The sequence below is a fragment of the Quercus suber genome, unplaced genomic scaffold (genome assembly GCF_002906115.3).
Source record: "Quercus suber isolate HL8 unplaced genomic scaffold, Cork oak 2.0 scaffold_271, whole genome shotgun sequence".
Lineage (NCBI taxonomy): Eukaryota > Viridiplantae > Streptophyta > Magnoliopsida > Fagales > Fagaceae > Quercus > Quercus suber.
The window spans coordinates 640-144818 of NW_027069727.1; the positions used below are offsets into that span (position 1 = coordinate 640).

General features: G+C 33.9%; 5 protein-coding genes and 2 long non-coding RNA genes across 12 annotated transcripts in view; 4 read left to right on the plus strand and 3 right to left on the minus strand.

The window, feature by feature from the left end:
- Positions 1 to 9447: 9447 nt before the first annotated feature.
- On the minus strand, positions 9448 to 10942 carry LOC136070927 (uncharacterized). Of its 2 annotated transcripts, none has more exons than XR_010632203.1 (2): positions 10490 to 10942; positions 9448 to 9849 (listed from the first exon to the last, which is right to left on the minus strand). It is a non-coding gene; the product is annotated as an uncharacterized LOC136070927 (long non-coding RNA). The 2 variants fall into 2 exon arrangements; XR_010632204.1 differs by having other exon boundaries at positions 9448 to 10042.
- Positions 10943 to 20501: 9559 nt separating this feature from the next.
- Positions 20502 to 27980, plus strand: LOC112020983 (pentatricopeptide repeat-containing protein At2g26790, mitochondrial). The gene is made up of 3 exons (XM_065781563.1): positions 20502 to 21835; positions 25430 to 25694; positions 26373 to 27980. The coding sequence occupies exons 1-3, from the start codon at positions 20847 to 20849 to the stop codon at positions 27975 to 27977; spliced, it is 2859 nt and encodes a 952-aa protein (XP_065637635.1). The 5' UTR covers positions 20502 to 20846; the 3' UTR covers positions 27978 to 27980.
- Positions 27981 to 37441: 9461 nt separating this feature from the next.
- LOC112029651 (inosine triphosphate pyrophosphatase) lies at positions 37442 to 40716 on the plus strand. Its single transcript, XM_065781569.1, has 5 exons — positions 37442 to 37494; positions 38980 to 39011; positions 39091 to 39203; positions 40149 to 40225; positions 40311 to 40716. The coding sequence occupies exons 1-5, from the start codon at positions 37457 to 37459 to the stop codon at positions 40429 to 40431; spliced, it is 381 nt and encodes a 126-aa protein (XP_065637641.1). The 5' UTR covers positions 37442 to 37456; the 3' UTR covers positions 40432 to 40716.
- A 13218-nt stretch (positions 40717 to 53934) lies between these two features.
- LOC112032297 (AMSH-like ubiquitin thioesterase 1) lies at positions 53935 to 68494 on the minus strand. Of its 4 annotated transcripts, none has more exons than XM_024065071.2 (14): positions 68150 to 68494; positions 65499 to 65563; positions 65291 to 65366; positions 64922 to 65101; positions 64600 to 64694; positions 62838 to 62943; positions 62708 to 62766; positions 61644 to 62025; positions 61388 to 61477; positions 61247 to 61309; positions 61077 to 61151; positions 56509 to 56571; positions 54466 to 54518; positions 53935 to 54351 (listed from the first exon to the last, which is right to left on the minus strand). In XM_024065071.2, the coding sequence occupies exons 1-14, from the start codon at positions 68279 to 68281 to the stop codon at positions 54177 to 54179; spliced, it is 1614 nt and encodes a 537-aa protein (XP_023920839.1). In that variant the 5' UTR covers positions 68282 to 68494; the 3' UTR covers positions 53935 to 54176. The 4 variants fall into 4 exon arrangements, with proteins under 4 accessions (XP_023920839.1, XP_023920860.1, XP_065637642.1 ...); XM_024065092.2 differs by having other exon boundaries at positions 62720 to 62766; positions 68150 to 68493; XM_065781571.1 differs by lacking the exon at positions 54466 to 54518 and having other exon boundaries at positions 54126 to 54351.
- A 19011-nt stretch (positions 68495 to 87505) lies between these two features.
- Positions 87506 to 89136, minus strand: LOC136070930 (uncharacterized). Its single transcript, XR_010632206.1, has 3 exons — positions 88854 to 89136; positions 88645 to 88759; positions 87506 to 87972 (listed from the first exon to the last, which is right to left on the minus strand). It is a non-coding gene; the product is annotated as an uncharacterized LOC136070930 (long non-coding RNA).
- A 33549-nt stretch (positions 89137 to 122685) lies between these two features.
- On the plus strand, positions 122686 to 128274 carry LOC112004854 (cysteine-rich receptor-like protein kinase 43). Of its 2 annotated transcripts, none has more exons than XM_065781573.1 (5): positions 122686 to 123303; positions 124627 to 124837; positions 125300 to 125537; positions 125695 to 125845; positions 127625 to 128274. In XM_065781573.1, the coding sequence occupies exons 1-5, from the start codon at positions 123088 to 123090 to the stop codon at positions 127991 to 127993; spliced, it is 1185 nt and encodes a 394-aa protein (XP_065637645.1). In that variant the 5' UTR covers positions 122686 to 123087; the 3' UTR covers positions 127994 to 128274. The 2 variants fall into 2 exon arrangements, with proteins under 2 accessions (XP_065637645.1, XP_065637644.1); XM_065781572.1 differs by lacking the exon at positions 124627 to 124837 and adding an exon at positions 123652 to 123862 and having other exon boundaries at positions 122694 to 123303.
- A 13483-nt stretch (positions 128275 to 141757) lies between these two features.
- The window catches only part of LOC111987792 (uncharacterized), a 5858-nt gene continuing 3436 nt past the window's right edge, over positions 141758 to 144179 (plus strand). The window contains exons 1-2 of the mRNA XM_065781574.1: positions 141758 to 142203; positions 143019 to 143114. The gene's annotated coding sequence lies outside the window, so the exon portion shown is untranslated. The remainder of the gene's footprint in view (positions 142204 to 143018; positions 143115 to 144179) is intronic.

A 144179-nucleotide genomic window follows, 5' to 3' on the forward strand; every position in this document is an offset into this window, starting at 1 on the left:
TAGCTACGCTTCATTGCATGTTGACAGTTAAACTGTAACTGTAAAAGTAACTGCTTTTGTCCTAAGAGCATCCACACTAGATGTGCTAAATGTGCCAAATGCTAAATATTTGGCACATTTAGCACACCAAACACCAAAAAACCCCATTTATCAGATGTTCTAAATCTTATAATTTTTGCAACATTGAACAGTAACGTTACAAATATACCACGGTACGGACGAAATGTTGCATATGCGTTTATTATTTTTTATTCGACTTTTCTCTCTCCTCACGATTTGTCTCTCTCTCCCAACCGGTGCTCTTTCCTCTTCAGATCAGATTCCCAGCTCCTCTCCCTCAACCTCAAACGTCTTTCTCTCTCTTTGCACCTCAAATCAAACCCAAAAATCTTCCTTCTTCTCTCTTTGCACCTCAAATCAAACTCCAATTCCCAGTTCAAAACAAAACCCAGAAAGAACAAAGGAATTGGCGAAGGACAAAGGAATCGGCGATGGAGGAATTGGCGATGGAGGCGAGGTAGAGCTTGGTGCCAGGGACGGCGAAGCCATGAAGATCGGCGTGCGAGCAGTAAGCGAGGTTCGTGGGGGCGAGGTCCGTCGCCGGAGTGTTCGTGAGGGCGAGGTCTGCCACCAGAGGTTCTGATGTGGGTTTGATTTGATTTTGAAGAATTTTTGCTTCTGGATGATTTTTTATGCAAATTCTGATGTGGGTTTTGCTTATTTTTCAAGAATTTTCATTTTTTGCTTGGTTGCTTGATAATTTTGATGCAATTTCTAATATGGGTCAATGATTTTATTTTAGGCTGTTCGCAATTTTGATGCAATTTTTTTGATGTTGGTTTACTTTGATTCTCAAGGGTTTTGATTGGGTTGCTGTGCATATGCAAATTCTGATATGAGTCTTAGCTCTGAAGGATTTTGTCTGTGTTGAGCTTAATTTTTGGTGCAATCTTGTTATTTTTCAGTTCTTGGATTTGCTTATGCTTTTCATTCAAACCCCCAGATGAGGGGTATGAAGCTTTTTTTCTTTATTTGGTATTGGTGGCTGGTGGTGGCTGTCGGAGTTATTGTGGCTGTGGATATTGGTGGCTGGTGGTTGGGCCGTTGATGTTGTTGCTGTTGATGATGATAGTGGGTAGAGATAATATATTAATTTAATGTGTAGTAAATATTATTTTAATGTATAGAATTGAAATATAGAACATCTGATAAATGGTATGTTGTAAAATAATGTGGTAAAATAATAAAGTAAGCTTTTGGTGTGGTAAAATGACATAATTTTTGCCACGGCTACTACGGATGCTCTAAAGAGGAAAGTGGAAAGATTAACTATATAACTATTAAGGTCTAGAGTTTCTAATTAAAATTCTATCAATCCATTTTGGAATGATAGTTAAAAGTTTATTTAAAGGTTGGTAATATGGTAAAATCCAATTCATTAATTTCAAAATGGGTAATGGTTAAAATTTTTAGAATTCTACGAAGTCTTCAGATAATTTTAATCCAAGTACTATAACTATTATTATCTATAAATTGGTGTTTTACCTAAGTCTTAGGAAGATGCCAAAGCCGATTAAGATGTGAGAGTAACGTTATTCGCATAAATCCTGTAGAGTAATGCTAGAAATTAAATACTACCAGTTTTACTATAGAGAAGTCTTATCAGCGTCATTTTTTTTTCTTACATTATTAATTCAACACTAATTACATTTCTTGTTAAAAATTTTGTAATAAAGTTAGTAGTAAATATTTTTTTGATACTTTTTTAAGTAGAAGATGGGATTGAAACCTCAAGGTCTTGATTATAAACCCTAGAAAATGCCATAACATTGAAAGTATGTTTCAATCTCTTATGCGCCAAATAATTAGGGCCATGTTCAATCTGTTAATAAAAAAAAAATAAAATAAAAAAATTAGGGCCATGTGAGGTGTGTGGATGGTGGCGGGTTACAAGGGCTGAGATCTTTAACTTGCTTAAAATATTTGAACCCTGTGTAAGAAGCAAAAACTAAGAATTAGTATTTTGACATTTTCAGAAAAGTAAGAATTAAAATAGAAAATCAAATTAAAATTTTGACATCTTCGCAATTAGTTGACCCAGTTTTGGTAATCAGTTTTTCTAGCAATCTTCTAGCAAATTTTGCCACGTGGCATGAGTTTTCGTATGCATTGGGGTTTTCAATGTACCCACGTTAAGAATCACAAGTTCATTTTTTTTTTTTTAGAATAAATCACATGTTCATTTGATTTGGGATGATGTACATTTATTCAACAACATCTCGTTTCAGTATTAGTATCAAGCTGTTAACACTTTAATAGTCGTGTGTGTTCGGTGTTTGCGTGCTAATAGTGTCTATATATATTTGGGTTCCGTCTATGAAATCAACAATACTCCCTTCGGCACGTTTCGTCTCAAAATACAGGAAAATCAGTATGGATATCCGCTTAAAGGTTAAGGAAATCTCAGATGGGCCTCCTTTTTTTTTTTTTTTTTGGGAAAGAAATGGGCCAATAATGAATAAATATAGAGTAATTCCAGATTTGGTCTTTATTAATCTTGAACATTTATTTTAAAATTGTCAATTTTCTTTTTTGATATTATTAATCTTGAAGTTGGGCAAACAGAGCTTCCTGTTCAATAATCTAGTTGTATTGGATCTGTCACGATATGGTCACATGTGTTTCTTTTTGGCCATGTGTCATCATTTTAACAGTCCAATGCACTAAATGCACTAAATGCAAACCAAATTTAAGTTGGACATATTCGATCACCATGCAATTAGCAAAAACAAGAAGAATAAATATAATTTCCAAACCTAAAGTTTCAACTAAAATCATGAAGTAGACCGTAAACATTCATTATCAATTAACCCTTACAAACTTTTAAAATCATATCAATTTAAACCCTATACTTTGCGGGTTCAAATTTTATATATATATATATATATATGATTTTAAAAGTTAAGGATCTTATTTAAAAGTAACAAAATTATATTGTTTAATTTGTAACTATCTTAAATTTTAAGATTGCATTTAAAAACATAGAAACTATAGTGTTTGACTTGAAACCACCTTAAAGAATAAGAGATCAAATGTAATTTGTCAACAAAAAAAAAAAAAAATAAAAAAAAATAAAAAACAGTACGTTAAATAGAAGAAAAAAAACATATCTAATCAAGTTTTTTTTTTTTTTTAAGTAATAAATTTTATTTGTTGGAAGAATAAGGCAATCGTATATATTAATCAACAAATGTAATGCTGAAGAGCCACAGCAACCTGCACAAACTTTTTATTTTTATTTTTATACAATCTACACAATCACTTTTAACACCGTAACAGATAATAATTTTGTTAAAAGAAGAAAAAATAGAAAGGAGGAAGGGAGAAGGGAGAAGAAGAATAAATTTATAAAACATTTTTTTTTAAATGGTGATAATCAAGCTTGTAAAGATAGAAACATAATATCGAACACTCATACTACTTTGAACTTTTCACTAAGCTACTCAAAAAGGCAGCCTGAATGATATTATTCTTTGCAGGTAAAATTCTTCTAGATTGATACATGCAATTATGGAGACAAATACTGATGCACACACTACACACATTCCATTGAAATCATGTTTTAAATTTGATTTTAATTAAAATTGTGAAATCATGTATTTTAAAACACAATTTCAAAAAAAGCATGTATGTGCAATAACAAATATATGATAATCATAATTCTTATATGTAGTTAAACTTTGTAAACATGCAAGAAGAATAGCTAAATAGCCTAAATTAAAGAGCGTAAAAGAGCCAATTGAATTCATAGAGAGCCGATTGAGAGTCAAAAATCTTGTAATTTAAGTATTTTTAAGTGAGATTTCAAGATTCAAATCCCAGAGTAACTATCAAAATATTAAAACAAAAAACAAAAAACAAAAACGAAAACAAAAAACTAAGATGATCACTCTCACTAGACATCAAAACAAAGAATGGTGGAACTCATTACAAGGCGTTTCCCTCTGACGCAAACAAAACACGCGGCCGAGCAGGAGCAGGAGCCGTCGACAGCGGCAGCGTTGTTGAACCCGTGGCAATGAACATGAGGCGGCGGCAACGCTTGTTGCGGCGGCGAATGGGAGTGGGAGGCGGAGACGGGGAACTCATCTGATACTCTTCTTCTCGCTGATGATCTCTTGTTGCTGCGTCGAGATGACAGCTGTTGAGAGACAGCGTCAAGAAATCTTGTTGCAAAGATCGCTTCCTTCCCAAAATATTCTTCGTTGGAGTTTTCTGCAGGCAATTCTTGGCCTCGGTCTCTGTCACTGTTGCGATTTCTTCCATTGATATGATATTCCAACGGGAAAGGAAGACGACGAGCAAAGAGGGTATTTTTCACTGATTATTTTTGTTGGATTTGTGTTGTGGGTGCCTTTGGTTTTGATTTTATAGTACCTGCATATACAAGGCGGTTTAACGGTCATATTATTTTTTTTTTCTTTTTATCTTTTTCAAGAACCAACGGTCATATACTCATGCGCGTTGGCCCAACCCAAGTCCTAGTCCTATTTGTATTAGGATTGCCCATTTGTGTATATATATATATATTAGAGTAGAAATTTAATCAAATAGAAAAAAAAAGGACATCCAATTTTTTTTATTATAAAAAAGTTTAGAACCGTTTTTTTAATTTTTAATTTTATTTTTAGAAAATAGAAAAGGTTAGAACATAGTGTGTCTTTAGCTCCAAATTAAAAAGCCAACATATTTTACCATTTAGCTTATTTTTCCTACTATTAATAAACTTTACTATATTTTTTGGCACTATTCATGAGTCTCATTATACTATTTTTGCTAACTTTTACCTTTATCTACGGTACTTGCAGTTAAATGTTTTTAGTTTCAACAAAATAAACGAATTCCAAATAGAGCCTTAAAAGATATCCAATATTTGATTTGATTTTTATTTTTATTTTTTGCAAAAATATTTTAATTTTTAAGTTAGAAGACCTCCACGGATTTATACTAACATAAAAAATGAAATTCTTTCATACTTAGATGCTCTTAACAACATCACATTATTAATTTTAATATGATGCGGACTGTGGTTATGTACGATGAAATAAATTTACTATTTACTCAAAAAAAAATTAACTTATTAATTTCTATCAATTTGTTTTTAACTTATTAGTAGATTCTGTGAATTTTTGTAAATTTCATCAACTTTATATTCTAAATCTTTATTCCCTTTCAGACTCAATTCTACTTTTTTATAAACATATCAAACAAGTATTTTTATTTTGGTCGGGGAGGGTAAGTCTATACAGGTGTGGTCAGAACCTTGGGTGCCTGAAATTGTGAATTTCATTCCTCAGCCTAGACTTGAGGAATACAAGAAATTTTCCATTAAAGCCAGTGATCTCATCAACCCCATTTCCAAATCATGGATTTCAGATTAGGTGAAGGAACTATTTGCTCCAACCGATGCAAGAGCCATTCTTAACATTCCTATTACGTTGTCACCTAAATAGGATAAGTTAGTTTGGCTCCCTGACTTAAAAGGTCAGTTCTCAGCTAAATCCATCCATAATGTTGCTTTTGCTCATCCTGACTGTGTTGGTCAGCCCCAAGTTTGTTGGTCCAAGCTTTGGAAGGCAAACTTCCCAGAGAGGCTCAAAATGTTGATATCGAGGATAGGCGTCAATGCCATGCCAACAAAAGCTAATCTCCAAGTTCGCCTTAGCCATGTAAATGCAACTTGTCTGTTATGCAATGCTGGAATTGAAGACAATGAACACATTTTTTTCAGATGCCTATTTGCTTGAGCTCTATGGTCAGCCACCTGTTGGGGTCTTCAAGTTGATAGCGTGAACTTTACATCGGCTAAGGAGATAGTATCCTTCATCATGGAGCCACCTACCTCACTCATCCCTGCCCATGAGACTTGGAGTGTGTCCCTCAACATGGCATTAGTAATTGAAGAGATTTTGATGTCAAGAAACCTCAAACAGTTCAGTAACATCGACCCTGATGCGATGAAGGCTAGGCAGAACATTCAAACCAGATTCAATGAAATAGTTAAAATCTTTTCTTTAGCTACCCAACCACCTAAAGAGCTATGTAGCAAGAATTGGTCTCCTCCCCCTTCTGACTGCATCAAGCTGAACGTAGATGCTGCGACAAGGAGCTCAGGCTCTGCTTTAGTAGTTGTTGCGAGGAACCATTTAGGCGAAGTTCTATCTATTTGGGCCAAAAAACATCACAGCTCCTCCCAGCGATTGCCGAAGCTAAATCACTTTACTGGGCTATGAATCTAGCAGTCAAGGAGGGTTGGAAATCTGTAATATTTGAAGGAGATGCAAAGAATTGTTTTGATCCTCTCATCAACCCAGACTTATCCCCTGAATGGCTTACTCACAATATTATCTATAATATTCGTAGCTTAGCTGTTGCTTTTGTTTTTGTTAATTTTTGTTGGGTCTAGAGAACATGCAACTCTGCAGCTCATGAAGCTGCCAAGTTTGCACTGAACTCTGATTTAGACTATTGCTTTAATAAAGGAAATCTCCCCCTAGTATTAGAGGCTGTTTGTAGGGATGATTTCTTAGGTTGTATTCCTGTTTCTCTCTAATAGAAGTACTGTTTACCCAAAAAAAAAAAAGTATTTTTATTTTGGTAAAATCACCGGTTCTCAAATTTATAATGTGCTATTAAATTTTTATCAAACAATTAAATTACACATGAGGTGGGTTGCAAAGAGGGTGGAACTAATAAAAACAAAAAAAAACTCTCCTTCTCTCTCATTCTCTTGGATTATCTTAACCATGGTTCTTAGATTGTAGATTTCATGCATCTTGTTTACAACACGAGAAATACGTATTTGATTTTTTTTGATAGGAACGTATTTGATTTCTTTTAGCATACGAGAATTACGGAATTATATAATACTAATAAGTTTTTAATCATTGTCACCAAAACCTTCTCAATAAAGTTACGTATTATGTGTATCTCAAAAAAATAAAAATAAAAAAAAAGAAGAAAAAAAGAAAGAAAAAGAAGAAGTTAAATATTATGTCTAGCCTATTACCTGTATCATATCATCATATAATAAAAGTTATGTCATATGCGTTGTGGTTATGTTAGACGGACACTCTTTTTATTTATTTATTTATTTATAATTTATCTTTTCCTCTCTTTTCTTTCCCCCTAGCATAAGTATGTTAAATTAGTAACTTAATTGTTTTAAGTGAACCTTTGTTGTCAAAGTTTCGAAAAGTTTGAAAGGTACTACTATAATAAAAAAATAGTGTATACAATCTAATATTCTATCATAATTTTTTTGATTTAATGATAAAAGTTGGGTTGTATATGTTAGATCATACCATCTCACTCAATGCAATTATTACAAGTTATATGGTTTAATATTGCGATTCATTATATGTACATTAAATGATTAACACAGCTCAAATGAAACTACTACTAAAATATATACACCAATTCGATTAAAATTTAATAATGACAATCTTAAGATATTTTTTTTTGAGGTAGAGAGTTTCAACCTATGGCGTCCGCTCCTGATAATTGCTCTTTATTATCAGACCAAGACATCAATCAGTTTTTGGTGTAGGCGGGGATTGAACCCCAGATCTCGTATACAACCATCAAAGACTTTACCAGTTGAGCTAACTGGAACCCACAATCTTAAGATATTTAAAATGAGTTTCATTATTTTTTCTTAAAATATTTTGTATCCCATTATAAGTTTTGGTTTTTGATAAAAATTTAGAGGTATACTATACTCATTTGTCATGTAGCTTAAAATGAACTTTTTTTTTTTTTTAAATTATAAAATATAAAATATATTAATGGATATTTTTTATAAATTTTTAAAAGTGGCAAGTAATGGAGTTACATGAAAGTTTCAACTTGCCATCTCATACTATCATGAGGACAAAGTTAGAGGAGTAATAATTATTACACATGAGCTATTGCACTTATCATGCACACTATCACATGGGTTGAAATCGTTCTTTCATGATATCATAATTTTAATTGAACTTGTTCATGATCTCATAACAAGTGTGCTCAGAGTGTGTAGTAAGAAGGGTGTAACAAGATTTAGCCAAGGTAGAGAGTATTTTGAACTTTGGCTAAAAAAACTCATTAGCATTTTAAGCAATTATCACGTAGGTATCAATTAAAAAAATGGGTAAAGTTTGGGTACAAAACTCCGTTTAATATCATTTCTTTTTCTTTTTTTCTTTCAATACTTGCAAATTTTTTATAAAATTAAGATCAATAGTTATATAATCAATCAAATATTTAAATTTCAAATTTTTGTAGTTTAAAATATGTATAAAAAATAATTTTATAATTCAAATAGTAAATAACCTGATTGACACAAAAATTTGACATATATACTAGAAACATAAAGAATATACAATCTAACGGTTAGATTTTTAAAATATATAACAATGTTAATTTTGCTAGTGGAAGTTTAGTTACTAGCTACAACCAATTAATTCTCATTAAGGGGATGTGACATAAACCATTTTCATAAAATTTGCTAATGTGGATTCCCTTGGCACTTGTAAATGATTTTCTCACTTACTTGCCTGAAGGAAAAAGAGGAATTTCTCACTTTGTTAACATGGGGCCTGCTAAATATAGTAAAGGGCTCGACTGCAATCCATTGTGTGTCATTCTGAGATGGTTAGGTCATAGGTGTAGGGTTTCATTTTCTTTTATATAAAGCAGATATCATACTCAAACGGGTTAGAATTCGTATAGATTCATTTGAGGCATTGGGTTCAAAGTTCGTGTAAATCTAAATTGAATGCAGCTGCTTAATCCTTGTTCGATGTTGTCGACATAAATTAAAGGTGGCCTTTGAGGCATTGCAGTAGCCAAAAATGGATTTCCAAATAGCAAAAATAATAGTAAAACGAACCATATTCTTATAATATGACACAGATTAATAAATGAAATATATTTCTTGGTACACTTCGTCAATTGTCATTGATGACCATGATGTGGATATACAGAATTGAATGACATGAACTAACTGTTTGATATACAAAACTATGTGACAGTAAAGAATGCAATAACCCCCCAAAAAAAGTGTGCTATGTTTAAGCATATCTCGAGAAGCTCAATTGAACTCTATACTATAGAGGGCTCATTTATTTCTGGTCCCAATGCTTCACGATAAATTATACTGCATTGTTTCATCAAAAAAATTAGTAGTTTAATACTGCATTGTTTAAATCTGGCTGATCATCGAATGAGGACAATTTGCAACAGTGTTCTTCTTAGTTCACGACCAATCCATCATTTCTGGAAAATAAAGAGAGAAATTAATTTTTACTCTGAATTGTAGATAATGTGCCGTTGCATTAAGGCTTAAATTAAAGGTGGCCTTTGAGGCATTGCAGTAGCCAAAAATGGATTTCCAAATAGCAAAAATAATAGTAAAACGAACCATATTCTTATAATATGACACAGATTAATAAATGAAATATATTTCTTGGTACACTTCGTCAATTGTCATTGATGACCATGATGTGGATATACAGAATTGAATGACATGAACTAACTGTTTGATATACAAAACTATGTGACAGTAAAGAATGCAATAACCCCCAAAAAAAAGTGTGCTATGTTTAAGCATATCTCGAGAAGCTCAATTGAACTCTATACTATAGAGGGCTCATTTATTTCTGGTCCCAATGCTTCACGATAAATTATACTGCATTGTTTCATCAAAAAAATTAGTAGTTTAATACTGCATTGTTTAAATCTGGCTGATTATCGAATGAGGACAATTTGCAACAGTGTTCTTCTTAGTTCACGACCAATCCATCATTTCTGGAAAATAAAGAGAGAAATTAATTTTTACTCTGAATTGTAGATAATGTGCCGTTGCATTAAGGCTTCAGGTGTTTGCTTGTAAAAAAAAGAAAGAACTTAAAAGAAAAAAAAGAGAAAAAGAAAAAAAAGAAGAAGTTGTTCTTGCTTGTAAGCTGTATTTTGAGAGGACTTGCCTGTTGGTATCTATTTCCTGCAAAATGGTATATTGAAAACGATATAAGAAAAAAATCTTCTATTTTTCCTCTCCTTGGGTCAAAACTTGGTTGCAACTTGCATATATATAGAAAATCGATTTAGAGATCATTTCCATTCCATTAATAATGAGAATTCACATGGGTCAATCGAAGAAAAATTCAACAACTAAAAAGATATCGATTCTTTGGAATCCTTCATTTCTTCAAACGGAACGTTAGAGATAGAATTAGGTCGATTCTCTAAATAACTCTCTAGATGTTCTTCAATTTTTTGACTCCTCACGAAACATGTGAGGAATTTATTAGGAATTCGATATATATGTATATAAAATAAATGTTAAAAGGAAGCCAATTTCATTATTCTGAACAATTTCAAGATTTGCTCTTTCCAAACAACAAAGGGAGCCTTAAAAAAAAAATTAAACAAGTGAAGAAGAAAGAACCTGTGATGTTTAGGTTTCTCTGTAGCATTGTCCCGTATAGCCAAAAAACATGATTGAGTGCAGCGCTAATGAAATTGTCCCACAACACTGGCCCATGATTCTCCCTATGGAAAATAGGAAACAGACACGCACTTTCATCAACGCTGCACTCAACGATGTTTCTTCAATCTGGGAGTCTCCAATGCCTACTCAAAACTGAATCACATCAAATTAAGCATCTTGTTGCTTTAAAATTTGTACGTATATATATGCAACGAAGCCTACATGGTGTAGTACACGATTTGTACTACCATTTTTTACTTGCCAGATCCAGAGCTAGTGCAACTCTCTACTAGGCTGCTAAACCAAATATAAAAATGCTTTATCAAGATGATATTTGTACTAGTAAACTGTACTGGAATCTTCAATCTTGTACTACATTTCTTCCCAAGCCCCCCAACTGTCTCATGACTCTCATTCTTGACAGGTATACCAAAATATTAGTCCCATTTTTTCGTTATCCATTCATTCCCATATAGTTGGTAAGGTTATTTAAGTATCCTATTGGCGCTTTCATAAGCTTGACATTTTCATGGTACATGTTTGGAAAGGGACCTTTAAGTGGTTGGTAGATCTCTGTCATATGCATAATTTTTAGGTTACTTACTTGTCATCTAGAATAGGACTTCAAGATGTCCCGGAAAGACGAAAAAATTACTCTATTTTGTGTTTCACATGGCAATAGTTGATTCACAAACGCAATGCCTCTCTTTCTTTAAAATTTATGGTGTTTATTCTATGATAATTGCTTTTTGTTTATAGAAATATCATTTAAAATGAAGTGGCAGTTGTAGTATTACATATTGTGGTATAAAATTGACACTGACTAGTGAGTCGTGACTATGCTTGAAGTCCTATATAAGTAAACAACTTCATCTTGGAGCTATGTATGGCATTATGAAAAAGGAACTATTTTTTTGAAGTTTGTCTGGAAAGGACCACCAAAACTTTGTGCACAACATATTTGTCTCCAAATAAAATAAAGTCAGGTAAAAGATCCATGAAAATGAAATCATTAGAAAATGAAACAGAAATGGAAATTTGTTGAGCTGAAATGAGTTATTTTAAGTAAATTTGAGGAAAACTCAGAAAGCAAAATGAGATGAAAGGGACATTCTAAACTCATTTTTGATGGTATAGCACGCACACAGTACTATGGAAATGATTAAATTGTTATTTTTTTATGAACGAAAATGATTAAATTGTTATAAAAAGTCAAAACGGGTCCCCTTTTATAACTTTTTTGTTTTTTTTTTTTTTTAGAAGAATAACTTACGTTAGTTACATGTGTGCCATGATATTGACAAACTATATATATGTGAGAAATCTGACATTATAAGAAAGGGCCTAGCTCAATTTTGCAGTGCATAAACACTACTTTGTACAATTACATTTCTATAAAATTTACAACTAAATACATTTTGGCGGGTATCCAATGAATTGCATATACAAGATAATTAACCATGATGAAAGATGCTTATGAGAAATGTTAAGCATCTTACACATGAAAAATGAAGAATTGCTATATATATCTTCCTAGCTAGCAATAAATGTACAAACTAATAAATAAACAAAAGCTAGTCCTATAATAATCTGCTTATCTTAATCGAAGCACAGTCTTACCCTCAGCATCTTCTTTCATAATGGCTAAAAGTTCGTCAGGAGGGACATTCCTCCAAATTCCAGGCTTCTCAATATGATAGCCAATCTGAGCAAATTTATCAGCAGCTCTATTACCTTCTCTATATACATGAGTCACAAGGCAATTGTCAAGCTCCAATATAATCAAATTTATGTCACTAATATGCCTTTGCACTTCTGAGGATTTAACTTGTCTCCTTTTTGCAATAATATCAATCAATGTCTTGGCATCTCCTTCAAGCCACACATCGTTCCAACCATTTTCGAGCACCAATTCAAGGCCTCGTCGAAGTGCAGCCAATTCAGCAATGGTGCTATTAGCCCTTCCTATGGATTCTGCATAACCAAGTATGAATTCAGCCTTGTGGTTTCTAAACACCCCTCCAATGCTGGCTTTGTTTGCTTTACCTTTGGAAGACCCATCAAAGTTCAACTTAGTCCACCCCTTTTCAGGCTTTTCCCATACCACTGGAATTGCTTCTTTGTGCCAATTGCGTATCAAAATTCGAACTGAGATTTGTTTTGTTATTGGTCTTTGACACCTCAATATATTTGTAATGGATAACATGGTTTCTCTAGTAGTTTTTGATGATGGGAATTAATCAAACCCAGAAATGTTGCAGCTGGAAAAAGATTGTTTATAATCTTCTCAAACTCAAAAAATATATATAAACAAAAGTAATAGAGAAGACCATCTTTGTTGTGGCAACATAGTAAGGAAATTTTGCTTCACGTAATTAAGTTCTTATTAATAAAGTTGGAGTATGGGAAAAGTAAGGGAGAGATTCTGAATTTCACAAACACAAGGCAACAATTTGATACAAGGACAATGAAGATGGACACACAGATTTCTTCAAAAACTCTCAAGCATATTCTGCTAATGGGGGGATTTTTTAAAGAAGCTAGGGGTTACGTGCATGAATAGTTATATCTCTCATAGAAGAAGAAGCGTTATTGCACTGCATGAGAAGAGAAGAAAGCGGAGCTACGCTTCATTGCATGTTGACAGTTAAACTGTAACTGTAAAAGTAACTGCTTTTGTCCTAAAGAGGAAAGTGGAAAGATTAACTATATAACCATTAAGGTCTAGAGTTTCTAATGAAAGTTCTATCAATCCATTTTGGAATGATAGTTAAAAGTTTATTTAAAGGTTGGTAATATGGTAAAATCCAATTTATTAATTTCAAAATGGGTAATGGTTAAAATTTTTAGAATTCTACGAAGTCTTCAGATAATTTTAATCAAAGTACTATAACCATTATTATCTATAAATTGGTGTTTTACCTAAGTCTTAGGAAGATGCCAAAGCCGATTGAGATGTGAGAGTAACGTTATTCGCATAAATCCTGTAGAGTAATGCTAGAAATTAAATATTGCCAGTTTTACTATAGAGAAGTCTTATCAGCGTCAATTTTTTTTCTTACATTATTAATTCAACACTAATTACATTTCTTGTTAAAAATTTTGTAATAAAATTAGTAGTAAAAATTTTTTTGATACTTTTTTAAGTAGAAGATGGGATTGAAACCTCAAGGTCTTGATTATAAACCCCAGAAAATGCCATAACATTGAAAGTATGTTTCAATCTCTTATGCGCCAAATAATTAGGGCCATGTTCAATCTGTTAATAATAATAATAAAAAAAAAAAATTAGGGCCATGTGAGGTGTGTAGATGGTGGCGGGTTACAAGGGCTGAGATCTTTAACTTGCTTAAAATATTTGAACCCTGTGTAAGAAGCAAAAACTAAGAATTAGTATTTTGACATTTTCAGAAAAGTAAGAATTAAAATAGAAAATCAAATTAAAATTTTGACATCTTCGCAATTAGTTGACCCAGTTTTGGTAATCACTTTTTCTAGCAATCTTCTAGCAAATTTTTGCCACGTGGCATGAGTTTTCGTATGCATTGGGGTTTTCAATGTACCCACGTTAAGAATCACAAGTTCCTTTTTTTTTTTTTTTTTTTTTTTTTTGTAGAATAATCACATGTTCATTTGATTTGGGATGATGTACATTTATTCAACACCATCTCGTTTCAGTATTAGTATCAAGCTGTTAACGCTTTAGGGGTGTTTGGTAAAGTAGTTTGAAAATTGTTGTTTATTGTTTTTGAAATACGTGTGGGTGAAAAAGTGTGTTGAAATACGTGAAATGCTGTTTAAAAACTAAAAAATGTTGTTTAAAATGGGAAACCAAACAGGGCCTTAATATTCGTGTGTGTTCGGTGTTTGCGTGCTAATAGTGTCTATATATATTTGGGTTCCGTCTATGAAATCAACAATACTCCCTTCGGCACGTTTCGTCTCAAAATACAGGAAAATCAGTATGGATATATCCCCTTAAAGGTTAAGGAAATCTCAGATGGGCCTCCTTTTTTTTTTTTTTTTTTTTTTTTTTTGTGGAAAGAAATGGGCCAATAATGAATAAATATAGAGTAATTCCAGATTTGGTCTTTATTAATCTTGAACATTTATTTTAAAATTGTCAATTTTCTTTTTTGATATTATTAATCTTGAAGTTGGGCAAACAGAGCTTCCTGTTCAATAATCTAGTTGTATTGGATCTGTCACGATATGGTCACATGTGTTTCTTTTTGGCCATGTGTCATCATTTTAACAGTCCAATGCACTAAATGCACTAAATGCAAACCAAATTTAAGTTGGACATATTCGATCACCATGCAATTAGCAAAAACAAGAAGAATAAATATAATTTCCGAACCTAAGGTTTCAAATAAAATCATGAAGTAGACCGTAAACATTCATTATCAATTAACCCTTACAAACTTTTAAAATCATATCAATTTAAACCCTATACTTTGCAGGTTCAAATTATATATATATATATATATGATTTTAAAAGTTAAGGATCTCATTTAAAAGTAACAAAATTATATTGTTTAATTTGTAACTATCTTAAATTTTAAGATTGCATTTAAAAACTTAGAAACTATAGTGTTTGACTTGAAACCACCTTAAAGAATAAGAGATCAAATGTAATTTGTCCACAAAAAAAAATAAATAAAAAAAATAAAAAACAGTACGTTAAATAGAAGAAAAAAAACATATCTAATCAAGTTTTTTTTTTTTTTTAAGTAATAAATTTTATTTGTTGGAAGAATAAGGCAATCGTATATATTAATCAACAAATGTAATGCTGAAGAGCCACAGCAACCTGCACAAACTTTTTATTTTTTTTTTAATACAATCTACACAATCACTTTTAACACCGTAACAGATAATAATTTTTTAAAAAGAAGAAAAAATAGAAGGGAGGAAGGGAGAAGGGAGAAGAAGAATAAATTTATAAAACATTTTTTTTAAATGGTGATAATCAAGCTTGTAAAGGTAGAAACATAATATCGAACACTCATACTACTTTGAACTTTTCACTAAGCTACTCAAAAAGGCAGCCTGAATGATATTCTTTGCAGGTAAAATTCTTCTAGATTGATACATGCAATTATGGAGACTAATAATGATGCACACACTACACACATTCCATTGAAATTATGTTTTAAATTTGATTTTAATTAAAATTGTGAAATCATGTATTTTAAAACACAATTTCAAAAAAAGCATGTATGTGTAATAACGAACATGTGATAATCATAATTCTTATATATAGTCAAACTCTGTAAACATGCAAGAAGAATAGCTAAATAGCCTAAATTAAAAAGCGTAAAAGAGCCAATTGAATTCATAGAGAGCCGATTGAGTGTCAAAAATCTTGTAATTTATGTATTTTTAAGTGAGATTTCAAGATTCAAATCCCAGAGTAACTATCAAAATATTAAAAACAAATGCGGCAGCGTTGTTGAACCCGTGGCAAAGAACATGAGGCGGCGGCAACGCTTGTTGCGGCGGCGAATGGGAGTGGGAGGCGGAGACGGGGAACTCATCTGATACTCTTCTTCTCGCTGATGATCTCTTGTTGCTGCGTCGAGATGACAGCTGTTGAGAGACTGCGTCAAGAAATCTTGTTGCAAAGATCGCTTCCTTCCCAAAATATTCTTCGTTGGAGTTTTCTGCAGGCAATTCTTGGCCTCGGTCTCTGTCACTGTTGCGATTTCTTCCATTGATATGATATTCCAACGAGAAAGAAAGACGACGAGCAAAGAGGGTATTTTTCACTGATTATTTTTGTGTTGTGGGTGCCTTTGGTTTTGATTTTATAGTACCTGCATAAACAAGGCGGTTTAACGGTCATATTAATTTTTTTTTTCTTTTTGTCTTTTTCAAGAACCAACGGTCATATACTCATGCGCGTTCGCCCAACCCAAGTCCTAGTCCTATTTGTATTAGGATTGCCCATTTGTGTGTGTGTGTATATATATATATATATATTAGAGTAGAAATTTAATCAAATAGAAAAAAAAGACATCCAATTTTTTTTTTATTATTATAAAAAAGGTTAGAACCGTTTTTTTAATTTTTAATTTTATTTTTAGAAAATAGAAAAGGTTAGAACATAGTGTGTCTTTAGCTTTAAATTAAAAAGCCAACACATTTTACCATTTAGTTTATTTTTCCTACTATTATTAAGCTTTACTATATTTTTTGGTATTATTTATGAGTCCCACTATATTATTTTTGCTAACTTTTACCTTTATTTACAATACTTGCTGTAAAAAGTTTTTAGTTTCAACAAAATAAACGAATTCCAAATAAAGCCTTAAAAGATATCCAATATTTGATTTGATTTTTATTTTTATTTTTTGAAAAAATATTTTAATTTTTAAGTTAGAAGACCTCCACGATTTATACTAACATAAAAAATGAAATTCTTTCATACTCAGATGCTCTTAACAACATCACATTATTAATTTTAATATGATATGGACTGTGGTTATGTACGATAAAATAAATTTACTGTTTACTCAAAAAAATTTAACTTATTAATTTCTATCAATTTGTTTTTAACTTATTAGTAGATTCTGTGAATTTCTGTAAATTTCATCAACTTTATATTCTAAATCTTTATTCCCTTTCAGACTCAATTCTACTTTTTTATAAACATATCAAACAAGTATTTTTATTTTGGTCGGGGAGGGTAAGTCTATATAGGTGTGGTCAGACCCTTGGGTGCCTAAAATTGTGAATTTCATTCCTCAGCCTAGACTTGAGGAATACAAGAAGTTTCCCATTAAAGCCAGTGATCTCATTAACCCCATTTCCAAATCATGGATTTCAGATTGGGCGAAGGAACTATTTGCTCCAACCGATGCAAGAGCCATTCTTAACATTCCTATTCCGTTGTCACCTAAACAGGATAAGTTAGTTTGGCTCCCTGACTCAAAAGGTCAATTCTCAGCTAAATCCATCCATAATGTTGCTTTTGCTTATCCTGACTGTATTGGTCAACCCCAAGTTTGTTGGTCCAAGCTTTGGAAGGCAAACTTCCCAGAGAGGCTTAAAATGTTTGATATGGAGGATAGGCGTCAATGCCAAAAGCTAATCTCCAAGTTCACCTTAGCCATGTAAATGCAACTTGTTTGTTATGCAATGCTGCAATTGAAGACAGTGAACACATTTTTTTCAGATGCCCATTTGCTCGAGCTCTATGGTCAGCCACCTGTTAGGGTCTTCAAGTTGATAGCGTGAACTTTACATCGGCTAAGGAGATAGTATCCTTCATCATGGAGCCACCTGCCTCACTCATCCCTGCCCATGAGACTTGGAGTGTGTCCCTTAACATGGCATTAGTAATTGAAGAGATTTGGATGTCAAGAAACCTCAAATAGTTCAGTAACATCGACCCTAATGTGATGAAGGCTAGGCAGAACATTCAAACCAGATTCAATGAAATAGTTAAAGTCTTTTCTTCAGCTACCCAACCACCTAAAGGGCTATGTAGCAAGAATTGATCTCCCCCCCTTCTAACTGCATCAAGTTGAACGTAGATGCTGCGACAAGGAGCTCGGGCTCTGCTTTAGCAGTTGTTGCAAGGAACCATTTAGGCGAAGTTCTATCATTTTGGGCCAAAAAACATCATAGCTCCTCCCAGCGATTGCTGAAGCTGAATCACTTTACTTGGCTATGAATCTAGCAGTCAAGGAGGGATGGAAATCTGTAATATTTGAAGGAGATGCAAAGAATTGTTTTGATCCTCTCATCAACCAGACTTATCCCTTGAATGGCTTACTCACAATATTATCTGTAATATTCGTAGCTTAGCTGTTGCTTTTGTTTTTGTTAATTTTGTTGGTCCGGAGAACATGCAACTTTGCAGCTCATGAAGCTACCAAGTTTGCACTGAACTCTGATTTAGACTATTGCTTTAATAAAGGAAATCTCCCCCCAGTGTTAGAGGCTGTTTGTAGGGATGATTCCTTAGGTTGTATTCCTGTTTCTCTCTAATAGAAGTACTGTTTACCAAAAAAAAAAAAAATAGTATTTTTATTTTGGTAAAATCACCAGTTCTCAAATTTATAATGTGCTATTAAATTTTTATTGAACAATTAAATTACACATGAGGTGGGTTGCAAAGAGGGTGGAACTAATAAAAACAAAAAAACTCTCCTTCTCTCTCATTCTCTTGGATTATCTTAACCATGGTTCTTAGATCGAAGATTTCATGCATCTTGTTTACAACACGAGAAATACGTATTTGATTTTTTTTGATAGGATCGTATTTGATTTCTTTTAGCATACGAGAATTACGGAATTATATAATACTAATAAGTTTTTTAATCATTGTCACCAAAACCTTCTCAATAAAGTTACGTATTATGTGTTTCTCAAAAAAATAAAAATAAAAAATAAAAAAAAGAAGAAAACAAGAAAGAAAAAAAAGAAGTTAAATATTATGTCTAGCCAATTACCTGTATCATATCATCATATAATAAAAGTTATGTCATATGCGTTGTGGTTATGTTAGAAACTTAGACGGACACTCTTTTTTTTTTTTAATTTATCTTTTCCTCTCTTTTCTTTCCCCCTAGCATAAGTATGTTAAATTAGTAACATAATTGTTTTAAGTGAACCTTTGTTGTCAAAGTTTCGAAAAGTTTGAAAGGTACTACTATAATAAAAAAATAGTGTATACAATCTAATATTCTATCATAATTTTTTTGATTTAATGATAAAAGTTGGGTTGTATATGTTAGATCATACCATCTCACTCAATGCAATTATTAGAAGTTATATGGTTTAATATTGTGATTCATTATATGTACATTAAATGATTAACACACCTCAAATGAAACTACTACTAAAATATATACACCAATTCGATTAAAATTTAATAATGACAATCTTAAGATATTTAAAATGAGTTTCATTATTTTTTCTTAAAATATTTTGTAATCCATTATAAGTTTCGGTTTTTGATAAAAATTTAGAGGTATACTATAATCATTTGTCATGTAGCTTAAAATGAACTTTTTTTTTTAAATTATAAAATATAAAATATATTAATGGATATTTTTTATAAATTTTTTTAACATTATTCTTGATTAAGGTGTGCATCTTATGAGCATAATACTAATGTAGAATAAAAGTGGCAAGTAATGGAGTTACATGAAAGTTTCAACTTGCCATCTCATACTATCATGAGGACAAAGTTAGAGGAGTAATAATTATTACACATGAGCTATTGCACTTATCATGCACACTATCACGGGGGTTGAAATCGTTCTTTCATGATATCATAATTTTAATTGAACTTGTTCATGATCTCATAACAAGTGTACTCAAAGTGTGTAGTAAGAAGGGTGTAACAAGATTTAGCCAAGGTAGAGAGTATTTTGAACTTTGGCTAAAAAAACTCATTAGCATTTTGAGCAATTATCACGTAGGTATCAATTAAAAAAATGGGTAAAGTTTGGGTACAAGTCCATTTAATATCTTTTCTTTTTCTTGTTTTCTTAAAATACTTGCAAAATTTTTATAAAATTAAGATCAATAGTTATATAATCAATCAGATATTTAAATTTTAAATTTTTGTAGTTTAAAATATGTATAAAAAATAATTTTATAATTCGAATAGTAAAAAACATGATTGACACTAAAATTTGACACATATACTAAAAACATAAAGAATATACAATCTAACGGTTAAATTTTTAAAATATATAACAATGTTAATTTTGCTAGTGGAAGTTTAGTTACTAGCTACAACCAATTTTGTATCAAGATTTTTTATTCTTAAAAAAAAGGGTAAAAAAAAGATGATTTTATTATATATATATATATATATATTTTTTAAACAAGTATAAATGGAGAGTATCCAATTAAGGGCTGAGATTGATTGGAAAGAAATCCATGGTCCAAAAATATGCCACGTCGTTTAAAATCATTAACCGAGCAAATTTAGGCTAAAACTAACGTTAGCTTCTCAGTGCCTAGGTTTTCTTTCCCTGTCTGACTCTATCCCTCTCCTTACCTCAAACCCAGCGGTGGTCGACCTTCTCCTTGCACCCACCACCGCCGCCGCCGCCGAACAGCCATCATCCGGCGGTGATATTCCGAAAACCGGCTGTGCACCACCAACTGTATTGAATTGAGGTAAGGTATAACACTTCCTAAACACACATTTGAGTTGTTGTGTTCGTTGCTTGGTTTTGGTTTTGGTTTAGTTTTCATTAGCTTGGGGAAAAAAAACAGGGCATAAAACATAGTTATATATATGTTTGTGGTGTTTGGGAATCTCTCTCTGCTTTCGATATGAGTGTTAATGTCCATGTGGTTTCATCCATCAGTTAGACTCAATTTGGGTTTTCCCAGAATATTGAGTTCCACTTCTTCTTCTTTCAAGTCCATCTCTACTGCCCTTGCATTCCTCAACCCAACTCAATCGTCTGATGATGAATATGCATCATCATCATCATCGTTGTCCTCATCTACTGCCTCTTCTTCTTATGCTAATAGTACTGCAACTGATATTTCTGGTTATACTCACAACCTTAACACCACCAAAACTAGCACCCCTGTAGCTCAGGACTTATTTGATGCGTCCCGGGTTGTCCAAATCTTGAACTCCATGGAAAGGGATCCCAAGACCGCAATTTCATTCTTTGACCGGTTAAAGGAACAGGGTTTTGCGCATGATGTATCCACCTATGCCGCGCTTGTTAGGATCCTATGCCATTGGGGCCTGGATAGGAAGTTGGATGCTGTGTTTTTGGAAGTCATTGTTGGGTCCTCTAATGGCCATTGTCAACACCCGGGATTTGAAATTTCTGATTTGTTTGAAAGGCTTGTGGTGGTGGAGGGATTGCAGGCTGATGAGACATTGGTTAGAGCATACAATGCGTTGGTTAAGTCTTATGTTAGTATCGGTATGTTTGATGAGGCCATTGATGTTTTGTTCCAAACGAAGAGACGGGGGTTCATTCCTCATATCTTCACTTGTAATTTTCTAATGAATCGATTAATTGAGCATGGCAAAGTGGACATGGCTGTGGCCATTTACGAGCAGCTGAAGAGATTGGGTTTGAGTCCTAATGATTACACCTATGCAATTATGATCAAGGCACTCTGCAGGAAGGGTGATTTGGAAGCAGCTGTTCATGTGTTTCAGGAGATGGAGGTAGCAGGGATTACTCCTAGAGCTTTTGCTTACACTGCATATATCAGAGGGCTTTGCACCCATCAGAGGTCGGATTTGGGATATCAAGTGCTACAAGCATGGAAAGGGGCAGATGCCCCTATAGAAGCTATTTTGTAGATTCAGATTGATTAGATAGCTGAACTCATCTTCCAATACCCAGCAACGACCCATAGCAGTGAACACATTGTGAGGCCTATAGAGTTGTGGGTTGCCAGAATCAGACATTGACGCTAAATACAATAACATCAAATGATCAAATTAGTAGTGTGCATCAACTGTTGGTAAATAATGTAATGCTGCATAAGATGGTACACGACAAAGACATTTATAAATTTGTGTGTACTATTACATGCTAAAAATGAAATACTAACACTCAAATTTGACCATAAACATTAGACGTTGTTGTTAATGTCTACACGTTGTGTGCAATCGAAGATGTTGTTGTTAATGTCTCAACTAATGATGAGTATGTACATTCAACTTTTGCAAATCTAAATATTAACTGTTAATTAGTTTTAGCAAATCTAACAATTTTGTTTTTTTTTTTGTTTTTGTTTTTTTGTCAATGAAATTTACACCAGTAAATACCCAATATAACCCAATGTACACACATAACACTCATCACCGTTTCTATAGATTATTGTACATTTCTTGTAGCACTAAACAACACCAAACAACTAATATAACCCTAATCTACTCACATAACACTCATTCAAGAAAATACCAAAGCACAAGTAATACGACCTATTAAATGAAAATTCTTCTCTAACAAAAACATACATTATGGTTGATAAACTTTAATAATATCTACAACTACTTTTACCTACAAAATAAAATTCTCTATGTATTTCAAAGAAAAAAAATGAGTTTCTCACCTGAGATGATAGGGAGATAACACCAACTTCTGACAGAAAATTCTGAAAATGAGGAGAAGCTGATTTGAAAATGATGAGGAGAATTGCATGAGAAGCTGATTTGTGGAAGGGAGGAGTAAATAGCAGAACAACTCGATTTTACCAGAGCCAAGTAACGAGTAACATTTAATAACTCGATTTCCTATTCATCAAGTTCAGCTTCACATGCAAATAAGTGATTTGAAATCGAGTCAGAATGTAGCAGAACAACTCGATTATACCAGAGCCGAGTAATGTGAATAACTTGATTTCCCATTCATCGGGTTCAGCTTCACATGGTAATAAGTGATTTGAAATCCCATCAGTAACTTGGTTTCCCCATTGCCGAGTTACAAATAGTAACGCATGAATTTTTTAATACCCAAAAGCCACGTTGGGTTGCTAGCGTGGGAAGAACCTGCCTAGAACTCGGCCTTTTGATAATCGAGTAATTTAAGTAACTCTATTTTAGGGTCATCGAGTATCGAAACAGGGGCACGTGCCTATATAATTTTGAAACAAGGGCATAATGCCAAATATTTACATACAAGCCCCTTTGCGAAGACCATTATTAGATTTCTCAAATGTTGCTTTTGTGAGTAGTCTCAAAACAGAAGTTAGAGTCCCTGCCGCAGCCCAACCAGCAAGAAAGGACTGCAGAACATAGTGCTATTCTGTATTAGGATAACAAGATGATAGGAAAGTAACAAAAATAGAATGAACATTAAAAGAACTCTCAGCAGAATTAACCTGGATGAGTTCAGGGAGCATAAAAGATAATTCACCCGCCATTCCACCTTGAACATTGGCAGATGCAACTCCAATAAAACAAACAATTACACATATTCCAATATAAGGGCAACTCCTCCTTTCCCAGATGTGGCTGAGTCCAACTTTCACAGCAAGTGAGAGAAAGGTGAAACCAAATTTGTTAGACTCAATGATCAGAGAATTGATATGAAATAAGTATCATGAGGTACATAAATCAGATGGTGCAATGTAAGATTGAGTAGGGAATATTACAAAGTATCAGCACTACTTACAACTAGGAGTGACAATGTACTTGCAAAGAAGAGAGTGTATCCTATTAAGTTCCGCCATCTAGTATTGATCTTTGCCTCTTTGTAAGTTAGTACTGCTGTTGTTGCAAATGCAAATGGTTGATAAACAAGGGTAAGTACCCTTGAAGGGAGGTATCGCTTCAAAGGAAGAGGAAAATTTTATCAGACCAACTAATTTGAAAAGGATATACAACTGTTACATTTATTGTCTCTATAACCCTGCTGAAGGAGCAAATATTCTCAAGTCTATCAACTTGTGAACTTGAAAAGATGCATCAATAATTATGAACCCTCAGAAACTAACTTATTGCAAATTAATAATCAAGAAATTTTAACTCTTCCTTAATTTTCCCAAAATTGAAGAATATATACTATTAATTTCTTTAGATCCAATATGGATAACATGAACAAAAATTCTTGGCCATGTTAAGAGTATTCCACTTTATATTCCAACAACTGGAGTATGCTATGTGTCTTTATTTATTTATTTATTTATTTATTTTTAAACTAGGAATATTTTAGTAAAAAAGAAATAAGGCCATGTGACAGACTGTGATTGGTGGAGTATAGAACGGAGCATAAGATTTTTATTCATATTACACAATCTTACTCATATTCTACTAAGAATGAGGTTAATTTGTATAGTGGTTCTCTACAGATCATAGCCACATCAAGGAGTATTTTCTCATTTGAAACCGTACCTTATCCTGCCAACTGCCAAGTGTAATTTGATTCATAGTAAGGTCATAGACTAATTTTATATTCTTAGGTCAGAAAAAAGACAATAAGCACTTAATAAAAGCAAAACAAATTAACTGTCTACTGACTTGCATTTTGCTCTGAAAGCAAATGGAAAGTAACATAAGTTATGAATAGCTTACCGGAAACAAGTTCATAGTAGTAATCTCCTATAGTCAGCAAACTGTTCCAAGAGACAAGACACCCCAGTCCAAGAATCCCGCAAACCACCATTGCTTCAAATTTTCCATGCTTTTAACAGAAATTTTGAAAAATGTTATATTTCAATTAGTTTGAAATTTCTATTATTCTAAAGAAATTCAACTCTCTTCTGAATAAATCAATGTTCAAAGATTAAGCACAAACCTCAAGTCTTATTGGAGCCTCACTATTATCATTAGCCATGAATACTCCCCTATAAATATCAAAAAACAAAGTAAGACGCAAGGTATATATATCTTTATGTATATTTTACTTAGTTATAGAAACACTTTATGTTTATTTCAATTTTCAAATATAAATAAAAATTGTGAAAATATTTTAAAATAAATATAGAGTCAAAGCATTTTATATAAAATAAAATAAATCTTTTCCAAAGATTTTTAAAAATTTTTTCCCCCACCCAACACATAATGATAGGCAGGAATGTCTCCAACATGCAGATTGTCATTGACACCGGGAATCAAACATTGCAACCATACACAGTCCTTGAACTTTTGCACTAATCAAACTTGGCAAAATGAAAATTTATCATTATTTTTCTCGATAAATCAAGTAAGGTTATAGGAAATTACTAACAACATCCAAGAGGAAAACCACAAACAACATACAAACAGGGCCACCACCAACAATTACACCATACAAACAGGACCATATTTGCATGTTGGACCCCCACTAAATACCAATGATGTTTGCATGTTGGACCTATATTATATTATCCTTATTTATGATTGGCCTGTGAGGTAAAAAAATGGTCTGTTTGAACTGGAGAGACTACTGCCCTTGCCTTTCTCAGCCCAACTCAACCGTCTGAAGATGATGAATATGCATCATCATCATCGTTGTCTTCATCTACTGCCTCTTCTTCTTATGCTAATAGTACTGCAACTGATATTTGTGGTTATACTCACAACCTAAACCCCACCAAAACTAGTACCCCTGTAGCTCAGGGCTTATTTGATGCGTCCTGGGTTGTCCAAATCTTGGACTCTATGAAAAGGGATCCCAAGACCGCAATTTCATTCTTTGACCGGTTAAAGGAACAGGGTTTTGCACATGATGTATCCACATATGCCGTGCTTGTTAGGATCTTATGCCATTGGGATCTGGATCAGGGACGGAACCAGGATTTGAACCTAGGGGGCCAAAACTTAAAACAATTTTTTTTTTTTAATGAAAATAAAAACTAATACTTATTTCATATTCAACAAGATACTACATATAAAATAAGCATTTCTTAAACATTTGATATTACAAAAATGTTGACAAAGTATAACATAAAAAATAAGTGTTTTTTAAACATTTCAACACATTTATCAAAATGGAACTCGACGCTTTTTTAAGTCTCGAAAGTCGTCTATGATTGAACAAAATAATAATAATGAACAAAAGTAATGAACAAAAAAAAGTTGGAAAAGAAATAAATTTAGAGGATGGATTTAAAATCTTATCGAAGCCCAAAAGAAGAAGTTCTGTTGGAAACATTATTCAGGAAATGAAATAGACTTAAAACTACCCCCACAAACTCTATAGTCTATGGCATGCAAAAGAGATGAAGTTACGAGTAAAAAACGGCGAGTAGATGATTGGTACAACATCAAGTTCGCAACAAAAGAGAGAATAGCTCACCTTGAATTCAATGAAACTTCCAAAATGAGAGCCATGTTTTGACCAATATTCCAAGCATTTTTTTTTTTTTGGGGGGGAACTAGCTTTTTTTTGTTTTGGGGGTTATGTAGGTCCGTCCATGTAGGTCCGTCCCTGGTCTGGATAGGAAGTTGGATGCTGTGTTTTTGGAAGTCATTGTTGGGTCCTCTAATAGCCATCGTCAACAGCCGGGATTTGAAATTTCTGATTTGTTTGAAAGGCTTGTGGTGGTGGGGGGATTGCAGGCTGATGAGACATTGGTTAGAGCATACAATGCATTGGTTAAGTCTTATGTTAGTATCGGTATATTTGATGAGGCTATTGATGTTTTGTTCCAAACGAAGAGACGGGGGTTCATTCCTCATATCTTCACTTGTAATTTTCTAATGAATCGATTAATTGAGCATGGCAAAGTGGACATGGCTGTGGCCATTTACGAGCAGCTGAAGAGATTGGGTTTGAGCCCTAATGATTACACCTATGCAATTATGATCAAGGCACTCTGCAGGAAGGGTGATTTGGAAGCAGCTGTTCATGTGTTTCAGGAGATGGAGGTTGCAGGGATTACTCCTAGAGCTTTTGCTTACACTGCTTATATCAAAGGGCTTTGCACCCATCAGAGGTCCGATTTGGGATATCAAGTGCTACAAGTGATATCATTGTTTATAATGTACTTGTTGCTGGGTTTTCTTGAAATGGCCTCATCTGAGGCACTTGACCTTTTGGAATATATGGAGGCTCAGGGTTTGAAACCAAAATCTGTTACACACAACATGATTATTGAAGGTTTATGTAAAGGTGGCAAAGTAAAGGAAGCTGAAGAATTTCTATGGACTTTAGAGGATAAGAGTGTGGATAACTATTCTGCTTTGGTTAATGGGTACTGTGAAGCCAACTGTACAAGTGAGTCCTATAAACTTTTTTTTAGGCTGTCAAAGCAAGGAGTCTTAATTAAAAAAAGTTCATGCGTTAAACTACTCACTAACCTTTGCTTGGAAGGTGTCTGTGATGGAGCTCTTGTGGTGCTTGAGACAATGTTGGCATTGAATGTAGAACCAAGTGAGATAATGTACAGTAAAGTCTTAGCTGCTCTTTGTCGGGCTGGAGATATGAAAAAGGCTCGATGGTTTTTTGATTTTTTAGTTGAAAAAGGGTCGAGTCCTGATGTCATTTCCTACACAATGATGATACATGGTTTTTGCAAAATGAATTGCTTACAAGAAGCCCAGGATCTCTTCCATGATATGAAAGAGAGGGGGATTGAACCTGATGTCATCACTTACACGGTTTTGCTAGATGGTCATTCCAAAACGAATCTAAGAGGGGTTTGTTCCCCTTTAGATGCAAGGGAAAATAAGGAAGGGAAAGTGGATGGTTCAATTGTTTGGACAGAAATGAGGGACAATGGTATAAGACCTGATGTTATTTGTTACACTGTTTTAATTGATAGGTACTGTAAGACAGAAAACCTTCAGGATGCTGTTGCCCTCTTTGATAATATGATCGACAGAGGACTAGAACCTGATACAGTGACATACACAGCTCTTTTGTCTGGCTATTGTAATAAGGGAGATGTGGATAAGGCTGTGGACCTCTTTAAGGAGATGTCTACTAAGGGAATACTGACAGATACCCGCACTGTCTCTATTCTACACCATGGAATTATAAAAGCCAAGAAACTGCAATTTCGGAGATAGCACTCTATTTTTTTTTTTTTGAGAAAGAAGTCGGTGCATATTATTAAAGAAGGCTATTGAAATCAGCCTGGAGTACATGTAATAAGTCTGGTGGTACATTCTCCATCCAGACGGACATAGAAGGTGGGATTGTTGCTCGACGTGCTAAAGCATGAGCAAGCTTATTACAGTGTCTACGCACAACAGATAGTTTAAAAGCGTTGAAGTGTGAAATAAGAAACTGTATATCTGTTATGATGTGGCCATAGTGTGCTAGGCTTCTATTCCCCTGTTGCAAAGCTTTGTATAGAACCTCAGAGTCTCCTTCCAAGACTATGCGCTGAAAGCCACAGTCCAAAGCAAGTTATAAGACCTGATGTTATTTGTTACACTGTTTTAATTGATAGGTACTGTAAGACAGAAAACCTTCAGGATGCTGTTGCCCTCTTTGATAATATGATTGACAGAGGACTAGAACCTGATACAGTGACATACACAGCTCTTTTGTCTGGCTATTGTAATAAGGGAGATGTGGATAAGGCTGTGGACCTCTTTAAGGAGATGTCTACTAAGGGAATACAGACAGATACCCGCACCGTCTCTATTCTACACCATGGAATCATAAAAGCCAAGAAACTGCAATTTTGTAGATAGCACTCTATTGACTGCCAATGGTCAGATTAACCCAAAATCCAAAAACTAGTTCAGTCAACTATTCAAAGGTAGATCAGAATGAATCATGCTAAATATTGATTTTCAGTACTTTACATGGGAACACTTTTTGTTGTAACCTTACATTGAAGGTGGCTGTTGATTTTGCAGGCAGAGCAGAAAGGAAGCTCTATGGGTAGGCCTCTCTGAAGTCACTCATCTTCAGGTATCATGCAACTATATATTTGAGTCAAAATGGAATTAACTCTGCATTCAATTACTTCTGCATATATATACTTGATGAATCAGTAAGAAATATTATTGCAAGCTCAAAGAAAAACAGTACCTACATATTTGCTCTTTCCTGTAATATGGGGTATATAAAATTACTGCAAATAAAGGAGGAAAACCACTTTTGTATGAGTATATCTGTCATGCATTTCTGTAGCGTGTGTTCTATCTTTTTTTTTGCCCCTGCATGTCTTAGTTTTTGTTTAGCATGACTTCTGCCTTTGCTTCACTAGAGAACTTCTTGGTTGCAAAGCTTATGATTGGCTGTCATGCTTCCTAAAAAAAAATTTATTGTATAAAGATGGGAGGTTTGAAGCTTGTTTAAGTTGTCTTTTTTAAATGTAACCTTTCTTTTAATTTTCAAATGAAATATAAACATAACTTATAGGGAAAAAAGTACTTTATTTCTGCAACAAATCTTGACTAAACTTCTTTATGAGGCTGGAAAGTGGAAACTAATAAACTGTACCATCATTTACTATGAATTAGTTTTTAATTTTTTTTTAATCATTAGAAGTGGAAGATTAAAGTTGCAAATAGACTATCTCTCTCTCTCTTTCTTTCTCTCTTTGTGGAGTTGGATATCAAATACTTTGATCTTGGTCTCCTTAATTGTGATGCCATCAACAATAGAGTTATAATTGAAAATGCATAAGCCACTCTTAAGTGTGTCTACTATCTTTTACCTCTTAGCTTCTTGTTCATAACATTGTTTCTATTAGTATATTATACTTGCAGCCAATGGCTATCAAACTCACGACATTGCCCTCCACATATTTTTTCTGTAATTCTTTAGTCTACTTTGTACCCATTGTGCATGAAGTAGTTTTTTTTTTGTTAATATAATCACTCTTACCTATAAGGAAAAAAAATGATTACCATCTTCAACAAAATGTGGCTTGTTGCTGTGTCCATTAATCCTGGTTTACTTTTTGAACAATGTATTTGAGCTGTCGCAAAGAAAGAGATTGTAATTGCTTGTCCTTATTTTTGTTAATTTAATAGCTTGCTTGTGCAGTTGTTAAATGCTGTGTCTTGTTGTCAAATTATGTGGAGGCTACTTAGATAATTTGTAAACAGAATTTAGGGGTATGCCAGAATTCAAATTTAAATAAAATAAAATTCCTTGTTTGGGTGTGCTGTAGGAAGAAATTCTAAATTCTGTATAGAATTTTAGCCAGAAATTCAGTTCTTAAATTTTGATTTACAAATTCTTCCTATTCAGTTGTTATTTCTAAACTCCTCCATGTTTCTTGCTCCCTCGCTCGTTAGTCAATTCCTCCTTCCCATCTCCATGGCCCCTACCAGCTTGTCTCCAGCTCCCACGTCATCCCCTTCTGTAAATACTCTGGCTCCTCTGACCTTGGCCAACTTGTCACTGACTGAAATGCTCCTTGCTATGCCACAACCTTGATCAAAGTCAGCACCACTAGATTCACTACCTTAGTTGTCTTTGCGGAAACTTTGTTGTCCCAGATCCCATCGGAGCTATGTTTCTCTTTCTCACCTCAACTTCTCCACCATCGTCCCAGATTTGTTACGGTTTTGTTCCTCACTTCAATCAATTGCATCAAAATCACTCAAAATTGCTCTTTTGATGGGCTTTTCAGTTTAATATCCTCAATTCAATTTGGGCTAACTTTAATTGAGCTTGACATGAATTGAAGATTAATTCTTAAGCTTTCACCATTAAAATCCACATAAAACAATGTGGATTTGCACACCAAATCTTGCTGATATCATTCCATCAAATATTTTATTTTCACTCCGAGGGTGTCTTGACCGTGGCAATGTCATTTAAGTGCCAATTTTCTCAATGCAAGCCCCCAAATAGTACATTCATTTTCCAGTATATTTTAGAGCAGTGAGATTCGAGATTCTGTGGTTTGGCCCTTAATTATCAAGGCAGCTAGCCGCTTTCCTGTAACATACCCTGTTGCACTGTTCTGCGACAAATATATAAATAATTTTCACCAAAACATGGCCACATAGTATTTTTATACAGAGCAATAAGTATTTGATGGGATTCAGGGTCCCCCCTCCTCTCTTATAAATTTGATAAAGTAGAGCAATAACTGGTCAAGGAATTTCAGAATTTTTTTAAACAAGTAATTTTATAGATATTGGTACAATTTTCTTGTATTTTTATATGATAACGAAACAATGAAATTAAAAAATGATGGGGTTTAAACCCCCATTCTCTTTTCTGTGCAAATATAAATTCTTTACCCAAACCCATGGTAATGGTTTTTTGCTTTTTTTTTTTTTTTTTTTGTAATTTGTGAAAAATCTCAAGCATATTCGATAAAAAAAAAAAAAAAAAAAAAAGAATTAAGCTTGAACTTGTAATCTAATTTGATGATGAGATTGAGCCCCACCCTCTCCCTCTCCCTCTCCCTCTTCCTCAACCTTCACCTTCTTTCTTTCCTTTTTTGCCACCCTCACATTTTCCTTCTCCCTCCTCCATATGCTTTCCTCCACAGTTTGGGTTTTTCCCATATCCTTACCCTCCCCACCCTCCTCCACCTCTACCTTTGCCTTCCCCTTCCCCACCACCTCAGGGGTCTAACCAAGATGTGCCTAAACAGCCTACCCTTATACCTGCACCTTTAACCATACCAAGGTCTCCCTCCATTGAAACCTCTCTAAACATCCCTCCTAAACCTCTGTCCTCTGTTCTTGGGAGCAGCAAGAGGTCATTTCATATTGATGCAAAATCTTTTTCTTTTTCTTTTGATGGGGGGCGGTCTGATTCGTATGCTATACATGAGACACGGCGGAATGTTAAGAGCTCTATTTGGGTTGGCCATAGGGGCATGGAGTGGATATATACTTGTCTTGAAGATATACGAGATTGGGTGCCTAGCCATGTTTTACTCTGTAAGAGATTCAGGGAAAATGGGAAGTTGTTAGAGTTCTGTGGGAGATCTAACAAAGCTGGTCTGTTTGTAGTTATTGCAGTATATTTTGGAGGTTCTAGGAGAGGTTGTATCATGATACCAGCAAGCTCTAATCGTGCAGGCTGGTCTTTATTTCAGAGAGAGTTAAAGCATTTTTTCTCTGGTGCAAAACCAGCTTCTTTGGCTGAAGTATCCTCCATAAAAGGTGGTGGAGGAGGTCAGTCTGCTGGTGGTGGCCGGAGTGGGAAATTTTTATCTGTTTTTGGTAATCAGCAAAAGTTCAGAAATTTTGAAAATTTTGGAACTATATCGGGGCAGAACATGATTCATGGAGACTCTACAGAAAATGGTTCAGTTATAAATGGCAAAGTTTCAGTAAAAAATGGCAGACCCACGCGGGCTTTCATTTTTAAGTTGACTCCAGCTGTGTTGAATTTGAGAGTGTCCAAGCCTGAGGGTGGGAGAAGGTACGTTACCTGTTTGGTTGATAAGGAGTTCAGAGGGCCCAAGGCTGTTGGTGGTGGGCTTGATATTACAGCACCTTCTGGTGGGCTTGTTAAAGCCCAACCCGTTGCTACAGTACCCTCACTTAGTGAGGGTACTTTGGTCAAACCCAAGTCTTTTAAAAGAGTCTCCGTGGGTCAGTCTTTGTGGGAAGTTGGTGAGAGCTCAAGAGGACTTTCGAAGGGCGATGCTGGGTCGCTAGTGACAGCAGCGGTGCCAGTCTCGGAGATGCCTGAGGCTCTGATGAGAGTCAAATCGGCGTTACCCAGTCCTGATCAAGCTCCGGTGATGCTCGCACCCAACCCAGTGGCTTCGCACCCCGATACGGAAGGCGACATCGTCGCTTCTGCCCTCCCACTACCCTCTGGGGTCACCGGAGAGTTGGAGTCTCCGATTCTAATTTATCCTTTACCCTCTAGGGTCACCGGAGAGATGGAGTCTCCAATTCTGAATAAAGGGTCACAGTGGGAGAATCAAAATCGTTTTTCCCCTTTGTTTGAGCTGGGTAACGAGATGGGTACTGATCAGATTAATGAGGAAGAGGAAGGAGTGATCTCGAGCTCCGGTGAGGGACCGGGCTGCTCTCCTTCTGCTGCCATGAAGCCCAAGGTGGGTTTAGACTTGCCCTTTCTTGTAACTGAGGTGGGTTGTGTGGACATTACACCTTTGGCTCTGTGGGACCCATATTATGTTAGTGATCTCGTCACTTTGGAAGAAGATTTAGTTGGGTCTTCTATGGAGGAGGAATTGGAGCCTTCAGAATGGGTAAGAACGATGATAAAAGGATTTGGTACTTTTGTGGGATTCCCCATTGCTTGCTGCAAGAGACAATGTATTGATTTTTTCTAGAAAATTGAGAGGGTTTGGGAGAAGCAAGAGACTGTTGCTGCTACTCGCCAGACAAGCAACTCTACCCAAAAAGGTATGAGGGAATTAAGGAATTTGTTTTCTTCTATTAATTATGATGGGCATTCTGGTAGAGGTACTAGAGGCAGATTGACATCCTTTGGTTTGGGTTCGTCTGTTGGTCAATGATTTTGAAACTTCTATCTTGGAATGTGAGGGGTCTGAATGATCCTCATAAGAGAGTAGTTGTGAAGAACCTCTTAAGGGAGTGGAAGTGTGATATTGTTTGTCTTCAAGAATCTAAACTGGACAGCACCAGCTCTATCTTGGTAAAAAACCTCTGGGGTAGCCCTTTTGTAGACTGGGGGGCCTTAGATGCCTTGCATACAGCTGGGGGTATAATCCTGACGTGGGATAGAAGGGTTTTTGAGAAAATTGATCTGGTGGTTGGTAGTTTTTCAGTTTCAGTTTTATTAAAGGGAGTGTCAGATGGCTTTGAATGGATCTGTTCAGGGGTGTACGGTCCGACTAACGGAAGCCTTAGGGATGCCATGTGGGCAGAACTGGACTCTGTGAGGTCACGGTGGGATGGGGCTTGGTGCTTAGTTGGTGATTTCAATGTTATCAGATACCCAACTGAGAGACTTGGCTGTAATTCTTTTAGTCCAGCTATGTTTAAATTTTCGGATTTTATTGCAAATCATTTGCTGGTTGATTTGCCTTTGGTGGGAGGAGAGTATACTTGGTTTCGAGATTCAGATAATCCGTCAATGTCCAGAATTGATAGAGTTTTGATGTCAGCTGATTGGGAGGAGCATTTCTTAGATGTATCCCAAAGGACTCTCCCTAGGGTGGTGTCCGATCACTGTCCTATACTAGTGGAGGCGGGTGGAGTTTCAAGGGGGAAAAGCCCTTTTAGATTTGAAAATATGTGGCTTAAGGTGGAGGGTTTTGTGGATAAGGTGCGGCTTTGGTGGAATAGTTATCACTTTGTGGGGCCGCCTAGTTATGTTTTAGCTTGTAAGTTGAAGGCTTTGAAAGGGGATTTGAAGCATTAGAACAAGCATGTTTTTGGAGATGTAGCTTTTAAAAAAAAGAGTCTACTGACTGAGTTCTTAGACATTGACATGAGAGAAGAGATGCAGGTGATGACTCCAGAGGACAGGGCTAGAAGGTTGGTGGTTAAATCTGATATAGATTACTTGGCTTCTTTGGAAGAGATTTCTTGGAGGCAGAAGTCCAAGGCCCTTTTTATTAAAGAAGGTGATAACAACACGCGGTTCTTTCATAGAATTGCCAATTCACATAGGCGTACCAATCAGATAAGGGAAGTAGAGGTGTATGGCTTTCGATATGAGGATGAATCTAAGGTTATAGATCAGGTAGTGGATTTCTATAAAAAATTATATCAGGAACCGGAAGCTTGGAGGCCTACTATTGACGGGTTAGAATTTGCTTGTTTAGACGAATCTGAGAGGTCTTTGTTGGAGAGGGAGTTTGAGAAGGAGGAAATCATTGAGGCTCTCATGGAGGCAGAAGGGGATAAGGCCCCTGGGCTAGATGGGTTTTCTATGGCTTTCTTTTAGAAATGCTGGAGTGTTTTGGAAGGGGATGTCTTGGCATTTTTCAAGGATTTTCATGGCCAGTGTGTTTTCGAAAAATCTCTTAATGCCACCTTTTTGTGTTTGATCCCCAAGAAGTCTAATGCAGTCAATATTAAAGACTTTCGCCCTATTAGTCTTGTGGGCAGCCTTTACAAGCTATTGGCTAAGGTTTTGGCTCATAGACTCCGTGGGGTGTTGGATAAACTGGTATCTGACTCTCAGAATTCTTTTGTGGGAGGAAGACAGATTCTTGATTCGGTTCTAATTGCTAATGAATGTTTAGATAGCAGGTTGAAGAGTGGTATCCCGGGTGTCATAGTTAAATTGGACATAGAGAAGGCTTATGATCATGTGAATTGGAATGCCTTATTCTACCTTATGGAAAGGATGGGCTTTGGGGCGAGGTGGAGAGGTTGGATTAAGGCGTGTATTTCTACAGTTAAATTCTCAGTTTTGGTCAATGGGTCTCCTGTTGGTTTCTTTGGTAGTTCTCGTGGCCTACGCCAAGGGGATCCTTTGTCCCCCCTTTTATTCTTATTAGTTATGGAAGTGCTGAGTAGACTACTGAAGAGAACGGAATATGGTGGTTTTCTTTGTGGTTTTCAAGCAGGGACCCATAGACAAGGGGGTGTGCGTATCTCTCATCTTCTTTTTGCTGACGATACTATTTTGTTCTGCGAAGCTTCTAGGGACCAGTTATTATACATTCGGATGGTGCTAATCTTCTTCGAAGCTATTACAGGCCTGAAAGTTAATGTAGGTAAGAGTGAGATTGTTCCTGTTGGGGATGTTGGGAATTTGAATGCTTTGGCCCGTACCCTATGTTGCAAGGTGGGCACATTGCCTATGAGATATCTGGGCATGCCTCTTGGGGCCCTTTATAAGGATGTGTCAATATGGAATCCTATTATAGAAAAGATGGAGAAACGGCTTTCTGGTTGGAAAAGACTTTATTTGTCCAAAGGTGGCAGGCTTACTTTGTTAAAAAGTACTCTCTCAAGCCTTCCCACCTACTTTTTATCTTTGTTTACTATCCCTCAGGCGGTGGCAGCTAGGATAGAAAGAATTCAGAGGTATTTCCTTTGGGGGGCCTCGGAGGATGTTTTTAAATACCCTTTAGTTGCTTGGGATAAGGTTTGTTTGCCTATTGAGAGTGGTGGCTTGGGGATCCAGAGGATTGGGTTGTTTAACAAGGCCTTACTCGGGAAGTGGTTGTGGCGTTTTGGAAATGAAAGTGACAGATTATGGCGTCGGGTTATAGCAGCCAAATATGGTGAGGGGAGAGGGGGCTGGTGCACTAGAGGGGTAAGGGGTTCTCATGGGTGTGGGATGTGGAGGAGTATTAAGGAAGGCACAAAGAAGTTCCTTAGTCAAATTCAGTTTAATGTGGGGGAGGGTTGTCGGGTTAGTTTTTGGCATGACCCTTGGTGTGGGCCTATTCCTTTAAATGAGCTTTTTCCTGCCATGTTTGCATGCTCTCTTTCTAAAGAAGCATGGGTCTTCGACTTGGTTATATCTAATTCTGAAGGAAATAGGAGTTGGAATTTACTTTTCCATCATGGTCCTCAGGATTGGGAGGCAGTCACTGTTTATTCCTTTTTTGAGCTTATTTATTCCGCTATGCCGAGGGGTGAGGGGGAGGATCACTGGGTTTGGAGATTGACACGTCTGGGGTTTTTGATGTGCGCTCTTTTTATAAGTTGTTATCTAGTCCTAACACTGATGATTTTCCCTGGAAGGGCATTTGGTGTGCAAAGGTGCCTAAACGGGTGTCTTTCTTCCTATGGACAATAGTTAATGATGGGATCCTCACCATTGACAATCTTGTCAACAAAGGTCAGTTTCTGGTTAATAGATGTTGTCTATGCTACTGTGAGGGGGAATCAGCGAATCACCTCCTGCTTCATTGTAAGTTTTCTCATGCCTTATGGAGTGAAGCTTTTGCTGTGTTTGGGATCCAATGGGTAATGCCAAGGTCAGTTAGCTCTTTTTTCTTTATGTGGAGAAACTGGTTTGGAAGGCACCGTTCGACCATTTGGAATATGGTCCCGGCATGTTTAATGTGGTTAGTTTGACAGGAACGCAATACCCGCACTTTTGAAGACAAGGAGCGAACATTAGATCATCTAAAATCTCTCCTTTTTGGTACTCTGTTTCTTTGGGCTCGTATTTGGGGGTGCACGAATTGTATTTCTTTAACTGAGTTTTTAGCCTCTAGTTCCTTTAGTTCTTGATTGGTTTGTATCTGTTTTTTGTTCAGAGTGTTCACTATCGTGAGCATGATGTTCATTTTTTCAATATAAAGTTTATTACCTATAAAAAAAAAAGAGATTGAGCCCAGCTCATTTTCGAAATATAATTAAATGAACAATCTTGGACTTTTAGTACCCAACTCAACTCAACTTGTTTACAGCTGTGATTGTAGAAGCTTGAGGGCTAGGTAATATCTCTTAATATTGTAAGAAAAAGGTCTTTTACTTGGAGAAAGGTCCTCCCACACATTATGTTCTATGAAATTGCTTATAAATTTGATCCTTTTTACGGACAACCTTTTAAACAAGATCTCTTCCTCACCTTTTGGCAAGAGTTTTCTGTAAGATAATGGAAAGAATGTACCTAAGCATGCAGGTTGTATAAATGGGTTGCAATTCAACAATTATCTAAAGTTATAACAATCAGGAAATTTTAACAGATTGCAAACAAGATGACCGGTGAATGCAGCCATCCTGTGAAACAACAAATGTAAGAAAATCATCTTCAGTTCTGTTCAACTCCTTCAAATGTCCGTCTATTACATTCTCTCTTCTTTTTTATTGGAAAAGTAATGTTATTGAAACAAGACTACTTTGTGAAAATAAGCACAAAGTAGCCTAAAGAATTACAAAGTGAGAAATACCTACATTCTCTCCAAATAGAAATAGTCAACAACAGGTGTAATGGGATAGCTTTCCAAATATCTCCATTTCTGTGACTGCCAAAATGCCCCTTTCAACATGCCAGTAAATCAATCACCTTCTGAGGCATGACCCGCTGCACCCCAAAGAGACAAAGCACAAGAGACCAACAATCTCTAGCAATGTCACAATCAACAGTTGAAATAATCAACTTAGCTTGATTACAGTAATGACCCATTGTTAATCATTAGTAATTTCATCATATTAGAGGTTCATATGAGAACTAGATTATTAAAAACTGATTAATTTTTTAGTGAAAAAGAAACCAAATTAAGAATCACTTCAATTCCAAATTTAAAGCTTACAATTATTTGAGTTATTCTAGAATTCTTGCTTCTTAAACTTTTTCCTAAAAAGTTTAAGGTCATTTCTCCTTTTGTATGTATTGTTCTATCTCTTGTGGAATGGAATATAGTGCATGTGCACTCCAACTAATACAAGAAGATTGAATGTGAGAACATTAGGAATCTTCAATCAAGCTTTGTTGGGCAAGTGGTTAAGGCGTTCTAGAGAGGAAATGATGTAGGTTTGTGGGTTTATCAATCTCTTTATCTTCAGGGTTCGCTGTACCTGAGGTTTGTGGGTTTCTACTCAAGTACATTTTGTTCCCTTCAAAACTGAAATGAAATACAAACTCAGTTTTCATAAATCAGATCTTAAGTTGGGCTGACTTGTTCATAGTATACAGAATGTTTTCTCTTGACAGACAGGACTAAAGATGCCATTTGTTTGCTTACATGTAATTTATAAAATGCTATGAAGTGGGAAAATCTCTGCTGTTTCTGCTCATGATTTTAAGCTCCATCAAGCTCAATCTTAATACTTCTGAATTTTAACCATGCATTGTGGGTTTATCAATCTCTTTATCTTCAGGGTTCGCTGTACCTGAGGTTTGTGGGTTTCTACTCAAGTACATTTTGTTCCCTTCAAAACTGAAATGAAATACAAACTCAGTTTTCATAAATCAGATCTTAAGTTGGGCTGACTTGTTCATAGTATACAGAATGTTTTCTCTTGACAGACAGGACTAAAGATGCCATTTGTTTGCTTACATGTAATTTATAAAATGCTATGAAGTGGGAAAATCTCTGCTGTTTCTGCTCATGATTTTAAGCTCCATCAAGCTCAATCTTAATACTTCTGAATTTTAACCATGCATTGGTTTTTGGTTACCAGGGTAGTTTTAATATCATTTGTAAATCTGGTCTTAAATTTCTTGCTTTGCTGTCCATCTCTGATTATCATTATCTAATGAGAATATTATGCAATGCAGCAAGTGGTTCCTGCAGAAGATTGGTCATGAAGGTGGTTGTCGTATGCTTTAATTCATTTTTTTTGCCCTGCTAGTTTTGTTTTTACTTGATTCTTATCTCATCTGTTCCAGGTCTGAACAATCTCTTGATGGCATACGAGGATAAATCAGGTTATGCTTTGTGTGCATTTTCGTTTGCTCTTGGGCCCAATGCTGAACCCATTACATTCCTGGGGAGAACTCCGGTATATCTCAGTAGTTCTATATTATGTTATTCTGAATCTCTGATTAGTGATTAAGATATATTTCTTTTGAGCAGTTTCATTTAGATAATCTACCCAGACACTTGACTCGGTACTAAAGTTGCCTTTACCCATATAAAAATTCTATCTTGATAAAACAAGTAATCAATTTGTTTAGGAGGCCCATTTTATTCTGCCAGGCCCAGTTTAGTCTGCTTATGCCCAAAGTGTAAGCAACTTAAAATGTGAGATATGCGTCTGTTTTCGTAACAATGATATCTTTAGATAGAACATGTGGTTGGTTTACTTAGAAAGCAATACTTTAGGAAATTTTTTATTCTATTAATACTCATGCGAACCTTTTAACAGTAATGCAATGCATTAAGGTGCAATTCCTGCAATGTGACTTAACTGGCCCAGTTATAATATGCCAACTTGATTAAAAATCCAACTCAGCTCCACCTCACCCAGTTACTAACGGAACCCAAAAAATCTCTCTCACACTCCACTAACCTACCTCCTCTTTTTTTTTTTTTTACCTGCTGGACTGTCTGACCACACTGAGCTTTAGCCCTCTCAACCAATAGGTCCTGGCCATTCCCACACCTCAGTCTCAATCCTCAGGCGGCTGCCAAAACTCATTTATTTACCAAATACTAAGACTCCAAGACAGACACGCATGCTAAAACTTAATAATAATTATAGAAATACATTTATATTCTTAATACATCAATTAAATAATTATATTCAACTCGACAATTACTGCTTCCTTGATTTTTTTTCCCCTTTTTAATAACATGATATAATTGAAAGTAATATCTAATATGACAAAATGAGTGTTGCATATAAATCACATAGATTCGCTCAAATTATTTCAAAATGAATTTATAACTTGCTTGTGCATTGCATGGAATTGCACTAACATATGATTTTTGGTTCACTTGTTAGGGGAAGATAGTTCCTCCCAGGGGACCTAATGATTTTGGGTGGGATCCCATTTTCCAACCTGATGGCTATGAGCAAACGTAATCTCATGCTTCTTCCATTTCGACTTCTATTATATCAGTGTTCAAGATAAGTCTGATTATGATTTTTGTTTGTTTGTTGTAGTTATGCAGAGATGCCAAAGGAAGAGAAGAACAACATTTCTCACCGATCAAAGGCACTTGCTCTGGTGAAATCTCATTTCACAGAAGTTGGATACACTTTCCAAATCGATCCCTCTGTCTGAGCAAGCTACATATTTTTTCTTTTAGCCATTGCATGATGTAACTTTTGTGAAAACTAGCTATTCACTTAGCATTAGCTCTTCAATTCTAAATGCTCCCTTGGGGAATGGAGAAGGGGGAAAGAGAGGAAATTTACTGCTATCTAGTTGCACTAAGAATTTGGTGGAGAGCAGAGAGTAGCTTTCTTGAATGAGGGAGAAAAAGATTGTGGTTGACAGTATCAAACTAAGGCTATTTATGAGGACACGCAAAATAAATTAACTAATAGAGCGAACGATTCCCTTTCACTTGAATATAAAATTCAGGACTTGGTTTGGGTTTGGTGCCTCTAGAGTACTACACCCAATCTCTGACCCAAAACTTCTTTCTCTGGCTTTTTAGTTTTGGGTACAGTCTATGTTTGTACTCCTGGACATGCCTATCACTAAATGATCCCGTGTGTTGCTAATGGCGTCTTGTTCAATCTTTGGATATAAAAAAATTTCAGCCGACTCTAAAACCAAAAATTATACTTGAAAAGAAACTACCAGAGGAAATGAGCTTCCAGTTTGTCATCACTGTTTTTGTTTTGCTGAATGCGTGTCATCAGTCACTTTGGGTTAATTGCCAATGTAAAATTCGTAGAGTGAGGGGGTTATAAAGGTTGATGGAGAGCACAATCGCTTAAAGGGACTTGAGTTATTGATGAACTAGTCTCATCGCACTAACTACTAAGAGCATCCGCATCAGATATGGCAAATGTGTCAAATGCCAAATATATGGCACATTTGCCACACCAAACACAAAAATAAAGCTTTATCAGATGTTTCAAATTCTAAAAATTATACCATACAGCTACAGTACCATCTCAAATATGAGACGGTACGAATAGATGTTGAAATTTTTTTTTTTTTTTTTATAGTTTTTTATTCTCATTTTTTCCTCCGATCTCTCCGATCGTCATCGCCGATCTCTCCAATCACTTTAATGGCTACCACGAGCCATTGTCATCGTTGGTCACCATAATGGCTACCACGAGCCATCGTCATTGCTGATCTTGCTGATCTCGCCGATCTCTCTCTCTCTCTCTCTCTCTCTCTCTCTTTTGGTGGTTGGTTGTTTTGATTGTTGGTGGTTAGCTGATTTTGGTTGATGGTGGTAGCTTAATCGGGTTGTGGGTGTGAAATTTGGGATGGGTATGAGATTTGGGTATGAGTTTCATTTGTTTTTGTCTTTGTTTTTCTGTTTTGGTGGTTGTGATTTGGCGGTGGATTCAGCAGCGATTGTGGGTTGATTTTGGTGGTTGTGGGGTTTTTTTTTTTTTCTTTTTTTTTTTTCCTGGTGATTGTGGCCGCAACAATTTTTTTGGTTTTTCCTGGTCAAGTTACGTTTCAGTGAAGAAGATTAAATGCCTAAAATTTACTCCCTCTGTCCCAAATTGTTTGGCCTGTATTCCATTTTGGGATGTTCCAAAATTATGTCTTGTTTGAAAAGTCAAACACCATTAATTTATTAACATTCCCTTTATGCCCTTAATTTATTTGTGGTAGCATTTTTTTTTAATTCAAAAAAAATTAAAACCAATAATGTTTCTAATCTACTGAATCAAAAATTGATTTATAGATAAAGACTGAATTTGGATTAGGCTTGGTGGCTATAGAATTTGAATCTGAATATAGGTTTGCAAATTATAAAAGTAGTACACTAATAGAATTTGAAATCTACAATAACTTTGAAAATTGCTTGGCAGTTGGTGCCAATACTAGAATTTTTTTTTCTTAAATAATTTTTTGATAAATTTGTTTAAAATTTAGGAAATTTTTAAATTTTTTTTAAAGAGATAAGACAGTTAATGATGTTTCTCTCAATAATTAGATTTTTTTAACTAGGCCAAAAAATTTGGGACAAAGGGAGTAACAAATTAATCAAATAGAGATAATGTCTTAATTTTTAGCAACTTTAGAGTTTAAGGTTTGGAAGCCGGCTTAGAGTCCATGACTTGAAAGCTCCTTAAATAATACTATAGATAATAATAAGAGTCCAAATTTAATAAAGATGTGGTCACCTATATTTTCACCACTATTAATGTCCTGCCATGTCAGATTATTTCATAGGAAATAATAGATAGTAACCCACCTTACCACATTTAGGACCGGCCCTAGGCCTAGGCCACTTAGGCTAGGGCCCCTACTAGAGAAAAGCCCCCAAATTTTGGGGTAAAAATTGAAATATATTTTTAAAAAATATTTTTTTTGAGATATAGGAAAAAAAATTAGTTTTACATTTTTCCTCTACTTTTAAAAAATTCCAAGGAATTTAGTAATGCTAGAAATAATGCAATTTTAAATACATAGGGCTTACAAATATATGTCACTAATTACAAGAAATAATTCAGATAGGAAAATGCTAAAAATACTATAAATTTTCTTTCAAAACCTTTACAAATTGATGTGACAATTAATATGATTTGTGAAAGTCAACAACCTATTAAATGCATTTTTAAATTAATTTTTGTGAATAGTGATACATTTTTATAAGTCTCATGTTGTAAAATTTATAATATCTCTAACATCATTCATTCAAATACTTATTTATTATTTTCTTAAAGCGTCACTAATCACATCCATTGATACATCGTTTGTAAATGTTTTTAGAGAGTTTCAACCTATGGCGTCAGCTCCTAATGATAGCTCTTTATCATCAGACCAATACACCAATCAGTTTTTGGTATAGGCGGGAATTGAACCATAAGTTTCTTATTCAACCATCATAGATTTTATTAGCTAAGCTAACTGAAACCCACATCGTTTGTAAGTTTTTTGTAGTCAAATTTGTTATAGCTTTAGCATATCTTCAACAACAACAACAACAAAAACATAATACAAGATAAAAAGAATGAATTTTTGTTATAAAAAATTATGATATTAAAAACTAGTTAAATATTATTTAAGTAAAAACAAAAAAGTCTCATTTAAATATATTATCTTAGGTCTCAAAATTATTTTGTTGGGCCTCTCTAATCACATTTCTGTTAAATATATCCAAAATATTAAATAAATAAATAACACAAAAACAAGAAGTCCCAAATGCCAAAGGGAGGAGAACTGTGTAGAGGATGCCGGAGCAAGGAGACGCAACTTCAGTGACATCAATTTCGAACACTTGCTAGCTTGAGTTGAAGTAGATTACTAGCCAAAACTCTTCAATTTTTGTATGTATTAATAAAAATCTCATCTTTTTTGTTGTTAGAAACTCATATTTTCTATAATTAAAAAAAAAAAAAAAAAAAGTTTCCCTTCAGATTCTTGCCTAATTCAACTGCATTCTTTGAATTGAACTGGGTATCGAGCCTTTTGAATCCGAGTTCAACTATGTAAATTTAGTTTCTTTCTTTTGTGTGTGAGAAATTTGGCTCTGATTTTTTTTTTTCAATATATTTGGAATTTTGGATATATTTAGATTGTGATAGTGTGTGATATTCTCTATTCTTTCTTGTGAAATAATCTGATGTGGCATGACGTTATTGGTGGGCGTAATAACATATAGATTTACACTGAATCCTTATTGAATCTAAACTCTAATAGCAATAGTATTGGTTGACGCATTCATATTCAAATAACAATTTTTCAGTGTTTTCTACCCAAAAAAAAAAAAAAAAAAAAAACATTATTCAGTGCAGATGCTATACTTTGAACATTTCCTTTCCTAAAAGTAATTGCTATACGTAACACAATGCTAGAGGACGTGTTGACAGTGGACCAATAATTTATAATAATATGCTACTTAAGAAAACTGAAGAGTGAAGTCTTCTTTCATCCCATTGTCAAGGCAATAAGATAGATTCAAAGAAACGTAAGACTTTTTAATCCATTCTGATCAGGACGTTGCTGATTCTTTGATTGTCTAAAATGATAAGACTGTTGACTCCATAAAAATTATTAAAGAATCGGATTACAGAGATATGGAAAAATAAATAAAAGAAGTGAGGGACTACAAGCCCATTCTTGTACGCATCTCTTCGAAGTTTTTTCTGTCCTCTTTTGGATTTTGGAATGTATATAGCTAATCAAATTCAGCCTACTCTTTGATTTTCATCACCTCCTACACCCAACTCTATTTTTCACATACAAAAATATTTATGGGGAACACTTTAATTCCCGTGAACTATATTTTTTACATTTATTCCTCTAAATTATGAGAATGTACATTTACTATTACTTATATAATATTTTGTACTCCATAGGACATCCTATGGGTAATAGTTTAGGAAAGTAAGTGTGCATTCTTTGTGTAAGTGTAAAAATGGTATAGTTTAAAGGAGTAAAGTGAGGATTCTCATAGTTTAGGAGTGTAAATGTAATTTCGCCTAAATAGGTAAGTGTAAAAAGGGGTATAGTTTATGGGGTAATGTGTAATTTCGCCTAAATTTTTGAGAGGCTTCAAAAGCATAATGACTGATTATAGTTTTCTATATGTTTGATTGTATGAGCTTTGTAGGGGGGAAAACTAAAAATCCAAATTACATCTTTTGGAATTGTCATTTTTGTCCATAAAGTTTAATTTTTATCATTTTAGTCTTTAAACTTTAATTTCTTATCAATTTCTTCTATTCATTATCGTTTATAAAACTAACACGATTTACATATGTAATTCGACATCATTTTGGTGGATTTGATAGTGGTAGTATAGATGATAATTGACAGAATGACCAATTTAACAAATTCTTAAAGTTTATCGTAAAGTCAAATCGTGCATAGTCATAGATTCGTTCATTTTCATAGGCAAGATTTACGGACAAAATTTCCAAATGCCCTTTTCGGGCAAAAATAGCATCTCTTTGCCCCATTTTCCAAACTAATTAAGGGAATGCTTCTCTTTTGTAACTCAATTTGTGATAAATCTAGTTTTGAAAAAAAAAAAAAAATTGGAGCCCTATAGTGGCCTTTTTAAGGACCTATAGTGACGTTTTAAGAAGTTATAGTGGTGTTTTGTAACTCGACCTCCATGAAATCGAGTTATAGGCAATTTTTTTTACCTATAACTCGATTTCGTAGAGGTCGAATTACAAAACGCCACTATAAGTCTTAAAAACGTCACTATAGATTCTTAAAAATACTTCTATAGGGCTTAACTCGATTTATCACAAATCAAGTTTCAAAAGATGGTCATTTCCCTAATTAGTTTGAAAAATGGGGCAAAAAGCTGCTATTTTTGCCCGAAAAATGGCATTTGGCAATTTTTCCCAAGATTTACCATANGGCAATTTTTTCCCAAGATTTACCATAGAGATTAGTTGTGTATAGCCTTTTTTTTTTTTTTTGTTGGTAAAATAAGTTGTGTATAGTCATAGATTCATTCATTTTCATAACTAAAACGTGAAGATTATTTAAGTGCATCGATCTTGTTGGTGATGATGATGACATATCATCTCAACAAGATCAAGCTTAGTGTGGTAGCTTTGAATGATGACATGGCAGCTCAATCAAGGTGTGGGAAATTTGGCTCAATCAAATTCTCTCAAATGGGAAAACAACAAAACTCTGTCAATTTATAGGGAATATATTTAATTCAACCTACCATTACAAAGATCTCCGAATTCAATCCCTATCATTACAAGATAGTCTTCAAAATAGAAGGAGACATTGCAATTCAAATTTGGAGCACAATCTACAATGACAAAGTAATCCATTCCCATAGGCTGCTTAAAAAGGAAGCTAGGCCTCCAAAGAAGGTATAAATACATGACGCTACATGAATATTGACACACCCTAAACATGTAAGAATAAATTGTCCCATTTGATAACGTGTAAATTACCTAAGTAACTCCAACTTTGATGGGCAAGTGGAGGTTATAGATACAAGAAATTTGGTCATCTCTCTACCTATAAAAGAAACATTCAACTACCTCATCAAATACACGGAATAGTTAAAGAGAAAAAATGGTGAAGAGAGAGAAACCAATCCTATAAGAATTAATGCCTTTTATACTAAAACTTGATCTTAAGAAGAGTTTAGCAATGGATCAAGGTAAGCTTTACAATTCATTTGTGTAGTTGTGAAATCATGATAATTCAAGATCCTAGAATTTATATTATGGTTGTTTATAATCTAACAACATAAAAAAAACATTTACATGATGGTCCTTTGATTTCCTTTATCTCCTTTTGCTTGTGTTCACACTGGAAAAAAAAAATTAGAGACATGTTGACTTAAGCTGTGTCTAGAGAGAAGTTTGAGATTTATGTCGATTTGGCCGGTATGGATGCTAATTTAAAATTTGGGTTGTAGATCTTCTTCAATATATGAGAGAGGAAGATTGTTGAGGTGCATAAACTGCAACTAATTCCAATCCACACGTGATTTTTTTGCTCTTTAACGAGTTTGTTATACAAGCATCCTAAGTTGGAAGAATTTTATTGGGGATTGAGGATTGGAGGATAAGGCTGCGTTTGGCAACATGTAAAATATTTTTCAAATGTAAAATATTTTCAGGTGAAAATAATTTTGGGAAAGGAAAATATTTTCAAGTTTTTGCTACATTATGAAAATTGTTTTGGAAAATGTTTTCAAATGTTTGGTTGCATTCTGAAAATGCTATTTTTCTACTAGTTTCTCACATTTTCTCAGCTATTTTCTCAATTTCCAAACAAATTTTATAATAGAAAATTTCAATATATAAACTTCAAGAAACAAAAATAAAAACAAAACCATTCGTTAAACTAAAAAATTGGGTTAAATGAGAGACGGAGGAAGAGAGAGTGATCAAAAATTGAGGTAAAGAAAGAGGTAGATTGAGAAAGAGAGAGATCAGTCATGGGTGGGTCATGGGTGACGAGACCAGTCAAGCGACAAGCTTTCAGCCGCGTTGAGATTAAGACAACGAGAGTTCGATCTAAAGGGAGACAACAGCACGATCTCGGTGATGCAATCTACGATGCGATCTCGACGACGCAATTTGGGGTTGGGGCGGTGGTCCGTTACTGAAGGTGTGTGCTTCTAGCTCACACTCTACTCTTACTCTTACTCTTTCTCTCTCTCTCTTCGAGTGTCTGAGTCTGGAAAATCATTTAAAGGTAAATGAGATGTGTAAATGATTTTCTAAGTCAAAAAGCTTATTTTACAGTCAAAGTTTAATATTTTTAGTTTGATTTCATTTTACATGTGCACCCAAGTACGCATCTGGGTGTAAAATATTTTTCCAATTTCATTTACACCCAAAACAAACACAGCCTAAGTGTCAATTTCGTTGGAGTGAGAACTAGAGGGATAGAAAACAATACATATAGGAAAAAGGCGAAGAGAAAACTCATTTTTCCTTTGTTTGGTTTGTTATCAAAAAAGGGGCATCAAACCAAAAAGTCAATTTTACCCCTCCTATAACGTTCCTAGCCATTCTCTCACCCTTTTTTTGTCCCATTCAAATTTGGTTATCTTTTCTGTCTATCGAACACTATCTAAAGCATCTTTTTTTTTTTTTCAACTTTTTCCTTCTTCTTTTTTAGTAATATTTATTATCTAAAATATATCTTTTCTTTTCTTTTTAATATTCATTTTAACTAATTTTGTTAATTACATTATTTTTTATTTATAAAAATTAATCAATAAAGAAAGAGGTTAAATTAAGGTAATGATTGTGATGTTTCACTTGTATAATGTATCAAAATTACTTCTTATATATATTATGTAACCATGTAATAGGAGCATAGAAGTAAATTTATATCATCTTTTTTATTCTCTAACTTTTTTTTTTGACCAAAAATAGTAAATTTATATTAATTTTCTATCATTTACTTTTCCATCCTCTGAGTAAACATAGCCAAAGAAAAGACTATTACAAAAGGGAAAAAAAAAATATATATATATATATAGAACATTTATTTACTATTAAAGTAATAATGAAACAAATTCTTTAAAACCTTCTATCAATAAACCCCTGCACTCCATAATTTTCATAAAACAGCTTGATCACTTCATTTTTTTTTTTTTTTTTTTTTTTCCGGGGGGGGGGGGTGGTCTTACACTCACTGGCATCCAAGAATCCAATTCCTAAATGCTCTTAATCCAATTCTAGGCCTCCAATCCTCGCAGATCTCGTGTGTTCAATTCACATCACATGGCTACTATTGTATTAAAAGAACAGTTTTGATATTTGGACTTTGACGTAAAAGTAACGTACATTGATATTGACGTTGACGTTGGACCCCATGCCAATGAAGATTTCTTTGAAGATTATTTTATAACTTTCGTCTAGGGTAGAATTTTATACCTTAGTTCTAAAATGTTTTTGGGGGCTTAATTTCTTGTCAAATTAAACTTAACTTTTTTTTGTTAGTGCATTAGTTAGACAGGAACCGGTTAACATTAACCATTCATTTTAAGAAAGTTTTTCAATTTTTTATAATTTTCCTATAATAGTTTACTAATATATACTCTAAGGGCAAGCATTCACACCCGCAATCTTCAGATTATTCTATTTTACTATCTTAAAAACTATTTTATCAATTATACCATACAATTTTATAACACATCTAACATTTCAACTTTCATTTTCCTATGCAACACATTAAAATAATATATTTACACAAATATACAACACAACTTTTATTTTCCTAGAGTGAAAAAGATGCAAAGAGTGAAAGAGAGAGAAGTGGGAATAAAATATATTAAAAACTTATACCATTTTGTTACAGTACCATCATAAATTTATGATTGTACTATAGCACTATTGTAAAAATTTTTGCAGGTAGAAGACTAGGTAATGGGCTTGTTTTATACTTTAATGCTAAAATTCACCAACATATACCATTTGAAAGACTCAATGCGAATGCTCAGATCCCTAATGAAAAAAGACCTCCAAATTTTATCTAATAAAGATATCCATGTACTAACAAATGTATTAATTAAACCTCAAATATTAGACAATAAATAAAAAGCAATTTTTTATCAAAGAAAAAAAAAATCTTTTCAATGATGTGACAATGACTATTTGTTTTTTTGAGTTTCAGAGTATAGAACTCATTAATTTCCCACACACAAATGTTGAAAGAGCACTCTCTCTAGCTCTCTCTAAAAGCAAAATGAAATAATAAAAAAAAATGTTGGAAAGTGATTTGTTTTTAAAGCTTCTTTTGCGCTTTAGACCATTTTTTCCATTGAACTTTGCAATGAGTCTACTCCCTCATTTCAGGTATGAAAGTTTTCTAAAAACTTTAATTCTTGCTTTACTTTCCTTTTATTTTGTTCTTGTAACTTAGCTCTTAGTTTTTTTTTTTTTTTAATAGCTTTTTTAAAATAAATTTTCACCATCACTTTCTTTGTTTTTGTCCACGTCAACACTTTTATATAATATACAAAATTTGGTAAAAACAAATTAAATAAATGTATAGCTAATTACTAGTAAATAAATTTATACTCAAATTTTATTTGGAGATATTAAATATATAATTTTATTAAAATTTTTAGTTATAACTTTTTAGTATTTGGTTGTTTCACTCAATAGATAATGTTTATTCTAGTTGTAAAGTCATTGAATAATACAAATGGATTCGTTTTAATTCATAAGTTTTCATCTAAAAAAATAGATTTTAAGTGAAAAAAAAAAAACCAAAATTTTAATAAATCTTTTATTAATATTTAAAATATAAATATATGCTCCACTTAAAGTAATTGTCTTGAGCCCCACAATGTGTTGAGCAAGCCCCAATTAGAATCTTCTTCAAAAATGCTTTTACTCTTCTTTTTCTTTTTCTCTTTAGCCTATGGATTTGTTCGAAAATAGATATTAGTGTTTATCAGTTTTTAAAAGGTTTTTTTTTTTTCCTCTTTGAACCTATGAGACTATTCTCCATGATGTAGCTTAAGTAACACTTTACCCTTCAATAATCACGCCTCTAACTTTCACATATATAAAGTTAATTTGGTCTCTCTGAATATAGATTTCAGATACCAAATTTGTTCTTCGAGCCAAATGTGAAATGGCTGAGTTTAGAAGGAAAATGGAACCAATGACATGATGAAAAGTGTACGGCAGGGGAAAAAGGGTCCACTTTGGGGTGATGGTGAAGGGCCCCAACGCCAGTAGGCTACAAATGTTTTTAGCTTACGATTCCGAACCTATCCAATAATTGCATGGTGTAATTCCATAAAGTTGTGAAGTGTGAAAGTTTGAAAGGTTAAAAATAAAATAAATAAAATAAAAAGTTCAAAAAGATTAAAAAAATTTCTAATCTAAGAAGTAAGAGCTAAGATTAAAAGTGAATTTTTATATGTAAATCTCGCTATCGATTCATTATTTCATTGCACCAAATCTAAATTGCTTAACCTAAGGAAAAGTTTGGTGACACTAATTTTGTCATTAGTGTATTTTTTTGTGTTGTAATGGATTTCAGTGAGGTGAATTCGTGAGAGAGAATGTTAATTTTTCTGTAAAAAGACTGTTAATAGCAAAATTTCTTATCTTAAATAACTCTAAGCACATCGAAAATTTCATATAAATTTTCGCACTTCCTCTTTCTTTATGTTTGTGGTGGTGTTAAATGAGTGAGTAGTGGTTCTATGTGAGATAGGTAGGGCTATCCACATACCCAAGCAAACCGACCTACTCAAAGGAATTGACTAGACCCAAACCAAAAACTAATCAATCCAATGATTGCAACAATCGACGATAGGTTTTCTCCTTCAAAATCTAACGATGACGGATGAGTGGCAAGTTACCTACTTCAAATCCAACAAGCTCGATCCAATTGACAAGGGGTACAAATTTGTGAGGGTTATCACCATATCCAAGAAATAAATGCTAAATCCAACGATATCTCCATCAAATTTATTGAGATCTTTACTAGATCTAGCAAGATATTCGTCGATCTAGTGAGATTTCCTCAAAATTCAACGAAGATCCTCCATCTTTGCCTCTCCCTGCCATTAGTAGATGTCAACCAGCCCATGAAAAAATCAAGCCATCCAAATTGCCATTCTTTAATGGTTGATGGCAGATTTTGATCTCCTGTACCCGATATGATCGGGTTAAACATAAACTCAACTCGAACCAACCCTTATGAACGCCCCTAAAGATAGCATTTATCAAATTTTGACAACATCCCACGAGCACTCAATCCTCGTGGATGAATAAGGAAAAGACAAATCCCTTATGGTATCTTTAGCATCGTTTAACGAAAAATTGTGAAAACAATAGGCTAATGACGCGACGAAATTTACAAAATATTTCACCTGACTAATCAGAATCCGCCGTCCATCCAGTGAGAAAAATTGTGACAATTTTTTGTCTGTACTCTGTGGCATTGATGTGGCTGATGGGTGCTGGCAATGCTTAATTAATCCTAGACAATTACAAGGGCCCCTCCCAACAACTCCCTATCTATAGGACCCACTTGGCATCTTTATAGCAAGAATTGGTATAGAAATAATAGTAAGAATACAAAGGCTTTGCAATTAAAGAATAACATTCTTACATTTTGAGTATTTGACGTCTCACCATCACAATTTCTGATCAACGGTGTAGCCTTGGTTATTATTCCAATGGACCAACTCTTTTTTTTTTTTTTTTTTGGATAGGAATGGACCCCACTCATGAAAGGTACATGCACAAATTAAGACCCACATCATGTCGAATTATTACGTGGTATGGGTGGTGGTACCATCCTGAGATGCTTTGCGTTCTTTCACAGTTGAAGTTGGAACAAGTAAAATCAGGAAACGAGACAAATAATAATAATAAAGAACACTTGTTTGTTTGAGGGGAAAAGAAATTGGAAAAATGGGGCAAAGACCACTTTTGCAGGAGAAATGAAAGCACCATGCTAATAAAAGTCTCCTCTAGAAGAGAAAACAAAAGCTTAGACCAGCTAGACTTGATGATCTCAAAGATTGGACAAATGAAAATGTAAAGTAAAACTCATTTCCAAAGTAACCGCCAAACAATGAAGAATCTCCATATTTTTTAATTATTGTTTTGCCTGCAGTTAGCTAGGCTATGTATGTGGAATGTGATAGATGGGATGGCTTTGTCTTCACTCCAATCTTCCAAATGTTTGTTTAACCACATCTTCCTAAATTGCCACTCAATCTTTTTCCATTTCTTTTATTTTTCCCGTACATCCATCTGAATTTTCTTTGAGAATAAGTAAACTAAACGCAATGCATGAAAAGTAAAAACATCCATCTAAATTGCTTTGAAAAAGGTGAAACCAGCTGCTAGCAATTTAAGATTAAGTGTGAGTTTGAGTTAGGATTAAAAATTAAAATTATTTTACTATTTAGTTTATTTTTGTTACTATTTATAGGTCTCATTATACTTTTTGACACTATTCATAAACTCCATTGTACTATTTTAATTAATTTTTACCTTTATCTACAGTACTTTCAGCAATAATTTTTCAATTTTAACAAAATAAGCAATATTTAAACATACCCTAAGTAAAAATTAAAACTTATTGAACTATATTTATAATTTATAAATATAAAATATATAAAAAATTCAGAGAATCGGTAGAAAAGATGCAATATAATTTAATCGTAATTTATTTAATATCAAACTATTTTATTCTAATAAAATAAATAGTGTTAATTAATTCAAACAATGTGAACTTTCAAACACTTGGTAACATAAAAAGAGTTACCAAAAAAAGTTAAAGCCTTTAATTATATATATATATATATATATTCCAATTAATATATGCTTTTTCATTTTTTTTTTTTAAGTTTCCTGAAATTAAAAAAAAAAAAAAAAACTAATTAATATAACAGTTTTTTCAATTCTAGTAAGACCCATATATATCCATTGATTCTTATCAAAGAAATAATCAATCACTTAGTTGACATGCCATCTAAAAGACAGGTAAAGGAATGAAATTAAATCTTACCCATTCCATAGGATCAAATAGGTTTGATACTAGTTCAGCAACAAAAAAAAAAAAAAAAAAGGTTTGATAGTTGATACTATTGACGTTTGCCTATTTCTTATTGAGCAAAATGTGCAAAATAAATCAGATTCATTTTCAATCAAAAAGTAGTGAAGTACCATGTGAACTTTTCAATTTACCCCAAAAAAAAAATCCGCTCAAGCAGATAATTTCAGTGATATTTGAAAAACCCAAGTAATGTTTCAACATTTAAATCTTTCTGCCTTTATTTTAAAACTAATTTAAGGTATCAAGAGCCGTTCGTTGTGAGTCTTGTGACAATTATGTAGCACCCTACTCACATAGGGATTGATCCCAGACTGGGGAGATCCAATCCCATGCGAGTGGAGTGCTGTATTGCATATGTTTGTCACACATTATTCTGTTTTGCCGGTCGGAGAGTGGCGGAGGGATCCAAGCCCACAAAGGGTAGGGGAGGGGGAAGGATGCCATGGGGCTGTAAGCTCATTGACACTAATAAAGTAACACAGCAACGACATGTATTGTTGATTATGATGCGGTCATGTCTGATGATACTTCTGATAAAACCGATCTGAAAATTTTGTAATGAAGTAGAAGCTGTTGCATTTCTGTTCAATCAACAAATCATATATAAACACAGCTTGAAGTTATTTCCATTGCAATTCCAGTGATGGCCAATTGATCAGGGTACAATAGATAGTTTTGTGGTCAGCTGGCAATATTCCCCTATCATCTTTTACACAAACACCAGTACATTAACATGACTATTCTTGCATTCGGAAGGCTCCCTAATGGTAAAAATATTATAGCGCACACAATATATGAACAATTGCATCGTAAATATACAATTCCAAATGTTTTGATTGTGATCAACGAAGATCAATGACATCAAATTTTAAACTGGGGTTCATGTAAACATCTGTACAAGTCTTGTAAAGGGGCCCACCATCTGGAGGCTGATCATGTGGATGAAAGCCACGTTGCTGACATTTTCTAATGATAGACATGCCGTTGGGTGTAGTCAACCGGAAAATGCCATGCTTTCTGTACAGATGAATAACAAAGAGATTATCTAGAGAAAATACAATTGTTTAGCAGATATAATTTTCAAATATATATATATTATCTCGCAAGTTCACAATTCTATTGAGATCTTACTTTGAACCATCCTTTGGTGCCATGACAATTGCAACAGATTCTGGCAACATAATCTGGAAAAAGGAATAAGCATTTATGTAATCAATACAGAAATGATAAAAGCACACAAAAGCATTTACCCTTCAGTGTGATGGATATGAAATGGTTTCCTGACATAATACCAAAGTGGTTATTTGCCAAGAGCCTTATACCTTAACTGGTTGGCACCTTTATAGTATGTCCATAACATCCAAGGTTTAAATCCCCCCACCCCCATTGTAACTATTGAATTTTCAAAAATAATAATACCAAAATGGCTCTAGATGACAAACAGTGAGCTTTTAGGACAATTGGAAAAGAAAATTCTCCACTTACTCTGTGTTTTTTTTTTTTTGATAATCTATTCTGTGTATGTTGAATGAGACTATCACAGAGGAAAAAGGAGGGGAAGTGGGTTTCAAATTTATCTTTCCCTTTCTTTTTATAGGTTCAAATATTTGATAGCAATGATTTATGAGAAATGTTAACGGATGCCCTAAGGACATTTGTTAGTGAACCATTTTAGGAAAGTTTTTATATGAAAATAAAAAAAGCAACAATATTTTAACAGCCTTTTTTATTTCCTATAAAAGTGGTGTCAAAACTTTACTAAAGATAATGCCTCCACAGATTTGTGAAAAAAATTTCATTTCCCTGTTGCACTTCCTTCAAATCCCTTGGTATTCAATTAGACTAAAGTGCTATCTGTCAAACAACAATGAACAGAATGAAGAAATGACAAGAGAAGGGAAGAAAGTGGTTCACAAGAGTTCGTCTATGGAAACCGGTTTTCTTTCTTTACTCTCAGTCTCCCGAAGGTCTTTCTCCCTTATTCCATTTCATGGTATCAGAGCCAACAAGAGAATCAGAATGCTGAAATAATAATCTAAAACCTATTTCCGTGAATCAAACTGTGTAAAAAAATTATCTCTACCTAAATCATGCAATCATAGTTGTCAAAATGTGAATCATATCGTGAATCAATTTTGTATTGTTTTGTATCATGTATCATAAGATACAAAAACAACTTACAAAAATTAATTCATACCATAAATTTGGAACATATTTCAACTAATGACTAGTTTAATCATCACTTATGTAATTTAACAAAGCTAAATAAATAAATCAAATTAAAATATATTTATAACATAGAGGTTCAATTTGGTAAAACTCAAACATGATAATACATGATATATAAGCCAAAATAATGATTTCTCACATATATTCATCATCTTGCCTAATCAACTCCATCTCTATAGTTCAAGTCAATGTTATCATCATTTTCATCATCTTAAAAAATCATTTCATCGGCATCTTCTTCATCATCTCTAACATTTACTATCACCTCTTGTTTTTCTATTGCACCCACCTTTTCTTTACATTTCTTCTTGACATTCTATTTTCTTGGATTTATAACAATAAAAAAAAAAATTTAAGAATAATTATATTGTCATTTAATAACACTTTATTCACAATATAGAAAAGCAATTTGCAAATGTGAAAATGAAATACCAAGTGTGTACCAAATTTTGTAGGGGGGAAAAAAACCCTCCTCAACTTCTTATTTTATTGGGCTCAATCAAGTAACCTAATAAATGTGTGTTAAAAACAAGCCTAACAACTAGTTGGACTCAATTCAAATTACAAATTTTAATAAAAAACCTCCAATTTAAAGCCATATGTCTATATATTGTCCGATACGAACAATTCATATGATACGCATATCTATGCATTGTACAATTCATGAGCATGATTGATACATACTTACAATGTAGTACTTTTTTCATCTGATTTGATACATATCATACGATACTAATCACTATGCATGCAATTATTTGGGATGCCTTGTGCAACCTAAGAAGTTAGGCAACCAAAATGTAACTTATAAACATTTTAATCAAATATGAAGATAAAGATGATGTTTCATTCATAAATAACTACCACAACTAATATGGGTAACTGAGAATCTAAAAATTTAGCTTCCATTTGCAACCTTAACCATTATACTAACAGAAAGAGACACACCTGATATGAGTAATGAGTGTGAAGATCAATCGACGACATGAAACAAGACTGTGTGGGATGTGTCTGGAAATTGAACCAAGGTATAATTAATCAGTCAGCATAACAATCACATTATTTTTTTTGAACATGCATATCATAAGATCATAATCATATGCAGATCAGGCATTGAACAGGAAGTGATTAGAGACATACTCCAATGTTAATAATATATCATATACTATACAATAATAGTTCTGTCCTAAAAACTGTGGTTACACCATGCTGCTCAACAAAAGCGTTACATGTTATACAACATGCTTTCATCATATGGTGCATTATAAGTACATTAAAATTATTAACATAATTTTCTTGAATTAAAACTCTAGATTACCAAAATTTTCAAGAAATTCAAATTTCTACTGTAATTAAACTCTACTACTAAAAGTAATAAGAAATTTAAAAGACATCTTATATTATCCATTCTAAATTATTTCAATCATCCATCATAATTTTTCATTCTAATAATAAAACCTTTTTCGTTATAATAATAAAAGCTGGGTCCCCCACGTCATTAGTGTGCTATGGAGCTTTACATAAGTGTTACAAATTGTACAACGTGCTTTCACCACTATCAATATATTAAAATTATTAATCTACTTTGCTCTAAGTAAACTCTATAACAAACTTTCCAGAGATTTTAAATACTACTCAAGTTAAAACTTAATAGCCAAATATTTCAAGAGATTTAAAAGAAACTAAAAATTTATTTTAGATTATTTTAATAGTATATTATAACTTTTGTTTTTAATAAAAAATAGGTTTTACATGATGTGCTTTTATGATGTAACTTAATGTAATCATTATTTATTTTTATCCTTTACATTCTATTATTATTTAATTTCAATTTAATGTATATGCTCTCCCACTCCCAAAATGACAGCAAAAGGTAAAAAATATAAATAAATAAATGAAATCAGCAGAAAGCAAATGCCTCAGTTACTCGGGCAAAAGGTATGGCACTGAAGCAAACTTCAAGGTGGTACTATATGCTGTGTCATTTAGTTGTAAAAATGGCAGCTTGGATCCTTCAATAAGAAAAGTCTACATACAAGTGAAAATTGATCATACCATTGTTGGCCTTGTTTTCAAATGATTTTGCTAGCTAAGAAAGGTTTGCATAATATCCACAAATAAGGCATCTTGTATCAATATAGTAGAGTTAGATTAATAAAAGTTTAAGCATCTTGGCTGTTGAAGATGACCTAAATAGTTTCTATTTCCCTTTCCTTTATCCTTCTCTTCATTTCTTTGCATACTCCAACCACCCACCCCATGCAAAACAGACCCTAACAATTAAAAATTCCAAGGCTCCCCTGCATTAAGCACATTTACAGATCTATCAAGGGGATCTCTATCACAAACTGGTGACCTCCAATTACCAAAGCAATTGCACTGCAAAACAACAAAATCAGTATCTGAAGCCTGACCTAACATGTGATTAGTATCTGGAGCCTGACAAAACGAACTCATGAGCCTTGCATTTTTCACTGTAATACCACCATTTAAACCCTCAATCCATTGATGCTTACTTATCTTTTCAACTATAATTGGAGATCCTTCATTCTTTCATCTAGAGCTGATCTTTCACATACTCAAATCAAGGATTCAAACACTGCTAGATCTATTGATCTCAACAACCCTTCCCAAACGTGCCTCCACTGCCTTCCCTCTCTTCTAGTTAATCCTATGAATCAGTAATTGAATCGGCAACAGGAAAGCATTACTTAGGCAATTACTATAGCATTAAGAAAGAACCTTGCATTCTTACTGTAAGTCTTAACCTCCTATTTTTAATCAGTAAAATAAGAAAATGGAGAGGCAGTTGGCTGGTTGGAAGATGATGTATCTTTCTAAGGGGATCGCATTGGATTAATTAAGAGCACTTTGTCTAGTCTCCCTACTTATTTTTTATCCTTGTTTCCTAGCCCAATGAGTGCTGCTCATTGTATTGAAAAATTACAGCAGGATTTTCTGTGGGGAGGAATGAGAAATGAGTTCAAGTATCACCTGGTTGGTGGGAAGAAGTTTTGTGAGCCAATTCAAAATTGGGGGGCTAGGCATTCAGGATTTGGTCCTTTTTTTTTTTTTGATAGGTAATCAGAAATCTATTATAAATGAGAAAAAAATGAAAAGTACAAGAAGTTCATGATGATGAACAACAAGAAGTAATAGAAACAAACAGCATAGCAAACAGAGGGTAGACAGGAAACTAAGCAAAGGGAAGACATAAACTCAGAGAGAGAAGAACAATCAGTAAAACCCCAACAACGAGACCACTCCAAAAGACTACGTTGGCATAAAACCTTTAACTCATCCAACGTCTTCTCATTGCCCTCAAAGGATCGACGATTTCGTTCCAACCACACAATCCACATTAAGCACCCTAGAACCAAATTCCAAATGTCCGAATTATGTTTCCCAAGCCACTAATGCCAACAAGATAACAAACCCGCCACTGATCCTGGCATAACCCAATGAATACCAAAAGTCTAAATCATAAAAGTCCATAAGGAATGAGTAACAGGACAATGAAGAAGAAGGTGGTCTACCGACTCCCCATCACAGCAACACATACAACCCCAATTAGCCAAAGGGCAACCCTTAAGCCTTATATTATCCAAAGTGAGGATCCGATCATGAGTAGCTGTCCACAAAAAGAACGCCACACGCTTAGGAATATTTGGTTTCCAAACACCCTTCCAAGGAAACAAAGAATTCGAAGCACCCCGAATCGCATCGTAGTAAGACCGGGTGTCAAACTTACCATCACCTTTTAGCCGCCAGCAAAGAGTATCTCTCCTATCACCCCGAGGAATACGAGTTTGGATAAGCTGAAGTAGAGAATAAGATGCAGCCAACTCCCAATCTTCAAAAACTCTATAAAACCTTAAATTGACATTTTGCTATAGAGAGGGATGCCTTATGGTGAAGTGTTGTGGAGCCTAAATATGGTAGATTGGTAGTATGTGGGAGGGTTGGTGCTCTAATGGTGTGCAGGGGACTTATGGAGTTTGCCTATGGAAGAATATCAGGAAGGGATGGGATACTTTCCATCATTTTGTTGCTTTTAAGGTGGAGGGCTGGCTCTTGTATCAAATTTTGGTTTGATACTTGGTGTTTTTTTTTGGGGGCGGGGGACTCCCTTAAAAGATATCTTCCCATAATTATTCAATATTTCTTATAATAAGGAATCTTTTGTGTCTGAACTTTTATCTTTCTTGGGATGGTTCCACTGGAATGTCAATTTTGTTCGTTTGGAGCAAGACTAGGAATTGGGGTCGGTGGCCAATTTTTTGGATTTGATTAATTCTGGTTTGGTAAGAGTGAATGGAGTGGATCAAATTATGTTGAAAACCCTCTTCCAGAGGGGTTTTTGATGTTAAATCCTTTTATAAGGTATTATATTCCACTGCCCATTCTTCTTTCCCCTGGAAGACTTCATGGAAGACGAAGGTGCCAAAAAAGGTTTTTTTTTTTTTTTTTTTTTTTTATGGAAGACGAAGGTGCCAAAAAAGGTTTTTTTTTTTTTTTTTTTTTTGGGATTGCAGCTTTGGGGAGAATTTCAACTACTGATAATTGTGGAAACAAAGAGTAGTTTTGATGGATTGGTGTTGCGTGTGTAAGTAGGATGGGGAGTCCATTAATCATTTCATGTTTACATTGAGAGTTGTAATATAGTATTTTCTTTATTTAAGGTTCATTGGGTTATGCCATGCCATGTTGTGGATCTTCTTGCATGCTGGTCGTATAGATGTAGCAGACCTAAGCCTATTGTGTTTTGGAATATGATTCCTCATTGCCTTATGTGGGGTATTTGGCAGGAGAGGAATGCTCGTACTTTTGTAGGAAGTGAGATTAATTCATTTTATGAAGCTGCTTGTCCTCTAGATGTTGCTAGAGTGGACAAATTCTTCGAGTGCTTTTACTTTTAATTCTTTGGCTGATTTGTTAGATAGTTGTACTTTCTTTGCATTATAGTTTTTGCTGGGTCCTTAGAACACTGCCTGCATGCTTTGGTTCCCCGTATCAATTTCTTTTTTCAATGAAGTTATATTACTTATCAAAAAACAAAGATCACAGGAAACTACCGAGTTTTAACATGAACCAATGTTAGTACTTTTTGATAAGTAATAAGTTTTACTGATATAAAAAAAGGAACACCCTAGTACACAGGAAGTGTACAAGGGGTCAACAATTCAAGTACATGAAACAATGTTAGTACTGGTTTCATATGTTACAGTAGGTCCCATGGGGCCATAGGCTCAGCCTAGTAAGATTCTACATACCAACGGCAATAAGTGTAATAAAGTTTGATAAGTTGCATTCAATTCATAAACCAGCAAAGGGTTTAAGCATAAGTTTAGGATCATTCATCACATTATAATATAGACACAAGAATCCTCCAATGAGCTTTAGCTCATAGGGCACCTCCTCCCCTTGTAAGGGTAAGGTAGAGGGTGAAGTCTTAGGTTCAAGACCCAATAGCTGCTTGTGTAAAATAACTACCAACCAAAATAATAGATACTCACATGAATCCACCCAAGAGGGAAAAGAGATTGCTTGTCCTGCACTTCAAATATTTCCTCTTCATTTGTCGTCTGACACTAATTAAAAAAGTAGAAGTTTAGAATAACAGCAGTATATATCTTATTAAGTCGCACAAAAGAACCCTGTAAAATGTGTAAAGAAATCTCCATACAGAATCTGATGTTGATTCCTGCTTTGGAATGATGAGAGCTGTAACATAAAATTTTCTGTTTTTCTGCAGAAATGAAATATTTAAAAACGTTAGGGTTAAGAAGTGTTTAGATCATAAGAAGTAATCTTTATCAGCACTTACAAGTGAACCTGCAAGTACGCCACATGTTTCTAAGTTTTTAACAGTATTTGACTTAGCAAGCTTCATAAAGGTCTCCATCATATTGGTTGACTGCAAAGAGAAAGATCTGTTAGGATAAAAATATAGCCTATTACTTACATCACTGCAATTGATTTAAGCATAAAAAATTCTTATCATCAGAAAAATATTACCAACGTCAAAATGTCATTCCCAAAAAGAAATTTAGAGAGAGAGAGATTGTCAAGAGTAAACTCACAATATGCAATTGCAGTGGAGATTCAGCTTGAACAAAATTATCTTTAGGGGACATCTCAGTTCCACATCCTGACTCACTAACTTGAGATGAAACTGCAGGTATTAAATCTTGTATTTCAGCAAGTACATTTGGAGAACAAGGGTGCGACACTGCTGGGATTGAATCTTGTACTTCAGCAAGTACAGGTGGAGGAGAAGGCTGTCTGATAATATTTGGTTGAGATTGTGTTGTTTCAAATGAAATCAGGGAAGAAGGTTCCTCAGCACAATGCTTCTGAGTGTCATCCTTTGAGGTAAGAATTGATTCCTGCCTTGATTTTTCCTGTCCCGAGTTGCTACAATCTTCTCTAATTGCAAGTCCATCCTCTATGGTTTTCTGCAGGCTGTTTTCCCAGAAAGGCAAGCAGATGAAACATATGAGCTATAGACTCTTCAAAAGCATAAACAAAGGGATATCATGAAGAGAGAACCAGTGACAAGATTCAATCTTTAAACAAATCAAGTTTCTATCTCAAGCAATGCCTATGCAGAAGAACAAAGTTTCTCTCCAAACTCGTTTAGAGAGAAACCCTACAAACTCCTTATATATCTTTATATTGAGTGTGAATTTTGAAAATTTAACCGTTGAATTGCATGTTTTTATTATATCCTTAATGCTTATAAAATTTCAAGAAAATCAAAGATCAATTATTATGTCATCAAATAAAAATAAAAATTTCAAATTTTTATGATCTAAAATTATGTATAAAACATAAGTTTATTAATCGAATAGTAAATGTTCCTCAAAAAAAAAAAAAAATCGAATAGTAAATAAAATCCGATTTGAATGAAATTTGATATGTATGTTAAGAACCTAAGGAACATGAAATTTAACTGTTAGATTTTCAAAATTCACAAAAAAAAAAAAGAGATATATGAGAAGTTTAAAGAGTTTCTCTCCAAACTAGTTTGAAGAGTTTCTCTCCAAACTTTGTTCTATGCAGAAAGTATCTCTTTATATTCCCCCCATGAACTGAGATTTGATCTATCTAGAGGTGCGCAAAAGCCCAAGTAAAAGGAACTTAACTAGAGGCAAACCTTGGGATTTCAACTGGAGTCAGATCTATAATGCTTGGATATTGGACCTACATCAAGAAGAGATATTTCAGCATGGTTCCTGCAATGAAGCAAAAGAAATCACTAGATACTGGCATACCCCTTTATCACTAATAGGTGGCTGCCACTGCCCATGAAGTCCATTTGGACCCAAGATAGAGTGCCTAGAGAGAGTTTCCTCCTTTGGACGCGGGATACTAAAAGATCTACAAGAAGCAAGCAAAGAAGCTAGAAATTAAGGACACCAACAGATGAACATATCATTCATAATATAACTTCTCCATTGTCACATGCACTAGTAAATTATACTCCAGAACATAAATTGCTTCAAGATTTTTTTTTTTTTTTGATAAGTAATGAATTTCTATTAAAATTAAAAATATTTTATGTTCATAATGATGAACACAAAGTGTCAAAAATGTACAAAATCTCAGAAGGAAAATCTAAGAGAAACTCGAAATTCAAAATTGCTTCAAGATAAATGGTGAAAGCACATCTTATAAGACCAAAATTAAACAAAAAATAAATCATAGCTTATTAAAATTATTTAAAAATAATAATGAAACTCCATTTAAAACTTTTGGTAATTGAATTTTAATTGAAATATTATTCTTAATTTCTTGAAACATTAATAATAAAGTTTCGCTTAATGACTGTTAATAATTTTATTGTACTTGCATTTAAATTATAGTACATTTAAGATGGGGCTCTGACTCCATCTCCACTAGCAAACTATGTTAATAATTTTAATAATAAAGCTTGGCCCCATTGGTCCACTTGCTTCCATCTTTTTTTTTTTTTTTTTTTTTTTGCTTAATGGGTTTGAAATTGGTGGCCTTTGATTCTTCTAACCCTGTAAATATAATGTTGACTTTGGACATTTTCAATTTTAAATTATCCTACTAAATATTTAGTAATTTTATACTGAATATGGTACACGTCATTATTTTAGAGTTTAGTTTCCTGGCATTATGATCACCAAGGATTAATAAGAAAAATTTTTGCATTGTCCCAAAAGAATAGAAATGACTTGACATTTATTTCAAAAATGTGCACTTTGCTTCAATCAAGCTTAGACTTGTACTTATGCATTGTAACAAGGTTCCATGAGAACTTTATGCTTAAGTGTGTCTGATTGTTCTAAGAACACTGAGTTTACCCGAAGATGCTAATATCTAAAAAAATACAGTAGAATAACCAACAAAGTCTAATGATCAATAAAACAACAATTTGATTCAAGATTAAGGGTTAGTTGATTTGAGTTAAGTTGTATCTATATTCTGCTTATTATTTTGCCAACAAATGCAGCTTTGATAAACTGTTACAAGCTGAAAAGGGACAAGGCAGGCCACAAATAAGCACAGTTTGTAAAATAAGCATTAAAAAAATTAGAAGATAAGACCAGGTTCCATTCAAAAAACACGAATCTAGTATTATTTTATTTCATAATAACGTAATGCTGGAAAATCGTTTACTAATGTAAAAAAACATAATGCTGCTAAATCAAGATGCTGTATATACTATCAGGGGCATTCCAATATACGACACTCTTGGCAGACAATATAGTCAATATCTTTAGCTTTTTGCATTAAGGGCTACAAAAATGAATCATGTTTTCATAGATTGTATTCAGGATTCTATATATAAGAAATGATTCTGTCCAATATGCATGCAACCAAGTATCTGTTTTGATACAAGTAAATATGCCTAGTAGTATCTAACTTTAAAGATAAAGTAGTAGACAAAACAACTCAACTCAACTAAGCCTTAATCGCGAAAGTAGGTATGTGCAGCACATTAATAGTTGGGAGAAAAACTCGAAGAACGAGCAGAACCCTAATAGAATACATAAAATCACTTACAATTTGTGGAACTGCTCTTCCACGGGTCTGGCATATGAAAATTGTTGAGCCCTTGAACTTTGAGTGGGGAATTGACGTGCAGCTGGTCTTGCTGCCTGTCATATGTAGAAAGCATATTGAAGTATAATTTAGCAGCATAGAAAGAAAGAATAAAAATAGGAATAAGAGAAAAAGGTCACTGTATGGAGCAACTGACTAAAATAACAAATTGTCACCTAAAAATAAAATCAAGGTAGCTACCCTCAAATGAAACTAATGAAGCAGAATAGAAAATTGAAGGGAGAGAGTAATTAATACTAATATGATGCAGCATTAACTGTACCTTTGTCACATCATAATTCGTCAAGGATTGTTTTTTAACAGGAGACCAGTCCCATGAATTATTTCGATGAAATTGGCTGCTCCCATTTACATGATATGCATGTTTTTTGTTTAATTCATCAATCTTCTGTTGCACTGCAGGCTTCAACTCTTCCAGCTCAGTCAATGTAGCCAATAATTTCTACAATAAATATTCCAAATCAAGTTGTGCCCCAAAAGCTGTATCAGAAAATTCTATATCATTTGATATGAGTGAATCTCCTTAGATTTTTCTTCTGTATATTGGTTTCCTTTTCAATATATATATATATATATTTTTTTTTTTTTTTAATTACCTATCAAAAAAATTTGAGAGAACAGGAAATATTACCTTTTTCAAATAAACTTTTTGGCTTTGAAGAGATCCTCTGTAATCTCGATGGCATGGTATTGTCTCAGAGACCAAACTGAAATAGAAAAGAAACTAGTTCCAGAGACACTTTCCAAAGATATCTAAGAAATACATAGAAGTCTAACTTGACAAGCACTAGCCAATTAAAGTAACAAATTAAAAAGGAACCAACACCTGTGTTTCTCACCTTGAAAACCTTAGAAGCATAATGTATAGATCTATAATATTCTTCTCTCTTCGAAAGATGTCAGCCTAAAATATAACAAATAGATCGGAATCAAGGCCATTTAGGAAAACTGAACAAGAAATTGATTTAGAGAAAAGAAAGTAACTTTAACATCTAAAATGAAATTCAATGGGAGCAACATAGCATCAGCATTAGAATATTTAATTTTAAAGTGGCAGTAAACACATCTAGAAAAAAAAATCAAAATTTATAGCAGCAGCAAAATGCATAACAAATAAGAGGGAGCAATGTTAATTGAATGAATGAAAGAACAGAGACGCCCTGCAATAACAATGATCCAAAAATCCTATGCTGCTGCTTCCAGAACAGAAATGTGAGTCAAAGAAACAACAATGAGTGCCATATTTAACCAATTATCTTTCTTCTTCTGTTTTTTTTTCTCTCTTTTTAGGCTAAAACGTTCAATGGTGAGATTAGGTAAAAAAGGCATGGGTGACAACACATCCCAAACATTATTCTCCCTTCATTATATTGCGCCTGAGTATTGTTCACAGAGCCACTTTCACTTGAAACCCATACATCATCCTCCATTCAAATTTACTTTGCGACTAAAGTATGTCCAACTGCTAGCTCTAAGTCTAGCAATCTATGAAAAGGTCCAACTGAAACCCAGTTTTACCACTAAGACATAAAAATCCATTGTTTCATGCTTCTAGACACATTATCACAATGAACAAAATTCTGAGTGTAAGAACTGCCAACATAATGTAATGAACCTGCTAGTGGTTCAAACTTTAAAGGCTAGTTAAGGGAAATGATTGATTATGATAGGGAAGCATATGGAGAGTAAGGATTTGACTTAGTTCGAGGTAGAAATCCCCAAAGAAGAAGAAAGGGGAATTAGGAAGAGAGCCTAGAAAGAAAATTGACGAATTTGCATCAAGTTCAATAATAAGGATGTCTGCCTAGTATTTATACTAGGATTTTACAAGGCTAACATCAAGAAAAGCTTAAGATTGGTTCTTTAACTAACTACTTATACAACACCTTGTAACAAACTAATTAACTATTCTTGGCTTGTCTTACACTAGGTTCTTAATCCTAGTTTAGGCAAACCTAGGATGGAAGGCTACCCTTGTTCATAGGTGGTAAAGGGTTTATGGCTGCTAATGACATACCCCTAGATCTTAGCCAATCCAAAGGCTTGGTTGAGGGTTTTAAGGGTTCAACATCCTCACAGGTAGCATTATTTCATCTTTCAATCCACTCAAAAAGCAACTAAGTTTATGTCCATCAGAAATCCCCCTTAGCCTATTGTATAAGACCTCAAACTAGGCCTTGTAGTAGCCACACTCAAGGTTTGCCTAAGCTTGGTGAGACACACCATTGGGTCATTATAAGATATTGGTCCAAGCCTAGTTTGCAAGATTTTCATTAAAGAATCCTAGTTACCAAAAAAAAACCATTAGCATCTTGGAACCAAATTAGAGCTTCACCCTCCATGTGATAAGAGGACATCAAAACCTTTTCCTGATTTGGAACCTAGTAGTACTTGAAGTGTTGATTGGCCTCGTAGATCCACCCTAATGCGTTCTCACCACCAAACTTAGGGAATTGTAACTTCGTAGCCTTAGGGAGATGGATTATGCCCCTTTTTCCTGACACAACTTCTACCTCCTCATGATGCTCTTAAGCCCATGGTAGAGCAACCATGATATCTTTGAGGAGGGCCTCAGTGATTTGGGCAATTTGTTGAGCCAAAATCTCCTTAGACCATAGTAAAGGACTCTCCCAGCTGAGAGAATCTTGTACCTTTAGCCATCTTGAATCAATGCTCTTATATAAATTAATGAACCTGCTAGTGTTTTAAAGGATAGGAGAGCGAAATGATCGATAATGATAGGGAAGTGTATGGAAAGTAAGGATTTGACTTAGTTCAAGGTAGTCACACTCCAAAGAAGAAGCAAGGGGAATTAGGAAGATCGCCAACTGCATCAAGTTCAATAATGAGAATGTTTACCCAAGTAACATCAAAAAAGGCTCATTACTTAGTTCCCAACTAACTACTTGTACAACACCTTGTAACAAACTAACTAAACAGCTCTTGGATTGTCTTGCACTAGGTTCTTGACCCTAGTCACATGTCTTTATCATGATCATCCACACGCGTATTACACATTGTTGGACTTGTGTCGATTGATCTTCAGCTGGGTTGCAAGTTTTGGGCTCATTATAATTAACCATCCAATATAAAGTACACATAACCTTGAATTTTCTATCCACAAAAGGCACAAGATTGGATGCATTGACATCATCAACAACCGCTAAAGTCTATAGCAAGAAGCTGTACATATCTACCTAAAACCCCATCATTTCTTATCAAAAAACTTCTGCTATAGCTCATTATACTACAAGCAACAAGTCCTAATTCCAATAACACATACTCGTATTTCAGCTTCCTACCAATCCAAATTGCCTAAAATTCACATTTCTCAAATTCAATCTCACACAAAAAAATAAAGAGAGATCCACACAGAATGAACAATTCAAAGCTTGCTTGGATGATAATCGAAAAACACAGTATTGAAGAAACTCATTCGAAGTGAAAATATCAAAATTATCAACAAATTTTGGGGAGAAAGAAGTGAAACCTGTTTGAGAATATTATCGGCGATCCGGAAGTAGTACCGGAGAGTAATCCGATTATCGACATCGAGCCTCTGAGCACTGGCAGCGATGTTAATACTCTGAGAAGAAGGTTTATGCGAAGAATTCGACCTCATTTTTTTCGGTTCAATTTTTATTTTACTTTCTTTCTAGCCAAACAAACATTTTCCTTGGGGATCGGGAATGGGGTGGATGCAACTCTGACCCCGAAATTTGAGAGCGAAGGACCTTAGGACAGAGGTCGTCAATGGCGGCCTTGGCTCTGAGAGGGTAGACGCAGAGAGGAAGGATACTACGTATACGATCCGCGCAACGCAACTGAAGGGCCAAGGAAGTCATTTGGCTTTCGCTCGGGGGCTAATGTGACAAAGAGATATAGCTCAGGGTCTGTTTGGCTATTTGGAAACACATTCTTTTCTCTTTTTGAGTAAATTGCAAACAACGTCCCAAAGTTTGGAGTATTTGAATTTTGCACCTTGAAATTTTAAATTTTAAATTTTACTCTTGAAGTTATATTTCATTTGCATCATTAACCCTCGGTCTAGAGATGGCAATTGTGTCCCGCCCAGCTTAACCCACACCTCCCTGCTTCACCCCGCGCGGGTTTTCTTTGCTTTGCAAAGGTGGTGGGGTGAAAATGGGGCAAAATTTTAGTTTCGCACTACAGGGCGGGGTAGGGTGAAGATGAGATGGACTACCTCGCCCTGCCCCTCTCCACCCTATGTTGCTAAGGATTATAATTGTAATTTTTTCATACTCTAAAACCCTACTATTTAAACAAACATATCAATATTAGCTTATTTTATTCTACCCAATGTAGTTCTCTGCCTTTATTTTGTTATGTGTTATATTTTAAGCTTTTTTTTTTTTTTTTTGGTGATTATCTTGTTAAACACTTGGATATATTATTCAATTTTTTCAAAAAAATTATTTGATTTGATGGGATAAATTTAGCTGTAATTTCAAGTATATTTTTATTAATGAAATAGATTTTATTTAAAAAATTGTACTAGTTGTAGGGCAAATTAACTAAAAGTAGAGTTTTACGGGGTGTGGCGGGGCTTCACAAGGCCCTAAGGGGCAAGGATGAAGTGAAAAAGTTTTCTCCATCATGCAAGACGATGTGGGAATGGAATAAAACAAAACCATACAGGGCGATGACGAAAACCCCATCCTTTCGCCCCAGCCCACCTCATTGCCATCCCTACCTTCGTCCATATTTGTTGTTAAGTGCCACACAAGTTTTCCATGTTTAATGTGTTCGTGGCAAACTTACGTGATACTTGACAAAAAAATATGGACAAAGCTGTTGTAAACGGAATATAACTTAAGAGTAAATTTTAAATTTTGAAAATGTTAAGGTATAAAATTTAAACATCTCCAAATTTTAAGAATGTAGTTTGCAATTTATCCTTAATTTTTTAATAATTCAAAAGTTGTACAAAAATGAGGAATTTAAACCCAAAACATTGTCATTAAAAACACTAATAGGTGTCAATTAAGCTTAAAGGCAATTGATGGTAACTCATTTTTGTTTATTCTATATGTAGTTGTCAAAATTTCAAATTTTGTGTTGGTTCTACTTGAGAAAGTTTCTGATTACGTTGATCTAAATTTATTTTTCTTTTCTTAGAAGTATCTCATAAATCAAGTTGTCAAACATGGTCTGTAGTGAAAACCCCAATTTTACGCTTGTCAGAGGTAAACTACATATATGTGACATTAGGTGCACTAGACTTTCATGCTCTGGCACAAGAAATGGTTGAGAACTTGTCAATGTAAGATTTGGAGAAATGAGTTACATAGTCCATTTGGAATGCCCAAAATTTATGGTACTTTGAGAACATCCAAATGCACATATGGAGCCCCCAAGTTGCTTTAGCAGTGCCAAATTGTAGCTGATGATCTGAGAGTTCCTTAGAAATTCCTAGTTTCTTTTATGAACAACATAAAGAATTTTATTAAAAAACAGAGACAAGTACAAACTAGGATGAAATACATCAAAAGGATTGCTTTGCTAAAATAACTTAGGTAAATATTTGCGGGCCAGAGCCTATAACAAAAGAACCAGATTCCTAGTTTTGTTGGCCTCTTACTACCGTATATAATGTTATTTAATAAAACTTTTATCGTTTTTAGTTTTTGATAAACACCCAGATTTTTTTAATCAAAAAATTAGTTTCTAAAAATGATTGCCAAACAAGGCCTAACATGTTTGGGAGACTTTAAATAAAACAGAACTTAAAAATGTGACCATATTTTTAGTGCGAGGGCATGGTATAGTTGGTGGGTTTTGCAGTCAATGCAATGAGATCGAATGGCCTATAGCCGTTCGATCGGGAAGGGAAAAAACTTTATTAAAAAAAAAATTAATTTTAAAAAAAGTTTTAACTTTTTTTTTTTTTTTGATAGGTTAATTGAACGGTGAGGAGGAAATTTATCTGATCTCAATGCCCCAAGTGCAATCAATCCATTTCAAAGTCCATAAATTAAATTTCAACCAAAAAAAAAAAAATTTAGAAGAAAATTCCAAAAAAAAAAAAACCTAAATTAGGTTTTCAAGCTCATCCTCTATAATTATAACCCAATCATATAGGATATAGATCAAATATAGGAAACATTTGAGAAGGAATTCTTCATCCAAATTCTAATGATTCATCTTCCCCAAAAACGAAGTGAGGATAAAGTTGTATGAGTCCTAAACTCCGGAAGCAAATTCCCTACAAAATCTGCATATCAATTGATGCAATTCTCAAGAAAAATTGAGAGAACCCCCTTGGAAAAAGAAAGAATGAAAAATCCTATGGAAGTTTAAAATTTAAGAAAAACTAAAACTATTCTTGTGGAGATGGCAAGACGGGTCATCTCAACAAAGTTTATACTCCAAAAAAAATTACATATTGAAGGCACATAATGCATGTTATGTGGAGATAATGAAGAGACACTTGATATCAATTCATAGATTTCCCAATAAATATAACCATATAGGCCTAGTCACCTTAGCTTATCAGATTCTATGAAATTAACTTTAATTATCTGATTATCAATCCAAAAGGTAGGGGAGGCAAAATTAGATACGACCTGCGAACTAGACACAACACAACACAAAATTAACAGGTTATGGGTTGAGGCTTAATGAGTTCATGTCATATTCGGGTTGACATGACTGATCCATTTAATAAACGGGTTGGGTTAGTGTTCAACATATAGAACCTGTGGGTACCTAGGATGTACGGATCTTCAGGTCAAGGGCTTTTTGCCTTGTAGCCTTTTACACCGTATCCTCGGCATGTCCTTCAACGTCCTAGGACGTCATCGGACGGCTTCGCAACGTCCTAGGCATGCATGGCAACGTCCTAGGCATGCTTGGCAACGTCCTCGGACGGTGTCCTAGGAGTCCCACATCGAAGGAAAACCCCCCCACTTGCTGCCTTATAAGCTGTGAAGCGAAGGGAGTAGTGTACCATTAGTTAAATTATTCGAATAACTATAAACTGATGGTATACTACTCCCTTCGCTTCACAGCTTATAAGGCAGCAAGTGGTGGGGTTTTCCTTCGATGTGGGACTCCTAGGACACCGTCCGAGGACGTTGCCAAGCATGCCTAGGACGTTGCGAAGCCGTCCGAGGACGTTGAAGGACATGCCAAGGATGCGGTGTAAAAGGCTACAAGGCAAAAAGCCCTTAGCCTGAAGATCTGTACATCCTAGGTACCCACAGAACCCATCTAACCCATTTAATTAAATGACATTTTACCAATATATCATTCAAAATTTAGGTATATAAACTTATTAATTATTGTGATTTATTTTCTTTGACATATTGTGATTGATTATTTGTGATATTGGGTAATTATGCCACCCCTACCAAAAAGATTAGGTAATTAACTTCACCATTTTAGCAACAATTTATTGTGACACCATTTGGATGACTGGTAATTCTTAGGTTGTCCCAGAACACTACATAAGTATTTTCCTTTGGAGGACAAGAAGCAAAATCCTAAGACTCGAACAAATAAAAGTACTAGACCCCATGCTTTTGAGTTTCTAAATTAACTAAATTTATTGTCCATTTATGTTATTGGGAATTAGCAGGAAGAAACAAAGCAAGAAGTGGTGAATGAGACACCCTTCCTCCTGTACATAAAGGTTAATTTTGAAGTTAACTATTAGAGCATTTGCATCAATCAATGTAAAATACAAAAAGTGTACAATTTTATAGATTTACCCCCAAAATCACTCACATCAATTAATTTAAAGATGTGTAAATTTGCAAAATTACTACAGTAACCGTATAAGAGCATTCATAGTAATGATGCTAAAAATTTTAACTTTTAGTAACTCAAAAAGCTATTTTATCTATTTTAACATCTCACTTTACAATACACTCAATATCAATAGTTCTATTTTACCATACAACACATTTTAGTAATATAAACAATTTTTGCCCACAAAAACCATTCCACAACCTCAAAACACCCACAAACAGCCATTGCTATAGCCAAACACTTAGCCACAACCACTAAACACCCATACCCACAACCAAACACCCATACAACAAGCCACCAACCACAACTCTCCCTATAAAATTACTTTGAAATCCCAGAAAAATTCTCTACAAAATACAATCCCCATACACCTTTTCATCTTCAACCTCAAGCCAAAAGTCAAAACTCCCCTATAAACAACAATTGAAACCCACATCTACCCACTAGCACACCAAATGCAAACCAAGGCCACCAACGTGACTTGCCACTTGTGAGCGACCGCGACCTTGGCTCGCCAATTTTTTCTCAAACTAGGCCTAACCCGCGCGAACGGGTGGGATCATGATGCTCAAAATGTCGAGTCGAATTCACTGTAAAATGTACTCCCTCCTAGATCGAAGGTTTTACATGGAGTCACCACTTATTTAATTTAAATGGAAAAATTAGAAAACCTTCACTCTAAAAAAATGTTTCTACTGTATTAATATATATGACAATCTACATCAATTTTTTAACAAAATTTACAATGCTTTTTTTATCCTAGATACAATCAAAGAAAGTAAATTACATTGCTTTGTTTCCTAGTTGCATTCTAAAAAATGTAAAATTGCATATATGAGAGCCTAGTTTAGAACCTTTGATCTTGGTTCGGATGCTAATTTACAAGATGGGAAGGGATTAAGCACCCATCTCGCCCGGTAAAACCAATCTCCAAGGTTAAGGTGGTCAATATCATGTCATGTCAAACAAATACAAACAATAAACATGTTAATTTGCAAGAATTATAAACAAATATGTGTTGGGGAATTTAGCATAAAGAGAAACAAAAAGTGAAATTTGTTAGCTAACAATGTAAATGTAAAGAAAGTATGAAAGTAATGGCATGTTCATTTCTTGACCCTAGTCACATGTCTTTATCATGATCATCCACACGCGTATTACACATTGTTGGACTTGTGTCGATTGATCTTCAGCTGGGTTGCAAGTTTTGGGCTCATTATAATTAACCATCCAATATAAAGTACACATAACCTTGAATTTTCTATCCACAAAAGGCACAAGATTGGATGCATTGACATCATCAACAACCGCTAAAGTCTATAGCAAGAAGCTGTACATATCTACCTAAAACCCCATCATTTCTTATCAAAAAACTTCTGCTATAGCTCATTATACTACAAGCAACAAGTCCAAATTCCAATAACACATACTCGTATTTCAGCTTCCTACCAATCCAAATTGCCTAAAATTCACATTTCTCAAATTCAATCTCACACAAAAAAATAAAGAGAGATCCACACAGAATGAACAATTCAAAGCTTGCTTGGATGATAATCGAAAAACACAGTATTGAAGAAACTCATTCGAAGTGAAAATATCAAAATTATCAATAAATTTTGGGGAGGAAGAAGTGAAACCTGTTTGAGAATATTATCGGCGATCCGGAAGTAGTACCGGAGAGTAATCCGATTATCGACATCGAGCCTCTGAGCACTGGCAGCGATGTTAATACTCTGAGAAGAAGGTTTATGCGAAGAATTCGACCTCATTTTTTTCGGTTCAATTTTTATTTTACTTTCTTTCTAGCCAAACAAACATTTTCCTTGGGGATCGGGAATGGGGTGGATGCAACTCTGACCCCGAAATTTGAGAGCGAAGGAACTTAGGACAGAGGTCGTCAATGGCGGCCTTGGCTCTGAGAGGGTAGACGCAGAGAGGGAGGATACTACGTATACGATCCGCGCAACGCAACTGAAGGGCCAAGGAGGTCATTTGGCTTTCGCTCGGGGGCTAATGTGACAAAGAGATATAGCTCAGGGTCTGTTTGGCTATTTGGAAACACATTCTTTTCTCTTTTTGAGTAAATTGCAAACAACATCCCAAAGTTTGGAGTATTTGAATTTTGCACCCTGAAATTTTATATTTTAAATTTTACTCTTGAAGCTATATTTCATTTGCATCATTAACCCCTCGGTCTAGAGATGGCAATTGTGTCCCGCCCAGCTTAACCCACACCTCCCTGCTTCACCCCGCGCGGGTTTTCTTTGCTTTGCAAAGGTGGTGGGGCGAAAATGAGGCAAAATTTTAGTTTCACACTACAGGGCGGGGTAGGGCGAAGATGAGATGGACTACCTCGCCCTGCCCCTCTCCACCCTATGTTGCTAAGGATTATAATTGTAATTTTTTCATACTCTAAAAGTCTACTATTTAAACAAACATATCAATATTAGCTTATTTTATTCTACCCAATGTAGTTCTCTGCCTTTATTTTGTTATGTGTTATATTTTGAGCTTTTTTTTTTTTTTGGTGATTGTCTTGTTAAACACTTGGATATATTATTCAATTTTTTCAAAAAAATTATTTGATTTGATGTGATAAATTTAGCTGTAATTTCAAGTATATTTTTATTAATAAAATAGGTTTTATTAAAAAAATTGTACTAGTTGTAGGGAAAATTAACTAAAAGTAGAGTTTTACGGGGTGTGGCGGGGCTTCACAAGGCCCTAAGGGGCAAGGATGAAGTGAAAAAATTTTCTCCATCATGCAAGACGATGTGGGAATGGAATAAAACCAAACCATACAGGGCGATGACGAAAACTCCATCCTTCCGCCCCAGCCCACCCCATTGCCATCCCTACCTTCGTCCATATTTGTTGTTAAATGCCACACAAGTTTTCCATGTTTAATGTGTTCGTGGCAAACTTACGTGCTACTTGACAAAAAAATATGGACAAAGCTGTTGTAAATGGAATATAACTTAAGAGTAAATTTTAAATTTTGAAAATGTTAAGGTATAAAATTTAAACATCTCCAAATTTTAAGAATGTAGTTTGCAATTTATCCTTAATTTTTTAATAATTCAAAAGTTGTACAAAAATGAGGAATTTAAACCCAAAACATTGTCATTAAAAACATTAATAGGTGTCAATTAAGCTTAAAGGCAATTGATGGTAACTCATTTTTGTTTATTCTATATGTAGTTGTCAAAATTTCAAATTTTGTGCTGGTTCTACTTGAGAAAGTTTCTGATTACGTTGATCTAAATTTATTTTTCTTTTCTTAGAAGTATCTCATAAATCAAGTTGTCAAACATGGTCTGTGGTGAAAACCCCAATTTTACGCTTGTCAGAGGTAAACTACATATATGTGACATTAGGTGCACTAGACTTTCATGCTCTGGCACAAGAAATGGTTGAGAACTTGTCAATGTAAGATTTGGAGAAATGAGTTACATAGTCCATTTGGAATGCCCAAAATTTATGGTACTTTGAGAACATCCAAATGCACATATGGAGCCCCCAAGTTGCTTTAGCAGTGCCAAATTGTAGCTGATGATCTGAGAGTTCCTTAGAAATTCCTAGTTTCTTTTATGAACAACATAAAGAATTTTATTAAAAAACAGAGACAAGTACAAACTAGGATGAAATACATCAAAAGGATTGCTTTGCTAAAATAACTTAGGTAAATATTTGCGGGCCAGAGCCTATAACAAAAGAACCAGATTCCTAGTTTTATGTATGACACATCTAGCCTCTTTACCATATGCTTGTTATTATTGAGCTAGTGTCCTTGTTGGCCTCTTACTATCGTATATAATGTTATTTAATAAAACTTTTATCGTTTTTAGTTTTTGATAAAACACCCAGATTTTTTTTAATCAAAAAATTAGTTTCTAAAAATGATTGCCAAACAAGGCCTAACATGTTTGGGAGACTTTAAATAAAATAGAACTTAAAAATGTGACCATATTTTTAGTGGGAGGGCATGGTATAGTTGGTGGGTTTTGCAGTCAATGCAATGAGATCGAATGGCCTATAGCCGTTCGATTGGGAAGGGAAAAAACTTTAAAAAAAAAAAATTAATTAATTTTAAAAAAAGTTTTAACTTTTTTTTTTTTTTTGATAGGTTAATTGAACGGTGAGGAGGAAATTTATCTGATCTCAATGCACCAAGTGCAATCAATCCATTTCAAAGTCCATAAATTAAATTTCAAAAAAAAAAATTAGAAGAAAATTCCCAAAAAAAAAAACCTAAATTAGGTTTTCAAGCTCATCCTCTATAATTATAACCCAATCATATAGGATATAGATCAAATATAGGAAACATTTGAGAAGGAATTCTTCATCCAAATTCTAATGATTCATCTTCCCCAAAAACGAAGTGAGGATAAAGTTGTATGAGTCCTAAACTCCGGAAGCAAATTCCCTACAAAATCTGCATATCAATTGATGCAATTCTCAAGAAAAATTGAGAGAACCCCCTTGGAAAAAGAAAGAATGAAAAATCCTATGGAAGTTTAAAATTTAAGAAAGACTAAAACTATTCTTGTGGAGATGGCAAGACGGGTCATCTCAACAAAGTTTATACTCCAAAAAAATATTCCATATTGAAGACACATAATGCATGTTATGTGGAGATAATGAAGAGACACTCGATATCAATTCATAGATTTCCCAATAAATATAACCATATAGGCCTAGTCACCTTAGCTTATCGGATTCTATGAAATTAACTTTAATTAACTAATTATCAATCCAAAAGGTAGGGGAGGCAAAATTAGATACGACCCATGAACTAGACACAACACAACACAAAATTAACAGGTTATGGGTTGAGGCTTAATGAGTTCATGTCATATTCGGGTTGACATGACTGATCCATTTAATAAACGGGTTGGGTTAGTGTTCAACACATAGAACCCGTCTAACCCGTTTAATTAAATGACATTTTACCAATATATCATTCAAAATTTAGGTATATAAACTAATTAACTATTGCGTTTTATTTTCTTTGACATATTGTGATTGATTATTTGTGATATTGGGTAATTATGCCACCCCTACCAAAAAGATTAGGTAATTAACTTCACCATTTTAGCAACAATTTATTGTGACACCATTTGGATGACTGGTAATTCTTAGGTTGTCCCAGAACACAAGTATTTTCCTTTGGAGGACAAGAAGCAAAATCCTAAGACTCGAACAAATAAAAGTACTAGACCCCATGCTTTTGAGTTTCTAAATTAACTAAATTTATTGTCCATTTATGTTATTGGGAATTAGCAGGAAGAAACAAAGCAAGAAGTAGTGAATGAGACACCCTTCCTCCTGTACATAAAGGTTAATTTTGAAGTTAACTATTAGAGAATTTGCATCAATCAATGTAAAATACAAAAAGTGTACAATTTTATAGATTTACCCCCAAAATCACCCACATCAATTAATTTAAAGATGTGTAAATTTGCAAAATTACTACAGTAACCGTATAAGATATTTCATAGTAATGATGCTAAAAATTTTAACTTTTAGTAACTCAAAAAGCTATTTTATCTATTTTAACATCTCACTTTACAATACACTCAATATCAATAGTTCTATTTTACCATACAACACATTTTAGTAATATAAACAATTTCTACCCACAAAAACCATTCCACAACCTCAAAACACCCACAAACAGCCATTGCTATAGCCAAACACTTAGCCACAACCACTAAACACCCATACCCACAACCAAACACCCATACCCACAACCAAACACCCATACAACAAGCCACCAACCACAACTCTCCCTATAAAATTACTTTGAAATCCCAGAAAAATTCTCTACAAAATACAATCCCCATACACCTTTTCATCTTCAACCTCAAGCCAAAAGTCAAAACTCCTCTATAAACAACAATTGAAACCCACATCTACCCACTAGCATACCAAACGCAAACCAAGGCCACCAGTGTGACTTGCCACCTATAAGCGACCGCAACCCCAGCCCGCCAATTTTTTCTCAAACTAGGCCTAACCCACGCGAATGGGTGGGATCGTGATGCTCAAAATGTCAAGTCAAATTCATTGTAAAATGTACTCCCCCCTAGATCGAAGGTTTTACATGAAGTCACCACTTATTTAATTTAAATGGAAAAATTAGAAAACCTTCACTCTAAAAAAATGTTTCTACTGTATTAATATATATGACAATCTACATCAATTTTGTAACAAAATTTACAATGCTTTTTTTATCCTAGATACAATCTAAGAAAGTAAATTACATTGCTTTGTTTCCTAGTTACATTCTAAAAATGTAAAATTACATATATAAGAGCCTAGTTTAGAACCTTTGATCTTGGTTCGGAGGCTAATTTACGAGATGGGAAGAGATTAAGCACCCATCTCGCCCAGTAAAACCAATCTCCAAGGTTAAGGTGGTCAATATCATGTCATGTCAAACAAATACAAACAATAAACATGTTAATTTGCAAGAATTATAAACAAATATGTGTTGGGGAATTTAGCATAAAGAGAAACAAAAAGTGAAATTTGTTAGCTAACAATGTAAATGTAAAGAAAGTATGAAAGTAATGGCATGTTCACCCAAGAAATTAATGTAAACAAGGAATTCTTAGCCTAGACATGTTCATCTAAGTAGTTGAAGGAAATCAAAATCGACATATTATTTGTCATCAACATAATTGCAAAAGAAAATTTATTTTTAGGCCTACCAATCATCCAAGCAATCATGAGAAGAACAAAGAAAATCACCCAAACATGTTCATCCAAGTATTTAAGCGAAGATCATAATGTTAATTAGACCTATTCATCTAAGCATTCAAAAAAAAGAGAAACAACTACCTAGACATGTTCATCAAAGCATGTTATGAAAAGCAAATAATAACTTAGATGTGTTCATCCAAGCATGTGAAGGAAATTAGAGAATTGTCATGCTATTTCTCTAGACATGTTCATCTAGAGAAAATCAAAATACTTAGACATGTTCGTTTAAGCATTTAAAAAAAGTAAAACAACTACCTAGACATATTCATCTAAGCATTTAAGAGAAAGTTGCACATTAACCTAGAAGTGTTCATCTAAGCATGTAAAAAGAATATCAATGAGATATATAGGCATGTTCATCCAAGCATATCATGAAAGAAACAAATAATAACTTGTAAGTATTATTCAAGCATGTGCAGAAAGTTAAAGAACATAATTAACTACTTACCAGCATAGAGCATAAATAAAAAGGGGGAAGTGATCACTTAAAGGGCTAGGGAGAAAGTAAGGAAGTACTAAACTACAACCAAAGTAAGAACAATGGTTGCACATCAACTTTTGTCTTCTACTTTCTCACTAGCTCTCCAGAGGAAACTGGAGTCCAGAAAATGGAAGAGGTCTCCTCTATTTATTGAGGAAGGGGTGGCTTAACTTTAAAGCTAAGTTATTAGCTTTCTTCTAAAGTTAGGGGAGGAGACAAACCTGTTTAGATAAGCCGGAACGGATTTGGTGTTGATCCCCATTTGAATTTTTGAAAGGAAGTTGAAGATGATGTTGAACTTGTGTTGTCTGCTGCACCTATTTCGTATTTTGGCTCTAACTTTCTACTCAAAATTCCAATTGATTTGAGATTGGTATTTTTTGAAAGGAAATTCAATTCTCTACAACGTTTCCAGAAATAAAGAAAACCAAATTTCAATGTTTTCCAGGCTTTAACTGTTTGGCTTTCTCATCCAACCTTCATAGGAGTTGTAAATGAGGCTTGGGCAAATTTAAAACCTCACCCCTGGACAATTGAGGATTTCTCAATTAAGGCCTAAGCTTGGAACAAAAATATTTTCTAAAATCTGTTTCATAGAAAGAAGAGGGTCCTTGCCAGGTTAAAAGGTGTGCAAGTGGCTTTATCAACAAATCCCAATAACTTTCTGGTTGATCTTGAGAAGGAGCTGAAAGCAGAACTCTCCACAATTTCCAAATTGGAAGAGGAATTTTGGGTTATGAAATCTCGCAACCTCTGGATGGTCGAGGGGGATAAAAATACAACCTTTTACCACACTTTCGCTATTATGTGTAGGAGGAGAAATCGTATATCTTGCTTGAAAGAGCGTATGGGGTACTAGCTTAATAGGGATAATGATATTGCAAACTTCATTAGACTCGGTTTTGAGGATCTCTTCTCTACTAGTTATACCAATGCTATTCGTGCTGCCTAGAACCCTCCCTTTTGGCATTCGTGTATCAGGGATAAGGATGTCATAAACTTGATTGCCCCCATCACTGATTCAGAGATTGCCGTTGATCTTTGGTCCCTTAAGGCCTTTAAGGCCCCTGGTTCAAATGGTCTTCACGCCAGATTCTTCCAATGCTTCTGGTTGCTAGTTGTAGGTTCTGTTAGAGATGAGGTGAAGTCTATTTTCACTTCAAGGAAAATGCCGAAGTATCTCAACAAGACTCTCATTACCCTTATTCCAAAGTGCAAGAGCCTTAGTACTCTGAACAACTATTGTCCTATCAGCTTATGCAACACAGTCTATTAGATCGTCTCAAAGATCATTGTAGCTAGAATTCAACCTCTCTCGGACAACCTTGTATCTCCCCTCCAATCCGCCTTTGTCCCCGGCAGGAAAGGTATCGATAATGCAATTATTGTCCAAGAGCTTATCCACACCATGTCTAAAAAGAAAAGGAGAAACGGTTGGATGGCAATAAAAATTGACATGGAAAAGGTGTGTGACCGGCTTGAATGGAGTTTCATTAGGGACACTCTGCTTCTTTATGAGTTCCCCAAACCACTCATCTCTTTGATTATGAGCTGCGTCTCTTCATCCTCCATATCTATTCTGTTTAATGGCGGGGCACTTGAACCCTTTCTTCCGTCAAGGGGCATTAGACAGGGGGACCCCCTCTCAACCTATCTTTTATCATATGTATGGAGGTTCTAGGTGCTCTTATCTCAAAGAAGTGCAATGCAAAGCTGTAGACCCCGCTCAAAGCTTCTCAAGGAGGTGAAGCTTTCTCTCACTTGTTCTTTACAGACGAAATTGTGCTTTTTGCAAAGGCGGACCAAAAGAATTGTATGGTAGTGAAGGATGTGCTTGACACCTTTTGTGGCCTCTTGGGTCAGAAACTTAGTTGTGGAAAATCTAGGGTATTCTTTTCGCCTAACATTGCTCTCGATCTTCAATTTGAGTTTGTTGACACCTTGGTTTTTCGTTCTACTCCCTCCTTAAGGAAATATCTTGGTTTTTCCATCAAACATACAGGCATTAACCAGGACTTCAGCTTCATCATTGAGCGAATTCAAAGTCGCCTGGCTAGATGGAAGGCTAATCTTTTATCCTTTGCAGGTAGGCTTGTGCTCACCCAACCAGTAACTTCCACCATTCCAAACTATATCATGCAATGCGTGGCACTTCCCCCTAAGATCTTGCAAAATGTAGACCGTTTTAGCATAAACTTTTTATGGGGGTCATCGGATAATAAGAGGAAACTTCACCTGGTAGGATGGAAAAAAATCACCAAACCCAAAAAGGAAGGCGGCCTTGGTCTCCAAGGAGCAAAAGCGAAGAACATAGGCCTACTTGCTAAGCTTAATTAGTGCCTCCGGACTGAATCCTTATTGCTGTGGGCCAGAGTCTTGAGCCAGAAATATTGACAGCCAAGAAGACTAACAAGCCACCGATTCAAGTTTCATACTTGTTTATCTATTTGGTCAGCATGCAAGAAAGGTGAAGCGGTCTTCAAGGAGGCTTCTGAATGGATAGCTGAGGGGAATAGCTGCATTCCCCTTTGGAATAATAAGTGGTTGGACAAAGGTAGCTTCAAAAGTCTTATCACGAGGCCTTTAAATCGTGGGGAGGAGGAGCACCCTCTCAAAGATGTTGTTAATCTCAATGGCTAGAATTGGCAAAGTTTTTCCTTTACCTTCCCATGGGAACTACGTCAAATTATTAAAGCTACTCCCATATCTTACTCCCCCCGATGTATAGACCACATTACCTGGTCTTCCTCTTTAAGTGGAAACTTTGAGCTTAAGGAAGCCTACAAGCTTGCAAAAGTTGCGAAGGAAGGTGACAATGCTGAGGGTTTTAAAGGGGAATGGATATGAAAAGTTCTCACCATCCGCAAGATCAAATGTTTCATGTGGCAATGCTACCATAAAAGCATCACAATGCGCACTATTTTAGTTGCTAGAGGAATGGATGTGTCTCTATTATGCCCAGTTTGTAATGAAGCCCCTGAATCCATTATCCATGCCCTTAGAGATTGCCGGTATGTTCGGACCTTCTGGAACTCCTTTCCAACCCCATTTCAACCCAACCTCTTCTACGAGACCAACATGCTTGATTGGCTAAGGCTGAACTGCTGTAGCTCATGCCCTTATTCCCATTTAAATATTGACTGGGGGATTATCTTCAACTATGGTCTCTAGTCTATTTGGCTTCATAGAAATAGAATTATCTTCAAGAACGAAAGAGCTCATGGGAATCTAAAGGAAGTAACAATGGCTAAAGCTACTAAGTTTGCTTTTGTTGAAGTTAACGGGAAAAGAACTAGATCTAGAACGATCATTAAGGTAGGATGGGTTCCACCACCTATTAATTGGTTTAAACTCAACTCGGATGGGTCATCGCTTGATAATCTCGGCTTGGTAGGAGGTGGGGAGCTAATTCGGGATGCCAGTGGCAATTGGGTTAAAGGCTATGCCAGCACAATTAGAACCACTACCGGTGTTGCAACAGAGCTATAGGCGTTACGGGATGGTATCAAGCTATGTGTATCCCTTAAGTTGCAAGCTGTAATCATCAAATTGGATGCACAGCTGGTGGTCGATTTCATGAACAAGGACGCAGTAAATCTGAACGGCATTTCTGCCATTGTTGAAGATTGTAAAAACAGCCTAAGGGATATTCCTATGGTTCGAGTGCAACATTGTTTTAGGGAAGCAAATAAATGTGCCGATACTTTAGTTAGAATGGGAGCTTTGTTAGGGCAAGATTTTGTTATTTTTTGGAACCTCCGGCAAACGTAGCTCTTTTGTTAGACTTGGATAGCGCAGGGGTTCAGTTTGATTGTTTAGTTTTTAATGAAATCTTCCTTTTTACCAAAAAAAAAAATTTCCTGGCCAAAAATGCGATTCAAGTTGCTGCTAAAAATAGTAATGTTTTTTGAGCATTTTTCTGTTTTTTTGAAATATTTCATAGAATGTATTTGTTTCTCTATCCAACTTATTTTTCAAAAGCTTTCTTCTGAAGCTAAGGGAAGGGATAAGCCTATTGGATAAGCTTGAACAGATTTGATGTTGATCCCCATTTGAAATTTTGAAAGAAAATTGAAGATGATGCTGAATTTGTGTTATCTTCTGCACCTGTTTCGTATTATGGCTATAAATTTCTATTTAAAATTTCAATTGATTTGAGATTGGTGTTTTTTTAAAGGAAATTCAATTCTCTACAGCTTTTCCAAAAATAGAGAAAATCAAATTTCAATGTTTTCCCAGCTAAAAATGTGATTCAAGTTGCTACAAAGAATAATATCGTTTTTTTTTTAGCATTTTTTTTTTTTGTTTTTTTGAATTTTTTTTATGGATCATATCTTTTTCTCTCTCCAAAAATATATACATATATATATATATAAATTCTCTCCAAAATTATATATATATATATATATATATAATTAGATAAGATGCCATAAAGGAAAACATTTTTATTATTTCTTAAAAATTAAGTAAAATGAAATCCAATCAAAAATCACACTTAATTAATTTTAAATTAATTCTTGTGAGAACCAATCAAAATTATGTTTAAAATAAGACCTGATCGGGCTCATCGTGTAGGTGAGCCATGATCATTGAAAATTGTTTGTATGATAACTTTTGATCAAGTGGTCCGATCAAAGCCCATGACATACCATTATGATCATTAGAGCATCAAGATTTGTTTTGTATCACAAATCTGAAGATCTACCTATTGGTTAAATGCAAGTTGTAAAATGGGATGTCTACACCACCCACTACCAAGACCACCACACCAAAATGCAACCTACAACCTATGACATGACCCACTAATCCAACCACCGCATCTCAATCAATGATGCCCCACCACTACAACAACCCACAACTAGATTGAAACCCAACAACCAAACTACTAGAACCCACTCAAAGAGAGGAGAGAAAGGAGAGAGGGGCAATAGAGAGTGAGAGGTCTGAGAGAGAGAGAGAGAGAGAGAGAGAGAGAGAGGGACGAAGAGAGAGATGGAGCAAGGAGAGAGAGAAAGAGTTGGAATAAAAAAAATAAAAATAAAACCAAGTAGCAACTTGCTACAGTAGACAGCTAAGGGTAGCAGTTCGATGTAGCAAGTTTGTATAATGTTTTAGATATAACATCATTAATGCAATAGGTTTTTTGTGATTTGGTTTGCTAAAATAACTTTTAAGTGATTTTACAACCATCAATGTGGATGCTTTAAATTTATACTGGTACTATTTATCTTGCATTTAGTTTTTTATTCTTTTTTTACATATTCCAAGAATGAAGAAAGAGAATGGATGGTGGCTGTTGCAAGTGAAGAAAGAGAAACAAGTTTAAAAAAATCAAGAAATATATATATATATATATATAGAGTGTATAAAAAATAATTTGATGTGGGTTTTTTTGAAAAATGGTTGTATAAAATAGAAAAAGTAGACTTTTATGCTAAAATATATAGGAATTTTTGCACAAACTGGTATGAATGCTCATTCTAAAAAAAAAAAAAATACTGGCATGAATGCTCTTAGGGAATAGAAAGCATGTATAGTTGTTGTTACAACTTAGGAGAAACCACAAGAGTGAAGTTATTTTCTCGTGGATGAACATGATAGCGGAGCAAAACCCTTTACAAGCCGAAGCTTAACCTTACTTAAAATAATCTCAATGGATTATAAATTTTTGACAAGTGAAGACAACACCATGTATTTGATTACTCCCTTTCAAAACCATTCTTCACAACCCCACTAAGCTATTGATAGTTTAATTTTGGAAGCCAAATCTTTACTTAAATCTCTTTCTAGTTGGTTTATAAGTCATATTTTCAAAGAAATTAAATTCTATAAGGGTGTGTTGTAAAACCCAAGTTTTACACCTCCAATCCTAACATGTCATATCAGCTTATCACATGTTAAAAAAGAATCTAAATTTAGTAAATATGTGGCATAAAACCTATATTTTACACCATCAAATAAGAGATTGTCATACCAAAATTTTTAATTAAAATTCAATACATCCTATCACACCTAGATAACATCTCAATAAACTCCTAATTATGTTAGATTTTTATATGAGTATTAGAATTAATTGAATTTTGTTATGCCTATTTTCTAATATGTGATGAATGATGTGGCATGTTGGAATTGGAGGATGTAAAACTTAGGTTTTATATCACTTCCTCACATCCTCATAGAATTTTTTTTTTTTTTTTAACTCTCATAGAATTTAATTTCATTAAAGAATAAACACAACCACACTTAATTGATTCTAAAACACATCTACCACTGCACACTCTTAGTGCGATGGTCACTCCATAAGTATAAGTGCTTATAGGATGTGGGGGCAAGGGTCAGGTTTAAGTCTCCAGGACCAAACCAAACCATACAATTTGACCTGGTCAACTAGGAACCATTTACCAAAACAATTCTTTTAAGTCTAAAAAAAATGTTCTATGCAGAATAGTCAGTAAATCGTTTGAACCGAGGTTGAACCACCCAAGTTTGAAAATTGTGGACAATTCTCACAGTTCAGGTTAAAGCTTAAAATAAATAAATAAATAAATAAATAAACTCACAACATATTATCACCATTGTTAAGAAAAGAAAACCCCCAAGAAAAATCAATCAACACAAAGAACTAAAAAGAAAAACGCAGTGTAAGAATAACTAAATCTCTTATAATATGCCTTCACAAGTCTCCAGATTCTAGTTAAAGCTTCTGTCCTTGTCGGCGCTGTTGCCCGCTACAACCTTTAGTTGATGACCGACGATCGAATCTCTCCAAACCAGTGGGAGACTCTCTTTCTCTCACTGTGTTGCTTTCTTTATTATTATTATTATTATTATTATTATTTTTTGATGATGCCGAAAAAATATCAACAGTGAGTTGCACAATGCTCGTACCCTCGAAACGACACCTGCACAAAGAAAAGAGGACCTAACAGAGAGCGCCGGTGTGGTGCCGGCCAAATACCCTCCGAAGGTCAAGTTAGAAAGTGTGCTCACAACTCTAGAGTGCTAGAGAGGGTTAATTATGCGTACCTCGGCTTGTGAGGGTATTGGGGCTTTTATAGTGGCTTGAGGTTGACCTCCCTTCCTTGGCGTGGAAGTCTTTTCCTTATAGGACTCTTCTTGTAGAATCCTAAACGTGATGAATAAATCTCCTCCTTATGCGGAAGATTTTTACTATTTATACAAGATTTCCAGAGTCCTACTAGCGCAAGGACTTTATTTGGGCTCTTATGAAAATGGGTCAAAATATCCTTCATTAGGGGCTCAGCAGGCCCATGGATAACTAGCCCACCATTCTTCACCCCGTCCATATCCGGCCCGTTCACATCAGGTCCGTCCACAGGGGGCCCGTGCAAATGATGGATCCGTTTATTCGGGCTTAAGAGATACTTTCCCCCTTTCATTTTTTTTTTTTTGAGATAAGATCTCTCTGTTTGAAATTTGTTGAAATCGCTTTGTTTGTTAAAGATGTAAACTAGTACTATATGCCTAGTAAATAATGCCAGACAATCGTCTTGTATCTCCACAGACCACATAATTATTGATATATCTATATCTATATTTATATCTATATAATATCTAAAAGTCGAAACGTTTGATTTTTTGTTGACTACTCCTTACTGCTCCACGTGACTACATAAATTTATATCACACACCTATATTTAAAAACCAAACAGTTATGCCTATTACGCTTGGTGTACAGTTGTATCTCTCTTGGTGTACAGAAATTTTTTTTTAAAAAAATACTTCTTTAAAATCATGACAAATCAGCAAGTAGGCCTTTTTAGAAATTAAAAAAAAAAAAAAAAAAAAAAAAAAAATGGTTGTACCACTTTGATGAAGTGCATTAACTTGAGCCATACACCCAGCAAACTTATTTACCCTTTCACTAATCGCTCCCCAACGACTTAGCAAAGAGACAACAGTACGTGTAGTACCGGATGTATTGTACTTCTGGAAATACTCCCAAACTTTTTTACGAAATGTATTTGATGTTTGTTCATTACTACTTACGGCATCAACACTAGAATTGAGCCATGCTGCCACTAGGAGTTTATCTTCCTCTACACTAAAGTTAGAGCCTCGTTTTCCTTTTGCAGAAGAGGCATTTTCAAGTTGAGGTTGAGGTTGAGGTTGAGGTGGAGGTGGAGAATCAGAAACTGACAAAGGAGCGTTTTGAGCCGTTCCCAAAAATTGTGAATCAATTTCTATATCCCCATTCATGATACCCGTAAAATATGGTAGGTTTCTATCCGACTCCATAAAATTAGAAAAAAAAAAAATTGCAAACTTCCCTGCACACAGAAAATTCCCAAACCAACATTTATATTAAAACTCAAATCCAAACTAACAATTTCACACTAAAATGACCACAAGAAATATGTGCTCTATTTCTAGTTTTGTGCAACAATATATCCAACAAAGTCCGCCCAAATCAGATGTGAGACATTAAAACAATTATCCACAACAGAGAGTAGAAACACCAAACAATCAAATAATAATAACAATAATCAAATAGAATCCAGGACAACAGAGAAACAACATTTTTAGGACCACTTGAACAGGACAGCAAAGAACAACATAGAATCCAGAACAACAGAGAAATCCATGGAGTTGTTCAATGAAAACATTTAGGATATAAATATTTCTTTCATTCCTAATTATTGGTGTAAAAAAAAAAAAATCAAAGTCCGCGGAGCTTTTTGAATGGCTGAACAAGAATTTTATTATACGGATGAAAAAAGTCTTCAAAAAGAACAAATCAAATTAAAGCTATGATTTTCGTATCAAGCCAACACATCTCATAATTTCATGTTTCCTTCTGTTTGTATGTATGTTTGTATGTTTGAAGTGGATCCAAATCATAATACCCAAATAAAAAACCCAACGGAAGAGGATCGGCGGATCGGCGGATCGGATGTTAATACCCAAATAAAAAAGATAACTCAAAGACAAAGAAAACTAACCTGAAGTGGATCGGCGGAAGCGAAGAGTGTCTGAGGCAGATCGGCGGCGTGGGTCTGAACGTGACGATGGCGGCGACGCTGACGATAGTCGGACCGGCGATGTTGAGAGAGTGAGCTTGAGAGGGACAATGAACGAGAGAGAGTGAATCATGAGACCGGATTTAATAAAATGAAAAAAGAAAAAAAAAAAGAAGAAGCAGGTTTCGTACCGGAGTTGACGAGGACCGCGACCGCACCGGAGTTGAGGATGGCGGTGACGGAACCAGAGCTGAAGATGGCAGTGATTGTACCGGAGTGTCTGTGGGTGAGCTTGAGAGGCTTGGAGGCTTGAGAGGCTTGGAGGCTTGAGAGGTTGAGATGAACGAGAGAGAGTGATGAGAATACAGTGGGAGTTGAGAGATGAACAAAATGCTTGACCGGTTTTGATAAATGAATAGAAAAATAGAAGCAAGTGGATCAATGGAATAAAAAACTATTTTTTAGTTTTAGCTTCATGCTACAGTGCACATCTATTTTTAGATGTGCACTGTAGCAAATCATCTAAATTTTTTTGCTTTAGCTCTACTGCTGGAGCATCATTTTAATGAAAGTGGAGCTAAAATTTAGCATTATTGCTTTATACCACCACTGCTGCAAATGCTCTAAGGTATTTAATTCGAAAAGAGATGTTATCTATTTGTTTATTATTTTCACTCAACCTGTTAATTGGGGATAGACTATAGTGAAACGGTTGTGTTTCCTAATTGTTCCAGAAAAAACACAGCAATTATTTACTGTTTTGTTGATGGGTTGGTTTGATTTTTTTCAAACTTTGTATTACATGTTGATATTGGTAACATAAATGTGCGTACATATGTTTTGTTGAAACATAATTTCTAATTAGCTTTTGTATGGCAGACAGTTTAGCCTCACTATAAAAATTGCTAGTGTGTATCTATAATTTCCAATTAGCTTCAAAATTGCTTTTAAATTAAAATTATATCTACCATGCCTTCTTTCAAGTATAGAATTGAATTGAAAGTTGAAAATGACACAGGATCAACAACATTCATTTTATTTGATTCTATGGCTGAAAAATTACTCCACACATATTAACAAAGGAACTTATAAAGTAATGTTTACAGGTGAGAATTCAAAATTCACAAATAGTACTTAATATATTCTATAGTATAATTGAACGTACAATTTATGAACTACTATTTCTACAAGGTACCTGAAGAGCTTGACATCCCTATGCAAATAGCAAACCTTATTGGAAAAACATTTGTCCTCCAATTGGAACTCAATGACTATAACCTCTAACATGGATGGGAGATCTACATTGTGAAGAAACTTTTTGATCCTATTTTAGAGACTGACAATTTAATTAAACTTGATAAAATAACTGATGTAAGTACTTTTATATTAAATTTAAATAATAAAATTAAACATTTTTTTTTATGTTACTTATTCATATCATAATACAATTTACACCATATTCTTTTAATAGTTTTATGAGTGATGCTATAAATGATTCTGTCAACAATTGACCAAGTGAAGAAGATGCTGGTTCTATTAAATTACAAAGACTAGATGATGCAAGTGATGTACAACTCACACTTATTGCAGATGGACAAAAGAGGAAGAGGAAACAAAGAGTCCTTTAATCTTTTAAAGCTTATGTTACAAATCATTTTAACTTTTCTTACAATAATGTAATCACCATTAGAAGGTGTTCTATTTTTTGTTGAGAATACGAAGTTGACCTTACAAAATAAGTGACAAAGGAATAGTTGGTGTTATGTGTGTATTTAAATATTGGATGGTGCTTGCCATGAAGGCATGTATACTGCACTACTAATACATATATTGCACTATTTGTCTGATGTAGATAGTTTTGTTTATGGAATCTATATTCGTTCATTATTCTATTTACTTGCTAAATAAAAGAAAAAAGAGAATCAAGAAACAAATGACTTTTTTTTTTTAGTCTATTTTCATTTTTAAAATTTTTAAAAAGTATATTTAACTCAGCTGAGTTGTTATACAAAATAAAAGAAATATTTCTTTTAAACGGTTGAAACATATTGTTTATTGTGATTGTTATACTCATTGTAATTGTTTTTAGTTGTTTTTACAATATTTCATCGTGAGAAGGTAAACTATTTCTTTTAAATGGTTGGAATGTATGGTTTATCGTGTAGGGACTCTGGCATTATTATTAACCCAATGGATGTTTTTTATAGAGGTGTTGAAACAAACTTTGATAGGTACAATCTCATTCACTCCAATATGAATTGCCCATAATATTTTGTATCTATAAAGATTCTTCTCTTGGCTTCAACTCAATTTTTTCTCATAAAACAATACTATTTTGTTAGTCGAAAATAAAGGAAAAATAATTACCTTACATTATCTATAAAGGAAAAACCAAACAACCTAGCGACCCAATCTATTCTGTGTTAGACAGCACCTTTAAGATAAAATAACCGATTGTTTTGTTCTTATTATAGAATTTGAATCTAAATTCCCAAAATTTTGAATTTTTACACTCATTTTTATTGTGTCCATGCTTTAATTTAAAATATATTGCATTAAACAATGTCGTTGGGTTAATTTTGCATTTTAGAAGGTATGGGAGTGATGGAGAAAGTAGAGGTAGAGGTGGAGATGAAGGAGTATAAGTATGAGGAATTAGCTAAAGCCCGTGAAAACTTTGGAAAAATGTATTATATCTTCCTTTTCTTTTTGTTTGTTTGTCTAATTCTTTGATTGAATTTAAAAGAATTATATTCCTATAGGTGTTAAGTTCTTTTGCAATCTAACATTTTAATCTATTTATATTTTTATCATTTTGGGTGTGTTATTGATAATTGATATAAGGGTTGATTTGTTTGGTCAGTTATTCGCTTATCTAGCAACACCCTTGATATCCCTGTTCCAAGAGGTACAAAGCAATGCAAGAAAGCTTGACAAGCTAAAACTTTTAAAGTTGCTTCATTCTTCTCTCTTCAAATATTATGATTATTTGTTGGTGATATTTCTGTTTTATGGTGTTTTTAAAACAAGGCTGCTTTTGAATCAATTTGTATCTATGCTAATGGGGTATATACTAAGAATTTTAATACTAATGGCATGAAAGATTTATATAAAATCATGACTCTAACTTTTGTTTAAGGCTGCAAAAGTAGGAAATGAAAATTCTGGAATTCTGCTTTTGTTGGCAAAGTTTTGTAAGGCAGGAAGGTTATGATAGAGGAACTTGTAGAAAGAAGAAAGAAACAATCCAAGAGAGACTCCTTGGGATACAATGTAAACAAGGATGGAACTGCCTTAGGGTTGAGGGGGGCTATGCCCCCCCCCCCCCCCCTAATTTATATACTTGGCCCCCCTCCCCCAAAAAATTGACAAGATGACCCATAAATCTCAAAAATAGATAACAAGAGATTAAAAAAAAAAAACACATACCCAGATAATAAGAAAAATCTTTGGACAAATCATAAATATGGTCTAAGCAAAAACAATAACAACAAATCAATTACAAATCCTAGCAAAACAAATCACAAAAATCCAATAACTTTTACCTAATTTCTCCCTCTCATTTGAGAGCTCTATGCCTCTCTCAAATGACTCCACCTCATAGACACAAAGACAACTCTTATTGTTAGAAATGTAGACCCCTTAAAACACAACCAGATTGAGTAGCCTAGTTAATTAGCCAAGTTATTACTTAGTCAAATTATGCAATTCTAGGTTAAAACAATCAAACAATCATATCAAGAATATAAAGTAGCGGAAAAGTAAATAACACAAAATATGATCACCTAGGAAACCACAAGGTAAAAATATGGGGAGGATTTGACCTAGCTATCCTCAAGGTAAACCTGAATCCACTATGCGAAATAATCGAAGTTCATACAAAAGGACTACAAGCTCCCCGCTTGACTTCCTAATTCTACCCACCGTAGAACTTACTGACACGACCACGTGCAAGCTCCGAATCTACGGACTCCTTCTTTCTTGAACTCTTCAATCAAGTACAAGCACCCACGCTTGTTATTCTTTAAGTTCTTGAATTTGCAACTGAATGATCATCAAGGTGTAGATAATATCTCTATCTTGAAAACCCTAAGTTTATGTGAAAGAAAGCTCCTCAAGGATCTCACAAGAGATTCACATAAACCGCAAATATCAGCAACAAAGACTTAGAGAGGTTTGGGTACAAAACCCTAAAAATAAAAGGAGGCACAAGAGGCACTCTAATCTCCCTCTCAAAAGTCCCAAAAACGTGGCTTAGGGTTTCCTTTATATAGTGGGAGAAGTAGATCTGAAACCCTAATCCTTAATGGGCTTAAGCTGCTATTTGGGCCGACTTAAAATTCTGCAGATACGATTTTCGATCGATCGAGCTTGTTCTTCGATCGATCGAATCAAGCAGAATATGAAGTCTTCTTCCTGCAGCTTGTATTTTCTTGAATCTTGACTTGAATCACCTTGAGCATTGTCTAATAAAACCTATAGACTCTAAGATCTATATCTAGACAAGTTTGTGTTCACGATTTGCTAATTGTTCTAAACATTTAGAACTTAACAAACTCCCCCTTTGGCAATTTGTGACAAAACTTTCATACAGAATGAAATGCTCAAATACAAGAACAACCCAATACAATAAAATGCTCATTACAACAAATTCAACCTAACTACTATCTATCAGTTGCAAGTGTAGACAGCAGCTCAATTGAATCAACCTGTATATTTCCTGAAACACTCAACAAACGCATAAACGCATGTGTGACAGAAAAACAGTAAATCAACAAATATGCAAACTAACTCTCCCCCTAAGTTAGATACATCAAAAACAATGTTAACTCCCCCTAAACATAACATTCTTGTATTTTCCACACATATTCTCACATATCAACTATTTCTCCCTCTTTTTGTCACGTATTGACAAAGACAACTCATACAAAGAGTAAACAGTCAACATACGCAACAAAGGATAAGAGAAAATAGAGAAAGAAGGGGACACAAAACAATTCAACTCTATAGAAAATAGAGACAGCTCCCCCTATGAACAACACAGGTTAAAAAAAAAAAACTTTTCTCCCCCTATCAAAAATAGGAAAAACAAAACAAGTTTTAGGAAAAACAGTTTGGGGAAAAATAAAGGAGGGGGGGGGGAAATCAGCAGCAACAGCAACATCACCAACAGGATCAGGAACATCCTCACCAACAGGACCAAAGTTAAAAATACACAAACCAAAGTTAAAAACTAAGGTGAGGATATACATGAAGAAAAAATATTTTCTCTTTCAATAAAATGCAAACATGGCACTATGTGACCCATAAACAGTTGCATGAGTAGAGAAAATATTTGCACATTGATTATTCATCATATCTCTTAAGAAAAATATTTTCTACAGTTCACACATAAGAAAAGAATATACTAGAATGTACAAAACTCAAAAATTAATCAATTAATTTTTAAATCAAGTTGAGTACCCAATGTAGCAAAGTGTATGCATGTTATGTGTGAAAACAATGAGAGATATGACTGCAAAACTGTAAGATGGATACAAAAACAATGCAATGCATGTGAATCCTAAACACAAATGATGCATGAAAAAAAATTTGGTCAAAAACATAAAAACTGAAAATTTTTCAGTTTCGATCGATCGAGAATCGATCGAACATCAATCGAGTCAGGCAAACTCAAACCAAAAATTTTAATCGCAATTTCGATTGATCGAAAAACAGGTTCGATCAATTGAAAGTCTGGAAAAATTAGATTTTTGAAAATAAAGCATTTTAATGCAGAAAACTCCTCAAAGCACATTGTTTTATAAAACATGCATGAGTATGAGACAAAAAGTTTTTCAAAAACACTTGAATTTAACCCAGATCTTCCAAAAACAAGATTTTCAATCAATTTGTTCTCAAAACGCAAACATTATACACATTTTGCATTAAAATCAAGGAACTTTTAATCTTAGATGGCCACAACAAAATCACAAACAATATAATGTACCAAGTTTAGCAAAGAGTAACTTGTGTAGTGTGTGCAACTAGTAAAAACTTGAGCTACATATGAGGTGATATGTGAATAGTAATCAATCATAAAGTCTACAAAATTCATCACACAAAATTTAAAAGAGACTATCACCTAAAAAGTTAGATCCTATAACTCTCACATCTCCTAGAATAAAAGCTTGCAATCATGTAAGTTTCTTGTAATTTTGCCTCATAATTATGTGAGATGGCATCAAGCCTAATAATACACACCAATTTTAATTATGTGAGATGGCATCAAGCCTAATAGTACACACCAATTTTAAGCATTAAGCAATTAAGTTGAGTTTACACCTTATGTTCTTTTTGTGCATGTGCTACACTTTCTCGAACACAAAATCTTATGATATGCACTAAGGTGTTCATAATTGGCTAGTGAACAATACTGAGATGGTTATTTATGTCTTTCTCAAAGGATCAAGTCCGACAGTCAAACAATATGTGACTTCAAAATCAAGACAAAGTGATAAGCACCATAAACATCTTTCCCACACAACATGCACTACAAAGTTTCAACTAGTAAAGTGCAATAAATAAGATCATCCAAGCTAAACAAGGTACATAAATATGTTATGTAAAGATAATATGGCCAATCCTTGATTATAAATCCCAGATGTGAAATACAAAACACAAAAATCCTTTTGGTTCTAAAAGAAAATTTATGACCAAACACAAAAAGCACATATTATGCTAAATGAACAATGCAAATGCAATGCATGACAATGCTTAACTAAGCTATAGAGGGTCCACAAATAAGAAATATCAATTTCTTAATTAACCTATGAGTACATGTACAAACTAGTACATACTCACACAAAATCAGAAATAGCTTAGCACAAACTATTCAAGTTTCTCCACAATGTCAAGCATGTTCTAAATCAAGAGAGAGATATCATAACTCATGTAATCCTCAAAACAAATAAAACAAGACTCAAAATAAAATATTTTTGTCTTTTTGAAAATTTTCAATGTTTTTGGATTTTTTTTTAATAAAAAAAAACAACCTAAAAAAAAAACAACCAAAAACAAAAACAAAACATGTCCACAAATAATTGAAGGAATTAAATCAGGGACAAGTTAGCAATACTCACCTTGGAGAATCTTTTCTCACCCATCTAGCACGAGTCTTCGGCTTTGTAGGTGAAAATCCATATGAAGCAGAGTGTATTTGAGGGATTACACCAGTTTTCTGAGAGAGACTAAAATCTTGCAAATTCCTTTCACAAGCCAACAAGCTCAAATTTTTCAAAAGAATATGAAACAATTTATATGGACTTATGGCAGGAGAAATATCATCACATATCCTAGATTGACATACAGAATGCTTAAATTTCAATTTATGACAATTAGGACGAATGTGACCAGAGACACCACAAAAGTGACAAAGGGGAATAAATTTAGGAACATCAGTATTCCAAACAACAAGTCTAGTCTCAGATTTAGGTTTTTGCCTCAACAAAGAACAATTTGGTCTAATATGACCAACAACACCACAAAGGTGACAGGTAGGCACAAAAACAGATTTCTTTTGCACACTAGCAGCAGGTTTAGACATAGGTTTAGAAATTTCAGCGTTAACATCAGAACTTTTACCTTTGTCTAACCTAGCAAAATAAGCCTTTTCTTTATTATTCCTCTTGAAAGGAGGGATATAAACTTTCTCAGTTTTAGGCTTAAGAGAAACAGAAACACTTCTGTTATCATCAGCAAGTTTGGTATTAGACAAATTTTCCAATTTAGCTTCAGCCTCAACTAACTTTTGTTCCAAACTTTTCATCATCTTATCTTGAGATGAAATTTGATTTCTCAAAAATTCATTCTTTTTATTAGACTCATCTAATCTCACAATTAAATCCTCTTTTTCAAGATTAGCCAATTTTAACTCTTCTTTAAATTTTTTAGCAATTTTCAAAGATTTAGATAATTCCTTTCGAAGAGTTTCAAAAGCATCAAAAAAATCAACAGAAACAATAGTGTCCTTTTTATTTAAAACATCACAGGCATCAATAAAATCAGCAGAAGCATGAGCTGAAAGACACTTCAAATTATCCATGATAACAGGGGTCAAGGATCAGCTCAGAGATCAAAAGATCTACAACATAAGAGCTACCTGCTCTGATACCACTTGTTGGAAATTTAGACCCCTTAAAACATAACTAGATTGAGTAGCCTAGTTAATTAGCCAAGTTGTTACTTAGTCAAATTATGCAATTCTAGGTTAAAACAATCAAACAATCATATCAAGAATATAAAGCAGCGAAAAAGTAAATAACACAAGATATGATCACCTAAGAAACCACACGGTAAAAACCTGGGGAGGATTTGACCTAACTATCCTCAAGGTAAACCTGAATCCACTATGCAAAATAATCGAAGTTCATACAAAAGGACTACAAGCTCCCCGCTTGACTTCCTAATGCTACCCATTAGTAGAACTTACTGACACGACTACGTGCAAGCTCCGAATCCACGGACTCGTTCTTTCTTGGACTCTTCAATCAAGTACAAGCACCCACACTTGTTATTCTTTAAGTTCTTGAATTTGCAACTGAATGATCATCAAGGTGTAGATAATATCTCTACCTTGAAAACCCTAAGTTTATGTGAAGGAAAGTTCCTCAAGGATCTCACAAGAGATTCACATAAACCGCAAATATCAGCAACAAAGACTTAGAGAGGTTTGGGTACAAAACCCTAAAAATAAAATGAGGCACAAGAGGCACTCTAATCTCCCTCTCAAAAGTCCCAAAAATGTGGCTTAGGGTTTCCTTTATATAGTGGGAGAAGTAGATCTGAAACCCTAATCCTTAATGGGCTTAAGCTGCTGTTTGGGCCGACTTAGAATTCTGCAGATACGATTTTCGATCGATCGAGCCTGTTTTTCGATCGATCGAACCAGGCAAAATATGAAGTCTTCTTCCTGCAGCTTGTATGTTCTTGAATCTTGACTTGAATCACCTTGAGCATTGTCTAATAAAACCTAGAGACTCTAAGATCTATATCTAGACAAGTTTGTGTTCACGATTTGCCAATTGTTCTAAATATTTAGAACCTAACACTTATATTGTTGATCGCTTCATCCATACACTAGTTAATCACCAACAACTTGGATCAATTGGTGTCTTTAACTCACCAGTGGAAAAAATTATCTATTTTTTGAATGGTCGAATTTTTATTTTTAATGTTTTATTAAATTTGGGACACACTTGGCATGCATGTGTGAGATTAGTTAACTTTGGGACACACTTGGCATGCATTTGTGACTTAACTAAATTAATGTAATGATGGGAAAAGCTTTATTATTTACTTAGTTAAAAGACTCAAAGTTACCGTCCATTATCATGTGATTGTTTAATAGATCTCTTTTAATATTTTTTCTTTACTATTTTTTCAAACTTGTGATTTTTCAAAGGAAAAATTCTCAACCTTACCAAGACACCAATAATCATCTTACCCCTTTTTACGCTGAATATTAATGCATGATATATTAACCATTATTTTGGTTGTTTTATTAATATAATGCTTGACATAGATTTGAACTTTTAACTATAGTTTTTTGTATTTTTTTAAAGAATCTTTTAACTATACATATAGTATTATGAAGTTATTAGTTATAGAAGTATGTGAAAAGAGTAGATATTTTTAAAAAAAAAAATTATAATGTCGATAGAATAAAGAATCGGACTAATCTTGGTCAGACCTTGAAAGTATTAGGACGTGCCAATTGACTTACAAAACTCTTGATTATAAATTGTCATTTGTGATTTTTTTTTTCAAAATAAAAAATACAAATAATTAAAAAATTAATGCTAATAATGCATTGTTGTCAACCTCTAGTATTGATATTTCAATTTTTTAAAATTTTTGAACAAATAACTTTGACCCCTATAAGTTTGAATTCTGGTTCCATCCCTGATAAACTTCTTTTAATATTTGTTAGAAAAATGGTGCTTTATCACACATGAGCCTCCCGCTCGGTCATAACTATTAATTTCGTGTAATTTGATTGTGAATAGCAAATTGCGACCAAATATTTTGTGGCTAGCTAGCCTCCCAAGTCACCTGGCAAAAGACTTTTTCTTTGTTATTGACTTACTACTACATTGGGTTAAGACTTACAAGCCTTATTGCACATGGTACGGTACAATTCCGTTGACTTGCTTTTCTATGCTCACTATTTACTTCTTGACCAGCTTTCCTCTAATTGCTATTTTCTTCTTTCTTGATCAAAGTAACACCCCCATCATTTTCATTAATAAAGAAATGAAATTACAATATTTGAATATTGAACTACGTGATTTTGATATTTAAACTACTTGATTTTGATTTTCATTAATGGTACACTACAATGTTTGAATATTTCACTCGCGACTTGGCCTGAGTTGTGAATGACTCGTGAAATCTAGCCTGTCAAAAACTCTTCAAATTCCAACATGTGCTTCTCGCATGGCCTGTTTCGCGAGTTGGCACTTGCGAGCTAGTCGTGAAATCCTCATTTTCATAGAATCTTCACCAAACTCTCACACACAACCCTTACATTAAATCCCACAAAAATGCAGGGAAATGATTGAACATAATTACAATCAAATTTTACACGGAATTAAAGCCAATAAAAAAACATAGTTGTAAATCACAATTTACAAAACTCTTGATTATAAATTGTCATTTGTGATTTTTTTTTTCAAAATAAAAAATACAAATAATTAAAAAATTAATGCTAATAATGCATTGTTGACAACCTCTAATATTGATATTTCAATTTTTTAAAATCTTTAAACAAAGAAATTCGACCCCCCCTAAGTTTGAATCTTGGTTTTGACCTTGAATGTAGAGTCTACAACAATATTCTTGCACCTGTTTTCTCATATATGGTATGATAACTTAAGCAAGAGTCTTATGAAGAAGGTTATTTTTATTAATAAAATATAGTTAGTGAAGCAACCCCTAAGAAATTTTTAATAAGATTTTGTTGAGTTGATTTACAAAACTCTTTAAATGTTATGATCATTTGTTATTTAGTGCGTGTCACATATTTTTACTTTTTGTTAGTGTTACTTTTAAATGTGATATGTAATCATTTGATTTGAAATATTACCTTTTTTTTTGTAAAGGCAATAACCAGTGTTAGAACATCATATTATTTTTCATCGGTTCAAATTGTACCTATTTTTTAAATATCATTTTTTTTAAAAATTTCATGCATTTTTACTTACTACTGCAACTCAAAAATAATGGTTTTTTTTTTCCTGAAACTCATTCAATAGCTATTCTTGTGCATCGCACAAGTTAATGACTAGTTTATTATATTTAGTTTTTATCTTTGTTGATATTCGTGTATTACAATATCACACTATTTCAGTAGCTATTCCCGTGCATCGCACGAATTAACAACTAGTTTATTATATTTAGTTTTTATCTTTGTTGATATTCGTGTATTACAGCAGTACCACACTATTTCAGCAGTTATTCTCATGCATCACACGAATTAACAACTAGTTTTTATATTTAGTCTTTATCTTTGTTGATATCCGTGTATTACAGTACTACACTATCACTACTACCACAAGAGCTTTAAGCTTTATGGGCTCTCCTCTTTTAATGTTTTAATAATATTTTATTTTAGATTTAAATTTGATAGTGGTAGTTTACTAGTTGGATATTACCCAGTATATCAATTATAATATTGTTATTATCTATACTATATAGTAATGTAATTTTTCAATTTAAGTTTATCTATTGTTAGTGAGGTTATAAACGAATGCATTTTTAAAAGTGCATAGAAATGCGTGTGGGTGAAAAAGTGCGTAGAAATGCGTGTAGGTGAAAAAGTGCATGAAAATGCGTGTAATATTATTTAAAAACTGAAAACATGTGTTTAAACTCCTCTACCAAACAGCTCCTTAGGATTTGAAAATAAGTAAACTGTTAGATTTAGTGTGTGCTAATTTTTAGAAAAAAAAAATATTAAACATGTGTAAGATATATTTAAATAGAGAGTATGCTAATTTTTAGGGGAAAAAGTTTATCTGGTAGTTTTTTTTTTTTTTTGAATTTTGTTGAATTACAATTTTAACCTTATTTTTTTTATTTTTTAAGAATAAAGATTATCTAATTAGATTAAAGGTATTTTTGACATTTTCAAAACCATAACTAACTTTTAGAATTCTCTTAATATATAGAGATAAAAGGATTCCCCTATTTTAACTAAACTTTTATGTGATTCAAAAATACCCTCATTAATGAAGGGTAACTTCATTTAGAAATAAGATCATTAATGTCAATTTACAAATTTCAGTTTGAATTCTAAAAGAGAATTCCTAAAATTTAGGATTTTTTTTCCTCTATGTTCAAAGAAGAAATTATAGTTACTACTTATTTCTAAAGTTTATTCTTTTTATTCATTTGGAAAAAAAATATATTTCTAAATTATAATTGTGGGGCCAGGAAATCGTACAGCCACGGCCCACTCCGAGCCAGGCCCAAATGGCCCAGTCCGAGGAGGGATGATTGCCCAAGGCCAATTTGGAGAGCAAACCCTTCTTTGGATCCGCGCCGAGGATCCCTTCGTCCTCGGCATACTAAGGATAACTATAGGGGAGGGGGGACAGACCCAGAGCCAGTTGTCACCTCAGCACTTAATACGTTCACCTAACCCTTCTGGCCGCATTAATGGGGATGCAACCCCCGGGCAGGGCTACATCGATCAGAGTGAACCACTTGAGTACAGATACGACCTCTAATGGGACAGGCGGCCAGAAGAGAGGCCAATGAATAACCAGTGTTAGAACATCACATTATTTTTCATTGGTTCAAATTGTACCTATTTTTTTAATATCATTTTTTTAAAAAATTTCATGCATTTTTACTTACTACTGCAACTCAAAAATAATGGGGTTTTTTGTTTTTTTGTTTTTTTTCCTGAAACTCATTCAATAGCTATTCTTGTGCATCGCACAAGTTAGTGACTAGTTTATTATATTTAGTTTTTATCTTTGTTGATATTCGTGTATTACAATATCACACTATTTCAGTAGCTATTCCCATACATCGCACGAATTAACAACTAGTTTATTATATTTAGTTTTTATCTTTGTTGATATTAGTGTATTACAGCAGTACCACACTATTTCAGTAGCTATTCTCATGCATCACATGAATTAACAACTAGCTTATTATATTTAGTCTTTATCTTTGTTGATATCCGTGTATTACAGTACTGCACTATCACTACTACCACAAGAGCTTTAAGCTTTATGGGCTCTCCTCTTTTAATGTTTTAATAATATTTTATTTTAGATTTAAATTTGATAGTGGTAGTTTACTTTCTTTTTTTTTCTTTTTTTTGGTTAAAAAAAATGAGGGCGTTTATGGTTGTATTAAACCTCCGGGCAAGACGCCGGAATGGTAGAGGTGAGGATCGCGGGATCACTTGCCACCCGTGCAGGGAATAAACCCCACCAAAGATGCCCACCAACGAAATGTCATTGGCAGGACTCGAATCCAACCCTGACAAGCAGGGAAGCGAAGTCCTGACCAACTCAGCCAACACCCCGTTGGCATAGTGGTAGTTTACTGGTTGGATACTACCCAGTATATCAATTATAATATTGTTATTATCTATACTTTATAGTAATTTAATTTTTCAATTTAAATTTATCTATTGTTAGTGAGGTTATAAACGAATGCATTTTTAAAAAGTGCATAGAAATGCGTGTGGGTGAAAAAGTACGTAGAAATGCGTGTAGGTGAAAAAGTGCGTGAAAATGCGTGTAATATTATTTAAAAACTGAAAACATGTGTTTAAACTCCTCTACCAAACAGCTTCTTAGGATTTGAAAATAAGTAAACTGTTAGGTTTAATGTGTGCTAATTTTTAGAAAAAATATATATATATATATTAAACGTGTGTGAGATATTTTTTTTTTTTTTTAATTTTGTTGAATTACAATTTTAACCTTATTTTTTTATTTTTTAAGAAGAAAGATTATCTAATTAGATTAAAGGTATTTTTGACATTTTCAAAATCATAACTAACTTTTAGAATTCTCTTAATATATAGAGATAAAAGGATTCCCCTATTTTAACTAAACTTTTATGTGATTCAAAAATACCCTCATTAATGAAGGGTAACTTCATTTAAAAATAAGATCATTAATGTCAATTTACAAATTTCAGTTTGAATTCTAAAAGAGAATTCCTAAAATTTAGGTTTTTTTTTCCTCTATGTTCAAAAAAGAAATTATAGTTACTACTTATTTCTAAAGTTTATTCTTTTTATTCGTTTGAAAAAAAATATATATTTCTAAATTATAATAAATGCAAATTATTAAATTTTACCTAAAAAAATTAAAAATCCTTTAAACATGTGCGTGAGCGCATGCTCAAAAGCCAGTATACTTATATGTTTGTTTGTTTATTAGGTTTGCTTAAGATTAATATTTTTTTTTTATTTGTCTTATAAAAATTATGATATGGAAAAATATTTGAAAGATACATCTTATATTTATTTGGAGACTGTTTATTTAATTTTTTTATTTTACTAAATTAAAATATTTATTTATACATTAAATGATTATTAAATTAATTATAATGTCATTATGATTCAATCTTAGTTTGACCCTGGACTTTATAAACCTTGAACTTTTTTTTTTTTTATGGTTCATTAAACGGTTTGGGTGAGAAAACCATGCACATATACACTTAAAATATATTAGAGTAGAATTTCTATATTGTATTAAAAACAAATTTTAATACACATCTAAAAATCTAACCAAATTGGGAATTTATTGAGATATTATTAGGTGTGGTATGATGTATTGAGTTTTAAGTAAAAAACTTAAGTGGAAATCTCTCATTTGATAGTGTAAAACATAAGTTTTACACCCCATCTTTACCAAATTTGGGCTCCAAGAGGCTATGTTTGTTGCCCACAATATTATTAAATGAGTTTTTTGTATTAAGAGAAATGATATGTCCACAATATTTTTACAATATTTTCACAACAAATCCTAAGTGGCAGGTTGTTACTGGTTGTTATAGTTGGGGCAAAAAAGTAATCTTAATATTAGGTTCAAATTTGAACCAATAACAACTAACCACCTATGATTTGTTGTGAAAATGTTGTAAAATTGTATTAAATGCTAAAGGAAATTTCCTACCCCTTTTACGCTTGATTTATATTTTTGTCCATAGAGGGAGATGGTGATAATTCTCGTTCTTGTATTTTGGACTACTCTCTCCTTATTTAATTCTTAGCACAAAAATAAAAATGATAAAGATAACAAGGAAATAAATAGGGATCAAGTGGGTAGTGGGTACTTCAAATAAACCCAAACCCTTCTCAACTTTAGACTATTGCCCTCCCAAATAAAAACACCCAAGAAACCAAGAGCTGCTCAATATATTTGGAGGTCTAAGGTGACAACTTTAATATAGCATTTTTTATATATAAATGTTAATTATATTATATTATTTAACTTTTGGTATCAATTTTTTCTTCACTAAAAATCTATTTTTCTTGCCTGTTAAGATACAAAATAATTAATTAAGATTTTTGTGGGTACCATAGGAGTGCTTCACACGTCCTAGGCCTACTAGGCGTGCTTGGCATTCACCTAGGCATGCTTGGCAACCACCTAGGCCGTCCTCGGATGACCTTGCAACGTCTTCAGCATGCTTTGCATTCACCTCGGACGGTGTCCTAGGAGTCCAACATTGAAGGAAAACCGCCCCGCTTGCTGCCTTATAAGCTTTGAAGCAAAGCAAGTAGTGTACCATTAGTTTAGTTGTTCGAATAACTAAATTAATGGTACACTACTTCCTTCGCTTCAAAGCTTATAAGGCAGCAAGTGGGGGGATTTTCCTTCGATGTGGGACTTCTAGGACACCGTCCGAGGTGATTGACAAGCATGCCGAAGTGAATGCAAAGCATGTCGAGGACGTTGCAAGGCCATCCGAGGACAGCCTAAGTGATTGCCAAGCATGCCTAGGCGAATGCCAAGCACGCCTAGAACGTGTGAAGCACTCCTATGGTAACCACAATTTTGTATTCAAATTTTGTTTACATTTTTTTTTTTTTTATAACACGACTAATTCACTCATGTTTTCTTACTTTTTTCTCACTATTTCAAAGTACATGCATACTTTAGCACTCTTTTAGGGGAAAAAAAAAAATAAGTTGATGTCAAACACACATCATTTTAAGTTAAATTACAAAAATAAATACAAAAAAGAAAAATCAAAAACCTAAATGTCATGTGAGGGGCTATGTTAATATAATGTGAATAGTTGATGTGATATGTGATAACTCATACTAACAGGAAAAGAGAGAAGAGTACTAAAGAAAAAATAAAAAAATAAAAGTAGAAAATGTCTATTCATTTTATTTTTTTGGGGAGACAAGGCCTTAATTTTGTCTTTTTTCCTATTAATTTTATAGAAAAAACATTTTACTACTCAATAGAAGAGCATTAATTTTTTTTTTCTCACTTGTAAGATAACTTTTACTTCTTAAAATTTGAGATTAATTTTTTTTTTTCTTTTAACAAGAAGGTATTCCTAATTTTTGGTAAACCAAAGCCAAAAGATAATAAATTTTTAAGGATTATAAGAATTTTTTTTTTTTAATTTGGGAGGTTATACCACCCAGTCACCCATCCCAACCTTATAATCTAATTATAGAGTGATGCTAGGAATACTATAATGTTATTACTTTTATAAATTGATGTGCCAACAATCACAATAAATTAATGCAAAAATACATTCAATAAGTTATTAAAATCTACTAATTACATTCATTGTTACATTGGTTTGTAAATTTTATGTAATAAAAATTTGTAAGATCTTTAATATTTTTCTAATCTTAATGTCATTTTAGATGTTAGGAAAAATTATAAAATTTATTGTTTATGGGTAAAACTTATATCCAGTAACTTAGGTGCAGTATTGTTTTTTCAAGAACAATTAAACTCAATGCATTAAGGTGTTTGAATTTAATTGAAAAACTTAATGCATTGCACAAAAGGCATCATACCTAAGTTTTACCATAGTTTTATTATAGTCAAGAGCCTTGCAATTCAATTGGTTGACACCTTCTTATTTTTCAATAGAAACATCTAGGGTTCAAATCCCATCTCTCCATTTCTTTGAACTAAAAATTAATTTTCACTTTTTGTAGGGTACTCAAGATGAATATTGTTGGAATACTATTACCCCGAGATGATTCTCAAGATAATTACACTAGCTTGAAGTGCTTATTTGACATCAAAGTCTAGGGTTTAGGATTCGAAAATGCCTAACGAAATAGGACTTTTGAAATATGCACAAGCTAACAATTGAGAGAATGAGAAATCTAAATTAACTAAGAACTAAGTCATAATGCAGGCTTGCTCCTAAGTGACTAAGTAATGAACATAGGCATCTCGAATGAAACAGTATTAGAGCAAGACATCTCGAATGAATGTAAGATACAATGCTTGAACTAATTTTTGTCTTACAAACACTAATTTACATCGAAATAAACATTCATACAAATCAACTAACTAAAACATGAACATAATATACTTCACAATATTCATAAATACTACCACAAATGCATAAACTTTCAGGAATAAGATTGAATAACTCGTTACTAAATCTAAGAAACTATGCTACTGGTTTTTGGAAAGTGTGCTTTGATGTGCCCTGGTTCACTGCTCTTTAAGTTCTCAAATATGTGCTATGGTTTGTTCATTGTGTTGAAAGAGCTTTTCTATAGAGCTAGGTCCTTAATTTATTCATTGGGACTTGATATTTACTTTTGATTCCACTATCATGTGTCCTTCTCTATTTGTCACCTTGCCATGTGTCCCACGTTCGCTACTGCTTTGTAATTTATAACCTCTTAGAGCATTAGCATTAGGGGTGTAAAAAACCTCCAGTTGCTATTTTACCCACCAAACCTTCAAAACAAGCATTAGCCAAGTTGCTATTTCTAAAAAAAATTTGCAACATGGCTAAAGTAAGTTTGTATTTTTAACACCCACTATAGCAAGTTGGAAATTTTAGAAAATATATTTTATTACTCTCCTCTCTCATTTCATTTCTCATCTTCATTTCTCTCTCCTCAGCCTCTCTCTTTTGCTCTCTCTCTCTAGAGGTCGGCTTGGATTGGATTGGAGATCGACATAGATTGAAGATTGATGTGGTTTGTGGCTAGGTCACGGTAGTTATGGCCCAATTCTCCCTCCAATCTGTTCATCTCTTACCTCTTTCTCTCACTCTGATTCTCTCTCCTCCCCTCACTCTCTAAATGTCTTCTCTCTTCGTTTAAAGTATTAGTCAGTGATGAGATTAGGTGATGGATGGATTTGGGTTTGGGTTTTGATTTTGGTGGTTTTTTATTTTATGGGTGTTGGTGGTTTTTGAGTTAACTGGTTTTGGTGGTTGGTGTGGTGGTGGCGATTTTGGTTTTGTGGTTGGTTGTGGTGGTTACTTTGGTTGTTGCTGGTGGTGGGTGGTGGTTACTTTGGTTTCTGGTGGTGGTTTGTCTCTTTCTTGTTGATTTGTCTTTTTCTTCCTAAACCTTTTTAAAGCCTTTACTTTTTGTACAGGCTAAACAATTGCCCAAAGTTTGGTGTAATTATGTAATGACTGAACAATGGCCTCTTTTTGGTAACTATTTTGGTACACATAAACTTCAAAGCATCTTCAGTGTATTTTTGAATTTCAATTGCAAATGGACAATGTTGTTATTTAATGGAATGCATGGTTTGGAAGTTAAATAGTTTTTCTTGTTGTGATTTAATGAAAGTTTGGAAAGTATGAGAAGTAGGTCTTATATTTCATAACATACCATACTGGGTTCTAACATTAGGTTCTAATTGCATACCATATCAATTCTTATATCAGGTTTTTCCATATCATTAATTTCAAATCATATTAGGTTCTAACATTACAGCATGGCCTAAATTGAGGGCCTAACAACACACCAAGTATTAACCTACAATTGCGTAACATAAACTTCAAAACACATCACATTAATGAAAATTTGTTGTAACATTGCTAATTCTTTCCGATCACAAGTAGCGTATCAAGTGGGAAATTGCTAATTAGAAACACATTGTCAAAAACTATCCAAAACCTACCAAACTACCAAAAACAACCGAACTGCCAAAAGCTACAAACATACACAAAAAAAAACATTTCTATGCAAACCCCACCTATCTAACCATTTCCCCCCCCCCCTCCCCCCCCCCCCCCCACCTATCTAACAAACCAAAGACATAATCACACACAAGAAGATCCCACTAATTACCAAAGACAGTGCCAAACACATGGTCAGAAACTTCTCTCTCCTTATGCAGCTTGCAATCTCAACCTCAAGTGTGATAATCCTTTTGCCTTTATTCTGGATAAGCACCTTGCCACGCTCACAAAGCTCATCCTCATGCCATTTGAAAAATTTACACTTATGTCCAACCTAGAATTCAAATCAATGATTGAACCCATGACGTCTAACCCAAAATCATAGCATAATACTAAAAAAACATTTTTCTTTAATATAAGACATTTCCTAGAAATTTGGACAATCGTAAAACATTTTACCAAGGTTATCCGCTATCCACAATACTACTACCATTGGTTTCTCGCCACAGAAGCACCTAGTTGGGTCTCTTCTCCTTAGGCTTCCATTGGTTGATACAAAGCTTGATTCCTTGGACAAGATGAGCTCAGATGTAGGAGAGGAGCACCTTGTTGGGTATGTGATTTGGTGGTCTTTAATTTGGAGGTATGGGTAAAGGAGCTCAGATCGTGAATTTTGGGGGTTAGGGATTATAAATTTGTTGGAGGTGGTGGTTTAAAAAGGTGTGACCCACACATGTGAGCCAGTCACGTGAGACTCACGTGACTCTAATTGTGGCGGGAAGCTAATGTGGTTAGGACAATAGTGACATGTAAGATTAAATAACTAATTTTTTAATTTGTTGTATACCATATAGGATATTTCCATTAGTGAGATGATGGTAGGGACTAAAAAGGAACGATTTTTTTTTTTTTTTAAATAGAGACCAAAAATAGTAAAAATAAGAAGTAGGGACCAAAATAGGAATATGGTCAAAATGTAGGGACGAAAAATGTATTTCCACTGCATATATCTCTATAGTTTATCAAAAGTATATATATACTCTATGTGGGGCCTATGGGCCTGATAGCCTCGGCCCATCATGAAACAGGCCCGAGGCCCAGGCCGAGGAGCATAGGCTATTTGTGGTTAGGGTAGGGGAAAGTCTCTTTTCCCAATCCACGCCGAGGACCACCTTATCCTCGGCCTGACAAAGGTGATTTTGGGGAAAGACTAACCCCAAAGTAAGCTGTCGCTCTCACATTTAATGCACTCAACTAAACCCCCTCTGGACGCATTAATGGGGAGGTAACCCTTTGGCAGGATAACGTTGATCAGAGTGAACCACTTGAATACCGATAAGGTCTTTGATGGGACGGACGGCCAGAAAAAAGGCAAATAGGTGATCAATAGATGGAAGGAGGAGATAAGAAGATGCAAACTATAAAAGAAAAGCTAGTAAAGTAAGGAAGGGGGGGAAAAGAAAAAAGAAAATGGGAGAGAACAATCAGGCCTCCTCGGCCACAGGCCGAGGAGCATTCCCCCATTTGTAAAGAAACCCTTAACATTTTTTATAAGAAAAGTTCATGCATGGTGATCGACGGCCAGCACCTAAACCTCTCAACCCACTCTCTATAAATTTATTGTTTGGGCTTATTGGACGGAAGACCCACCATTCAGGGTCAATCCAAATTGAGTCCCTACAATTGGCGCCGTCTGTGTGGAGGATTAGGGTGCTGGCCGGCGCACCAGGCAAAGTGTTCTAAGTTCTAAGTGTTCGTTTTACAGTAGGTTAAAAAAAAAATATGTAGAAGGTTCAAAAAAAAAAAAAAAAAAAAAGAGAAAAGAACGAAAGATCTCGATATATCACTATTAATGAAAATTTGTTGTAACATTGCTAATTTTTTCCGATCACAAGTAGCGTATCAAGTGGGAAATTGCTAATTGAAACACATTGTCAAAAACTATCCAAAACCTACCAAACTACCAAAAACAACCAACTGCCAAAAGCTACAAACATACACAAAAAAAACATTTCTATGCAAACCCCACCTATCTAACCATNTGGGTTCTAATATTAGGTTCTAATTGCATACCATATCAATTCTTATATCAGGTTTTGCCATATCATTAATTGCAAATCATATCAGGTTCTAACATTACAGCATGGCCTAAATTGAGGGCCTAACAACACACCAAGTATTAACCTACAATTGCGTAACATAAATTTCAGAACACATCACATTAATGAAAATTTGTTGTAACATTGCTAATTTTTTCCGATCACAAGTAGAGTATCAAGTGGGAAATTGCTAATTGGAAACACATTGTCAAAAACTATCCAAAACCTACCAAACTACCAAAAACAACCAAACTGCCAAAAGCTACAAACATACACAAAAAACGTTTCTATGCAAACCCCACCTATCTAACCATTCCCCCCCCCCCCCCACCTATCTAACGAACCAAAGACATAATCACACACAAGAAAATCCCACTAATTACCAAAGACAGTGCCAAACACATGGTCAGAAACTTTTCTCTCCTCATGCAGCTTGCAATCTCAACCTCAAGTGTGATAATCCTTTGCCTTTATTTTGGATAAGCACCTTGCCACGCTCACAAAGCTCATCCTCATGCCATTTGAAAAATTTACACTTACGTCCAACCTGAAATTCAAATCAATGATTGAACCCATGACGTCTAACCCAAAATCATAGCATAATACTGAAAAAAAAAACATTTTTCTTTAATATAAGACATTACCTAGAAATTTGGACAATCGTAAAACATTTTACCAAGGTTATCCGCTATCCACGATACTACTACCATTGGTTTCTAGCCACAAAAGCACCTAGTTGGGTCTCTTCTCCTTAGGCTTCCACTAGTTGATACAAAGCTTGATTCCTTGGACGAGATGAGCTCAGATGTAGGAGAGGAGCACCTTGTTGGGTATGTGATTTGGTGGTCTTTAATTTGGAGGTATGGGTAAAGGAGTTCAGATCGTGAATTTTGGTGGTTAGGGATTATGAATTTGTTGGAGGTGGTGGCTTAAAAAGGTGTGACCCACACATGTGAGCCTGTCACGTGAGACTCACGTGACTCTAATTGTGGCAGGAAGCTGATGTGGTTAGGACAATAGTGACATGTAAGATTAAATAACTAATTTTTTAATTTGCTGTATACCATATAGGATATTTCCATTAGTGAGATGATGGTAGGGACTAAAAAGGATCGATTTTTTTTTTTTTTTTAAATAGAGACCAAAAGTAGTAAAAATAAAAAGTAGGGACCAAAATGGGAATAGGCTCAAAATGTAGGGATGAAAGATGTATTTCCACCGCATATACTCTATAGTTTATCAAAAGTATATATATACTCTATATTTAGTAATTGATTAATTTTAAGCACAAAATTATTCAATCCATAGCAAATACTTCTAAAACTCTTTGTAATCCCTTTTCTTTTCATTATATTTTTTTTTTCACTGTATATTCAGGTTAATATGTCATATATTACATATTATTACTGTTCAACTTATTCTTTGGCTTTCCCTTTTTTTTTTTATTAGGTGATGGAAGGTGGAACATCTAGTGCCTATAATGACAAACCCAATGACAAAGTCTCTAACCATAGGTAATACCAATGCACTTCCTCCTAAGTGTCCTAAAAAGAAGAAAAATTTGAAGTTTGGGATCGTTTTTGATGATGGGTGATTGTGATCCTAATCACCCTAGAGCATCATGTAATTTCTGTGGTAAAGATTATGGGTGTTGTGGGAAACACAATGGGACTAGTAATTTACAGAATCATCTTTATAATCAATGCCCCATCTTTGTAATCAATCCCATCCAATCAGGGATATGGGGGAGAGCGATCCACTGACATAGGGAAAACCCCCTCATCATGACTACTCCACTAAGGGTAGGCTATAAATAAAGAAGAAGCATTAAGAGAACAGGGTGGAAAAAAGATTAAGGGAAGAGAAACACGAGAAAAGTTGGGAAACACATGCCAGGGAAATAAGTGAATCCTGCTTAGGTTCCTGGGTAGATGCTTGGTCATCCAATTCATCATCTCGACCGAGCTAGAATACAAAGAATCTAGGATTTAGGTGACAGATTGAATCCACTAGTAACCTTTCACTACAAGAAAAAAGACTTAATACAATGAAAAAAGTTGTTGCAATAACAACTAATGTCGTTGTAATAGGAATTATTGCAACAACAAAAAAAAAAAAAAAAAAGAAGTCGATGCAAGCTGTTGTAATAATTATAAATATTTTTAAATAATAATTTTTCATTAACTTGTTTTGCAATTCAAAAACCATATCTAGGAACTATACTAACAAATTAAAGATATGCATAAAAGAGGAAAAATTCAAAATACTTCATTTCAATACATATGTCAAAAAACAAAAATATATACACAACTTGTTGAGTTTACATTCAAACACATAGTTTCAAAAAGTATGCAAAAATCAATACAACATGAAAGAAAAGTTTCTTCCCGCAGGGGTTATCCAAGCATGCTTCATGACCATTTCATTGACTTACCACTTATTTTGGAAAAAAAAAATAAGAAAAGAAAATAAGTATAAAGTTGAAAAACATCATATATTTACAACACAATGACAAGAATATACACCATCATTGATTCTAATAAAAAAAACACATACAAAACAATACTGCTTGAAGCTTGTGCAATTAAACAAAGAAAAATCAAATTAAAATTTAAAGAGAACCAAAAGATTACCTGAAAGTTAGAAAGGAAATCTTTAAACTGAGAAAGAGTCTCTCCAAGGAGACTATGAATTAAGAGAGACTGGAATTTGAGAGAGAAAATTTAGAGTTAGTAGATATGAGAGTGAGATGGAAATTTGAGAGATAAGTTTTGTAATTAGTAGATAAATTTGAATTTTGAGATATGCTTAAGAAAGAGGGAAAGAGAAATGAAAAGAAGAAAAAAGAAAAAAAAAAAGAGAGAGATTCGTGGGGAGAGAGAGAGAGCGAGAGAGAGAGAGAGATGAGAAAAACATGGAGATAAGTGTGGGTGAGAGAAAGAGGGAAACTAAGATGAAAAAAGAAAAAAAAAGAGGTAGGAGAGAGAGAGAGAGAGAGAGAGAGAAAGAGAGAGAGAATTTGAGATTAAAAAAAAACAAAGAAATAGGAGATAGAGGTGGGTGAGATAAAGAGGGACACTAAGATGAAAAAAAGAAAAAGAAAAAAAGAGAGAGATAGGTGTGGGTATGAGTTAAATTTGAGATGAGAAAAAAATAGGAAGATAGATGTGGTGAGAGAAAGTGGGAAACTGAGATGAGAAAAAAAAAATGAAGACATGTGTGGTGTGAGAGAAATATTGAGATTATAAAAAAGATAAAAGATAAAAAAGGATAGACATGGGTGAGAGAGAGGAAATTAATGAAAAAAAATAGCTCAAATTTCCCAAATTTTCCTGCTACTCAATTACTCACCTCTATTACAACAATATAGTTCAATGTGAAACAAAAGATTACCTCTTGCAAGAACATATCTTAATGTAAAATAAGAGTTATCTATTACAACAACACATTTCAATGTAATATAATAATTATTGCTACAATCTCATATTGATGTAATAAATTTAAATTACTATTATAACAAAAAAATAATCTATAGATGCAATAGTATATATATTATATCCATTATTATTTTTTGTTGCAATAGTACTTGTGGGATAAGCCCAATCTAGAATACAAGTAAATTGATGGTCAAGGCCTAAAAGCCTAAGGTTATTTGGAAAGGACCACCATACCATGTTTTTGAGGAACTTGGCTTAGGCAGGTAACATCCTTTCTCTATCTTCCATTTACTTAAACTTGATTACATTATAAATGATAACATGAATAATATAATAATAGTAACATTTATTTTATCTTATGTTGTGGATGATTGATTAGGTTGCTACTTGCTTTGGAGGAGTTTTGTTTAACTTTTGAAATGGTTACAGACTTAAAGTTGACTGATGTGGTCTATTTTGTGAAGAACTTTTGTTAGACTTGTGTGTTTATTTTCAGTGGGTTTAATTTTAATTACATTGAGGCTTTTAAGAGAATGCATACCATTTTGAAGCTTATTTTTTATTTTGGTATGCTATTATTTCGAATACTTGATGTGACTTTAAGAATGTTAAGACTTTGGATTTTGTTGATTTAATTTTCCTCAGTTATAAGGTAGCAGCCTACTATTTTTTTTTTCTCTTTATTTTTTATTTTATTTTATTTTTTTTATTATTTTTTTTTTGTGTGTAGAAATTGTTTGTCTATTTTTTTTTTCTCTTTATTTTTTATTTTATTTTATTTTTTTTATTATTTTTTTTTTGTGTGTAGAAATTGTTTGTTAGAGATGATATATCTCTTTTTCATTAACCCTATGTTTGTGTTGGAATTGAGATTATTCAATGAAACCAGCCTTTAATGTTTTGTGTGCATTAGTTATATTTTGATATTATTCAATAACAAATTGTAATTTGTGATAAATTTTTTTAAAAGAACATTTTTAATGCCAACCCACACAACCCGCCTAACCTGCCGAGTTGAAACCGCCAAACTTTGTAATAAATCCGTCGGATTTTGGATTTGGTGGGTCAGTGACGAATTGGAATTTTCCCAACCCGCTAGTTGCGGATTGGATAGAAATATTGGCATTTACTCGCCCAACCTAACCCGTGCATACCCCTAGTCTTACATATTATAGATGTATCTCTTAAGAGTTTCCTCCGTGGATGTAGGTTGATAAGGTTGAATTACAAAACCCTCGTATTCTCATGTTCCTATTCTATGCTTTCTCTTTCACATCTACTTTAACATATACAACATGTTATACACATCAATGCTAATATTTAACATAGTATTAGAGGCAAAATTTGTTCTTGGCATTAAGCAAAATATCTCTACACTGCCCACACGTACAGATCCACCACAATCACTGTGCTACTACTTGCCTCTAGATCTGGCCCCTATGACATCATACAGATAGCCTCTCACAAAGCCACCGTCACTGCCTTGCCAATAAGGCCGAGATCCAACATCTCAAGCAAGTCATGCCTTTCCCTTTTAGATTTGTGCAAATCAAGCCTTTGTCTAATGAAACCAACTACATAGACGTGCTCCAAGACCTTTTATGACAAAAACCTAGAAATCCAACTACCTATCACCTCCACACGTGCTGCCACGCATTGCCACAAGTTCTGCCAACAATCCTACGCGTTGCTTCAGATTCCTCACGTTCAAATCATTCTATGGTCACACAAACCGCCCTATTGGCCTTGTCATTCGCCAATCTGAAAATAGGAGAAATCCAACATTCATCCACTGTAGCACACGCTCCCATGATCCATCTAGGTTCTTCACTTGCCACCACATGCCGTTACACATATGCATGTGCCACACACACTTTTGTTGATGTCATTGTCATGTCATCCATGATGTCAGACACGACATGTCATTTGCCATACAAGCTTTGGCATGAAGTGCCACATAAGCATTCAGTCAGCGCCACATCATAGGATGACGTTCGTGTCTCTAAAGCCCAATATGTGATCCAACTCGAACAACCTGGAACCAACTCGTACCGTGCTAACTTTTGACCTTGACTGTTGACTTTGATCTTTAGTTGACTTTGACTTTTTCGTTGACCATTTACCAAAAGTCAAAACTCCCGAAATAGCCTATCTGGTTCAAATTTTCACATAGATTCTGATTTTGGATTTCGTTCCTTCATTTGAAGCTCCAAAATCAGTCAATTGGTACATTCTTCATCATAGTTTCTTCAAGACATTTTTCAAGGCATCTTCGCATGTTTATCCAATTTCAAGCTTTCATCAAGCTTCCACCTTGAGTTGGAGGATGGAGGGTGTTAAAGATATATTAGACATATTAGCCCAATGTAATAGGCCCAAGTCTACTTTGTGTGCAAGGCAAGTCTCCTACTTGTACTAAAAGTCTAGGGTTTAGGCTTCTATATATATTTATGTTATGGCTCATTCTAACACGGACTTTATATTACACTCTTACATAATAAATATGTAATTTCTTCCGTGGATGTAGATCGATAAAGCTGAACCATGTAACCCTCGTGTTCTCATGTTCTAATTTTATTCTTCATTTTCCATTTCTATTCAAGCATATGCAACATGGTATACACATTAATGCTAATATTTAACAGATATATTAGACATATTAGTCAATGTAATATATTTCAAATAAGACATTTGTTAATGAACTATTTTAAAAAACTTTTGATATCACTTTCATAGAAACTATAAAATGGTCATGTTAACGGCTACTTTTAAAGCAATTGTTAATAAATCATAATAGAAAAATTTTGACATTTTCACAGAAAATATAAAAAATTATCAACAATATTTATTATTTTATCATTCTCCTAATAAAATATTTTTAAAAATAACTTCTTAACCAATGTCTGTAAGACAATTCTTATCATTTTCCTATTACTTAATAATAAAGAAAAGTTTAGGTATGGTGGCACTGGTCCACGCGCTTAATCAACGCTCTAAATTTCAGTGTCAAACTCAAACACGAGAAGTTGTCTGCTCTTCGTCCCCAATGTGACACCGGCAATTTTCACCTACAAAACGTTCCAATGTCAAAAGCACCTGTAAAAGATTGAGTTTTGATTTCTTCTTATAGAATAGATCTTTCATACAAATTGAATTCAAGCAAGTATTCAACTGTGACTAGTAGTAGTTTTAAGACCACAAATTATTCCACAATTTTTTTACTACAACTTTGATGTGGCAAAATGTAAGTAGTTAAACTCTGTCACATCACAGTTGTGACAAAAAATTGTGAAAAATTATGTGATCTCACAATTAATTCAATCACGGAATCTCATAGAAACGTCGTCATCCCCACACATACATTGATGAATCTTATAGAAACGTGTAGTCATCATCCCCACACATACATTGATAAATGCAGCTCCTTTATGCCAAAGAAGACTTTTAAAATGGGGTCAATGGAGTTTTTCTTTTGTTTACATCGATTGATTTAGACATGGGTTTGAAATTTCATTTGGCACTTATTTTTGTATCTGTATCAACCGCGATGTTTCCAGCTTTTCTGTCTGGTGCGGCAACCTTATATTTTATTAAGAAAGTATTTCTTTTTGACTTGGACCACACCGCGATGAAGTGGACAAGTATATTTTAGTATTTTACTTCACCTTTTTTGTTTTCATTGTGATGAGATGATTATATTTGAATTGGTCTCCTCTAGTCAATAAAATAAAATAAAAATCAGTATTACCAAATATTTTATTTGAAGCACTCACATTCAGTGTACCATTATTTTTTTAACAAGTATACAAAATTTTTTCCGAGGTTTCTCTTTAAACTATGGAAGTTTTAAGTGTAATTAATATTTTAAGTGGAATTAATATTTCGGACCGTTTTATCAAAAAAAGTGTAATTAATATTATTTTATTGAATTATATTTGTGTCTTGATTTTTTAGTTTAGTTTAACACAAAATCTCATATGACTTTTGTTTTATGTCAAAATTTAGAGTCACGTTTTCACACTGTGTTCCATTCAATGGAAAAGGTTTGAAAGAGTTATATATAAAACATTTTCATAACAAATTCTAAATGACATGATATTACAGTAGTGGATTCAAATTAAAAATTTGTAATAACCTGCTACTTAAAGTTTGTTGTGAATATATTGCGGACATAATATTTTTCAAAAAGCTTAGTTTTAAACCAGTTTAAAACTAATTTCTTCCAAGCCATTATATGTCGATTAAATGACAAGATATTTTCACAACAAATTTCTTCCAAGCCAATACCCAACATTTTCATAATAAATCCTAAATGACAAGATATTACAATAGTGGATTCAAATTAAAAACTTGTAACAACCTGTTACTTAGAATTTGTTGTGAATATGTTACAGACGTAATATTTTCCAAAAAGTTTAGTTCTAAACCAGTTTAAAACTAATTTTTTTCAAGCCATTATATGTCGATTAAAGAGATCATTCATATATAATATAATTCTAGTCCACATAATACTTATTTTAATGAGTCATATAATTTATTTAAATATTGCACTTACGCAATGATTTGAATGAAATAGCTAAACAACAGTCGAGTGTTATACAAATGACTGGTTTTAATGTTAAATAATGTTAGTCATAGTTTATATCTAAACTATGCGTTATTGTTTGGTTTTTGCACCACGGCACGTTAAGATCCGAGCCCACGTATCTAAAATTAGACACGTGCTAAAAAGCACTCAACACCAACTCCACCTGCTGTTGAAAATACAAATTAAACAGTGAAAGCTCTTATTTGATGTTCTAAAAATCATGCAATTTTACCACATCTTTTTTTTTTTCTCTTTATTTTTTATTTTATTTTATTTTTTTTATTATTTTTTTTTTGTGTGTAGAAATTGTTTGTTAGAGATGATATATCTCTTTTTCATTAACCCTATGTTTGTGTTGGAATTGAGATTATTCAATGAAACCAGCCTTTAATGTTTTGTGTGCATTAGTTATATTTTGATATTATTCAATAACAAATTGTAATTTGTGATAAATTTTTTTAAAAGAACATTTTTAATGCCAACCCACACAACCCGCCTAACCTGCCGAGTTGAAACCGCCAAACTTTGTAATAAATCCGTCGGATTTTGGATTTGGTGGGTCAGTGACGAATTGGAATTTTCCCAACCCGCTAGTTGCGGATTGGATAGAAATATTGGCATTTACTCGCCCAACCTAACCCGTGCATACCCCTAGTCTTACATATTATAGATGTATCTCTTAAGAGTTTCCTCCGTGGATGTAGGTTGATAAGGTTGAATTACAAAACCCTCGTATTCTCATGTTCCTATTCTATGCTTTCTCTTTCACATCTACTTTAACATATACAACATGTTATACACATCAATGCTAATATTTAACATAGTATTAGAGGCAAAATTTGTTCTTGGCATTAAGCAAAATATCTCTACACTGCCCACACGTACAGATCCACCACAATCACTGTGCTACTACTTGCCTCTAGATCTGGCCCCTATGACATCATACAGATAGCCTCTCACAAAGCCACCGTCACTGCCTTGCCAATAAGGCCGAGATCCAACATCTCAAGCAAGTCATGCCTTTCCCTTTTAGATTTGTGCAAATCAAGCCTTTGTCTAATGAAACCAACTACATAGACGTGCTCCAAGACCTTTTATGACAAAAACCTAGAAATCCAACTACCTATCACCTCCACACGTGCTGCCACGCATTGCCACAAGTTCTGCCAACAATCCTACGCGTTGCTTCAGATTCCTCACGTTCAAATCATTCTATGGTCACACAAACCGCCCTATTGGCCTTGTCATTCGCCAATCTGAAAATAGGAGAAATCCAACATTCATCCACTGTAGCACACGCTCCCATGATCCATCTAGGTTCTTCACTTGCCACCACATGCCGTTACACATATGCATGTGCCACACACACTTTTGTTGATGTCATTGTCATGTCATCCATGATGTCAGACACGACATGTCATTTGCCATACAAGCTTTGGCATGAAGTGCCACATAAGCATTCAGTCAGCGCCACATCATAGGATGACGTTCGTGTCTCTAAAGCCCAATATGTGATCCAACTCGAACAACCTGGAACCAACTCGTACCGTGCTAACTTTTGACCTTGACTGTTGACTTTGATCTTTAGTTGACTTTGACTTTTTCGTTGACCATTTACCAAAAGTCAAAACTCCCGAAATAGCCTATCTGGTTCAAATTTTCACATAGATTCTGATTTTGGATTTCGTTCCTTCATTTGAAGCTCCAAAATCAGTCAATTGGTACATTCTTCATCATAGTTTCTTCAAGACATTTTTCAAGGCATCTTCGCATGTTTATCCAATTTCAAGCTTTCATCAAGCTTCCACCTTGAGTTGGAGGATGGAGGGTGTTAAAGATATATTAGACATATTAGCCCAATGTAATAGGCCCAAGTCTACTTTGTGTGCAAGGCAAGTCTCCTACTTGTACTAAAAGTCTAGGGTTTAGGCTTCTATATATATTTATGTTATGGCTCATTCTAACACGGACTTTATATTACACTCTTACATAATAAATATGTAATTTCTTCCGTGGATGTAGATCGATAAAGCTGAACCATGTAACCCTCGTGTTCTCATGTTCTAATTTTATTCTTCATTTTCCATTTCTATTCAAGCATATGCAACATGGTATACACATTAATGCTAATATTTAACAGATATATTAGACATATTAGTCAATGTAATATATTTCAAATAAGACATTTGTTAATGAACTATTTTAAAAAACTTTTGATATCACTTTCATAGAAATTATAAAATGGTCATGCTAACGGCTACTTTTAGAGCAATTGTTAATAAATCATAATAGAAAAAATTTTGACATTTTCACAGAAAATATAAAAAATTATCAACAATATTTATTATTTTATCATTCTCCTAATAAAATATTTTTAAAAATTACTTCTTAACCAATGTCTGTAAGACAATTCTTATCATTTTCCTATTACTTAATAATAAAGAAAAGTTTAGGTATGGTGGCACTGGTCCATGCGCTTAATCAACGCTCTAAATTCCAGTGTCAAACTCAAACACGAGAAGTTGTCTGCTCTTCGTCCCCAATGTGACACCGGCAATTTTCACCTACAAAACGTTCCAATGTCAAAAGCACCTGTAAAAGATTGAGTTTTGATTTCTTCTTATAGAATAGATCTTTCATACAAATTGAATTCAAGCAAGTATTCAACTGTGACTAGTAGTAGTTTTAAGACCACAAATTATTCCACAATTTTTTTACTACAACTTTGATGTGGCAAAATGTAAGTAGTTAAACTCTGTCACATCACAGTTGTGACAAAAAATTGTGAAAAATTATGTGATCTCACAATTAATTCAATCACGGAATCTCATAGAAACGTCGTCATCCCCACACATACATTGATGAATCTTATAGAAACGTGTAGTCATCATCCCCACACATACATTGATAAATGCAGCTCCTTTATGCCAAAGAAGACTTTTAAAATGGGGTCAATGGAGTTTTTCTTTTGTTTACATCGATTGATTTAGACATGGGTTTGAAATTTCATTTGGCACTTATTTTTGTATCTGTATCAACCGCGATGTTTCCAGCTTTTCTGTCTGGTGCGGCAACCTTATATTTTATTAAGAAAGTATTTCTTTTTGACTTGGACCACACCGCGATGAAGTGGACAAGTATATTTTAGTATTTTACTTCACCTTTTTTGTTTTCATTGTGATGAGATGATTATATTTGAATTGGTCTCCTCTAGTCAATAAAATAAAATAAAAATCAGTATTACCAAATATTTTATTTGAAGCACTCACATTCAGTGTACCATTATTTTTTTAACAAGTATACAAAATTTTTTCCGAGGTTTCTCTTTAAACTATGGAAGTTTTAAGTGTAATTAATATTTTAAGTGGAATTAATATTTCGGACCGTTTTATCAAAAAAAGTGTAATTAATATTATTTTATTGAATTATATTTGTGTCTTGATTTTTTAGTTTAGTTTAACACAAAATCTCATATGACTTTTGTTTTATGTCAAAATTTAGAGTCACGTTTTCACACTGTGTTCCATTCAATGGAAAAGGTTTGAAAGAGTTATATATAAAACATTTTCATAACAAATTCTAAATGACATGATATTACAGTAGTGGATTCAAATTAAAAATTTGTAATAACCTGCTACTTAAAGTTTGTTGTGAATATATTGCGGACATAATATTTTTCAAAAAGCTTAGTTTTAAACCAGTTTAAAACTAATTTCTTCCAAGCCATTATATGTCGATTAAATGACAAGATATTTTCACAACAAATTTCTTCCAAGCCAATACCCAACATTTTCATAATAAATCCTAAATGACAAGATATTACAGTAGTGGATTCAAATTAAAAACTTGTAACAACCTGTTACTTAGAATTTGTTGTGAATATGTTACAGACGTAATATTTTCCAAAAAGTTTAGTTCTAAACCAGTTTAAAACTAATTTTTTTCAAGCCATTATATGTCGATTAAAGAGATCATTCATATATAATATAATTCTAGTCCACATAATACTTATTTTAATGAGTCATATAATTTATTTAAATATTGCACTTACGCAATGATTTGAATGAAATAGCTAAACAACAGTCGAGTGTTATACAAATGACTGGTTTTAATGTTAAATAATGTTAGTCATAGTTTATATCTAAACTATGCGTTATTGTTTGGTTTTTGCACCACGGCACGTTAAGATCCGAGCCCACGTATCTAAAATTAGACACGTGCTAAAAAGCACTCAACACCAACTCCACCTGCTGTTGAAAATACAAATTAAACAGTGAAAGCTCTTATTTGATGTTCTAAAAATCATGCAATTTTACCACATCAAAGGCCTACTTTATTATTTTACCACATCATTTTACAACATCTCATTTATCAGATGTTTTATAATTTAATTCTATACATTAAAATAATATTTACTACACATTAAAATAATATTTATTACAACTCATCAACACAATTAGCACATTAAAATTTTTGTCACACACATTCCGTACCCCGTGAAAAATTTGCTACAGTACTGGTCAATGTTGCAAAACATATAATATATCCCACATCTGCTAAATAGGCTCAAATTGAATTTAGTGTGGAATATGTGTCAAATATTTAGCACACGTCTACTGTAGGTGCTCTAAGAATTTATTGACACTATTCTCTTTCTTCCAGCCTGGTGTAAGAAGACTCTGTACCTTTTCACTATCAAATTTTAATGACAACGTTGACTGTTATACACCTTCCCCAAACTACCCTTGACCAAAGAGCAAAAACTCAAGCCTTTAGACTTAAAAGAAAGCCCAAAAACCCAACAACAACACCACACCACACCACACAACCAAAACTCAACCCTCAATTTTATTATCCTATTGAAAAAAAACACTAAATTTATCACAGATACCACCATCAAGACAAAAAATTAAACCCAAACAGACGTACTCACATTTTTCTCTGTTTGGAACTTACAATTGACATTGCAGTTCACATCTGTTCAAACAATAGACAGTCACTCTCTCTTTCTTACAAAAAGTCCTATCCGTACTACCTAGGAGAAAGATTAGCGGACAAAAGCTGGAAGAGTCCTGTTGTTGTTGTTGTTGTTGTTGTCCGTTTATTAGTGATTATCGCCTGACTGACAATCCATACCATTAAATTAATGCTTGCTTTGATGAGGTTTTTGTCCCACCTCTGCGCCTGCTTGCTGAAGAGATTCAAACGCGGCGGCGGCAGAGGCGGCGCCGCCGACGATGCCGAAGACGAAGCCGTCGACTCCTTTGACATCTTCTTCGAGCTCCGCGCTCTCCAAATCGCCACCAATTTCTTCTCCGAGCTCAATAAGCTCGGTCACGGTGGCTTTGGTCCCGTCTACAAGGTATCATAAACTTTATTTTCTTTTTTCTTTTTTTAATTATAAAAAATTAAACAAAATTACGAAATTATCCCCCGGAAATTTCAGATATTTGTGTGAGTTCTTACTTACATTAATAATATTTTATAGTAGAATTTTCATGTATGGTAGAATCAGAATAAAAATAAAATAAAATAAGAGTATAATTGGACAATTAAAAGAAAAAAGAAATAAAATTGAAATGTAATTAAAATATAATTTATATACCTATTAAAAAGTTTCAGCTTTTTATATTAATATTAATAAATGTTTGTGTTAATTTTTGGGACTGTTATTAGTTGGTCAATGATGATTATGGAAACTGATATACAGGGATTGATGCCAAATGGACAAGAAGTAGCAGTGAAGAAGCTATCATTAGAATCAAGACAAGGGAGGAGAGAATTCACTAATGAGGTCAAACTGTTGCTCAAACTTCAGCACAAGAATTTGGTCACATTATTTGGATGCTGTGCTGAAGGGCCTGAGAAAATGCTTATATATGAATACCTGCCTAACAAAAGCCTCGATTACTTTCTATTTGGTAAAAAATTTCATCTTATTATTATTATTATTATTATTGTTTATAATTTAATTGCTATAAGTTATATAGAGGTGGAGCCTTCGTGTGATGGTGATGGCAAGTGCCTTCCACCAAAAAGTGATGGGTTGCGGGAGTTTTGTGCATTGGATACGACTAAAGACTAGACAATAGTCACAATTTTATTGAGTTACAAGCTTCTTAGCTATTGGGTGCTTTATATATGTTGCCGTCGAATTTTTGTATAGATTGAATATTGGTCACCTTATTTAGAATAAGAATACTCTAGAATTCTTAGGGTAACTTCAACATGGAATTCTGAAAATCTTATCAATTCATTTTGAAATGAGTACTAGACTTTGCTACATCAACATTAATTTAAATAGATGCCAAAATTGTAGTTGTCATTTTTTTTTTTTTTTTTTCAAAATGTTGATGACTCGGTATAGTAAGCCAATCATTTTAAAATGAATAAACAGGATTTAGGAACTCCGTGATGGAGTTATAATAAGAACTCTAGAGGATCTTAATCCCATTATTTGATAAAACTATCAGGAATGGGATGGTTTTGTTAGTGTTTGTGTGTTTTAAAATAAAATAAGAGTATAATTGGACAATTAAAAAAAAAAAGTTTAATGTAATTAAAATATAATTTATATACCTATAAAAAAAAGTTTCAGCTTTTTATATTAATATTAATTAATGTTGTGTTAATTTTTGGGACTGTTATTAGTTGGTTAATGGTGATTACGGAAACTGATATACAGGGATTGATGCCAAACGGGCAAGAAGTAGCAGTGAAGAAGCTATCAGTAGAATCAAGACAAGGGAGGATAGAATTCACTAATGAGTTGAAACTGTTGCGCAAACTTCAGCACAAGAATTTGGTCACATTATATGGATGTTGTACTGAAGGGCCTGAGAAAATGCTTATTTATGAATACCTGCCAAACAAAAGCCTCGATTACTTTCTATTTGGTAAAAATTTTCATCTTATTATCATTATTATTGTTTATAATTTAATTGCTATAAGTTATATAGAGGTCGAGCCTTCGTGTGATGATGATGGCAAGTGCCTTCCACCAAAGAGTGATAGGTTGCAGGAGTTTTGTGCATTGGGTACGATTAATTGTTATAACTTATAACAAGTGGGGGAGGGGCATTTGTTATCCGTATATTGGAGACCAGACAATAGTCACAGTTTTATTGAGTTACAAGCTTCTTAGCTATTGGGTGCTTTATATATGTTGCCGTCGAATTTTTGTATAGATTGAATATTGGTCACCTTATTTAGAATAAGGATACTCTAGATTTTTAGGGTAACTTCAACATGGAATTCCGAAAATCTTATCAATTCATTTTGAAATGAGTACTAGACTTTGCTACATCAACATTAATTTAAATAGATGCCAAAATTGTAATTGTTATTTTTTTTTTCAGATAAAGAGAAGTCTGCATCCCTGGATTGGCCAACTAGATTTCAAATAGTAACAGGCATTATGCGAGGCCTTCAATACCTACATGAAGAGGCCCCATTAAGGGTCATTCATAGAGACATCAAAGCTAGTAACATATTGCTGGACGAGCATTTGAATCCAAAAATTTCAGGTTTTGGCTTGGCGAGGCTCTTTCCTGGGGATGACACCCATGTAAATACGTTTAGGATATCTGGTACTCAGTGAGTGGTTTCGTAAATTTCGTCAACTTCACCTATTTGTGTTTGTTCTTAATTAGTTGTTTTCACTGCTTCAAGTGATATTAGTCTATCTTAAGAACTATTGTTTGGGTTAGTAGCTAAGAAAATGATAAAAAAAAGAAAATGTTGTTGAATGCAGTGGTTACATGGCCCCTGAATACAGAATGCATGGATATTTGTCTGTGAAGACAGATGTTTTCAGTTATGGAGTCTTGGTGTTAGAGATTGTTAGTGGGAGAAAGAACTATGACACAAAGCTTAGTTCAGAGAAACAGGATCTCTTGAACTACGTAAGTTACTTTATCTGAATGATGGTTGCCACATGTAATGCTCATCTCTCTGAATGCCAGCCTAAAAGATTTATATACAACGAAATTTGCATTAACTGATTGAGTCATTGTTGTTATATTCTTGTCTTATCATCCTTTGAGAATCAGAGAATCGAAACCCATATATTTGCAACATACTCCAATAAATTGAAGATACATCTAATAGGGAATTAAAAAAAAAAAAATCTAATTAAATGTTCTTTTTTGTTAGGGTAACCTTCTGTTCCAGATAATTGAGGATTAATGCAAATATTAGCATCATTACTGAATATTTTCTAGCATTTGTACCTCCCAAACATGCTACTTCTTTACTATAATTCTTCTTTAACCCTTCTCTATTAAGTTCCCTGACAAAACACAGACACAGACACACACAAACACAAACCACCCTCAATGAGGCCTTCACATTTACAGCAAACCTCATTCGAATTGGTATTGCCTCAAGACTCTTAGGCAATGAGTCACCTTTGACAATTGCTTCTCCTGCCTTGTAGTGGAATCTCCATTTCAATGAGTAATTTGCTATGCCTGAGAAGGTGGATTGATCTAGTTATTCAACAACCCCCACCCCCCCCTCCCCCCCCCCCCCTCTTTTTTTTTTTCTATCTTTGATAAGTATTGGTTTTTAGTTAGTTTTCTCAAATTCAACTAGGAGTAATTTAAAATTCATATTTTTTTCATTTAACCAATTTGATGGTATCTATGAACAAATTGTGGATTGTTAAGGCCCTATTTGTTTCGGCATAAAATGCTTTTTGGAAAATATTTTCTCCAGTGTTTGGTGTGATTAAAAATGTCAATCAATGTAAAACTTTTCGTTGGACAGTGGAAAATTACACAAAAATGGCAAAAAACGATTTATGCTTTTAAAAGTGTCAACCGCTTTCTAAAAAAGGCCTTGGCTTTATCCCCACCATGCTTATCCCTTTCAATCCTCTATGCTGGCACTAGTCCACTACCATCTCATCGTCCATTGCCAAAGGTTGTTGTCGCCCACCCACCTGACCATCATTGCCCATCACCACTAGCCATAGATAGCCTGTTAGTCATTGTTGCAGGCTATCGTGGCTACCAACTGCCAGCCACCAGCTGCCACTCAACACACCTGCTTGCTTGCTTATTGTCAACCACCAGCCATTATTTGCCAACATGCCGGCTGCCACTAGCTTGTTCTATGCCACCAATTTGCCAGACACTGCTGTCACCATTGGCCACCACCCAGATGCCCTCACCACTGTTAGCAGTTACCTGAATATGTTGCCACTGCTGCCACTTTTCTCCCCCCAATTGCCATTATTGTCTGAAATTTTGGGCGCAATTAAGCACTTAAAAACATTTTCCTGGTTGCAACCAAACAGCAAAAAACAAATAATTTCCACTAAAACAGAAAACATTTTACACTGAAACAGACTGAGTAAGAGTTGTCAATTCCAATATATCCTTATCTCACATATCAAGTTATAAAGTGCTCACTGAATTGCTTTCTTTTGCATAATGTAGTTATATAGTGCCTTCTCATGAATTTATATCTAATTAATCAATATTGATCTTCAAGTATATTTAGTTACTTACTTATCAAAAAAAAAAAGTATATTTAGTAATTTGGATTGGCCTAAAAGCAGAGGTGTTTGTTGCCCACATTGGGAAAGGGGAAAAAATGCTCAGTTAATTCATTCAATCCTTTGATTCTTGATTCTCAAAAAAAAAAATCCTTTGATTCTTTGTTGCTATATTTTGCAGACATGGATGCTGTATCAAGCAGGGAGGACATTGGAATTAATTGACCCAACCGTTGCCAAGTACAATTCTGATGAGGCAGCTATGTGCATCCAGCTTGGGCTGTTATGTTGTCAACAAAGTGTTGCAGAAAGGCCTGACATGAATGCAGTTCATCTCATGCTTTCGAGTGATTCATTTACATTGCCCAGACCAGGTAAACCCGGAATTCAAGGTCGTGGTGGACGTTGGACGACTACCAGTACTGCTTTAACTAATACCAATGCTAGTAGCACGCTTACTGGTGCTACCAGGGCTTCTGGAGGCAGTAGTTTTGTTGAGGAATATTCTAGAAATTCTATATCTGTTTCCTCTATTGATGAAGGAAGATGACCGGATTTTATAGAATGTAAAGGGCAATTAGCTTCATTTATATTATGTAAAGTTTTCTTCTTCTTTTTTTGGGCTAAATTTTTTATGCTAATTTAGTGTAGTTTTTGTTTTTATTTTTTTACATTAAAACCATTTGCTGTACTAGTGATAGAGCAAAGATCAAGAGCTTTTATTTTCTGAATCTATTGGTTTTTACGTGATAAAACATTGTATCTCAATTATTGATGAATGATTAGATACTCTGAAGATAATGCATGAATAGTCAATTACCAATTTGTATAGGTTTTGAGCAAACAGTTTGTGAACCTTCAATGTTTTCTGAATGAAATTTGGAATCATGTTTGTTCAGACGAATGAATGATTTTGTTGAAACCCTGGAGTAATAGAGTTCTATGGATACAACTTTTCTCTTTTGTTGATGTAGCTTGTTCAGATTAGAGTAACATTAATTTCACTTGGATTTATTACTGGCATCACTTTTATTATGCACAACAACATATCATTTGTTGTAAAACATGTTGTATTCCCATACTTATTGGGATACATACAAAGTCCAGGGACAAGCAGCAAAAATGCAGATACAATATCGCATCTTAAAACAAAGTAAAGGACATCAGCTGCAAGACAAACAAATGAGCTGACCAGCACTAAACAATATCATTTACAACTTCAATCTTGGAATACGAATTGAGAAATTCCCCAACTGGAACAAAGAGCTATATTTTGGACAGATTTCTTCACCTTACAGCAGATTTTGACCCTAGACATGAGGTCCCATTTGATGGAAAGGATAATCCCATCTTTAGTAAGGTCTTGTAATCAATTAAAATTCATAAACTTCATCCATATTCTTCAGGTAAAGGAGCATTGAAAAAATAGATGTTCTTTGCTATATACTTCTACCTATCAAACATAATGTATCCACCTCCATAGTCTTTTGGTTACCAATCTATCCTTACTCCATTCCATTTCAGGATGCTTTGTTCTAAGCCCTTCCCATGAGGTTGCATAAGAGAATTTACTTGTTTGAGAGGGTAACCAAATAACAGAATCCTCAAACCTGTCCCCGTTCATCTTTCATAGCTTTCTTCAAAGAATGGAAACTAATTCACAGCTTTTTTCGAAGTCTATGTTTTAAGTCTGTGTTTGGATCCAAGTCTACGATTTAAGTTTGTGTTTTCCCTTTTTTTTTTTTTTTTTTCACGCATTTCAAGGAGTAATGCGGCTACTGTTTATGCACTATTCATGAATAGTAGCCGCAAAGGTTGACTTTTCAACTGTGAATAGTGCATTTGTGCACTGTTCACGGACCCACAAATATCACTTTTCAGCCACTTTTTCATTAAAAATAGGTTTTATGGTACTATTCACACATTTAAAAATTATTTTACTACAATGTTTTCAATTTTTAATTTCAGCAAAATAAGTTCTATCGAAACGGATCCTAAATCCTTAGACCTATCTGGTAACCAATTCCATATTTCCTCATGAATGACAGTAGAAAGCTTGGCATTCATATCACTTGTAGCATTATATACATCACCCCAAATCGATATTTAGGATACAAAGGACGATCACAATGCTAATAATCATGCCACATGAGAATCTACTGCCATCCCCCATTAAATGCTTTAACGCATTACAATTGATCACAACTTTGAGTCCTTGACAAGATTCTCTAATATAAGAAATGGCCAAGGTTTGGATAAAGTGTCATGGACAATTATTTGTGAACCATTTCCTTGTAATGTAATGGTGAAGCCACCATTCATAGAGTATACAAGTGAAGTATACGATGTGAGTGTAGACTAATAAGTCTAAGACAAGAAAATGTATGCCAAGTAAAATGTGGTTGAACTAGTCCATTGCCTATGTAAAGTCTAAAAATGATATAGGCCCTTTTTTTTACCAAGGGTTATCTCACAACTTGGTAAGGGTAATATTCATTGGGATGGAACTAAAAGACTAAAACCCTTTATCTTAAAGAGAATCACTAGTAGTAAAAACTCAACTTCGAATTGATTTAATCTAAGAGGTTTAAAGGATAACAAGAAGTTATTCATACGTGATAAGTAAGAGCACTAAAATTTGTGTTTAATTCAGGATGAATTAGTGATATTTGTTACATTTAGCAGTTCCATCCTATTGCCTATGTAAAGTCTAAAAATGATATAGGCCCTTTTTTTTACCAAAGGTTATCTTACAACTTGGTAAGGGTAATATCCATTGGGATGGAACTAAAAGTCTAAAACCCTTTATCTTAAAGAGAATCACCGGTAGTAGAAACCCAACCTCAAATTGATTTAATTTAAGAGATTTAAAAAATGACAAGAAGTTATTAATACATAGTAAATAAGAGCAGTAGTGTTTAATTCATGATGAATTAGTGATATTTGTTACATTTAGTAGGATGACATTTATACTCTTAATGAAGTTCATAAACAAGTAAATGTTGTTGTACAAAGACACAAAGAACGAACTTCACTTTTTGTGAAAATAGAAGTGGTGCCACTTCTACCAAGAGTAAAAATGTTTTCTCTTGTAAATGTTCACTAAACTTAGAAGAATACATGGCCATTATGGTGCTATCAGTAGTCGATTCCATAAAGTGTTGTGGACGTTCTCATTTGTGAATTGTTTTTGATTATGAGGGATAAGAGTTTTGGTATAAGCACCAAATCACAATATTGCTTTGGAGGATTGGCTTCAACTGCTTACCTACTAGAGAAAACTTCCTGCAAAGAATTGACATGGATTATCCAAGTTGTGTTCTTTGCGGTTCTGCATTTGAGTATTGTGCCCATTTTTCTTTAAATGCTTTGTTGCCATAGCCGTTTGGTTTGCTGGCAATTGAGACATGGGATCTGATCGTTGCCCCATAAATTCAAACGAAGAAATTATTAATTTGGTGCTAGATCATTTTACCCATCTTTCAGTTTCATGTGCTTATCTTCATAGAGAGGAGGCTTTCATGTGCTCACTACATATGATATTCACTATGGACTTAATTTGGAGTTTGAGAAACTGTATGCATAATAGCATGCATGTGAATATTATGGTTATCACTAACAACATAGAAAACATGGTCAAGGAATATGCCTTGGTTATTGTTTATGAGGAGACTAAGGTATTTAATAGAGATAAAGAACCTGAATCACGACAAACCCCACCTATTAGCATAATCAAACATTCAAACTCACCATTGATGCAACTATCACTGATCAGTTAACTGCCAAGGCAGTAGTGGCAAGAGACAGTTATAGTGAAGTGCTCAAAGTCTGAGCTAAGTTATAAGGCGGCTTGATGCATTTAGGGGCCTAAGGCGAAAATTGAAATTGAGGCCTTTCATATATTTAAATATAACTTTAAAAAAAAAATTAAATGTTACTTAAATTCTATTATCTTGTTTTAGATTCAAAAAATTATTGCTAATTAACAATTTAACACAAACCACGTAATTTTTTTTTAAGAAAGAATATAAGCACAAAAAATTTGACAAAATGTTGTGATTATTATTATTATTATTATTATTTAGAAGTGTTACATTCACAATATTTTTCACAACAAATCTTAGGTGTTAAGTTGTTATTGGCTCTAATTTGAACCCACCATTGAAATTATTTTTTTGTCATCAATAACAACTTGTAACAATCTACTACTTAGGATTTGTTGTAAAAGTGTCGTGAAAAATGTTGTGAACGTAGCATTTTTTTTTCTCTCTCTTCTTATTTTTCATTTGATAAAAAAATTTATTTTATTTATTGACTAATATTTGGGCTTAATTAAACTAAAATTTGGGGTCTTTTTTCTATTTGGGGCATTAGGCGACTGCATCAATTGTTTATATAGTAAAGCTGGCACTTACAAGAGATGAGCTCTCCTTTGCCGGCCAAGGCAGTAGCATTTCTCTAGGCCTTAGAAGTTGCCACTGGGGAGAATTGGTTGCAATTTTGACAGTCTCAATGTAAAGGGTGAATAAGTTAACTGGTCCATTAATACTATTATTTGTAATACCCTAAATGAAGTAAGTCTTTTTTTCATGTGTAAGTTTAGTTGGGTTAAGAGAAGTTTTAATGCTCACACAAAACTTGTGGTTTGGTTCAAAAGTCATTTTTGTTGTAATAAGCAAGAAATCTCAAAAGTCATCTTAGATGTTTGTAAGGCTGATTGCGTTATTGATAATTCCCTTTGATTATTGAACTTCCAGATTAATTTAAAAAAAAAACAATGTACGGTCACACAACACATAAATAATTGAGACTCAATATAATTTGGGATATGAGTATATGACAACAAGAGTGTGGTGATGGGTTTTAATTTATATTATCCCGGACCCGTTACAACACTACCAATGGCTACTTGCAAGGAAATAGACCAATTAAAAATGGTTTTTCTCATAGGACCTGCCGAATATGATTCGCCACATGACTGCATTAAATTCTGTAAGCGAAGGCATCTATATATATGGAAGCATAAAAAAAGTAAAAGACCTTGACCATTTCACATACAGGCTTTATCAGGGGACGGTTCACTTGACAAAAGCTGAGCTTGCTTATGAGGGGAAATTATTGAGTACTTTCGGAGTACTATAAATGCGTATTTTCTTCTCTCACATAATTATGGGTCTTACAAATTAAATTCATGTTTGGACCCACAATTCATATGAGAGGGAGAAGTATGCATTTATAGTACTTTGGGAGTATTCAATAATATTTCGCTTATGAGTTGGTTAGCTACAAAACTTCGGTTGATTTGAGTTGGTTGTCAAACTCTTTTAAACTAATGCTTATAAAGTCAGCCCTTGACCTAATAAAATCCCTCTAGACTAAAAATTAATTAGTGTCTTGGTCTGATGATAAAGAACTATCATCAAGAGCGGATACTATAAGTTGAAACTTTTTTAAAAGAAAAAAAAATTCTTAATGAATGTGATTCACATGAGGGGAGTATATATACCTTATATCCTTACAAAATTTCAAGATGATCTTGGATCAATAAATATATCATCGATTAAATATTTAAATTTCAAATTTTTGTATATAAAATTGAACCTAAAAGATAGGTTTCTAGATCGAATAGTAAATAATATTTGATTTGCATGAAATTTGGTATGCATATTAAGAATATAGAGAACATATAATACAATGGTGAAATTGTCAAAATATTATTCCAATAACAAGTTATTAGATGCACTTATAATATGTGTGTGAGAGTTTCTAATGGTTAAAAATGCACTTATTATATATCACATTGAAATATTTATTACTTGCCATATTAGCTTGCTCATTTAATAGCATTTTTTTCTCCCCCTTCATTAATTAAAATTCCCAAAACGGAGAGAGAGATACCATCCAACTTGAGACATCATAAAATTTGTAGTGTTGAAATTAATAATTGTCGAGGGTGGTTTTTTTGCGCATGGCCACATCTCCTGCTAGAAGTGTGACTTTGCTAAGTCCAGATTTGTTTTAGGGAGTTCAACCTAGAACTCGACATTAGGCCGCATAAGCCAATGGCTTCCGGTGTATTTTTAAGCCTACAAAATAAATGAAGCCCAAAGTTTTAGAATCATGATAATGGTTGAAATAAATAAATGATATGCTTAGCATGATAGCTTTGATTAGATGGTGAGTTGATACGTTATTATTATGTATATTAAGTGATGTCCAATGTTAGAAAATAATTAATTAGCTGTCAAATGTCCAACAATGGGATGAGTCCAATAGTCCATGTCTAGTTGCGGTTCATGGTTCATGATAGTTTTAATTGAATGATGAATGTGATATAATATTAAAGTAATTTGTACTGAGTGATATGAGCATAGTAGAGTAACATATACTCAATATAAATTTAAAGATAGCGATGTAATGATTTATCTTGAAAGTTCGTGACTCTAGCCGTATGTTAGTGAACTTATGGCAATCCAACAGCATGATAATGTGAATAGAGCGTTGGCGAGTTAGCATGTATCACCAATCAGGATCTAAACTGAGCAACATGTTGTACTTTTAAGTGAAAATTTCAATGTTAGGTACTGCTGCCTCACGCATCATTCGTGATGGTAAGATGAAGGTGGTTGAGCTTGCGATGAAGATTGCAGATTTAGAGAAAGAAATTGTAGCAAAGTCAGTGGAACTATCCCTTTTGACAAGTCAAAAGAATTCCATCATGTTGTCCTTACCTAGCAGCAGTGGCTCCTCCTCCGTCGAAACCTTTGGCGGTTTATTGGATTAGGCTACTCATGCTTTAGTTTATTTTTTCTAATGGGCAACTCTATTGGGATGTAATATGTATCTAATGTGTTACTACATGTTTTGAGACTTTCTAGTTATAAAGACTTTTTTTTTCCTAGTCCATGTAATAGGAGGGGGGAAAAAAAAAAAAAAACTCTCCTACCAATAGGCGCTGTTACTATTCATGTATGTGAACTCATTCAGCTATAGAAAAACTAATTTAGTTGTGATTTGTTCTGTTATAAGTGTTGTTATTACTTGTGCGAAAGGTCATTCAATTGTAGGTACCGATATTACATGTGAAAGAAGGACTAGTTAACTATGGACATTGTTTTGTAAAAGGTTTATGCCTAAAAGAAATTTTCTGCATAAAAGGGGTTGCCCATTGTTACTTTTTAATGCTTGCACATGTTTTTCCTAACTGTTCATGTGAAGATATTGCACTGTTCATAACAGAGGACACCTTCAACCATAGCTGTTGTGCCCTTTTTTTTTTTTTTTTTTTGCCAAGAACGAACCTTTTTTTTTTGGAGCCAAAAGGGAAGGAAAAATTTTTTTTTTTTTTTTTTGCCAAGAATGAACCTTTTTTTTTTTTGGAGTCAAAAGGGAAGGAAAAAAAAATGTTTTGTGATAAAATATTGTTTATTCATCTACGTATGTGTACACACATGTATACTAACATACGTATGCGCATTATTACCCTTTCTTTTAGCCATTCATGTGTAAATATTGTACTTTTCATGGCAAAGGACACCTTTAGTTGTAGCTACTGTGTTCCTTTTTTTTTTTAATGCAAAAACCATTTTTGAGCCAAAGTCAAAGAAAAAAATGTTTTGTGATTTTGAAAGAAAACAAGTAGTGCCCATTCTTCTATGCATGTATATAAACATACATATGTGCATTGTTATCTTTTTCTTTTTGACTAAGCTTTAATTTAGTTGTTGGTGTAACTAAAGCCGCTAGCGAGGAGGTTGAAGAGGTTGAGCCTCTTCTGCCACTGCATGATCTATGGTGCTATTATTTCCATTGTTTCAGTAGTAATTTAGAAGGATAATACTTTGTGAGCCCATTATTGATTGGCCTAATTGAATAAGCTGAAAGATTGATAGTAAAGTGCTTTATTGACCCCCTCATAAAGCCAATATCATTGGTGATGTGATATTGTTCCGTGAGCTGCTGGATCAAGAGATATTGAGCGTGTGATATGTCAGAGTTGAGATCTCCTTCATGATATGTGATTCTAGACTTTTGGAGGCATGATAAGGCTATACTTTATGACTCCCTAATGGAGTTGCCAGAATGTCGAGGTCAGATTTCTTTGCACGTAGCCACATGTTACCTGCTAGAAGTGTGACTTTGCTAAACTCAAATTTGTTTTAGAGAGTTCAACCCGGAACTCGACTTCAGGCCGCATAGACCAATGCATTCCGGTGTATTTTTAAGCCTACAAAATAGATGAAGCCTAAAGTCTTAGAATCATGATAATTGTTGAAATAAATAAATGATATGCTTAGCATGATAGCTTTGATTAGATGGTGGGTTGATACGTTATTATTATGTATATTAAGTGATGTCTAATGTTAGAAAATAATTAATTAGGTGTCAAATGTCCAACAATGGGATGAGTCAAATAGTCCATGTCTAGTTGCGGTTCATGGTTCATGTTCAACATAATAAGGTATGTTCGGCAATGGTAGTTCATTTCCAAAAAATTTGTGTCTAATGGTGGTTTATGTCCAAATAATATATGTGCGATGGTGGTAGATCGATTTATTAATATGTATGTTCATTAATGAAGTATTAGTGAGATCATGTTTATTAAATAGTGAGATGATATTAAAATAACTTGCATCCAGCAGTAAAATAATAATGAATTAACATGTACTTAATAATGTAATCTTGAAAATAGAGAAAGATTGACTTATCTTCACAGTTTGTAGCTCTAGCTGTAGAACAATAGTGGACTTATGACATTTCAGTCACGTGATAAAATGAGTCTAGCGGTACAATATGATATTATGAGTCATTCTGTGGTGATTTCATGATTGAAGGGGAAAAATGGGTGCAACTGGAGGGAGAGAGACTATGTCTAGTCGTGTGCATAGGTTGGTTAAGTTTATCCCCTTTTGTCATGCATTTAAATGACTTTCCCCATGTAATGCTCTTTTAGTTTTTAGCCAAATGTGAGTGATACTGCCTTCCATGAGAATGACTTTTAGTATTATAAAATTTTGTCTTTCATAAGAAGGGCTTTTAGCAATAAGTTCTTGGAAGAGTGTTTGATATGTTTTAAGATGTGTGGAGATGGTAAGAAAATATATATATATATATATTGTGATATATGGTGTTTGCAATATGTATAGGAATGATATGTAAATACTTTGTTGGATATGGATCTTGTATATGTATACTTTGTGAGACATGGAGTTTGAAGATATATGAGAAATATGTATGGATATTTTGTGAGGAATGTGTTTGTGAAATAAATGGAAGTATGAGATAGATAATATGAAGGTTAAATGTAGTAAAAGCTGCTGCTAGAGTTGTTTTTTGTATTATGACATTGGTTATGTTGCTTTCTAAGAAGAGATGTATTGTAAGAGAAATGGAGAAAGAGATGGAGATGTGTTTATGAGTAGCAAAATGGTGATGTTTTAGAATAATGGAGTGTGGGAGAGATGGGTAATAGATGATGGTGTGTTGTAATATGTGTGTTGTGTTGTTATCTATGAAGAGAGATTTTGTAAGGGGGATGAAGAAAGATATGGAGATCTTTTAGAGATATGGCAGCAAAATGAATGGAGTTTTAGAATATTGAAGATGAGAGAGGGATGAATCCCCCCCTCTAGTGTGTAGTTTGGTCCTCTTTATATATAGTCAAATATGTAACTAGATTAGAATTAGTTGAAGGGAAATTCAGCAAATAAGGAAAAGTTTTTAACAAAGTAAGTGGTTTCATTAGTGGGATTTTGTTTTTTAGCCAAAAGAAGCAAAGTTAGAGACTTGATGGTGCTGTCACAGCTGTTACAGTTGTTAGCTGTCAAATGATGCCATCTGAATAACATCTTTTACTTGAAGGAAAAATATTTAGCATTAAATTTATGGTTTGACTAAAAATGGTAAGATAATCTTTATGGGATCCTTACTCCTACTTCTGGTATCACAGTTAGAGCCACTGCAGAATGTGTTGGAGCTGTTGCAGTTTCTATAGAAACTGTTTCTGCTTTTGCTGGAGCTGTTTGCAATTTTTGCTGGAGCTGTTTGCAACTTTTGCTGGAGCTGTTTGCTGTTTCTGCAAAACAGCTTCTGCTGGAGCTATTTGCAGCTTTTGCTAGAGCTGCTGTTGGTATTTTTAGCTAAGTTTTCTCTTTTGAAAAATTATATGCTTAGTCTATATATAATTTTGGTAAGTAATAGACTAGTTGGTTGATATTTGATAAAGTTTTAGAGATGTAATTATGGAGAGTAAGGAGAGTATTTAATGCTAAATATCAGATATTAATATATATTTAGCCATGTGCTTGGAATTGATTTAGATGATAATAATATAATTTATATGAAATACTATAATTACATTTTTAAACTTATATTATATGATGAACATTAATTTTTATGTAAAGAGCATGGAGAATTTTATCATTTTAAGTGTTATGTGATATGAGAGGCTTACCAAATGTTACCTATTGCACACTGACCTACTTGCATCCAGCAGTAAAATAATAATGAATTAACATGTACTTAATAATGTAATCTTGAAAATAGAGAAAGATTGACTTATCTTCACAGTTTGTAGCTCTAGCTGTAGAACAATAGTGGAGTTATGACATTTCAGTCACGTGATAAAATGAGTCTAACGGTACAATATGATATTATGAGTCATTCTGTGGTGATTTCATGATTGAAGGGGAAAAATGGGTGCAACTGGAGGGAGAGAGACTATGTCCAGTTGTGTGCATAGGTTGGTTAAGTTTATCCCCTTTTATCATGCATTTAAATGACTTTCCCCATGTAATGCTCTTTTAGTTTTTAGCCAAATGTGAGTGATACTGTCTTCCATGAGAATGACTTTTAGTATTATAAAATTTTGTCTTTCATAAGAAGGGCTTTTAGCAATAAGTTCTTGGAAGAGTGTTTGATATGTTTTAAGATGTGTGGAGATGGTAAGAAAAAAAAAAATATATATATATATATATATATTGTGATATATGGTGTTTGCAATATGTATATGAATGATATGTAAATACTTTGTTGGACATGGATCTTGTATTTGTATACTTTGTGAGACATGGAGTTTGAAGATATATGAGAAGTATGTATGGATATTTTGTGAGGAATGTGTTTGTGAAATAAATGGAAGTATGAGATAGATAATATGAAGGTTAAATGTATTAAAAGCTGCTGCTAGAGTTGTTTTTTGTATTATGACATTGGTTATGTTGCTTTCTAAGAAGAGATGTATTGTAAGAGAAATGGAGAAAGAGATGGAGATGTGTTTATGAGTAGCAAAATGGTGATGTTTTAGAATAATGGAGTGTGGAAGAGATGGGTAATAGATAATAGTGTGTTGTAATATGTGTGTTGTGTTGTTATCTATGAAGAGAGATTTTGTAAGAGGGATGAAAAAAGATATGGAGATCTTTTAGAGATATGGCAGCAAAATGAATGGAGTTTTAGAATATTGAAGATGAGAGAGGGATGAATCCCCCCCCTCTAGTGTGTAGTTTGGTCCTCTTTATATATAGTCAAATATGTAACTAGATTAGAATTAGTTGAAGGGAAATTCAGCAAATAAGGAAAAGTTTTTAACAAAGTAAGTGGTTTCATTAGTGGGATTTTGTTTTTTAGCCAAAAGAAGCAAAGTTAGAGACTTGATGGTGCTGTCACAGCTGTTACAGTTGTTAGCTGTCAAATGATGCCATCTGAATAACATCTTTTACTTGAAGGAAAAATATTTAGCATTAAATTCATGGTTTGACTAAAAATGGTAAGATAATCTTTATGGGATCCTTACTCCTACTTCTGGTATCACAGTTAGAGCCACTGCAGAATGTGTTGGAGCTGTTGCAGTTTCTACAGAAGCTGTTTCTGCTTTTGCTGGAGCTGTTTGCAATTTTTGCTGGAGTTGTTTGCAGCTTTTGCTGGAGCTGTTTGCTGTTTCTGCAAAACAGCTTCTGCTGGAGCTATTTGCAGCTTTTGCTAGAGCTGCTGTTGGTATTTTTAGCTAAGTTTTCTCTTTTGGAAAATTATATGCTTAGTCTATATATAATTTTGGTAAGTAATAGACTAGTTGGTTGATATTTGATAAAGTTTTAGAGATGTAATTATGGAGAGTAAGGAGAGTATTTAATGCTAAATATCAGATATTAATATATATTTAGCCATGTGCTTGGAATTGATTTAGATGATAATAATATAATTTATATGAAATACTATAATTACATTTTTAAACTTATATTATATGATGAACATTAATTTTTATGTAAAGAGCATGGAGAATTTTATCATTTTAAGTGTTATGTGATATGAGAGGCTTACCAAATGTTACCTATTGCACACTGACCTGTCAAAGTTTAGGAAATTGGGGAAGACATGTCAAGTAACATACTTTCCTTTATTAACTTTGAACCATTAGAACTTTACTGAACATACTTCTTGGCCCTCCAAACCATGACTCCCAAAATTCTCCCGATGAGACTCATGAGCTTGAATTATAAGCCAAAAAATGAGATGATGTGTTATGAGCTTAATCCATGGGCTTTGACGCCCTTTTTGTGTAAATATGGGCTCTTTTGGGATTTAGAAGAGATTTTTCCAAAATCTATGATAGTGTTAACGTGGTGTGAATTGCCAATGAAATAAAGCCATATGGCATGAAAAATTTCTCCTCAACAATAAATTTTTTTTTTTTTTTGGGTGATCTAAGATAGAATTATACTCTAACTTAGTCTAAGTGTATATGTGTGTGAAACTCTCTCTTAGATATTTGATCCCCCCACACCTCACAAGAACTTATATACTTATGAAGTGACCATCACACTAAGAGTATGTGGTGGTTTGAAATTAATAGATAAGGATGTAGATGTAAGCAAAAGTTCACAACTTCACATAAAGATTAATAAAGCTTATCATTCATTCAACATTTTTCATCAATCGCTTAACAACATATGGTATTTTGATACAATACCAAAATGTTAAGAATTAAACTGACACATTTGAAATGTTAAAGACCAAATTAACATTTAAATATTAGGAACTAAAATGGTAATTTACGCAAAAAAAAAATAAAGGTTATGTACACACTTTATAGGTTTGTGTTGATCTTTCTACTGGCCATATTGAATTGTTGACTTAACATTAGCTATGGTAAAAATATGTAATTTGTAAACAACATGACCGATGGACAATTAAGTGTCTATTTGAGAATCCCTTATATTAATTTTCTGTAGCTTATTTGCATAATGTAAGACAAAAAGCTAAAAACTAGTTTATTTATTAAGGAAAAAAAATTTAATATTTAGATGGTTTAAAATAAAGCAGAGATAAAGTTTCTCAAAAAGAAAAAAAGAAAAAGAGTCTAGATAAAGAAACAAAAAGCAATAAACATTTTGGCAAACGAATCATTTAATTTGCATTAAAGTTAGAATAATTTAGATTGCATTAAATCTCTCTCTCTTTCTCTCTTTCATTTTGGGACTCGTAATTAATGAAGGAAGAGAGAGAAAAAAAAATGTTATTGAATAGGCAAGTTAATATGACAAGTAATAAATATTTCAACATGACATTTTTTTTTTTTTTTGAGGGGGTTCAACATGACATGTTATTAAAGCATTTGTAAGATTTTAACCAATAGATAGCATTCGCATCCGGGAGCCAAATATAAAACGATTCTCATTGTTCACAAAAAAGCGCAGGTTCTAATTCTTTTTTCTAATCTTTTAATCATGTGTTGGGTATTGTGTTTTTGTTTTGGGTGAGCAGAGCATGAACCCCATTATCAAAGTATAATTTTTTAAGATTACTTTAATATGATGTATTGTAAAGTAAAGTATGAAATATAAAATGTATTGTTAAGTGAGAATTTAAAATAAACAAAATACATTTAAAAAATGCAAATTTTTTTTTTTTATAATTCTCAAATGAAAATTTTTAGACAACTATGATCTAAAAAATGTATAACTTTTGCTAAGTTGAACTTTTGAACCCAATATATATTTTTTAAAAATTAGGAATATGTTAAGGGAATGTGAATGGCCTTATAGAAAGATAGAAAAGCACGACAACAACTACCCCAGTGTTCTCATATCATGACTGGAAACATTGTGCCCCTACATCAAGACAAATGTCAATTGCATAATTACGGAGGTCGTGATTGGTCTGGCTGTCCCAGAAAACAGCAAATTACGACAAAATAATATGATAAAGTCAAGCTTAAAAGTAAAGACAAATGATAAACTATTTATTTATTAAAATAAAAAAATTATTTATTATTATTTTTTTTTTCTAATCAAATGATAAACTAATATATTTTATACAAATCTGGACCTGTGGTAGATTGAATTCAAAATTTTGTTCCACTAAAACTTTACGAGCATTATTATGAGTTCTGACTGTAGTAGCATTTCTTAACATGAGCATAGGTGAGCTCAAATCCCCATTACAATTTGAAAATTTCTTGGCAAAAGTTACACCTTTTGGCTACCAAAACTTTCTGAATTCTGAGTCTTCAACACTAAACAGTAATAATAAGATTATAGATCCCATGAATCCCAACCAGCAATCCAATTGAGCTTGAGCACCAACCAAGAGATCGGTCTAAGTTGAAGTCGTTGCATATCATATCTGGGATCATATTCATATAAAATATTAAGCAGATAAGGAAAATAGATGAAGCCCAATTGGGAGCTCAAGAATTGCTGCAACCATGATCAAGTTGTGTTTCTCATCACTGTCTCTGTCTGCGCTGTTGTCATACTAGCGGTATCTCTCTCTCTCTCTCTCTTTCTCTCTCACTTCCTATTTCATTTTTGCTTCTCATACTTCCTGAGCAAAATCTTGAACTACGTTGGATCAGTGAGACACCCATATTTGGTTAAAGAGCCTAATGGTTTATTCTTTGTTGCATTGTAGCAGAGAAGTTGGAATCCATTGATCAAAATCCTTTTTTTTTCTTTAATGGGGGATGTTTTTGCCCCAAGGTTCCATTGATCAAAACTTTAAAGGGTGCCCATGTCACTATTAATTTCTGTTAATGTGCTTAACTCTTTCATTGAATGGTGGTGTTTTATTAAACTGCAAGTGGGTATTTATCAATTACAATAAAATTCTGAGACCACCCCCTTTTTGTTTCTTGCTAGTTATATTTTAGTTTTGTTTCTTTTTACAGAATCTTTTTTAAAGTTTGAATCTGGGATGGAAAATTGTTAATGAACTCAAAGACAAAACATTACTCTGAATGCGTATAAAAAATTGCTAAACAATCCTAGATAGATAATGTTGTTGTACTGTTTTGCTATGCAGTATAAAGCTCTATCTTATCATAAATGAAAGGCAATTCCACTTCACTTCTGGATAATACACTTAACCCATGGGAATTGAAAAGTTGGAATCATAAAAGTAAATCCAAGTTATGTGGTTTTCTGAAAATTGGACTTGAATGAAAGTTCAGTCAGTTTTGAAACAGAGCCAATTTATGTTATTTGCTGTTAGACATTGGTACTTGCTGGTATGTAATTCTCTTAGAATTTACTTTCTGAATGCTATGCTTAATGTGTGAATCTTTCTTATTGATGTAGTTGTGGAGAACATTTTTGCTGAAACCATTCAAGCTTGTCACTGTATTTCTTCATGAAGCGAGTCATGCTGTTGCGTGTAAACTTACTTGTGGCCATGTAAGAAGCTCACTTCTTTCCACATAATTTTATCTATGAATTTCCCAACACTCATGCAGTCAGGGTGATATATTACAAAAGAAAACCTGGTTTTATAATGATGTATTATATGGTTTCAATTTTAAAGGAGTTATTTGCTTCCGAAAATAATAAACTCTTCTATAGACTTAAGCAGCACAACTCTCATATCTAAAAGACATAGTGTTTGTGGCTAATAGTGTAAAGTAACACACCTGGCTCTATGTAAGTTGAAGGTTGAATTTAATTAACCATTTTGTTGGCTTTATTCCATGCCAATTTGCTTGTAATTCAGCATTTAGAAACTCTGTATTTAGGTGGGAATCATGTAAGGGTAGTGTGTGAGAGAGTGTGAAGAAAAGCTCAAAAGTGTGCACTCAGCAGGGTCTCGCGATTGGATCTCGTGATTAGCAAGTTACCAAAGGAGGCACACGTGTGAAGCATGCAGAGGAGCTGAAGAGTCATGCCAGCTAGAGCACTACGGGACAAAACTTCCAATCTGGCCAGGCAGTTAGCTCGCGACTCAGTCAAGTCACGAGGCCAAGTCGCCAGATCACTCTGTTTGGGAAAACTGACCTTTCGCATTCCAAACACATACCAGTATAAATACCCCTTATACCCACAAATTGTAGAGGGTTTTAAGAGAGAATTTTGAGAGAGAAACCATAAAGAAAAACAAGATTGACTCATCCACAATCTTCATCCTTGTTTCTCCAAATTTCTCTACTCTCATCCTCTCCATTGTTACATCCTTGAGAGGTACATTAACCAAATCCTTATCTCACCATTCTCATATCAGTGAGAAGGTTATTTGGAGTCCAGAAAGCAGTTAGGAAGGGATCAGTTGATATTGGTTGATACTATGGGCTATAGCGGGATCCGGTAAGTTAGAAAAGACAAAGGTTCGGCTTAACCTCGATGGAGCAAGAAGTTTGGAAGGCTTAGGTACATTGGATAGATTAGGCTTGGAGGGTTTTCTCCTGTTCATGTATCCTAATTTCATTAGCTAGTGGATTACTAACCGTTTGGAGGGCGGCGGAGAGGATT

Excerpts from the sequence above, each read along its gene's own strand:
- LOC112032297 (XM_024065071.2), bottom strand. The coding sequence starts at position 68,281 with ATGAGGTCGAATTCTTCGCATAAACCTTCTTCTCAGAGTATTAACATC. Across the intron at positions 65,564-68,149 it reads CCGATAATATTCTCAAACAG|GCTGACATCTTTCGAAGAGA; the intron begins GTTTCACTTCTT and ends GTTATATTTTAG. Across the intron at positions 61,478-61,643 it reads CTCCACTGCAATTGCATATT|TCAACCAATATGATGGAGAC; the intron begins GTGAGTTTACTC and ends TTCTCTTTGCAG.
- LOC112029651 (XM_065781569.1), top strand. The coding sequence starts at position 37,457 with ATGACCGGTGAATGCAGCCATCCTGTGAAACAACAAAT. Across the intron at positions 39,204-40,148 it reads CATTCCTGGGGAGAACTCCG|GGGAAGATAGTTCCTCCCAG; the intron begins GTATATCTCAGT and ends TTCACTTGTTAG. Across the intron at positions 40,226-40,310 it reads CCTGATGGCTATGAGCAAAC|TTATGCAGAGATGCCAAAGG; the intron begins GTAATCTCATGC and ends TGTTTGTTGTAG.
- LOC112004854 (XM_065781573.1), top strand. The coding sequence starts at position 123,088 with ATGCTTGCTTTGATGAGGTTTTTGTCCCACCTCTGCGCCTGCTTGCTG. Across the intron at positions 124,838-125,299 it reads CCTCGATTACTTTCTATTTG|ATAAAGAGAAGTCTGCATCC; the intron begins GTAAAAATTTTC and ends TTTTTTTTTCAG. Across the intron at positions 125,538-125,694 it reads TTTAGGATATCTGGTACTCA|TGGTTACATGGCCCCTGAAT; the intron begins GTGAGTGGTTTC and ends TGTTGAATGCAG.
- LOC112020983 (XM_065781563.1), top strand. The coding sequence starts at position 20,847 with ATGTCCATGTGGTTTCATCCATCAGTTAGACTCAATTTGGGTTTTCCC. Across the intron at positions 21,836-25,429 it reads GCCCCTATAGAAGCTATTTT|CCCAACTCAACCGTCTGAAG; the intron begins GTAGATTCAGAT and ends TGCCTTTCTCAG. Across the intron at positions 25,695-26,372 it reads AACAGGGTTTTGCACATGAT|GTCCGTCCATGTAGGTCCGT; the intron begins GTATCCACATAT and ends GGGGTTATGTAG.